General features: G+C 36.9%; 8 protein-coding genes and 1 long non-coding RNA gene across 15 annotated transcripts in view; 5 read left to right on the forward strand and 4 right to left on the reverse strand.

Moving 5' to 3' along the window:
- The first annotated feature begins 616 nt into the window (after positions 1 to 616).
- ppm1j (protein phosphatase, Mg2+/Mn2+ dependent, 1J) lies at positions 617 to 20,107 on the forward strand. The gene is made up of 10 exons (XM_079883964.1): positions 617 to 1,119; positions 6,843 to 6,960; positions 13,797 to 14,123; positions 15,143 to 15,255; positions 15,810 to 15,894; positions 16,038 to 16,156; positions 16,284 to 16,347; positions 16,931 to 17,038; positions 17,199 to 17,350; positions 18,340 to 20,107. Exons 1-10 carry the CDS (start codon positions 863 to 865, stop codon positions 18,485 to 18,487), a joined length of 1,491 nt encoding a protein of 496 aa, XP_079740090.1. The 5' UTR covers positions 617 to 862; the 3' UTR covers positions 18,488 to 20,107.
- Positions 20,108 to 21,899: 1,792 nt separating this feature from the next.
- rhoca (ras homolog family member Ca) lies at positions 21,900 to 38,380 on the forward strand. The gene is made up of 5 exons (XM_079883979.1): positions 21,900 to 22,276; positions 32,087 to 32,244; positions 35,486 to 35,606; positions 37,375 to 37,505; positions 37,891 to 38,380. The coding sequence occupies exons 2-5, from the start codon at positions 32,089 to 32,091 to the stop codon at positions 38,062 to 38,064; spliced, it is 582 nt and encodes a 193-aa protein (XP_079740105.1). The 5' UTR covers positions 21,900 to 22,276; positions 32,087 to 32,088; the 3' UTR covers positions 38,065 to 38,380.
- An 870-nt stretch (positions 38,381 to 39,250) lies between these two features.
- On the reverse strand, positions 39,251 to 52,778 carry mov10a (Mov10 RNA helicase a). Its single transcript, XM_079883956.1, has 22 exons — positions 52,547 to 52,778; positions 52,223 to 52,328; positions 51,867 to 52,039; positions 51,472 to 51,713; positions 51,106 to 51,361; positions 49,176 to 49,316; positions 48,919 to 49,081; positions 48,652 to 48,803; positions 47,709 to 47,879; positions 47,320 to 47,467; positions 47,065 to 47,226; positions 46,108 to 46,211; positions 45,907 to 46,004; positions 45,704 to 45,802; positions 45,486 to 45,597; positions 45,272 to 45,389; positions 43,498 to 43,689; positions 43,250 to 43,312; positions 43,029 to 43,154; positions 42,190 to 42,278; positions 41,143 to 41,255; positions 39,251 to 41,052 (listed from the first exon to the last, which is right to left on the reverse strand). Exons 1-22 carry the CDS (start codon positions 52,663 to 52,665, stop codon positions 40,994 to 40,996), a joined length of 3,006 nt encoding a protein of 1,001 aa, XP_079740082.1. The 5' UTR covers positions 52,666 to 52,778; the 3' UTR covers positions 39,251 to 40,993.
- A 940-nt stretch (positions 52,779 to 53,718) lies between these two features.
- capza1a (capping actin protein of muscle Z-line subunit alpha 1a) lies at positions 53,719 to 66,270 on the forward strand. The gene is made up of 9 exons (XM_079883978.1): positions 53,719 to 53,810; positions 57,145 to 57,208; positions 58,201 to 58,252; positions 58,528 to 58,591; positions 60,690 to 60,896; positions 61,002 to 61,081; positions 62,393 to 62,543; positions 65,033 to 65,095; positions 65,244 to 66,270. Exons 1-9 carry the CDS (start codon positions 53,772 to 53,774, stop codon positions 65,382 to 65,384), a joined length of 861 nt encoding a protein of 286 aa, XP_079740104.1. The 5' UTR covers positions 53,719 to 53,771; the 3' UTR covers positions 65,385 to 66,270.
- Positions 66,271 to 67,134: 864 nt separating this feature from the next.
- st7l (suppression of tumorigenicity 7 like) lies at positions 67,135 to 81,865 on the forward strand. The gene is given in 16 exon segments (XM_079883961.1): positions 67,135 to 67,362; positions 70,898 to 70,980; positions 71,078 to 71,237; positions 71,330 to 71,384; positions 71,477 to 71,592; positions 71,692 to 71,770; positions 73,707 to 73,795; positions 73,798 to 73,880; positions 73,882 to 73,977; positions 75,312 to 75,426; positions 75,520 to 75,592; positions 75,741 to 75,843; positions 78,066 to 78,216; positions 78,359 to 78,451; positions 78,597 to 78,736; positions 81,664 to 81,865. Coding segments are annotated over 16 exon segments (1,701 nt in total). The 5' UTR covers positions 67,135 to 67,193; the 3' UTR covers positions 81,760 to 81,865.
- Positions 81,866 to 89,442: 7,577 nt separating this feature from the next.
- wnt2ba (wingless-type MMTV integration site family, member 2Ba) lies at positions 89,443 to 98,089 on the reverse strand. 5 transcript variants are annotated; one of them, XR_013822552.1, is made up of 6 exons: positions 97,619 to 98,083; positions 93,709 to 93,929; positions 91,688 to 91,965; positions 91,353 to 91,570; positions 90,209 to 90,470; positions 89,443 to 90,119 (listed from the first exon to the last, which is right to left on the reverse strand). XR_013822552.1 is itself a non-coding variant. In XM_079883972.1 (6 exons), the coding sequence occupies exons 1-5, from the start codon at positions 97,771 to 97,773 to the stop codon at positions 90,241 to 90,243; spliced, it is 1,149 nt and encodes a 382-aa protein (XP_079740098.1). In that variant the 5' UTR covers positions 97,774 to 98,083; the 3' UTR covers positions 89,443 to 90,119; positions 90,209 to 90,240. The 5 variants fall into 5 exon arrangements, 4 of the variants coding, with proteins under 4 accessions (XP_079740098.1, XP_079740097.1, XP_079740099.1 ...); XM_079883972.1 differs by having other exon boundaries at positions 91,306 to 91,570; XM_079883971.1 differs by having other exon boundaries at positions 89,443 to 90,470; positions 91,306 to 91,570; positions 97,619 to 98,089.
- Positions 98,090 to 101,186: 3,097 nt separating this feature from the next.
- On the reverse strand, positions 101,187 to 119,017 carry cttnbp2nla (CTTNBP2 N-terminal like a). The gene is made up of 5 exons (XM_079883963.1): positions 118,896 to 119,017; positions 114,848 to 114,955; positions 105,792 to 106,064; positions 105,516 to 105,623; positions 101,187 to 103,315 (listed from the first exon to the last, which is right to left on the reverse strand). The coding sequence occupies exons 1-5, from the start codon at positions 118,908 to 118,910 to the stop codon at positions 102,254 to 102,256; spliced, it is 1,566 nt and encodes a 521-aa protein (XP_079740089.1). The 5' UTR covers positions 118,911 to 119,017; the 3' UTR covers positions 101,187 to 102,253.
- Positions 119,018 to 119,804: 787 nt separating this feature from the next.
- On the reverse strand, positions 119,805 to 141,747 carry phc2b (polyhomeotic homolog 2b). 3 transcript variants are annotated; one of them, XM_079883958.1, is made up of 15 exons: positions 141,622 to 141,747; positions 137,856 to 138,105; positions 134,661 to 134,819; positions 134,488 to 134,565; positions 134,199 to 134,360; positions 132,690 to 132,839; positions 131,624 to 131,906; positions 128,242 to 128,600; positions 127,990 to 128,149; positions 124,225 to 124,433; positions 123,365 to 123,497; positions 122,942 to 123,062; positions 122,642 to 122,768; positions 122,228 to 122,504; positions 119,805 to 120,893 (listed from the first exon to the last, which is right to left on the reverse strand). In XM_079883958.1, exons 1-15 carry the CDS (start codon positions 141,669 to 141,671, stop codon positions 120,739 to 120,741), a joined length of 2,673 nt encoding a protein of 890 aa, XP_079740084.1. In that variant the 5' UTR covers positions 141,672 to 141,747; the 3' UTR covers positions 119,805 to 120,738. The 3 variants fall into 3 exon arrangements, with proteins under 3 accessions (XP_079740084.1, XP_079740085.1, XP_079740086.1); XM_079883959.1 differs by having other exon boundaries at positions 132,750 to 132,839; positions 141,622 to 141,746; XM_079883960.1 differs by lacking the exons at positions 137,856 to 138,105; positions 141,622 to 141,747 and adding an exon at positions 137,127 to 137,214.
- The window catches only part of LOC307165910, a 16,581-nt gene continuing 10,384 nt past the window's right edge, over positions 137,983 to 144,179 (forward strand). The window contains exons 1-2 of the long non-coding RNA XR_013822553.1: positions 137,983 to 138,100; positions 138,716 to 138,815. This is a non-coding gene — a long non-coding RNA (uncharacterized lncRNA). The remainder of the gene's footprint in view (positions 138,101 to 138,715; positions 138,816 to 144,179) is intronic.

Consider the following 144,179-nt stretch of genomic DNA (forward strand, 5'->3'; position numbering starts at 1 on the left):
TTCTTCTGTTGAACACAAAAAAATTAATTTTGAAGAATGTTGGTAATCAAACAGTTGACGAATGGCTACCTTTGCAGGAAAAAAGAAATACTATGAAGTCAATGGCTACCGCCAACTGTCTGCTTAGTTACCAACATTCTTTAAAATATATATATCTTTGTGTTCAACTGAAGAAAGACACTCATGCAGGTTTGGAACAACATGAGGGTGAGTAAATGAAAAGATTTTTGGGTGAACTATCCCTTTAAGTAGCCTAATGCCATTATCACTTTCATATCATATATATATACTATCTAATAATAATAATAATAATAAATTTATTCTAATCATAATAATAAACTGTTTGTTAAATTAACATTTTAAATATTTTATTCATACGGTGGTAATCATGAAGATTTTCGTTTCGCCAGATGAACCTCAGCAGATAGCGTCCTGAAATTACCTTTAAATTTAAATTTTACTTTTTTTATTTTTTACTATTAATATTATTATTATTATAAAAAATAATTAAAAAGGCGAAATTCCTTTATAATAGTTGGCCCCTCGGTAGTCATTGTCTAATTCGGACGGTGTGTAGTGTACATTCACAGGCTGGTCGGCTGAGAGTGCTATAGCATAGGCAGCGCTTACATCTTCCGTGCCATAGGCGGATATAAGCCTCTATCGGGTGATGATACACACTCTGCAGGGAGAGGGTTTTTTTCGACGAGGAAAACATTCTCTGTCAAATCGTCACATGGGGTCAATCGCTTCCTGCATCGCGACTGAACTACTTCGTTTTTGCCGCTTGGATCGTATAGTGTTATTATTTCGTTAAGATCACCGTTCCTCGCGCGCCGCCTATGTCACATATTTCATTGCGATGATAAGCAAAGTTAAAAATGCCATGTCCTCGCTGGTGGGCGGAATTATCCCGCACGGCCACCACCATCAGCAGCAACAGCACGGATCCGCGCAGAACGGCGGCACGGACGGGCTCCCGCCGCGCTTCCCCTACAGCCGCCCCGAGTTTCTGGACCTGACCCCGGAGCTGCTGCAGTACTCCACCGAACACGCGTCCAGACCGGTCATCACGCTCAAGAGAGACAGCAGGCTGCAGTGGCGAACGGGATACGCGGAGTGAGTCTTTCGCGTGTTTTTGTATGTCTAAGATGCGCATACTATGAATTGTTGTTTTAAAATGATACGGTTGAAGTGACGTCATTACTGAGGAAGGTTATATGTCACGCCTAACCAAGGGCAATGGCTCATCATCATCATCATCATCATCATCATTCTCTAAGCGCTCTAGAGTCAGCTGGAATGTTGGAATGTTTCCACTGAAATGTGTCGTAACTGCTCTGATGATGACGCAGCTTACAGTTCACGTGAATTAATCATTGCATTTAAATATGAAAGATGCTGCATATGTCAGGTGATAAACGTATAGCTTTACTAATGGATATCCTATAGTGGTCATTGAATGCGTCTTTACCACAGGACAGTGAGTACTGGTATACAGTGAGTAGGGAATTCATGCAGCTTTAAAAACCTGCAGCTACCTGATTTCCAGGCCTAAAAGAGTCATGGAAATGAATAAGAACATAAAGGAATTTCTCCAGTTAATGCTCAGCTTCAGGGCTGCTGTCTTGGGAGACACCTGGGAACATTGTCCTGAGCTCCATTGATGCATTAGGGCATCATATTGGTGCATTCAAGTCATGTCAGAATGATGGTATATTTAAAGGGATAGTTCACCCAAAAATGATAAGTAGATATTTTGAAGAATGTGGGTAAACAAACAGTTGACAGTGGCCGTTGACTTCCATTGTATGGAGGGAAAAAAATACAATGGAAGTCAATGGCTACCATCAACTGTTTAGTTACCCAGATTCTTCAAATATCTTCTGTTTAGCAGAAGAAAGAAATTCATGCAGGTTTGGAACAACTTGAGGATGAGTAAATGGTGTGGGTGAGAATTTTAATTTTTGGGTGAACAATCCCTTTAAGTGTTAAGTTTTGTTTAAAGTCGTAATTTCCAGGGGGGATATTATAGGACATGACTTTCACAGTTGGTGGAATTAAAAACATCAAGGTAATAAGTAATTGTAAATGTTACCTATCTACTCTTTACCTATGTTTCCTGTAAAATAAATGGTAATCTTATGAGATTTTATAGTCTATTTGATCAGAAATTCTTAGATTTATTATACATTTTAGATTTTATTATTAATTATTATACAAATTTTAATAATCACGAATTAAATATAAACAAAACAGAAAAATACAAATAAAAAAATTTAATGTTGCAGTAACATCACACTTTGGTACAGGTGAAGGATGTTAGTGATGGGTGATAAAGGACTTTTTTTTAATGAAACATTTCTAGTAAAAATACAACTGCATTATCAGTGTATACATTTAAGGAACTGGAGCGTATTTTATTTTGTAAAATTCATTATTTACAAGCAAATAGAAAAGTCATGGAAATGTATTGGTAAAAAGGGATGGGAATCCAGACTTTCATCAGGCGTGATCTGTTGAGTGAAGATCAAGACCATACTTGCACTAAGTGGCCCAAGATCAAAGCCAGTGAGATGATGTAGTCTTGAGTCATGCCATCAAATTAATGATTATAATGTTAGGTGGTTTTGGAAAAATGTTCATATTTTTGTGACTCAGACCTAAAAGAGCCCAGTGTGAAGAAGAGTTGGAGAGAAAACAGGCACTGATACTGAAATATGCCCTGTTAGCCTCTGGCTATTTCATCTATTATTAACTACAGTACAAGAGAAGAACTTTGTCTGGGGCTGCGTGATGACAGAATTTGAAACTGAGCATATATTCTCTTAAGCGTGGAAACAAAAATCCTCTTTAGCTGTTAGCTTTAGCATGTGCTCTCATACACAGGCTAACAAACAAGTTAAAGTTTTTATAGTTCTTAATTTTCAATAAGTCAACATGAAACAGTCTTCACAATCCATTTTACTTCTAACATGATGTATTGAGTAAAATGTGCTACTAGAAAAACACAAAAAGAGAAGATTGTATAGTTGCTGTTTTCCATGCAATTACAGGTAATTGAAGACTAAAGCTTTCAAGCTGTGAGGAGGATGCAAAAGCACCATACTAGTATCATGGAGGTGTTCCATATGTCCACATGTTCTGAAGACAGACCAAATACACCAAAATTGAAGTTAATCTTCATTGATAATCTTTTCCTGCAGTGAGTTGTTAACCATATCATTGAATCATGGAGCCATATCAGTTTGATACATAAATTAATCATTCAAATAGGTTTTGTAAACTGGAACAACCGATTCTTTAGATTCAAAATAGTCAAAATAAGGTTCCCTCCCAGTAAGGCCTCAGACGACTACAGCACACGAGAATATTTTAGAATACATCTATACTGCTTTTGAAGTTTTATTGAAATTGCATGGAAAAAGCGGCCAACGCAATTCTTCCGAATTTTTCCTTTTCTGCTGTGCATTAAAAAAAATGTAGTCATCTCATTTTCTTTGTCATAATTTTGAGTCTGTTACATTTGAATCTGAAAAATATGACTGATTACAGCTAACTTCTATTTGGTCAGATTAGTTCTTGTAACACAGTCTTAAAGGGACAGTTCTTGCAAAAATAAAGATTCTGTCATTAATTACTAATTTATCCATGCACATCATTATCATCAATCATGTGCCCTCATGACCTTTAATCAAAAGAACTTACCCTCCCATTTGCATCTCTTCTCTTCTCTGATGACGTGTTTATTGGCACTCACATAAGATCGACTATTAGCAAACCAAAACCATCCAATTAATTCCCCATGGTCAAAATCAAGTCCCGTCCTACATTTGTTCTTGTACAAGACACCGTTTTACTTGGATATACATGACAATAAGAAAGAAAAGATGATCATAACTAATGCTTCATGTTGACTTTAAAACTCTGATGGCCTCTCAAAGACACATTGTTGGCTGTAGATTAATGGCAGCAATTTTAGCAACTTCAGATTCCCCAACACACACTCATTCTCTATAAGATATTACTGAGTCATCCACTGTGGCTCATGGAGATTGGCTTTCTATGAACATGGTGCTGCCAATCTGGCAAAGTCAAATAGATCCAGCATTCACCCACGCCACAATAGGTGAATTCCTGTCAATACACGTATGAGTGCAAGTGAACTGTAATCATTGGTTTTCTATAGGGATAGGTCGACACTAGTCATTTTTTAGTCGCCCAACAACCAGCATGTCTGTTAGTGAGTTCGACTAGTTCATCTAGATTTTTTCTAGATAAACTAGTCATGTTTCAGTTTCGATATCTTGGGTGTCTGCTTTAATTAGCATGCTGACACTGCACTTTGCCTAATTTGTACGTTAAACCTAGTCAATAAAAAAAAAAATCACTTTTGTATTAAGAATCTCATTGTCATCACAGTTTGTGTGCCGCATTTCTGTGTGGATTTTGAGGGATGGGTCGGTGCAAACAATATTAATCAGTCAAATAGGATACTCATTTATTTCTTTGCTTTTCATATTTCTTAATCTACTCGACAACTAAGACAGGAGGCACAATTCAAAATAAACAGTGCCATAAAAAGTGCCTATTTATTCTCTATTATTAAGCACAGTGGGTGGAGGTGAAGAATTGCTCATCAGGTTTTTCGAGATATACAGTATTGAAACTGCATCTCTCTTCTGAGCTCACAGCAATGCTAAGATACAGCTATACACATTTATAAATGCAAATATTAATATATTTTTTAAAAAGGTTATTGCTTGAGGAAGGATATTTTATGCCAGTGTATGTTTTAAACTCAGTGTATGTTTTATCAATCTAAGGCTCAGAACATGATTGTAACATGAAATGGTCATTTGAATGTCTTCACATGAAGACATTATGTTTATATAGTCTGGCCTGAAGCCCTGCATTAATAAAACTCTTCTCAGATTTTCAGATCAATGATGTGAAAATGCACTAATCTAGTGCACACCATACCAGCGTCAAGTTTTTTAAATGCCATGTGATTAATCACTTAGTAAAATTATAAAATATTCACTGGAAAAACAGCTTATAAATGAAATATTTTATGTTTCTTGGAACATGTTTATTTTAATACACAGTCAATAAAGAGAAACGTTTTTTTCCTACAGAATGGTGTAGTTCTGGGATTCCACCAGCAGGGGAAAACTGGCTCATGCTAATCAGCCAAACCTTGCCCTTTTGATTATAAAATTAAATAAAATGGATAAATAAAATGACAGCTTAGCATGACTCTTCTGCTCAAAAAAGAAAACCATTGTCAGTTAACCAGTCACCTGAGACAGGAAATGCTAGTTGCCACTTTAACACTAGTGGTGGTAAGCCTTGCTAATAAAGGGTTGTTTTGTGGCTTTAGCTCATTGCTCTACTCTGTATGTTCCACAGATCATGAAGTTAGTTCTGCTTTCTTTTTCTTTTGCACGCACAATGGTTGTGCTTCTCTTAAAAAGCACAATTTTCCATTTAATGTGTGTTACTTTCATTTAAAGAAATCACATTATGTTGAAACCTAATGTGGCAGAAGTAAAGAAGTTGTAACTTCAGAAGAAGGAACTTGCTACAATGAGACACTTCCTCTTTTGAGAGTAGCTACAGTGGGGCTTTGTCAGCTGATTCTAAACGAAAACCGCAGCATAAAGAAAAAAAAGATATACGTGTGTAGTATAATGATGTACTATTATGCTTTTATTATTATGGGTATATTGCTTAAAGAGGTCATGAACTGGCTTTTAAAAAAAAATTTATATTGTTGTCTGAGATCAACTTATGACGTTCGCTTGGTTTTTACATTCAAAAACATCAAAATGAATAAGTAATAGGCTATTTTCTACCCTGGTTTTGAGCCTAGCTCCTGAAACGCTCGTGCCGCATTGAAGACTTGGAAGTAAACGCCCACTGCTATGATTGGATAACAGTTTTGCATATTATAATGAGTTTCTTGTAAAGCGTGAATCGGTGGGCGGGGCTAAACAGGCAGTGTTGTAGCGGAGGCGGTGTTTGATACCCTTTGACGTCATAGATCCCCACTTTGAAAAACCTGTCGTTCGCTTTGCCTGGTGTCAATAAAAGCTTTTATTGGACTAACAAGGAAGTTTTTAGTTCTGAAACTTACAGGATATTCTTATAGTATGATGACCTCTTATATGTCAAAAGCTCAAGGAAAATTTGATTTCTCAGTTCATCACCCCTTTAAAACTCTTTTGAAGTAGTATGTCTCCGACATCACAATTTTAAGTATGCATAAAATAAGTTGGTTGAAATGCATCTTTGGTACTTGTTTCTTATTTTTACATCTTATTTTTTCTCTTAAATGGGCATATAAATATATATAGAGAGAGTATGATTTGACAGACAAATGTACATAATTATAAATAAAACATAGACTTGCCTGTTTCCTGTACAGTTTCTGATGTTAAATCTGGTCTTAAATAATTTTTTTTTTTTTATTTATTTTTTTTTTTTTAATGCGTAGGGATTTGTAGAAGAAATATTGAATAAGGGTCACATACTTTTGAAGAGAACCCCCTAACATTTATATAAATATCTCATCAGATCTGCTGGGTCATGACTGTGGCCTCTGAAGCATCTTACTGCTCTCAGCAGATTAGGAAGAGTATGGCTTTTTATAATCCAGATTTGGGAATAATGGCTTTATGTTTCTCTTCATGTTAGACTGCCATCATACTAGAAATTATATTTAGCTTTATAATAGGTGTTCTCCTGTTTGTACACACACACACACACACACACACATATTCTTTTTTTAATTTTATGAAAATAAATAAATGACACCAATGATTTTGTCTCTCTCTCAGGGTGATAAATGCTGGGAAGAGCATGCTGAATGAAGACCAGGCTTCCTGTGAGCTGATGTATGTCAAGAAGATAAGTAGCAAGCATCAACGCAGCTCCATGTTACTGGAGGACGGTGGGGTAAGTTGGTCTATGACACAACATCCTGAAAACAACAGGATGCAGCCAAACAGTTTTGTGGCTGTGTCACTGTCATCTTTTTTTTTTTTTTGGATAAAAAAAAATTGCGTTTGAATACTGCAAGATACATTCTAATGCCAAACTCAATTCAAATCAATAGTGAGGTGAGTCTCCAGTGCACTTCAATTCTTGGTATCAATACTTATGAACACCTATATAAAAAAGATCCCTGATCTACTTTTGCAATGCAGTTGTTGTGGATCAATTGAACTGGACAAAACTGGTCTCAGGTAAGATTATGAAAGATTTAGCTTGCTGAGGGACGCTCAGCTCGCTGACCCTAGCGATCACATTGAGCTCTGGCATCTGTTGCGTTCATGTACACGACTACGGTGTTTTGGGGGCCTGAAAACGCAAACTTTTGAAAACAGGATTCAAAGTGCAAGTTTTTGAAACCGATACCATTATTGTCAAAAGCGCGAATTTGTGAAAACGTCATGGGCATGGGTACGTGTTCAGTCTATATGTGTGTAGTGTTCTTTAATACTGAAGACAGGATAATACAGTGTTTTTAGTTGTTTTCATGGATCTGTGTGAACGGGGATCATTTTGACAACGTTGTCTGTATGTATGTATGCAAACAACGCAAAGAAAAAACTTTTTAGACCATCGTTGTCGCATAAATGTACCCTAAAGCAGCACGGCACAAAGCTTAATGTGCTTGTCTCCTAATTAGGACCCGAAATGGATATTAAGTCTGCTTTCTAAAACAAAGAAAAAAGCTATGGTATGAGAATGCGCAAACAGCGGGAAACTCTGTATATTCGTGGGGTGACATAAACACGCGCATCAACCGGATCTTTTACAAGATGTAATATAAGCATAGACTGGAAAAAAGATGGACGACGCCCCTTCACTCTCTTCCATTGGTGAAAAGTGAAGCCACCAAAGTCCTAATATGGCGCTGACATCTTATTCTGATTGTGCTGATTATTCTTAGTGCTGATTTGGGACCTGATTCTGCGCAGTAGTGAACGCGGGACTTGAGTCTGCGCAGTAGTGAGCGTGAAGTGAAGCCGATATCAAGGTCCTGCCCTCACTCCCGCAGAAATGGTTAGTACAAAGTTTACTGTGTGAAATAAACAGTTGTGGACATGTAGAAATTAAAGTTGAAGCTCCAATCTCCTCCTGAAAATCAAAAAAAAGTCTGTTGGTGCCTCAGTGACTACATTTAGAGGAGCTCAGGGCCGGAGTGGGGCCACTTTTCAGCCCGGGAGTTTCAGGCCCAAGACCAGCCCACTTTTTCCATGGAGGAATTCCAAATTAGCACTTTTTCCAAATTGGATAAATGAAGCAACAGTTCAACTCTTACTATTGTGTAGCTTGTATTAATACCATGGTTCAACAAATAATGTAAAGGTTAAATAATAATTCACTTAGACTTTATAAGAAGCAATTGCGACTTTATTTCACGCAATTCTGACTTTATATCTTGCAATTCTGACTTTATAACACGCAATTGCGACTTTATTTCACGCAATTCTGACTTTATATCTCGCAATTCTGAGATAAAAAGTCGCAATTATCTTTTAAAATGTTTTATTCTGTGGCGGAAACAAGCTTCCATACCTCCTGGCCTCTTCCTCCCATCCATCCTCCCTGACGCGTACCGTTACGGTAGGGCCGGCCCAGCTATCGGTAGGCGGTGCCGCGGTAGCCTACCTGAGAAAACGTTTTGGAAAAGACGGGCTATGGACCCAACCAACTCTATAGGAGGGGAGGGGAGAACTCCCTCACATGGTACAACCCATGCAGAGGCTGCGCGCTGCAGTGTCAGAATGCGGAACGTGTGTAGCCTAATGTAACTAACGTGACAAATGTGGAAAAAAAAAAAAAATCCTCGACCGGCCCAAAAGTGAAGCGGCCCACCGGGAATTCTCCTGATTCTCCCGATTACCCACCCCGGGCCTGGAGGAGCTTGAATATAAGTCTTAGGTGTCCCCAGAATGTGTCTGTGAAGTTTCAGCTCAAAATACCCCACAGATAATTGATTATAGCATGTTGTAAATGCCCATTTTTAATGGAAGGAGAAACATGCTGTTTTCGTGCATGTATCTTTAAATGCAAATGAGATTCTGCTGCACATCCTGCTTTCCAGAAGAGGGCGGAGCCTTTACAGCTCATGCCTCCGATACTCTGCCAAAAACTAAAAGATCTGTTTGGTTTTGATTATCATCTCTTATCGCGGTCACGCTCACGTGACATTGCAGTTCTTCATCATCAGGAATGTTTATTATCTGCATGCGTTTTAAAGCCATATCAGTCTAAACTTCTGATAAATGGTTTCTGTGCGCACATAAAGCTGGATGTCAGACGGCACATCCTGTGAGTAATAAACTTAAGTTCTCTTTCACTCTTATTGCACTTAGACTGTCAAATACACACAAGGTTAAGTCAAAAACACACAAAGTTCTCATTAACAGTCGGTTATGTCTGTGAGTGTGAACCTAAACAGCAAGTAAAGAAATCGAATGTGTATATTAGATCTGAGTATTAAAGTGAAAGCAGTGTAATATACAGTACCTACTGCTATATATGCTGTTAATATGAATCAAACCACAGAAGAAAAACAGAAAATCTCTCAATGCTCTTGTTTGAATAACCTTAGTAGCTTTAATAAGAATACATTTCTTAGTTGAATGCTGCTGTTAAATGCTCTGGCGAGGAGATAAACATGGCGGACTGTGTACAGATCACTCAGGACGGGTCTATGCTAATACAGCAGTCGTGGGCGGGGCCTGTACAATGTGACATCATATTGCATAGAAACTGCAAACGGCTTATTCTGAGACATTGCTTATGATTTATGGGGATTAAAAAAAGGAGTGGGTGGATCTTTACCATTATAGGGTGGTTGTGTACACACACTGCCGACGCACATTTATGTTCAAACACCGTGTAAAAGTGAATTTTGCATAACAAGTCCCCTTTAAATCCGCCAATAAACATCAGCTAAATCAATTTTACAGATTATGTGAAACTCAGAAAACTAAATCAAAATATAGAACAGCCTCATTGCATGACTGCATTTCTAGAATGATATATTTATAAAGCTGAAGTTTCCAATACAAGCTCACTTTCAAAAGGCCTTTTTGTCTTTGTGAACATGTTGAAGTGAAACTTCTTTCTTTTTTTTTCTTTGTGAGAGTTTTGATCATGTGATGTGGTCCAGGCAATGTTTTCACCTATCCTGGACTTATGACCTTCAAAGTGTGCGTTGGTGTTTGTGTGTTGTATGCGGGCATAAGTCTGATCTCTCTGATCCTCATCTGCAGTCGACCCTTATGTCCCCTCCGTCTTACCTCAAAATGACACGTAATCCAAAGTGGAAAGCTGTTCAAGTCTGATTGATTAAAACGTCTCCTTAGATAATATTGCATTGACAATAAGAAGGGTTGTGACATCTCTTCAAGGGAGGCTTTGGTGTTGTGCAGACTGACGTATTTCTCTCTTGATCCCTCTGTTACATTCCTCTCTCTTCGCCATTCTCACTTATTTTCAAGTATCTCATGTTTCTCCTAAAATTGCACAGAAGAAATAAAAAATAGAAATAAATGAGACAATAGTTGATCTGTATTGTTGACAGTAAAGCGTAAAACTTACCACCACAATTCTAGGAAAATACTAAATAAATGTGTTTGGTTGCCAGGGCGTTGCTGTGCACTTGTTAAAGTATTTTGAGTATTTTTTTTAGCATGCTGCTGTTTCTGTGCAGTTCAAGTGTTTTTCAAGTTGCTATATGTTTTCCAACCCTTACAAAAAAAAAAAAGTTTATTCAAGTGTGCTATTAGTATGCATTTTTAAAACTAAAAACAAGAAAGTATACTTTCAGTCTACTTTTTATGTACTTCTCAAAAATGTACTGTATATACATCTCAGAAATATACTTAAAATAACACTTGACTTATACTGACAGAAAAGTCTAAGTATATTTGGCCTATACTTGTACTCAATCTTTTGATTGAGATATACTCAAAAGTATAATTAGGTATTATCCGCTGGATGAGAATGTTTTTTTAAAAAATGCTGGCGAGGAAATAGATAAGGTACAGTTAAAGGTATATTTCAATTACAAAAATGAATAAATAGGAACATAATACTTACAGTTTACTATTTATATATATTTTTTTTTGCACTTTAAGTATGATATTACTTTCATACTTTCATAAACTAAAAAAATGTGCTACAAGTAAGTATTTAAGTATAAACTAACAGTATAACTATAATTTAATTTGTAGTATAGTTGCAGGACAAATGAAAAATGTAGTTGTAAACTAGATGTATACTCAAAGTTTACTACTACTCCGAAATCGCATACTTCCCTACTAGCTGCTGAAAAACAGTATGTTACAAAAGAAGTATGTCCGAATTCACAGTATTCATACAAGAGTAGGTACATACTACACAGACTCATACTATATAGAACATAATTTTTTTAGCAGGTGTGGAGTAATTAGTTATTCAAAATAAGGACCTACTCAAGAGAGTATGCAATTTCGGGCACAGCATCACACTTAAAGTATATATTTATACACTAAAAGTGAGCCAATTTAGTCCTAAGAAGTATGAAATAGTACACTTACAATTTGACTACTAGTACATTGATATTAGTATACTTACTACATTAAGTATACACATTTTTTTAAGTATACTTAAGTATACTTGGAAAAAAATAATATAGTTCAAGTTAATTTGATTAAGGGAAGGAGTGGTCAGTTGCCAGAGAATTACTATATGGTTGCTAGTGTATAATGGGTTTCCAGGGCATTTCTATATCTTTTTTTTTTCTTCTTTTTTTTCATGTTGCTATATGGTTGTTAGGACATTATTTACCTCAATTTGCTCCCTATTTAATCTAATTGATGTTTACGATAAACAATTATTTTCTCTTATTATTTCTTTTGCGTAGGTGGTTTCAAACAATCAGAAATGGACTGGTATTTCCAGCAGTATTTACCCACGAGAGGTTATTAACCAGGACAGTGACTTCTGTCTCTCTTTCGCCTCTGCTTAAATCACGTGACGTTGCCCTCCCCCACTTAATACCCTTTTTCAACTCCTCTAAATCAATTACATCATCCTATCATCTGCTGTGTTGCCTGTCCGCAAGAGTCAGACAAACAGGCAGATAAAAAGATACCAAGAACACGTATTCACTTGACGTGGACCTCTTGCTCTTTAGAAACAGAGATCCAGCCACAAACATTTGCTGCTGCCAGACACAGGCTTTCCCGGCTGATCTGACATGATTGAGCGGGTGTAATCTTGTCAACAGGTAATGACAGGAAATTGAGATAGGACAGTATTTCTAGAAAAGCTGTGGAAAGTGTCGAGATGCCCCCCTGTGGTTTTAATAAGGCTTTGCATGTTATTGTGCCGTCTTATGTGACTCTCTGAAATACTTGATACTGATTGGTCCATTGTGGCATTCTACAGTCAGATGTTTTTGTAGAACCTTTTTTTTAAATTGTGTAAATGACCTATGTCCCAGAAACCCGATTAATCTGCTAGTATTATTGATTTTAAACCACTTTTTTTCACGAATCAATAACTAAAGGGGAAGCGTATAATATATATATATATATATATATATATATATATATATATATATATATATATATATATATACAATACAGTGTCTACTATTCCAGCATGATGTGAAGAGACATTTTTAAGTAAGCCACTGGTAGTCTGAGTTCCTGAAATGTGTAAACAGCTATTTGAAAACATTGCCTCACTTGTTTGAACTAAGAGGTCAAGGTTCAGCTAGTTGGCATGATCCAGTTTAAAGGGATAGTTCACTCAAAAATGAAAATTCATATTTGTGAGTTTCTGTTTTTTCTTTCTTCTGCTGAACACAAAAGAAGATATTTTGAAGAATGTCGGTAACCAAACAGTTGATGGACCCCATTGACTTCCATAGTGGAAAAAAAAAATACTATGGAAGTCAATGGGGTCCATCAACTGTCTGGTTACTGACATTCTTCAAAATATCTTCTTTTGTGTTCAACAGAACAGAAAAACCCATACAGGTTTAGAACAACACGAGGTTGAGTAAGTGATGACACAATTTTCATTTTTGAGTGAACTATCCCTTTAAACCTACTGGTAGAAGCTGATACTGCAACATAATGGAGCATATTAAAAAGCATTAAAATAAAGAGCACCTTTAACTGACACTTTCAAAAGTAGCTGTTTATTTATTCTGACAGTTAATAATATTAAAGTAAATAAGAATAAAGTATACATGCATATTTATATAAAATATTTAATGTAAAACATTTTGGTTGCTTTACAAAAAGGTTTCACTTGTTAACATTAGTTAACTGCATTAGTTGACATGAACTAACAATGAACAATACTTGTACAGCATCTTAGTTTATGTTAATCTCAATATTTACTAATACATGTGTATGTCACTGTGAACTAACATGAACATGAATATTGTTATTAACTAACATTAACAAAGGTTAATAAATCGTATAAGAATATATTGTTCATTGTTAGTTCGTGTTAGTTAATGCATTAACTAATGTTAACAAATGAAACCTTATTGTAAAGTGGCAGTTTTTTAAACAATATTTGTTATAATAAATATTATCAATTAAAAATCTGTGTTTCAACAGGTCAACGTGGCTCGCCCAAATGCATAAGTTTACCTAATTATCTGAACAATGACATACAGTGTAGGAGAGAAGAAACTGTTTTTGCAATTCTGTTTCATGCCACTAATGATGCAGAAATCACACACCTTCTCCTCTTCCTCATCCCTTCAGGACACCTCAGGCATTCCCATGCACTTCTGGGGAGTGTTTGATGGTCACGCTGGCTCTGGTGCTGCTCTCATGGCGTCCAAAGTTCTCCACCGTATCATCCGCGATCGGCTTTGCGATGTCGCCCATCTTCTAGAAAATCAAAACAGCCCTCCGCCTATCTGCCTGGCCAAGAACGGGAGCCCCTTCCAGGCTGAGGCGAAGAAAGGGGCCTGCCTAGATGGAGAGGACCAGGACGGGCCCCCGGATGAGCCGCGGTTCCACATGGAGAAAGACATCAGTGTGGAGAGCCTGGTCATGGGCATCATAGAGACCGCCTTCAAACAGATGGTGAGAACTGGAAAGGATAAGATAGACCTGTGGTTTCACTCTTCTTTGCCTTTGGAGGACTAGCCGAGCCACTAAAAAAGAAAATAATTATCAATGTATTCAAAAATACCAATGTAAATAAATAAATCACTTTACAAATTGACAAATATTTAAAACAATTGATTTAATGATGTTTAAATGTTTTTAGATGTAACAAATGTTACATTTATATATCATTTTAACTGCAAAATTTGCATTATTATAAAGCATTTGGCAACTAATAATTTTTAATAATGCTATTGGACAGTTCAAACTTGTGAGGAGCCAATTCATTTTTAAGGGGTCCTATTATGCCTTTTTACATTTTCAGCTTTCTTTAGTGGGCTTGTTGAGTTGCGTTAGTAGTGTGTTGAAACTTGCGGTTATGGTAAGGGCTGTGACATTTCCGAAACACACTCAAAGCAGTTGACCAATCACAATGCACTGGTCATAAATGTTTCCGACCCGTGGTCACGACGCAAAAATACTAATAAAAATACTTTATATTAAAAAATAATAGAACTGTTTTTCTATTAATACAGTACAGGTAATGACAACCCTGTGATCTCCCAGTGTTTTACAGTATGCACAGTTTAGCATTATGTGATTAATTTACAACAAAACGAAATAAAACATAATGCCTTTATGCCTTAAAAATAAAGTGCTTTTTGAAAATTCAAACTTGAAGACCCCCAAACAAAATGTAAGACTAAAATCATAAAAGATCCCCTTTAAGACATGCATGGCATGTTTTATGCGGTAAAAAAAACTGTGACATTTAATTTTTTAGATTTATTATTATTATAATTTTTTTTTTCCGGCAAAGGATAGACTTCAGAATTCATGTTGTTAGATCTAACATCCATGTGTTACTGGCACGAATAACACTGGGCATTATACATAGAATTCAGATTTTCAGAATGTGATTTTGCTGAATGTTGTGCGGATGTATGCATTGAAAACAGAAGAAAACACTGAGTCTGTGTTGTGCCACTCAACAGGACGACCTGATCGAGAAGGAGAAAGAATCTTACAGTATCTCCGGTGGCTGTTGTGCCTTGATCGCAATTCACTTGATGGGGAAACTCTATGTAGCAAACGCAGGAGACAGCAGGTAAGATGCCTTTAAAAAGATACAGTAATTAAATGTGTATATTATATTAGAAGGCTAACAGAACATGGTCTTTATCTTTAGATAAAAGAAGGAAATGTACAATCAAAAAGTTTTAAACATCGACCCTAATCTTGAAAAGATGCATTGACTTTAAAGCTGTGAACTTTCATTTCATAAGAGTTTAGCGAGTGTAATGTCATTTTTGTATTTTTTATAATAGGCCATTGTATTACATTTTTTCCGCAGTAAACTGATTTTTATAATGAAAGTTGGAGGAAATTGTTATTGCCTAAAATGAAAAGATTACATAAATTTGTCTCTAAGCAGAAACAGTAAAATCCATGTTAATTTTTCAAAGATGTTTCCTTGGATGTTTCCAGATGACTCAATTACTGTGACAGTATCATGATCATCTTGGGGATTTTAGCAATAAATGAGAAATATCAAAATAATGCAAATCAAATACATATATTTCTTGCTATTTACCATCCATTGTTTCTGTAGGTTGTATAATACATAACACAATCCCCTAAAATAATATTATTTCCCCACAGAGCCATAATTGTCCACAACAATGAGGTCATCCCCATGTCCACCGAATTCACACCAGAAAGTGAAAGACAGCGGCTACAGTACCTGGTGAGTCAGTCACCTGTGTTATTGTCCCTATAGAATTCCCATTGTAAATCCTGTTCGTTCATTATCCTGCATGACTGCTCCATTACCATTTTAGATCTTCAGTTCTGTAACACTTCCATCATTTTTGTGTTGCTTTTGTCTAGGGCTTCCTCAAACCGGAGCTGCTTGGGAACGAGTTTACACATATTGAATTCCCCAGACGCATCCAACACAAGGAACTCGGCAAGAAGATGCTCTACAGAGACCACACAATGACTGGCTGGTAATTAAGATTCACACATGAGGATGAATTATAGCAGCAGCTATTATACCAAACTATATTTTGATATACACTGTATTCAAGTCTTTTACTTTATTGCATTCATAACCATTACCTGTTATTATTTCAGGGCATATAAGACAATTGTAGAAGATGATCTCAAGTTCCCGTTGATTTATGGGGAGGGGAAAAAGGTAAGTGAATAATTCAGCTTATTTTCTATTTGACTTTTATTTAACTTGAAAAGGTTCTGTAAATGGATTTTATTTTAAGCTGCACAACAGTAAAATCTGTTACAGACTTAACATATAAACTAATGAAGGTGTCTGAAGCTTTTTCCACAGTTTTCACAGCTATTTATTACAAAGCAGGTGTAGTGAGGTGTTGCAAATGGGAATTGCCATAATGTTCTGCCAGATGTAAGGCAGAATAATGTCTTGTTTCATAAAGTTTGTATGTATATAAAATAACCCTTTTGCTGTAATGGCACATAAACTTCCAACTGTGTGTGTATGTGTGGTTCAGGTATATCCTACATTATGGGGACAAAATGTACCCACAAGGAAGGCAATACCAGACATTTTCTGAGGAAAACAGCTTATAAATCATACAGAATGTTTGTTTTTGAAAATCTAAAAATGCAGAAAGTTTTCTGTGATGGGTAGATTCAGGGTTAGTGGATTAAATGTACAGTTTGTACAGTATAAAAATCATTATGTCTATGAAATGCCCCCGTAAAACATGAAAACCCAACTGTGTGTGTGTGTGTGCTCGTAGGCTCGAGTCATGGCTACTATTGGAGTAACGCGTGGTTTAGGGGATCATGACTTGAAAGTGTACAACTCCAACATTCATATCAAACCCTTCCTATCCTGTTGCCCAGAAGTGAGTATATAAATGGGTATTTATGTGAAAATATTTGCAAAGCCATTTATTCTTCTTGATTTAAGTGGACAGTACACCCTCCAAGAAATGTGTTTTTTGTGTACATTTAAAAATACAGCATAACTGCATGAAAATAGTATAATATCATGCTCTTATCTAGGTCAAGGTGTACAACATCTCTGAGCACAAACATGGGCCTAATGATGTCCTGGTCATGGGTAGTGATGGACTGTGGGACGTTACAACTGATAGAGATGTTGCGGACGCAGTATCAACTTTCCTGTCTGGCCGTGAGCCCAATGATCCCATGAGGTGAGCGTTTGATCTTTACATCATAACTGACCTGATCACAGGTAGAGCTCCTGGAGATCACTTCATTTCGCCATAATGAAGCGCACACATTTTTCCCACACATTCACAAAATTGAAACGCTAAAGGCAAATAATAAAATGCAACTAAACACCACTGTTCAAAAGGTTTGAGGTTAGTAAGATTTTAATGCTTTTGAAAGAAGTCTCATGCTCACCGAGGCTGCATTTATTTGATTAAAAATAAAGTAAAAAACGTAATATTGTGAAATATTATTACAATTTAAAATAGCTGTTTTCTATTTTAATATAACTTCGAATGTAATTTATTCCTGTGATGTAAAGCTGAATTATCAGAATCATTACTCCAGTCTTCAGTGTCACGTGATCCTTCAGAAATCATTCTGATATGAGACCCTGGATCACAAAACCAGTCACATGTCGCACGGGTATATTTTGTGGCAATAGCCAACAATACATAGTATGGGTCAAAATTATCGATTTTTCTTTTGTGCCAAAAATCATTAGGATCATTAAGATCATGTTCCATGAAGATATTTTGTAAATTTCCTACTGTAAATAAATAAAACATTTATTTTTGTGAGTGAATGAAGAATAATTGCGAACATAAATGGACAACTTTAAAGGTGATTGTCTCAATGTTTTGATTTTTTTTTTAACCCTCAGATTTCAGATATTCAAATAGTTGTATCTCGACCATATATTATCCTAACAAACCATACATCAATGGAAAGCTTATGTATTCAGCTTTCAGATGATGTATAAATCTCAATTTAAAAAGATTGACCAATGTGACCAGGGTGCTGCTCATGAAATGGTAGTGTATATCAGGTGTGAATCAGGTGTGTTGTAGTAGTTGCACCAGCAGATGTCAGTATACAGTTTGTCATGACTAAGGCCCTCTATGGTCATTTTTAATTTAATTTAATGTTCAAATGATGATGTCATGTTTGTCATTTTCTGCTTTTAAAGGTACACTCTAGCAGCACAAGACCTCCTGATGCGGTCGCGTGGAGTCCTGAAGGAGCGAGGTTGGCGGCTGCCCAATGAAAGACTTGGCTCGGGTGATGACATCACCTCATTTGTCATTCCATTGGCCGGGGCAGAGTTAGAAACATGACCAGGTTGGTCCACCTTCACTGGACAAGCACAGCAGGACACGTCCTTGGCTCCATCCCAGAGAAAGGGCTAGGAAAACCAAGAAATCCATTTTCAATCTGTCAATGGCTCGGATGCGAGAGACGTTAAATGCAACTTTCCCTTGTCCTCCTTCTCCTCCTCCGAGTCGTACCATGAATATCGTCAAGCCCATGTCAGGTGTGAGGTGACGTCATCAAGTGCCATTCCTCTCGCTCTCCATCTCCTTTCTGATTTGTCGAACGCAACCTCCGCAAGTCAGTACGGGACTGGAGGGCTCATAATGTTTGGGTATTCTTTAACACCAGTGGGTCATTTGAATCTGAATCTCAGCGTGGCAAAGGAATAAGCCAATACTGCTTAAACATCAACGCCCTGATGGCAAGGGAAATAAAAACGAAGCACTTTATATGTAGCAGAATCCATTTGAGCTGTAATTTAAACTGCTGATTATATTTCCTAACTGTTCTGTCTCCAAAGAATGTTTTTGTTGACTGAATTTAAAGGGATAGTTCACCCAAAAAAGAAAATTCTGTCATTAATTCCTCACCCTCATGTTGGTCCAAACCCGTAAGACTTTCGTTCATCTTCTGAACACAAATGAAGATCTTTTTGATGAAATCTGAGAGCTTTCTGTCCCTCCATTGACAGCTATGCAACTACCACTTTGACGCTTCAAAAAGTTAATTAAGAGATCGTAAAACTAATCCATATGAATTGAGCGGTTTAGTCCAGAATTTTCTGAAGAGACTTGATCGCTTTTTATGATGAACAGATTTAATTCAGGCATTTATTCACATATAAACATTCTTCAGAATAGCGTCAAAGTGGTAGTTGCGTAACTGTCAATGGAGGGACAGAAAGCTCTCAGATTTCATTCAAAAAGATCATCATTTGTGTTCAGAAGATGAAAGAAACTCGTACGGCTTTGAAACGACATGTGGGTGAGAAATGAATAACAGAATTTTCATTTTTGGGTGAACTATTGCTTTAAGGTTTTCTATAGCAAGATGCAATCAAACAACAAAAAACAGTGGACATTTCCTGTGAATGCATTGTTTTTTTTGTTCATCTCAGCTGTTTCGGGTTCAGTCAGGCATAGTTTTAAATGGACCCAATGCAAATGTCTATATTCTGGAACAAGTATTAATCACACTTCTGTAAAACTAGTTGAACCAAGCTCATTTTCCCTACATGGGTACAAATATGTACATGTACAAATAATATACAAATAACCTAAAACATCATTGACATGCACCAGGCTTTCTATACCCAAATGAACTGATTGCTTGAGCTGCTGAATGACCTGTTTATTTTGCTGTAGATAAAACCGAGTTTGGTCTGAAATTGTGTCAGTAAAGAATCGCAAATCAAACAACCATGTAGATCCAAACCTGACACTGAGAAACCTGAACTTAGTCATTGGTCTTTTTGTACACCTTGAATGTACCTTATTTCCTTTACTTGATGTCAGTGTTGTGTCTGTGTAGTATAGTACATATATAAATTGATTTCTGCCTTTCAAATGATGATTCATTGTCAAAGGAGCTATCTTTGCAAATTATGTGACTAATTCTAAATAAATCTATCCTTTTTATAATGACCCTGTTGTTGTATTTTTTTTGTGCTACATAAATTTGCTCTATTGTGCAAGAGAAATGAGTGTTACTGGTGTTAATGGTTTATGATGTGCTTGTTATTTGTGCTACCACCCTGCTGTGGCGGGACAATTGCAGCTATTTACAGATACTTATTAAGACTATAATAAGGATTATAAAACCTGCTGTTCCAGATAGTGACCACGGGTGAACATGATTTCACCAAGTACAACATGTTCCTGGGTCAAAATCTTTGTTGATCCTGGAACAACATTCCAATCAACCAATCAGATTTGGGACAAGTTTACAGTTTATGGCCAGTTTAGGCTTATACAGCCACGGTTAGGTGCTTCTACATAAGTGTTATTCATCCATCATTTCCCTCTGATTTTAGGGATAATTTATGGGTAGGGTTAGGTTTAGGGGTAGAGTTAGGATTACATTTTCGTTCAGGAATGTTGTTCCAAAGTCAACAAAATATGTGGATCCAGGAACATGCCTTAATTGGCAAATTCACTGTGACCTAGTGACCACTGTCATCTAATTCAGACATATAAAAACATAATGTTTTTGAAAGTCTCTTATTCTCAACAAGGCTGCATTTATTTGATCAAAAGTACAGTAAACACAATAATATTTTGAAATATTATTACAGATGAAAATAGCTGTTTTCTATTTTAATTTGTCAATGTCTTAAATAGGGGTGTCTTATATCGTGTCACAATATATCGCAATACAAAAATGCAACAATATGTATCGTGAAAAGTGACAATATGTATCGTGAATAGTTCGCCCAAAATAAAAATGACTATGTGAGAAAAAATTAAAGTTTTCAGAGTTTTAGTGTCAGTACTACATTAAAATATTATATATAATGTTGAATATAATGTATAATAATGCAATAGGGGAATATCTGTGTAAAAAAGTGGCTTACATTATTTTAAATGTATCTAGTCAGTGACAGAGAAACATATTCGTCTAAAATAACTCTGTATTTTCAGCTTCAGAATCATGAATATTTTTATTCTGGTGTCTCTATTGTCCTGTGCTTTGGGTTTCCAGCACCAAGTCCAAGAATATTCATTTATACACACAATGTAATATCAAATTTATCAGTTTAGTAAACAGTAAAAATTTTTTTAACCTTTTATCATATGTCTTGGAGTATCGCAATAATATCGTATCGTGAGTTCAGTATCGTGATATGTATCAAATCGTGACATGAGGGTATCGTTACACCCCTAGTCTTAAATTAAATTTATTCCTGTGAGGCAAAGCTGAATTTACAGCATCATTCTTCAGTGTCACACGATCCTTCAGAAATCATTCTTATGCTGATTTGCTTCTCAAGATTTCTTATAATTATCAATGCTGAAAAAAGTTGTGCTGCTTAATATTTTTTGCAGAAACCTTGATGAAGGAAACCTATTGATGAATACAAAGTTGAAAATAACAGCATTTATTTGAAATAGAAATCTTTTGTAACATTAATGAGGTCTGTTTATGGTTACTTTGGATATTTTCTTTATTATTACAATAGAATAATTATGTCACAATGGAACAGACTAGTCTATTATAGACTTTTCAGCCCAATTTAAACAGTGGAACAATTATGACATACAGCAATTTGGTCATAACATATTGATCACATTTAAAACTCATGTGACAACTTCCCTTTGCTTTCATGAAAAGTATTTTTTGTTCTGGAAAGAACAAGACAGTTCCACATTTCGATTACATCCTAATTATAAGGTTCTTGTCCCAGTGCATGTCAGTGAGGTTTTATTGTGCTCACTTGCAAAATATGCTGATCATAGCACAGGAACCAGGCAACACAGACAGCTTGCTTGATTTAGCGGTCTGTGTGGTGAACGACACCGGGCAGCTTCTCTCCAGTCCACAGCTTCAGAAGAATGATGTCATTATTCTCGGTGTCGGAGGGAGGGACCGCAGTGATCCTCCTCAGTCCTCAGAGCCGAACCGCCTCCTCCTTCACCAGAGTCAACATCCAGCAGCGCAGCGCTCGACAGTCGACACTGATTCACATTATTGCGGGCGGGTCTTCTGTGAGTCGAGCTTCGTCTCTCAGCAATAACAACGTGAAATTTCTCCACATTGCGCCTAAAACTCGGACACGCTATCGACAGGGAATATAACCCCCGCGAGGATATAAGGTATTTATGTTTTCATTTTGTGTGCATGACATCTTTACTTGACATGTCGGACTTTAGGAATTTTGGTAGAAAACAAGTTTGCCGAGGCGGTGTGGGAAAAGTAGGTGGTGGCTCGTGAACTGCGAGCTGCGATAGTTCGCATACAAGCTCGTTTAAATGTTTTTAAGCGCTCACGGTTACGTGGGAATTATGTCAAATTTATAGTTTAAAGATGAGATAGTATGACTGACCCATACTAAACAGTGAGAATCCACATTTTAGAGTTCTATAGAGTGTATTAAAAATGACACATTTGCGAATCATAAAGCTCCGCGTGAGTTTTGGATATATTCTTGCGAACTAATTAATTGCTCGCGTTTCGAGTCGTGCGGAAATCAGTTTCCTTCAGTCATACAAGGGCGTTGCAGTCGACAGCGCTTCAGTTGAGTTCAAAACTTTTCCCCTAAACCCAGCCGAGCGACTAACTAACCTGTTGTTCCACCGAAGAGAGTCTGTCAAGATGCCATGTCTGCTTATCTATACTAGCACTGCCGTCTTCAAATGCGCCTTAGGCCAAAGGCTGTGTTCTGTGGCAACCAAATGCTTGGATAAGACTTAAGACAGGCCTGATCTTTAATCCTTGAGGTGTTGTAGGCCATTTTACACTCCTAGCCTTGAGTTCAGATTGCCTTTGAGATATATTTCATAGTTCATACCCAGATTTCCGTATTTTGTATGATATGAGGGAAAACTGTTGTTTGTGTCAGCATGTTCCCATGGTTCTGGAAAGTGGAATTCCTAGAAATGTCAGGGAATGTCAAAAGTGTGTGTTTTTTTCCTTCGGGGCCTGGGAAATTTCTCATGGAAATTAGTGAAGTTGTAAAAGGATTTGGAAATTTGTATAGTCTATGCTCAGTTTTTTTCCCCCCTGACCTTTTAATAATCATCTAGTCATCAAATGGATATTCTTTGATCGGAAAGAGTGTTGTAATCTCACTTTATCAGTAATATGATATTGGTAACACTTTACAATAAGGACTCATTTATTAACATTAGTTAAAGTATTAACTAACATGAAATAACAATGAGCAATACATTTTGTATACAGCTGTTCATTGATAGATTATTTTAGTTCACAGTGCATTAACTAATGTTAACAAATACATTTGATTTGAATAATGTATTAGTAAATGTTGAAATTAACATTAAGATTAATAAATGCTGTAGAAGTATGATTAATTCTTAGTTCATGAAAAGTAGTTAACTAATGAAACCTTATTGTAAAGTGTTACCATGATATTTAAGGGTAAACAAAATAGCATGGGCATGAACTAATGTTTCAAAATTTGGTTGATTCTAAAACATAAGAAGTTTATTTTACACAGGTTTTGTTATACATAACTTTTTTTTTTGTACGTAAGTTGCTAATAGGTTGCTAGTACAATGGTTGTCCTTGTCAAGCATGTAAACCCACATCCTTGTTAGTTGTACTTATTTAACTTGTTAAAAAATAAAAATGCAATGTTTATGAAATTGATGTTTAGGTTTTGACTTTGTGTATTTAAGGTTGTAGGACCAAAAACATCAAAGTCCTCAACGTCTAATAATGTCAACGCCAGACCTTAATTTAGAACTAAACTGAAAAATGCCATTCTAACAACCTAAACAAATTCAACCAAACCCAGATTACAAATTGAACTGAACAGGTTCTTTAGAAAAATGCTTTTCAAAATACTTTTAGACATGTGGAGGCCAATTGACGCATATGTAAGACATAATGTCTGCCACAAGTGGAATTAAAAGGCTATTAACCAGGCCTCTCGGGAAATGACAAGAACTGAGCGCCGCCTAAATCCAAAGCTTATTAACTGTTTCCACCTTCTGTCTGTTTATTGCTTTTCTGATTATTAAATGCATTTCGCATTTGAAGAGAGAGGAAGAAGTTATATCATGCTGCTGAACTATTGAAGGCTGAATGATTTAAGACTTATAATGCATCAAATAAATGCAATAATGGTAAAACTTGTTGCTGTTTTCTGCAAAAATCAATTCAAATCTTGAACAACTCTTCTCATGTAATAGTTTGGTGCATTAACGTCACTTGGAGTCTGACCCCAGACTAAGATAAATGAGCTAATATGGATTAGGTTTGCTGAAAATGAAAATTGACTGGTTTCAGACCAGCTCAGCATTACAAACTGCTCCAGTGTGCTTCCTGTTGCATTAAGCCCCTGGCTGCCTTTGTCAACCTGCCATCTGGTGAACTTTGCCACACTTTTCAAATATTTTCCTGCAGCAGAAATGCATTTAAGGTCTACAACATCTAAAGGCTCATACACCATTTTATTTATTTATTTATTTTTATTTTTATTTTTTTGAGTGACCATGTGGCATCTTTGAGTCACATGACAGGACACATTGTCAAAACTTTTAAAGATAAGACAGACACTAGTTAGACCAAATTCCAGAGTGTTCTGAGACTGAAGCAGTCCCAAAATGGATCAAAATATAGAAGCTTTACATTTGAAAACTTGGACTGTGAATACAGTGAGAGGTTCTTCTACACACTCTGATGGACAAGAGGAAGTCAAACCAGGACAAAGATGTTATCACTGTTTACTTAAACCAGATCTCTTCAGTTTATTATCTTCTGCATTGATGAGGTGTTCATGAGGTCATTGTATCACTTGCAGCGTCATATGAAATGAGTCAGTTTCTGTCCCTCGTCACAAACAAAGGTGATTACATTTTCTTCAGGTGGCTTCATTCTCAAAAAAGGATTTATATATTTGAATTGCATATCAAATTTTCTATCCAATTGGATTACAGTTTAACATAAACTAATAAACTTAATGTGATGCGTATTTTTGAGTTTGAGATTTTTTTTACTTGGTATGCATGTAAAGTTTGATAATACGTTTTAAAGTTAAACTTGGCTTGAAACGGAAGTTGCAATAGTCTTTTCTTTCGTGTTGTGATGTATATCTGAGTCAAACAGCTTCTCGATCAAAAAAAAAAAAAAAATGTAGGACGGCACTTGATTTTGTCTATTGGGAATTGATTGGATGGTTGTGGTTTTCCATTGGTTGATCTCATGTGAGTGACAGGTTGTCCCGCCCTCACGCCAGTAAACATCATCAGAGAAGAGAAGTCGCTGCAAGACGGAGGGGAAGTTACTTTAATTAAAGATTATGAGGGCACATGAATAAAAAAAAGTAATGACATGCATGGATAAATCATTTATATAAATACTGCAAAATTCCATAAAAAAAACAAGAGTTGTGATTTTAAGTGTGAGTTATGGCAAAAACATTTTTTAGGAGATTATTTAGTTGATTTCTCTTTTGTTACGTTACACCAGCAAGAGTCAAATTGTTATTCTTACTGTACTATTAAATGTTCCTAATATAATTCTTGGCCAACTGTCAAGAATTTCAGTTTTATTTATTCTATTCACACGTTAGTTTTGGACTTTGAACGGTAAACTCCTACAAACACTTTGTTTGGAGACCATTCAAGTGTTGGCATTTGTATTTGAGAACTTTGCTCTGAACCTTATAACCTTATTTAAGGCTAGGGTTCCTCAAATCCATCCCTGGAGGGCCACTGTCCTGCAGAGTTTAGCTCAAACCACGATCAAACTCACTCTCCTACAGTTACTCTGAAGACCTTGACTGAAGACCTTGTTCAGGGGTGTTTGATTAGGGTTGGAATTAAACTCTTGAGGGCAGTGGCCCTCCAGGACCGTATACAAAGGATAGATTTGTAAACCGTCTATTAAAGGAAAGGGCTAGTTCACCCAAAAATGAGAATGAGAACCAATGAGGTTCATGCATGTGTGTTACGCAGCATGATTGAGCTTCCGTTCTTATCAATATTCCCCTCTTATTAAAGGAGAAGTTCACTTTTAAAATGAAAATTCTGTCATCATATACTCACCCTCATGTTGTTTCAAAGCTGTATGAATTTCTTTCTTCTGCTGAACAGAAAGGAAGATATTTAGAAGAATATCAGTAACCAGACAGTTTTTGGGTCCCATTGACTTCCATAGTATATGTTTTTCCTACTATGGAAGTCAATGGGACCCAAAAACTGTCTGGTTACTGATATTCTTCTAAATATCTTCCTTTCTGTTCAGCAGAAGAAAGAAATTCATACAGCTTTGAAACAACATGAGGGTGAGTATATGATGACAGAATTTTCATTTTAAAAGTGAACTTCTCCTTTAGGTAAAAAAAACATTTAGTCAAACATTATTCTGTCTTTTGGCAAAACGTTGTTTTGTGATTTACATGAACAGCCTAAAAGCAGCCTAAACAACACTATCATTTTCCTATGGTTTTAACAAAAATAACACAGCAAAAACAACTGGACTAATTAATTTAAATTTCAAACATTATTAAATACATGTAAACAGTAATAATATCAAAACAAATTAGCAATAGCACAAATAAATACAACTGAACAAAGTTCAGGTACAGAAATTGTAATCAAATGTAAAATAACACTGCATAGTTAACTTTGTATAGGCTAAATAATTCATAATTAAAGCTACAAAAGTTATTCAGTCAAGATAAGTGTGTAATTTGTATCTTTTTCTTTTGTTCTTTAACATTAATGGCACAGACGGCAGCAGGTTTATTAGGCTGCTGTCACTTTAAGGTGTCACGCTTGATCCCATATACTGTTACACATGCGTTTTCTTTCTCAACTGTTTACTTTCACTTAGGACAAAATCGACTGTTTACACAAAGATATTTTGCCATCATTTTATGTGCGTTTGTGCATTCAAGCACAAGAAGACGCATATGAGAACTTAATTCAGTATTGTGCACTATATGAGAGACGGCTCTATGTGCACACTTTGGATGTGTGCGCAAAGAAAACAGCTCAGTACCAAATTGAGTTTTCTTTTGTGTCTTATTGTGCTTGAATATTAAAATGTGCACACTGACCTAAGTATCTGATTCCAGCATTGAAATCCATTTTTGATTCCCAACCCAAGAATGGAGTGACACAAATTTCCTTAAAAATATCTTCGTTTGTGCTTTAAAGACAAGACGAATAACACGAGGGAGAGTAATCGATGACAACTTTTTAATTTTTGGGTGAACTAACCCTTTAACTGCAATATATCGTACTGCAACTTATTGCAAGTTACTATGTAGTTTGAACCTCAAAATAGATGTTTTTGGGATTAGTTGGACAGTTCCCCCACCCTTAACTAGAAACTAATACTAGTTGTGTTATAAAAACAATGTTTGTTTTGAAAAACTTTGGGATGTGTCCTGTCCAGATATGTGACAGGAAACTATTTTAAGCTGGTGCTGTTCACATGGATTTGAGTTTCTCTCTTTTACCTCATGAGTCTGTTTGCTTCTGTAACCTGAATTACCTGCTTTCCTTTATTTGTGTACTTCTCTTTTGTCAATAATTGTACAGACATTTTTCAGATGACTCATTTGAGGGTTTAACATGTTTTTGAACACATGAATCATGACTTCAGTTAAAGCCTTACAGGGAAATGGAAAACAGCAGGGAATTCCATGCATATCAGACTCTGCTACACAAAAGATACAATGCTGATGAGTTGTTTTCTTTCAAAGAAAAGTGTCCCTGAGCATCAACAAATTTCCTCTGAGCTTTTGTTTCTCTTTTGATATCTCGGATAGATTTCTCCGATCAACCAGGATTTCTTTTAGACGGCGTTGCTTAACATTTAAAATAACGAAACCTTTACTGTCAAAAAAAGAAAAAAAAGAAAAAAGAAAGATATGATTAATAGTGGTGTTTGGCTGTCACAATATTGAAGAATATCTCTCCTTCCTTGCAACATTTATACTATGATATATAGATATATATATACACATTATTTATTTAAATAAAATGTATCCCTTAAAGGGGGTTAGTTCACCTAAAAAGGAAAATTCTGTCATTAATTAGGGGAGAGCGGGGCACAAAGTAACGCTTTTTGACTTTCTCAGTTTGTGTAAATCTACTTAGGGTTCAGAGTATTTATTTTTTCCCACATTAATTTCCCACATGTCTAGTACAATTATGTGGTTTTGTTTTATTAATACAGTATATACTTTTTTCTTGATATACCACGAAAGAATGGAAGTGAAATGTGACAACATGCCCCATAGGTGGGGTACATTGTAACATGTGTGGGGCACATTGTAACATAACATATGACAGCTTAAAATGTTATCTGATCTAATAAAAAAAATATACAAAACAAACTAAAATATTTTCTAAATAAAATACAATTAAAAAACCTTTTCATATAAAATAATGACAATTTTTAATAATTAAATATAAACTAATTTTTAAGTTTTGACTACGAACAATAGTTCAAAACAAATAAATAATTAGTAATTTCTGAACATTGACTCTGTCTTTATTCACCTTTTTCTCACGTTTTCTCAATAAAATTAATAAAAGTATAGAATATAATAGCATATTTCTAATAGGGGCACATTGTAACGCAGTGTTACAACATGCCCCCGCCTGCACAACTGGGATTTAAACCCTGCTAGTGTCTTCCGCTAGTTAGCGAAGCATTAAAGAACTATCTCAGCTGTTAAATAACATCTTGGAGATTAAAATAATATCAGATTTGTCTTATTTTAAATAAACACAAAAAATAGAGATGAAAAATTAACTTAAGTAAGAAATTTACTTTTGCTATGGTTTAATAAATGTCTATGGATATCTTCCAAAAAAAAAAAAAATTTTGGTGGAATTTTTTCTCTATATAGTGTTGATATGGCAACTAGTAAATACACAAAGTTTCGTCATCCAAGCATGTGCGGAAGTATTTAAAACAAGCGTGTTACAACTAGCCCCGTGTTACGTTGTGCCCCGCGCTCCCCTACTCACCCTAATGTCATTCCAAACCCGTAAGACTTTCGTTCATCTTCAGGACACAAATGAAGATCTTTTTGATGAAATCTGAGAGCTTTCTGTCCCTCCATTGACAGCAACGCAACTACCACTGTGACGCTTCAAAAATTTCATAAAGAGATCGTAAAACTAATCCATATGAATTGAGCAGTTTAGTCCAAATTTTCTGAAGAGACTTGATCGCTTTATATGATGAACAGACTGAATTTAAGCTTTTATTTACATATAAACATTCATCAATTCACACATCAGTTGTGGTAAACGGAAGCTCAAGCGTGTTTGCTTGACGTGCGAGAACCAATGAGGTTCATTCTCGTGTTACTCAGGACGTTTGAGCTTCAGCAAGAACCAATGAGGTTCATTCTCGTGTTACTCAGGACGTTTGAGCTTCAGCAAGAACCAATGAGGTTCATTCTCGTGTTACTCAGGACGTTTGAGCTTCAGCAAGAACCAATGAGGTTCATTCTCGTGTTACTCAGGACGTTTGAGCTTCAGCAAGAACCAATGAGGTTTGTTCTTGCGCATCGATCATGTTCGGTTAAGCTTCTGTTTATGTTCACTGATCACTCACTAAACCGCTCAATTCATATGGATTAGTTTTACGATCTCTTAATGAACGTTTTGAAGCGTCACAGTGGTAGTTGCATAGCTGTCAATGGAGGGACAGAAAGCTCTCAGATTTCATCAAAAAGATCTTAATTTCTGTCCTGAAGATGAACGAAAGTCTTACGTGTTTGGAACGACATGAGGGTGAGTAAGAATTTTCATTTTTAGGTGAACTATCCCTTTAAGTTGCATCTTGTATTTATTTTCCGAGGCGTCCCTCCAGACTGAACTTTTGCTTTTTTCCTCAATTAAATTCTCTTAAAATGTTTTGTATAGCATCACATAAGAGCAACAAAACTTGTCTAATTTATTCTGTCACAGAAACTGCAGCTTCTTTTCTCCATTAGTTTTCTCTTCTCCCTCTCTGTTTCTAGGAAATAAGCCCCTGCTTATGTGGGTGGATGGAGCTTGATGCGAGAGAGAAAGAAACCCAGGCCGTACTAAAAATAAAGTTCTTTCTGCTCAGAGGATGCACAATCTGATGGAGGCCGGCTGATAAGTAGTCGTGTTAAAACAAGCCCAGACAGTGTTGAAGAGTGTGTGTTTTATCTGTGTTTGTAATCTTTGAATACTAAGGAAGAATAGATGAGTATTGGGAGGCTTGGAACGACGATATGCACAGCTGTGCTTCCCTACTGGCACATATTCATCATGGATGCGGGACAAATCTCCTTTATCGCCCACACAAAGACCCAAGTGCAACCTCGCTCACAACGCCTTCCTCAGAATTGTCACACTATCACTAGCTCCAAATAAACAAGCGAGTTAGTTTTGAAATTGATGTTGGTGATCAAAAGTGTGACAGATCAATGCGATAATACATTCTCCTCAGAGATTGAGTAAATGCTTTCCTCTTTCGCCCAACTGACATCTTGCAGTTTATAATGCAAATTGATTTGAATTGTGTAGTCCAGAATTAACACTCGCCAAGAGGCAGATGTGAATAAATATTAGGTTTGCTGAGTAAATAAAATGCAACCTCATTATACAAGGTTTAAATCAAACTGTTAGAACTATGTCTGTCGTTAAAATAAAAGATGTAGAATTTGATTGTTTAAATGAATTGACAATTTCCATAGCCATCACTATGAAATGATCTTGACGTCTATTTGTGTTCAGAAGCCTTGCGTGCGTTGTGATATGTGTTTTGTAGTCCTCTGAGTTTTGCATCAGGTTCACATTAAACAGATGTTCATATCATGTTTGTGTACACGTTTTCCGCTTCTGCTCTTGATTCAGCGGCTTCCATTTGCCTTCAGGTCTGTTGTTTTGTCATGGTGGACAACATATGGCTGAGCGATAAAGATAACACTGGGATAGGCTATACTTTAAAAAAGAGCAAAACAAGTAGTTTTGTGTCACGCTGGAGGACCAAGCATGGAAATAATTGAAGAGCTGTTTAGTGTTGAATTTTAAAGAATTTCCTGGCCACTCTAATAAATAATAAAAGTGAATGATAGCAGGTCTATCACGCTTCAAAATGACAAAAACATTACAAAAGTGTCCTAAAAGTGGTCCATATGACTTTTGAGAACAATTTGCACTCAAAAGACAGACTTTTTGGACTGGAGCTAGAGCTGTAGCCTACGATTAATAGTTAAAATATTGCGATCTTGATTCAAACACCCACATATGGAAGCTTGTTTCCGCCACTGAATAATAAATAAATAATAATAATTGCGACTTTTTATCTCACAATTCTGACTTTTTTTCTCACAATTGCGAGATATGAAGTCAGAATTCTGAGAAATAAAGTCGCAATTCTGAGAAATAAAGTCGCAATTGCGAGATATAAAGTCGCAATTGGGAGATATAAAGTCGCAATTGGGAGATATAAAGTCGCAATTCTGAGAAATAAAGTCGCAATTGCGAGATATAAAGTCAGAATTGCATGATATAAAGTCGCAATTGCGTGTTATAAAGTCAGAATTGTGAGATACAAACTATTCTGAGGTAAAAAAAAAAAAAAAAAACGTCTTTTTTTCTAATTTTTTCCTTAGAATTGGACTTTATATCTCACAATTGATAATAATAACAATAATTTTAAATTATTCATTCAGATTAATTAAACTTTTTAAACCTAAACCTCTAGTAAATTTAATTACATGTTATTTTTTTTGGTTGTCTGATCAGATTCGCGATCTCTGTTTGAGATCGTGATTCTCAATTTATCCAGAATCGTGCAGCTCTAACTGGAGCCAAACTTACAGTACGTTTCCATAGTGCAATCAGCTCTTATTTCAAAAGATCAAAATGAAAGAGTATTTTCATGACATGGAGCCGATTGTGGTTGAAGCAAATCTCGTATTTCCTCTCCAGGTATGGCTGCTATCAGGAAAAAGCTGGTGATCGTGGGAGATGGAGCATGTGGGAAGACCTGTCTACTCATAGTGTTCAGCAAAGATCAGTTTCCAGAAGTCTACGTGCCCACTGTGTTCGAGAACTACATTGCAGATATCGAAGTTGACAGCAAACAGGTTGGTAATGTATTGATTCTTGGCCGCCTCCAAACCCCCCTAAAGCCAGTTTCTATACAACACGTCTTAATAATATTTTCAGGCCTTGAGGTTTGGGTTAGTTTTGGAAATTGCTAATTGTGAAACCCAAGCTGAGATCTATAAGTAACCCAGAACGTGTCATTAGTTTTGTTTTCATTAGTCAGTTTTACCGTCATATTCATCCTGAAACCAGCTTAGAATCTTGAACACTTGTTGTTGTTTTAGTCTAATTATATATCAGTATATCCTCTATAGACTATTTATCCAAACAATTGCACCAGTAAGTGTAAAATAATAGGCAATTTTTGGAACAGTGTTGTTATAGTGAGAACTAAAACTATTAAAAATAATTTTCGGTAATTGAAATAAAGCTGAAATAAAACAATATATAAATATTAGATGAAAAACTTAAAAAAATTATGGTTAACTAAAATAAAATAGGTTTAAGTAATAAAATTACCAAAACTGAAATAAAAAAACAGACAAAATAGAACAAAATAACTAATTGAATAGCCATTGTTTTGGAACAGTTGTTATTGTGGACTAAAACTATACCGAAAAATCCTTTTCAGTAATTGAATTTAAGCTGAAATAAAATAATATATAAATATTAGATTGAAAATGAGTAATGTTGCCTTGTAACTAACTTAAAATAAAAATTAATTAAAGCTATATAGAAAGAAAACAAAGAATAAAAATGACTAAAACTTAAAATAAAATTTTAACTAAAAATATAAAAGTAAGCCAATTCAAAATATGAATAAACACTATAATAGTATATAAATAACAGTGCATTGGAATGGGTGACGTGAAGGGGTCTGATAGATCTGATGTTTTGCAGCCCTGACCACTACGAAATCTAAAGGGGACTTGGCAAAACAGGAAATGGCTGTTCTCTCTGGTTTCCTGACTGGACTCAAGATATCCCCGCCCCTGTTGCTGTGACTCGCCAACCCTATATAGCATGATTAAACCGACCACTTCATTTCCTGTGATGGAAGAGGGTTTTTTTTAGGGGAAGGTGGGCTCATTCTGTGTCTCCAGCACAGGAAATGTTGAAGTCAAGGAGCAGGATGGCATCTCTTTTAAACCCCCTCGCTCTCTCAGCAGTGTTTCTCAAAATATAGAAGCTTCCCAGTGGCGAATGAGAATAAATCTTTCCGGCGTTTGGGAACATTCTCTACTTTATTCGCGCCGGTGGATAAACATATATTTTAAAGTCAACATAAAAATTGGCTCCATTTACTTTCTTAATACACGTTCCTGATTCAGCAGTGCATGTTTCTCCAAAGAGGAAAAATACATTTATCTTCATAATCTTTCTCTGAGACCCGCAACCGATATGGCATTCATTTTTGGCTGATGTCACCAATGCATGTTCTTTGAAAAACGATGAGCCATTCAAAGCATTATGGGCTTCTTTACTCTGCGCTGAACAGATTATTTTGATGTAGAGCTTCAGATCAGTGCACAACGGAGGGACAAATAGTCTCCTCTCTCAGTGAATTGAGGAAAGGTTGTGTAATGATGTGGCATCAGGCTCGGTGTATGACTCAGCGGCGGTATGAAACTAAGCTTCAGTCCTACAGCAGAGCAGAAGGGATGTAGTTTGATTCCCTCTAATCTCCCGTTTAACTAGGCTTGTGATTGGATAAGCCAAGGCTTGTCGTTGCCCTGTGCAGATTATGTGAGGAAAGAGTGACATATGTGAAGGACTGATACCTTAAAGTTCATTTGTTTTTGCAGTAGGGATCTTCAATATATCTGACAACATATCAGTGTTGGCTGAATCTGATAATAGTTTTGCAAAATAATCAGCATTGCTCTGACATTGAAAGTAGAAAGTAAACTCTCAAAATGATTTTTCACAGTTGTAAATAAAATGAAGATAATTGGAGTGTTTTACAAGAAAATACCATTTTTTTTATAGATTTTTTAGTGTTGTACAATCATTGTAATTGCTGTGTTATATTTATTAGCAATTTCTGAATGAATTTTTTTTTTTTTTCAGTGTAGAAAGGTGGTTTTAACCCACTTAGACGATTACATTCATCCAGACATTCATTTTTTTCACTATTAATTTATTCATAAAACATTAAATGCATTTTATACATACAATGACTTGAAAATGACCGTTGTTGACCATGTTTTGGTTGTTTTTTTGTTATGGTGTTGTCTTAATAAATAAATAATATTTGAAATTTAAATATTTCAAATAAATATTGTTTAAATATTTAAATTTAGTTTGCTTAAAGGGATAGTTCACCCAATAATTATCCCATGATTTACTCACCCTCAAGCCATCCTTGGTGTCTATGACTATATTCTTTCAGACGAACACAATCGGAGATATATTTAAAATGTCCTAACTCTTCTAAGCCTTTATAATGGGAGGCCTTTATTAACCCCCTGGAGCCGTATGGATTCTTTTTTATGATGGATAGATGCATTTTTTTGGGGCTTCAAAATCTCGCCCCCCCATTCACTACCATTATAAAGGCTTGGAAGAGCTTATTAAACTTATCAAACAATTTAATCTTTTTATTTAATTTAATCTTTCAAGTCATCTAAAAAGGTGCAAATAAATAAATAAATCATGAAAAAATTAATTATAAGCCCAAAAAATTCTATATTGGTGCATCTGCATTAGTGTAGAGAGACATTGCATCATAATAACCTGAATATATCTGACAATGACAATGACAATGACAATGAATATATCTGGTCTGTATAGGTCTAAATAGAAAGGGCTTGTGTGAAGGAGGGAGCTACACACGTAAGCTGTCTTAAGCCTGAACTGTTTCTTTAAGGAATGTGTAATCTCTTTTTTTCTTTCTTTTTTTTTGCCTCACTTATTGTATAGTGGGTTGTACACTCCTAAGAGAGACTAGGGTTGCATGGTCTTAAAGTGTGTATTAAAGGAGCTGTGAACTTTAAAATGAAAATGTTTGCAATCCACTGCCATAATAAAGCTCGGAAGCGCCTGGGTGTTTATTAATATAACTCTGATTGTATTCGTCTGAAAGAAGAAAGTCATATACACCTAGGATTTTTCATTTTAAAGTGAACTACTCCTTTAAGTGCCCTTCTGCTTTTGTCCAACTTATTTGGTTTTAAATAACCCAAGATGCGAAGTCCAGTGTGCTGTAGAGATCATTAAAGCCTTTGACTAGCTGTTTCAACTGAGGTCTGACTCATCCTGTCCAATTTTGATCCACAGGTGGAGCTGGCTTTGTGGGACACAGCAGGACAGGAAGACTATGATCGCCTGAGACCTCTGTCTTACCCAGACACAGATGTCATCCTCATGTGTTTCTCCATAGACAGTCCCGACAGTTTAGGTAAACATATTTTTTTAAAGAGTCCAAAATCTGCTTTATATTTTAATTGTGAGTCATCCTTGTTAGTGTCAAGGCCGTTCTTACTGGAAATACAATTCACTAAGTCATCAACTTGTGCAGGAAGTTCCTGTGTTTTGTCTAAGAGTCGAGGCGCATCATGATAACACTTGTGTCCATGACATCACTGTCCTTTATCTCCACCAGCTTCCCGTAGGAACATCCCAGTTTTTTTCCTTGTTATAATAGATGTCGGGAAGCTTGAACAAATTATATAAGTTTGTGTTTAAAAGTTATCGCAGACAGTTCTGAGATTATTCAGAATTCAGCCACTTGATTCAGCAGAGTTCAAAAGATCAATATTATAAATCACTCACATAATTCCCCCAGCAGTGAAATAGAATGAAACCACCAAACATGAATTACTTAATATCAATAATAGGATTGGATTTGTTTGGGCAAATCCCTTATTTCACTCACACTTTCTTTGGGTCACATTAACATCATATAACAAGGTTTTATAACACTATTTGTAAGTATTATTTAACCTTTTTGTCACCATATTTTTCCTTCAAATTACAGTACCTACAAATACTTTCTCATTATATTATATATTATATTAAATGACATGAATATGATAGTGGGCAACTGAATATAGCGCAGCATAGATTGAAATCGATATACAAAGATTTGTTTAATGATATAAATGCGTATTCGCTGAATGCTTGACGGTAAATGAGAAAGTATTGTAGTGTTTGCCTGTTACTATACAATTCTTTTTCGTATACAGTTTACTTTCTTTGTTTAACATTTCTATCTAACGTATTATACAAAACTATTAAACAGAGACCGTGAATAATGAATATGGATAATGGGAGCACCATGTGCTCAGGCAGCGCCATCAAAATAAAAGTCCCGCTTCAACAGGTCGGCCAAACAGAAAAACTCATCTGCCGATGATGATATTTAAAAAATGCCAAATATCCACCGATATATCTGCCTGTCAACCACTAATTATATTATATTATATTTATTATATTATGTATTACTTTGTTTAATAAATATAGTATTTCCAGATTTATTCAAACTATGGAGACTGTAATTTGTACAGTATAATAAAAAAAATCAAATATACATGAAAAAGATTTTTCCGTATACATGCGTACCTACATGTGTGTATGTATTTTATATATTTATATATTATTTTATTCATGTATATTTGATAATTTGGGGGAAAAATACACATACATACATATGTGTATATATTGTGTGTGTGTGTGTGTGTATATATATATATATATATATATATATATATATATATATATATATATATATATATAAATTCATTTATAATGTATATTTGAAAGTTTGTAAACTCTTTTTCTATATTTTATAATATTTTTTATTTTTATTTTATTAAAGCTGCAGTCCAAAACTTTTGGAGCTCTAGTGGTTAATAAACAGAACTGCATGTGTTGTGCGGGAGAACATTGTAGCCGGAGCTACAGGTACTGGGCTACGACCCGTACCAGTCTAAAATAGTCCCAATATAAACACTTATTATAGGTGGGCCGTAGCGATTCAGGATAAGACAAAAACACGGTTAGGAAAATGGATTCATGGTGTAATTGCTTATTATATACATTTTGTAAATGTTTCAAACAAAAAAGTTACGGACTGCAGCTTTAATTATTTATGTGCATGATTATACTATAAAATTCAAATTTGTGTTAAAATGATATATCAATCTTGAATGTGTGTGATCTCATAGAGAATATCCCAGAAAAGTGGACGCCAGAGGTGAAGCACTTCTGCCCCAACGTTCCCATAATCCTCGTGGGCAATAAGAAGGATCTGCGGAACGATGAGCACACACGGAGAGAGCTGACTAAGATGAAGCAGGTGTGTTCCCGGGGCCTGCCGCATCACCACGATGGGGAGTCCCATTAAAAAGCTCTTAGAAGCCAGCATTACTGTCACTCCAGAAGGCCTGATCATTATCATTTGTCAAACCTCTCGTACTCGAGTGATCAGTCCAACCTCTAATAACCAATGACTGATGCTATCATGCCTCGCCCCTTAAATGATGTGTCAGCAATAGTGTTCGGTTATCTGGGCAGATGGCCTCCGTTAAATCTATTCATTTAGCGAGCGGAATTGACATTGCATGTCATAAGTCAGGCTTTAGCTGCAGACAGTGCTGCGTGTGAATACACAGTTCACACAGTATTTTGGTTCTAAATCTTATTGAATGTGATGATTCAGTTCCAACTCATCTGTTTCGCAGGAGCCGGTTAAACCTGAGGAGGGCAGAGACATGGCCAACCGTATTAGCGCCTTTGGATACCTGGAATGCTCAGCCAAGACTAAGGAGGGCGTGAGGGAAGTATTCGAAATGGCCACCAGGGCGGCGCTGCAAGTCCGCAAGAGGAAGAAGAGGAACGGGTGCTTGCTGTTGTAAGAGAACTTTCCGGTCTTTTTCCAGAAGGATCTCCCCGTGCTGACCAGGAAATGCCAAACTCCACAAAACATTTTTTTTTGACCAAACAAACATAAATACACTGGACTGGATGTCACATTTCATGCAAACCAACAGGTGGGAAATGGAGGAAAGTCAAAAAAAAAAAAAAATTCTTTAAATGGACAGAGGCTGGGCAGAAAGGCAGGTTAGATCAAAATATATCTATGTCACTATATATCTTGATTTAGTTTTCCTCTATGGCACAATTTTTTTTCCTCCAGTTTGTACTGTACGGATGGCGTCAGTCACAACGTTATTGTATTTTTGCATATTTATCAGTTGACCATTATAATCTGGTGAGAACATCTTCATATTATTGTAATCGAAATTAATTTAACCACGTAGAAATCTCTTAATAGCACAGAATTTGGTAATAAAAACCAGTGCCTTCATGATCGTTCCCTCCACAATTTGAATGTAAAGTGTGTGTGTTTTGAGCTTCTCTGTGTCTTCTACACAATTTTATAGTAGTGAATAACTCCAATGAGCCAATTAAATGTATTTAAAAATGCTAAATCTTCAGTAATGTTGAGTATATAGCTTTCATTCCCCAAATAAATATCAATTACATGTAAATTGGAGGCTCAGTCGGGTCTAAAACCAACCAGGAGCATGACAGTTGTCGTTTTTGTCCTCCACACAGGCATAAACACACACATGTGCACATGGACTGAGCTCTAACTGGTTGAACCTGCCTCAAATATCCAGGCTGAGCTCATGCCGTCACATAATCTGACTGTATTGTCCTCACATTAGCCGGCACACATGCTTGAGTATTGTTAATGCAAATATTAAATTTAAGGTGCGATCACTTTTGAAGGTTTCTAGCATTGCGAAACATCAAATAAATTCACAAACTGATGATTGTTAACAAATGTATATTAGTTAGAAAAGGCCTCGAGTGCCTTTCCAGTTCCCGCAGAATTGTGTGCCTTTAGTTATCAGTCTGTAATGCGCTCGGGTGGAGATGAGATGTCCATGCATGCGTTAGGTCACGATCAGTGTTGTAATGTTGCATGCCAGTAATCATGAGGTGTTCGGATCATCGTGTTTCTGACAATAACCTTAGCTAATCACGCAGAGTTGTGCTTCTAGAAGAGCTGTAGCTTTTATTAGCTGGTGTAGAATCCACTTCCACTACTGTGCTGCTGGTGCCATGAGATGTCTGACATGAGGTAAATTATCAATGCTACATAAATCCAGCCCCATGTTTCCTGTCCCTGTTGACTTTGATTCATTAGCATGGTGGAGCCGTGTTTCAATCTGGTCTGATATTGTAAAATAAGAAAATCACAAAAAACAATTAAGAATGTTCTGGGTCATATATCAGCTAAAAATGAAATAAAAAAAATAGTTTGCATTGAGAAAATAAAAAGATTTGGATGGAAAATTTGATGTATCATTAAAAATTTAAATATAGAATTTATGATTCTAAATTTTTATTTAATGCTACACACACACACACACACACACATATATATTCATGCAAATTACATGTATGTATTAAAATTGGTTAGAATCATAATATATATATATATATATATATATATGTTTTATTTTAAGTTGAAATATGACCCAGGCATTTCTTTGTGAGGTTCATCCAAAAAGAGTGAGGAAATTTGATATCTTCCTTGGGGTATTTTATGTTTAAGTCCATCAGAAGCACACAGATTGTTAAAATAATAACCATCTGTATAATTCTTGAAGGCATGGAACACTATGCCATGGATTTTAATTTATTAAACAGGGCATTATTGAAATACTGACTGCAATGCACTGAATGCACAAGGAACATCCCATTAGACTACGTACAAACTACACACTACTCACAAATAAAGGAGGATCTTGTTCTGTATCTTTTTTTTAATGTACTAATTTGTGGAGTCCTTGATGAAATCCTCGATGCAGGAATGATAATAGACCGCATGAGGAAAAGACTACAGCAAACCAGTCTTAGCATCAACCAGCTGTGTTCATATGGTCTCCTTTTCTCTGGAAGTATTCAATTTGATTTATTAATCCAGATTTTTATGAGCGCTCATAGTAACAATGCTTTGTAAACGGGACTAGTAGTAATTGTTTGAATGAAGTGAAACCAACTTATGTTAATAAACTATTTTTTCGAAACAAGATAATGTTGCACTCTTTCTTCTTTTGTGTGAAATGACAGGCAATGAAAAGTAATCCAGCATACAAATGTTGGATAATTTACTGTTGAAGAAGAATTTGCCAAGTATTTTTGCCATTTTCTTTCTTCTTTTTTTTTTTAAAGTACAATCATAAGACATACAAAACAATACCACAACAAATTAGCAGCAATAAAGTCATGCATTCCAGAACATATTCTTAATGCCATGATATAAAACCTATTTCTTTAAACAAAAAGTTTCTCTAAAAATAAAAAAGTTCAAGATATATATTGCCATAATTTGCAATTACATATTGACATAAATTTCAGAACAGGTTTATATTGTTTTTAATAGCCATTTTAAAAATGTACTTGCTGGAAACACTGTTTCAATGAATTTGAAATGAATAAATGTGCATTGTTGGTAAAATAGAGCTGTTTGAATGAAAGAAATGAAGTATTAATAAACTGTTGATTAGTAAAAGTGATATTGCGACTGATCTTTGATCTACATCAGTTTGCATAATTTCTAGAATCTCCAGTATTAACTCAGTAGTATATAAATTGTCTGTTTTGCTGAATAATGAAATGAATCGGTCATTTGCATTGTTTTACTGGCTGCAATCAATATTAGAGTGAGTTCATGTGACATATCAATACTGCTTTACTGATAAAAAAGCAATTTCACATTTTCTCGAGATGTAAACTGATGGTCTCATTTGATTGTAGTGAATCTGGTCCTCATTGTTCAGCTCTCCACTCCGGGTGCACATGCTGCTGTAGTGGGCTCTCGTCCGTATCTAGACATGAACACGCGATGAGTCATACGAGCACATAACACACTCACACTTCAGGTCTGGATGTGTTACATAAGGCTGCGTAGTGCGTACCTTCAGAGCTGATTTTTAAAGATGCTAGACGGCTGACCACATCCTCCTCTCCTTCAGCATCTTTGTAGTCAAAGCCAGTGTTGCCCTGCTCAAGCTCACAGTATCGGATAAACCTACACAAATAAATGCACACTAATAAACTACTGCATACACTGTGGAACAGATTATCAGTTGAAGGGATAGTTCACCCCAAAATGAAAATTATGTCCTAAATAATTCACCCTCATGTCGTTCCAAACCCGTAAGACTTTCGTTCATCTTCTGAACACAAATGAAGATCTTTTTGATGAAATCTGAGAGCTTTCTGTCCCTCCATTGACAGCTACGCAACTACCACTTTGATGCTTTAAAAAGTTCATAAAGAGATCATAAAATGAATCCATAACAATTGAGCGGTTTAGTCCAAATCTTCTACAGAGACGCAATCGCTTTATATGATGAACAGATTGAATTTAGGCTTTTATTCACATATAAACTTCCATCAATTCACACATCAGTTGTGGTAAACGGAAGCTCAAGCGTGTTCGCTTGACGTGCGAGAACCAATGAGGTTCATTCTCGTGTTACGCAGCACGTTTGAGCTTCTGTTTATATTTGCTGATCAATGTTTATATGTGAATACAAATTAATTCATCCTGTTCATCATATAAAGCGATCAAGTCTCTTCAGAAAATTTGGACTAAACCGCTCAATTCATATGGATTCATTTTACGATCTCTTTATGAACTTTTTGAAGCGTCACAGTGGTAGTTGCGTAGCTGTCAATAGAGGGACAGAAAGCTCTCAGATTTCATCAAAAAGATCTTCATTTGTGTTCAGATGATGAACGAAAGTCTTACGGGTTTGGAATGACATGAGGGTTAGTGATTAATGACATGATGTTTTGATATGGTATGTTATAAACGATGCTGGCAGCCAATCAGATTGAAGCTGGCTGTTTGCTCATGTTGAGTGCTACAAGCTTCAAAATGGTCTGGAAGTTGTCTGCGGGGATGCCATTAAAGATTGGGACTAGTTGTCATCGGGTTACCATAACTAGGGTCTTACCTCTGCCAAGTAGGATCCTTGCTTAGGATAACTGGGTTTCCCACCACAATGAGCAGGGCTTTGGCTCTCGTCATGGCCACATTAAACCTCTGTGGGCAACAGAAAGGGTTTACTACAGGATGGCATCATTTCTCTAAACTAAGTCCAAACAGATGGTCAGAAACATGCATTAGGCCTCTTTTCCAAATTTTTCAATGATTACGAGCTTCTGTGATAAACTTTTTAACTTTTACTCTTGCAGCTAAAACAACCGGTATTAGATTCCACAAATGCCAACCAGTAGCTCTTGTTTATCTCTATATACACTACTGTTCAAAAGTTTGGGGATGGTAAGCTTGTTTTTGTTTTTTTTTGAATGAAGTTAATACTTTTATTCAGCAAGGATGCATGAAATTGATCAAAAGTGACAATAAAAACCTTTACAATGTCACACAAAAAAAGTCCAATTCACATAAATGCTGTTCTTTTGAACTTTCTATTCATTTGTTCATTTGTTTTCAACATTGATAATAATAAATGTTTCTTGAGCAGCTAATCAGCATGTAAGAATGATTTCTGAAGGATAATGTGACACTGAAAACTGGAAAATTCAGCTTTGTCGTCACAAGAATAAATTATATTTGAAATATATTAAGAATAAAAAAACTGTCATTTTAAATTGTAATAATATTTCACAGTATTACTCTTTTATTGTATTTTTGATCAATTAATTGTAGCCCTAGTGAGTGCATAAGAGACTCTTTCAAACCCAAACTTTTGTATGGTTGTGTATATGTATATATAATTGATTTAGTGCAGTAAAAATGGCTACTTATCCAATAGAGATTAAGTATATACACCTTCTCATTTGAGAGGAAGCCAATGTTGAAGTCTTGGTCCATCCTGACATAGTTGACGCTACTACGGACAGTAGAAACTATGATGACTTTTCTCTCTTGACCCTGAAACTCTTCCACTGACCCCACCTGCAAAAGTCAAATAATCAAGCAGCAGAAATCACTTATTCTGAGTTCAGAGAGGCAATTTAAGGGGGAAAGAAAAAAGATATTCACATGCCAACCTTGATTTCTTTCCACTTGTGTAACTCCGTCACAGTGTTCAGAGCTTTCCGCATTTTTTCCACCTTAAATTAATGAAAAACCTTTTGTTAAAATTTAAAGATGGGTTTGAACCTTTTTTGCTCCAAATTTTGCCATTTTTCATTAGTAATAGAATACATTTTCTATAAAAAATGTCTCCAATAGGATTTAAAATCCTATATTTTATTCTAAGCTAATTTTACAACACAGTACTTTCTCAGACTCTTGCCTGTTTCCTGTAAGGAGCGATAATGCCAATGTCATTGGCGCTGAGTTTTGGCAGGCCCTTCTTGCCCTGCGTTTCCATGAGCTTGTTGAGGTAGCTGACGATGACCTCGATCTCTGTCACGTTGAAGAATGAAGGACTGTTGGCCTCTCTTTCATCTTTCCCCATCACTCCATGAAACACAACAGGAAATCCCTGTTCGTCACAGAAACAAGAAAAGTGCTTTATTCATTTATTGTACAATATTGAAGCTTCCCATTTTCACCTTTTTAAAAAAAAAATCGTATCTGCATCTCCCAAAAGAGTCCGCAAGTTCTGTCGTTACCAACCATAGTTTCAACAAACATACGCAAACAGCATCACAAACTGCTCTTGGGTACAATAAGCAAGCTTTTATCCCATCTAAATATACTTAATCTATATATTTTAGCATGTCAACAATCAGCGCTGTTTTTGAGGAGGGCGCATGTGCATAAATGCCTAAGGGAGTATGATGTATGAGGGAACCTGCGATGAATCAAACTTCAAATAAAACAAAATAAGCAGCATGTCAGAAAAATGACATTACGTGGAGATTGCATGTAGCGCATGTACAGGAGTATGCCGAATACTGCATGTTAATGTGATAAATGTGTGTAAGTAAATTAACTATAATAATATTAAATACATTACTTGCGAAGCAAAAACGAAAAAATAATATAGTTTGAAGAATGGTGGTACTTCCATATTATTATTTTTTCTTACTATAAAAGTCAATGGCTACCGTCAACTCTTTGATTACCAACATTCTTCAAAGTTGAGGTTTAGCACAACATAAGGGTGAGAAATGATGACAGAATTTTCATTATTGGGCGAACTATCCCTTTATTGACTGTCCTATATTGTTGAACTAAAGTGGTTCAGACGACAGAGGTGTGACCGGTTTCGGTAAACAGTCGTGACTGGCTAATTAGTTTAAACAACAAGGCATCATACTATGGTGGTTAAGCAGTGAGTTACGTCATTGTACGGGACACGCACCCCTGAATAGTGACACATACTCTAACACATAGATAACTCGACAACACTCTAAAAAATAAAGGTTGTTTGTTGGCATTTATGGTTCCATGAAGAACCTTTAACATCCATGGAACCTTCCCATTGCACTTAAGGTTTTTTATAGTGGAAAAGGGTTCTACACCAGGGGAATTCAATTAAAGTTCCAAGAGGTCCGGTCTCTATATTTCCTTCCCAGCAGAGGTTTAGACAACAGTTACATTATTAGTATCTATTTTGCTTCTTCCCGTGTTTCTGCTACTGTTGTTATTAAAATAACCGCGTCATCTGCAGCTCTTAATGTGACGCTTGAATGAAGCACTTTGGGCTCTAGATAAAAATATTATCGATATAGCTCCGAAAGATCATTACCATAAACGAGCGCTTGTGGTGTATCCGCTTCGTTGTTTTGACGCGCTGCTCACTTTAATCTGTAGAAACGGTAAAATGGCGCAATTATGTCCCGCGGTCCAGATGGTCAGCCATTTGAATAACACTGTTCTACACACTAAGAAACTTATCTGGCATCAGAATCAGAAACCTTTATTTTTAAGAGTGTATTCAAAAATAAATAATGATTTAGCCTGATTTATCCACTTTACAATGTGTTTAGTATATTTCGGCAAGACTAATTCTGTTTGAACATCTAAATTATCTATTAAAAAAACAGCAAATTTCTTCGCTTCTTGCATCTTCGACATACAAAAAAACCCAAATGAGCTTTTGTGGAGCGGTCTGGTACCTCTTTAGGGAGATGCTCCCAGCGACAGAAGGCCTCCCGCTCCATCTGGTTTGCAAACACCTGCAGCTCATTCTCATAGAAGAGCTCGTTGGGGATCTTGAGGATGGCAGGATGAGACCTGGGATGGGGTGAGAATAACTCAATTATAAGTCATCCATCAACACTTACTGTATGATATCAAAAATTGATGGGAGAAAAAATACCCCATCGGTACCTGTAGTTGCGGAGAAGTTTGGTGACGAAGCGGGTGTCATATCCAGAATGACCATCCTGGCTCTTCTGATAGAGAGTGTTCTGTTTCATTAGCCTCTCCAGGAGGGACTGACCTGTTTAATAATAAACGATATCTGTTAGGACTGAAATCAAACTGAGTTAAAGAAGAAACAACCAATGTAAAAATATAAAGGAAATCATGAAAAATATTTTGAGTACTCAGTCCGTGTAGTTGTGCCAGTGGAGATCTCAAAACAGGACCCAACTGCTGCGGGTCTCCGGCCAAAACCAGCTGGCCCTCCCCAGGGTGAAGCAAACCTTGGACACAGAGAGCGAGCGCAATGTAGAAATAAACAATCTGCTTTTCTTTTTGTGTTCTAATTCATGTTTTCATTCTCCTCTCCCAACCCTTCCTCCTTTACCCGCAATTCCGATGATACACTCAGGCTCCACTGCTTGTCCAGCCTCATCTATGAAAATGTGTGTGAAGTGACCAATAGCAAAACCTCCTGACACGAGCCTGAAGAGCACACAAATGAATATTCCTTTTTAGCCATCACAGCAGAACATCCTAGCTAGCACAAGGTAACGTGACAGAGGATATGACTGGACTGTGACAGTACCTTCCAGCGGTGACCAGTGTAACCACAATGACAGTGTAGTTCATCAAAGCCTTTTGAGATGGGAGCAGGAAGCTGTCCTGTTCTTTATTCCAGTTACTGTGTTTCTGTAGGAATGGATATTTAGGAATACATCTTCTGTTTTATTAATATAGTTAAATATTATAGGTTAGTATGATAAATATAACATACATTTATTAATATATATTTATTAATATAAATATTTCACACATTTTATTTATATTAAATATTTAAATAATATTGATATATGTATTAAATATAATATATATATTAAATGTATATATATTATATATATATATACATTGAATATATATATATATATATATATATATTCAATGTATATATATATATATTCAATATATATATATATTAAAACATATCAATATTATTTAAATAGTATATAGTTAAATAATATATAGTTAAATATTATAGAGTATTATAAATATATATTCATGCACATACACACACACACACACACACACACACACACACATATATATATATATATATATATATATATAACACATATTTATAAACATTTTATTTATATAAAATATTTAATAATTTGAGTAATTCTAATATATAAATAAAATATTAAAATAATTATTACCTTAACTATATATAGGAAACTATACATAGTTAAGAATGATAAAAACATATACACACACACACACACACACACACACACACATATATATATATATATATATATATATATATATATATGTCATATTTTTTTAATAATAATATTATTAATATTAACATTTGTCAATCCTGAAACAAACTGCATTGTATTGTATTCTGCACAGTGTACTTTAGATGCCATCTGCATATTCCATGTATACAGAACATTTGTGCACATGATACATACATCCTTCAAAAAGTACGAGAAGAATCAGTAGTATGCCATTCTGGACATACCCCATGCATATGTCTTACCAGCAGTTTCTGCGGTACAGTGCGCGGGTCTCTACTGGGGGCATACAGTCGGTAGAGGCGATGGCCGTCCACATATCCTAATAGCCTCTCACACAGGAGGTCACAGGCACTGTTTGAGGGAGCCAAGGCCAGGATATGGGTCGTGGCTTCTGACTTATTCACCTGATGCAACAAACAAACACACATGAGTCATGAGTCACATAGATGTTTAATACTGCAATAAACACTTGAAGTAGTCCAAATGAATGCCTTTACCTGCTTTATGGCTTCCACTACTGTGACAGTTTTGCCTGTACCCGGGGGTCCAAAGATCAAGTAAGGTGCTGGTTTGGATGAGCCTGACAGGATGTGTTGCACTGCCGCCTTCTGCTCAGGGTTGTTCTCTAAATCTTTGTTGAACATCCTGGAGGATGAACACAATTAGATTTTATGAAAAAAAAAAAAAAAAAAAAAAACATACAGTGGGGGAAAAAAGTCTAAGTCTGACTACTATTTTTTATATTTTACATATATATATATAGTTACATTTTGTTTGTGTTCCTAACTTATTGACATCATCAAGGAGGAAATTCCTAACACATGTGTGGATGTACTGTAGCTGTCTATAAACAGACGAGTGTGAGTGTGCGCATGCGTGTGCAGACCTGAGGTTTGGTAGTGCAGTGTGTCCAATGCCCTTATCAGAGGGGAACAACACATCGCCCAGTTTGTGCTTGGCAGCGAGCTCCACCGCCCTGTGCTGAAGATTCAAGGGGAAGCGATTGATGTTGAACTCCACATCAAACTTCATGTTGTTGACAAACTTCTGGAGAAGCCTACAAACACAAAACCAAAAAGGAATAACTTTTTACAGCTCGGATAAGATGCGTCCAAAACCAGGGTTTTATCTATTAAAAAATGTGTAACATTCTGGCTAAGGATTTGTTAACTATTTTGTAATTTAGAAATGTAAGTTCATGGTTTAAATGAAGGCTATTATTATTTAAGACTTAATGAAGGCTATTGATGTCTGTCAAGTTTGAAAAACTGTTGAAAGAAATATATTTAATATAATATTATTATATTTCCTTTTTTTAATGCAATTTATTCCTGTGAATCATTACTCTAGTCTTCAGTGTCACATGATCCTTCAGAAATCATTCTAATATAATGTTTTGCTGCTCAAGAGACATTTCTCATTAATATCAATATTGAAAACTGTTGTGCTGCTTAATATTTTTGTGGGAACCATTATACACCATTATTTTCAGGATTCTTTGTTGAACAGAAAGTTCAGAAGAACAGCACTGAAATTGGTTTTTGTATTATAGCAATGTAAAAGTCTTTACTGTGACCTCATAAATGTAATGCATTCTTGTTAAAAAGTACTAATTTCTTTAAAAAATAAAATCTCACTGATCCCAAACTTATTGATCTGAGATTTAATTAGTAATTTTGTCAAACTATTTAGTAATTCAATATTTTATTAAATATATAATTAATTACAATATTCATAATACCAGTGCATTAAAAAATATTTCACAATGTACTTACTATCAGTGGAAGCTATGTATGTTAACAGTGTTTCTAATAGTACATATTTCTTACTTTTTTGAGAAGCCGAGTTTAACTCTCTCAAGTTCTACACGATGGACATAGCCTTCATAGACTGTGACGGGCTGGTTCTTGTCCTTTGACACACACATGTTCAGTTTATCTCCTCGCAGTACGGACGGTCTGTTCTCTGCCACCCCTGGTACCTGAGTTAAAGAGATAAAGTGATCATAAAAAAGATTGTGATTGACATCATGATATCTGTAGTAACATCTGACATAAACAAGAACACATTTGGTGATCATTTTGCTTCTCACTCACTTTGAGAATGAGCAACCTTTTGTTTTCTTTGTCGAGGGTCATGGTCTTGCCAGAGAGATCATACTTCCTGATGTCCACCTCCATCTGAATCTCTTCCAGGTATAGGAGGAGGTGAAAGCGCTCAGTGTAGTTCTTCATGCAAAGCGCAGTGTCCAGCACTCGCCTGAGAACATACAGATAAGACCAATGCACACTCAGAAAGAGAGAGAGCTGTGTTTTCAACACAATTTCTTTGTTCTAAAAGAGTCCATGCTTGCCTCACTCTGGGAAGTTGCTGTCTTACTGAGGGTGATAGGTGCTCGGAGTCCTCCAGCTTGTGTTTGGCCAACTCCTTCAAGTAGGATGGGTACTTAAATGTTTTCAACTTCACCATAATCTCCAGATTATGTTTAATGAAACTATAAAAATAGAATGGGAAGAAGAGGGATTCAACAACACAGAATCTGCTTACCATTCTAGGAAGTGAGCTGCTAGTATGCTAAAAGGTAGATAGAAAAGACAAACGACAGGCAGACACATATATATGAATACATAGAACACAGACATACTACAAACAGACAGACAGACAGACAGATGTTGGATGGATGGATGGATGGACAGACACATATATAGATGGATAGATAGACAGATAGACAGATAAATAGATGATGGATGGACAGACACATATATAAACGGATAGATAGATAGATAGATAGATAGATAGATAGATAGATAGATAGATAGATAGATAGATAGATAGATAGATAGATAGATAGATAGATGATGGATGGATGGACGGACAGACAGACTCATATATAGACGGATACATAGAAGACAGATGATGGATGGACAGACACATATATAAACGGATAGATAGATAGATAGATAGATAGATAGATAGATAGATAGATAGATAGATAGATAGATAGATAGATAGATAGATAGATAGATAGATAGATAGATAGATAGATAGATAGATAGATAGATAGATTGATGGATGGATGGACAGACAGACTCATATATAGACGGATACATAGAAGACAGATGATGGATGAACAGACAGAGACATATATAGACGGATACATAGCAAACAGATGGATGGATGGATAATGGATGGACAGACACATATATAAACGGATACATAGAAGATGGACGGACAGACAGACAGACAGATAGACAGATAGATAGATAGATAGATAGATAGACAGATAGATAGATAGATAGATAGATAGATAGATAGATAGATAGATAGATAGATAGATAGATAGATAGATAGATAGATAGATAGATAGATAGATGACGGACGGACGGACGGACGGACGGACGGACAGATAGATAGATAGATAGATAGATGATGGATGGATGGACAGACAGACTCATATATAGACGGATACATAGAAGATGGACGGACAGACAGATAGATAGATAGATAGATAGATAGATAGATAGATAGATAGATAGATAGATAGATAGATAGATAGATAGATAGATAGATAGATAGATAGATAGATAGATAGATAGATAGATAGATAGATAGATAGATAGATAGATAGATAGATAGATAGACAGACAGACAGACAGACAGACAGATAGATAGATAGATAGATAGATAGATAGATAGATAGATAGATAGATAGATAGATAGATAGATAGATAGATAGATAGATAGATAGATAGATGACGGACGGACGGACGGACGGACGGACGGACGGACAGATAGATAGATAGATAGATAGATAGATAGATAGATAGATAGATAGATGATGGATGGATGGACAGACAGACTCATATATAGACGGATACATAGAAGATGGACGGACAGACAGATAGATAGACAGATAGATAGATAGATAGACAGATAGATAGATAGATAGATAGATAGATAGATAGATAGATAGATAGATAGATAGATGATGGATGGATGGACAGACAGACTCATATAAAGACGGATACATAGAAGATGGACGGATAGATAGATAGATAGATACATATATAGACGGATACATAGAAAACAGATGGATGGATGGATAATGGATGGACAGACACATATATAGATACATAGAAGGATACATAGAAGATGGACGGACGGACGGACGGACGGACGGATGGACAGACAGACAGACAGATAGATAGATAGATAGATAGATAGATAGATAGATAGATAGATAGATAGATAGATAGATAGATAGATAGATAGATAGATCTAACCTCTCAGGTGGGACCCCTTCTTCCACAATCCTGTTCTCTGAGCGGAGTCGTCTGTTCTGTTTGGGGTTATATGGGCTCTCTGGGCCCAATGTTTCAGCTAGTCCAGTCTGAACCACTGCCTCCAGTTCCCGGACTATGCAGAAGGGCTTAGCAGGACCTGGAGGATCCGCCTCTGGGCAGAACTCAAAGTACATGGTGGCTGGAAAGTGTCCGTGATGGTGGACTTTGTAATGCACTTCAACAACATAACTCTCACCTAGCAGGAAGACATTAATGTGACATTTTTGTGAGCATCTGACAACCTATATACATTTTCATTTACTTATCTATCTTTCTATTAGATTATGGTCTCAAAGTTTTTCTCACCTGGACAGAGGAGAAGAGGAGAAACACGGTTCACTCTCCTCTTATCCACGAGAGTAAAGCAGCGCATCTTGTGCAAGGCTGTGTAGTACGTGAAGTAGACGCAGCTCTCGCCCCGGTTTACGATGTGAAACTTCACCACGGACAGCTTCCCTAGCTCCTTGGTGATGAACATAACCTTCCCTTTGGTGGCCTTGGGGTCAGAGGTTATTTCAACACCTCCTTTGTCTTTGGTGAGCTGAGCTCTAAAACAAAGACAGACACATCTAATAATGAGTTTCAAAAGGAAAATGTGCCATTGAGAAGGGAAGCCTGTGATTACCTTCACACTATTAATAATATATTTAAAGTTGATGTTATTTTTCCTAGACAGCCAGAATTATATCTCTGATGATCACCGTTTCACTCTGAGTTTGTTGAGGATTTCTGAAGCGAGCTTCTTCTTAGGGGTCAGGACAGGCATAGTGGTCGGAGGAGATGAGGAAGAGGATGCTGGGACAGAATCTGTGGCTGACATGTTGGTGTTCTGCTGTGTGAAGGACTTCCACTGATCGCAGTAGTACACACGCACCTGTCAGGAGGAGAAGAGAAGAGAGATGAAAACACAATGATTTATCTTCTTTGCTTTAAAATCGAATTGTAATGGCTTGATGCTGAAGTTAAGTAGTTTGTCACATTTATGAGTGCACTAGAAGATCTCAAAGCTTACAGAAATGGACCCAAAGACACAAAATATGATCATTTAAGTTCTCACCTTTGGTTTTCCGTGAAATATAACTTTCCCACGCCCTGTAGTAGCTTTGTGGAAAACTTTTAAGGCATTGATCACACTGGAAAATGAGGGTTCTTTTCTTCCATCCCTGAAAATAAACAATAGCATGCAACTGAGTTCAGCCTGGAAAAACAAGGCTATTGCTTTAATGTAAAAAAATGACAGTAATATCATACACAAACGAAACGATTATATACAAAACACACTTATTACAAAGACAAAATAAAGCAAAACTTGACATGATTTAATAGCATCAAATAGATGAGTCAGACATTGAACTGTTGACTCTGAGTCACTGTTGCAAACCTTTTAAACTCAAAGTTGTAAATATCCCGAAGTTCGTTTATGTCTGTTTTCGAGATCCTCTGCCCCAGAAACTCGAGGAAATCAAGCCCTACTTCGTATGATGTTCTGAGCGAAGGCATTGTGCTGTTGTTTATGTCAGTAGTGTATGTTTAGGATGTTGTCTGGTATAAGGCTAGGCGATTCCGGAATCGAAACTGACTGAATGCAGTCTAACAGTGACCATTGACCAAGCAAGGGTACATCAACAAATTACCGCACTAAGGAGAATTGACATTTTCTTTACTATTTAAATAATGCACTTAACTGCTCAAAAAAGGAACCACTCCATAAACATCAAAGAGAGACAATTTTTCTAGCTTATATTTCGCATTTACTGGTCAATATAACGTTAGGTGTAAATAAAATTCCATAATGAGAAACACTCTTTTGCGACACTCCCTAAAACAGTGGCGTTACATAACAGCCATAATGGAGCGACCCTTTTCATGGATAGTTAATCACCTGGATGGGGCTATTTAATTCAAAACTCAATCAAAATTGGTAGATCTTGATTTTACAAACTAGGCGTCTTCATTTCCGTCAAATCGGGGAAACTTATATATTCCAGTATTAGTGTATGCATAACCAAATATGGCTTGATACAATTTGTATTGAGCAGAGCAATAATGGAAATTTTGACATTATTATATTAATACCATTAATACCATTATATTAATACCAGCATCTCAGTACAAATGAAATTCATTCATTCATTCATTCATTAAACAGTTGGTATATCATAATTATAGAAACAAGACGTGTTTATTTATTTTTAAATATAATAAATATACTTAAATACTTTTTTTTTTATATTTGGTACTGAGAACAACAAACATACTTAAAGGAAATTTAAGAGCACAAACAGTAAAACAGGCTACAAAAAATTAAACAAAAACACTCTACAGGTTATATGCTTGGATAATACTGTAAATGGCTAATTCGCTTAAAACATGAATGACAACTTTTTTTAGTCTTTACTGAATCAAAACATTATAAAAAATAAAATAAGAAATTTCTGCTAAAACATGCTAATATTTTTTCATTAAAACTTACGTGACAGAGGTCGCAGAGTGCAGCAAATAAACTTTACGTTGAGTAGGTAAATATGCATTTTTTAACTATTTTGTCATGTTTACGATTGTTTTCCCGTGGTGCACTTTGACAGGGCAGGTCCAATTGAGCCAAGATGGCGGACTTTGAGGAACAGCTTTCCGACGAGGAGAAGGTATATGATTATCTATTCAGGCTCCCTGATTTATCTTCCCTTGTCTGTTATTAGTATATGTACACCTTTTATACTCTCATGAACATGTCATATACGTTATTATGCGTAATGGATGATTTAAAGTCAATAAAATCCGCGATGAAGAGTGTGCTAAGGAAGCTAGCAGGCTAACTGAAACTCGATCTAATCGAAGATCGCACTCTCAGAGACGCTAGACTGTGTTAGAAGGTGACTGAGATTTGCGATTAATATGATTTTTTACATGTAGAAAATGTTTTCTATTAGATAATAGTAGCGGTTCCGCATCAACATTGGAAGTATTGTTGAGTTCACGGACTATTCGTAGAGGCTGGTTGCTGAGGTATCTAAATAAGCGGGGAAATAACTTCATCAGTATTAACAATTTATGTGTTGTATATAACATCATGTATATTTACAGTAATGCACTTTTTATTCTCTGTCATATAACTTAACATGTTATGACACTCGAGTGTCGTATAACAAACTTATTTTAGATCACTGTTGCTATATATGTGTATTTGTTTCTAATCTTATCGCATATATAAATGGCTTCATTTCATTTGCCGTTTTGGATTTATGTGCTGACTGAGGCCAAGGGGAAGTTCTTTCCTTGCACTGAAACAGGGGCGCAACCTCAGCTCTGGTCTTGTTTGTATTCTCAGCTGAGTGTCGGTGACCCAGCCCTCTTTCTGCATGCTCTTACATGCGCGCGGCTCTTCCGGTCTCACGCGCTCTCCCTCTGCCTCGAGCCGACGCGAGTCACGGGCTGTTCCTATGCGCGAACTCGCCCCTCCACCTCTGCAAATGATAAGCAGTCGTGTTGAGGCCAGTTGAAGGAGGAAAGAAGCATTTCAGAAATGCTTAGATGTGGAAAGCTTGTTGCAGCTGCAAACTGCTGAAGATTGAGTAGCGTAGATGTGATATTTAGATACCCCTGATATGTTGTCTAACATCCGTGAGAGCTAAAGATTGCCTAACTTATCCTGTACTTGAGGGCACAGTTTTTTTATGTAAAAAAAAAAGATGAAAATAATGATTTTTTAAAATTTTATTTGGATATTATTAGTCATACGTATAGGATAATAATGTTGAACACACTATTTTAGTATGTTTTGAAATCTTAAAGGGATAGTTCACCCCAAAATGAAAATTCTGTCATTAATTACTCATCCTCATGTTGCTCCAAACACTTTCGTTCATCTTCAGAACACAAATGAAGATCTTTTTGATGAAATCTGAGATCTTTCTGGCCCTCGATTGACCGCTACGCAACTACCACTTTGACGCTTCAAAAGGTTCATAAAGAGATTGTAAAACGCGGTTTAGTCCAAATTTTCTGAAGAGACTCGATCGCTTTATATGATGAACAGATTGAATTTAGGCTTTTATTCACATATGAACTCTCATCAACTCACACATCAGTTGTGGTTAACAGAAGCTCAAGCGTGTTCGCTTCACATGCGAGAACCAATGAGGTTCATTCCTGTGCATCAAGCAGGTTCGGTTGAGCTTCTGTTTATGTTTGCTGATCAATGGTTATATGTGAATATTTAATAGCCTAAATTAAATCTGTTTATTATAGAAAGCGATCAAGTCTTTTCAGATAATTGACTAAACTGCTTAATATGGATTATTTTTACAATCTCTTTATGAACTTTTTGAAGCGTCAAAGTGGTAGTTGTGTAGCCGTCTATGAAGGGTCAGAAAGCTCTCAGATTTCATTAAAAGGATCTTCATTTGTGTTCAGAAGATGAACGAAAGTCTTATGGGTTTGGAATGACATGAAGGCGAATAATTAATGACAGAATTTAAATTTTTTGGGTGAACTAACCCTTTAAAAACCCTTTTACACCCTGAAGAAGGCTGTTTGTGCTGCTACGCGTGGTTCTTTTAAATTTTCTACCATGATATAGGCCTAGCCAGTTAAATAAAGGCTTTTTAAATAATTTTGAAGATTGCCTTGGATCTTCTCTTTCCTACATTTATTTGAATTCCCGATCCCAAAGAGCACCTTCAAACACTTTTTATTGAACTCCCTGAGCACCCTGGACATTTTTTTTGGCTTTCTAACCCTTTAAAATGTTTGTTATATTAAAGCAGTTGTACGGGAATTGAGCAGATTGCTTCTTCCAACTAAAAGTGTGAGCAAGATGGAGAATTCAACCACACAAAAAACTTTATTGTAGTATTCCAGCGGAAAACAGGCTGTTTTTCAATATGTTATGAGTAATTTGTAGATTTTCATTAATGACAGGAATTCAAATTCTGCAGAAATCTGAGGCTGATATGATTGTAAAGCACTTTGGGTGTACAATAGTACATAATAAAGTGCTATATTGTGTGGGTCAGTTATTAACTCATCTACAATAATGTATTAATTTTACCTCACCGCCTGTCAGTAATAAAGGTTCACTTTTTTGAACGTGTGATTGGACAACGAAACCAAAAACACAATTCTTTTTGTCTGAAAATGTGCATTATTTCTACATACAGATCAAATTTAGGTTTTAGAAATGCTGTTATGAGAACAACCCAAGGTCCAATCAGAACAACCGTCAAGATCAGGCATGATTTTGTTGCACATATTTTAGCTTTGATGCAAGGAATGTTTTGGAGAAACAAAACTTTTTTTTAGGCATCCTAGATAACTTCACTTTCAATAGAATTGAAAGTTGTTATACGATGTGTAAGTTGACATATTTTCTTCATTAGATGGTTTGATCATTCTTACAATTATTTGGATTTGAACCATTTCATTTCCAAATAACGTAACCAGATATATTTTTTCTCAGTTAATTGTGGACAAAATATACTCAACAGGTGTTTTTTTTTTTTTTTTACCATATTTGTTTGTTAGTCTGTTATGTTTGTCAGTGAAGACAGACCCTGTAGTGGTTTCCACTGGAATGAGTCCAGAATGGGAGTCAGAGCAGGACTCGGTGTCACTGCCTGGCCCATAATGCTTACATGTGCACTGCTAAGAAAAGCCTCAACCCTGCCGCCTTCTAAGGAGTGACCCGATGTGGGCACAGTGTGTTGCTAAGGCACCATTTGACCTCTTTTCAAAGGAAGTGCATAGATACCGGCTTCATTTAGCTGATAAGTGTTTGTGGCTCTTAGAGACTATGGAAATGTGTGTACCATATGCATAACACCCCAACGATTCTCAAAAGTGACCGTTTTTCTTGGGGTTGTTTTAAGGTTTTAGACGTTTTCTGGAAGCTTAGGGTTTGAATAAACACTTGACATGAATTTTGCATGTGTATGAAGCGCTCGCACTTTCTTCATAAGTTTTACTCTTCTTTTTCCACAGGTCCGCATTGCTGCAAATTTTGTCATCCATGCTCCCCCTGGAGAGTTCAACGAAGTCTTCAATGGTAAAACGTTCATGAAAAATGTATACAGATATCATAAAGACAGAAAAGCACACCTGGCATATCGTGTACTTCCTTCATTTTAAGATCTTAAGATTTTTGAATGTTTTTGAAAAAAATAGGGCTGTTAAACGATTAATCGCGATTAATCGCATCCAAAATAAAAGTTTGTTTTTACATAATACATGTGTGTGTACGGTGTATAATTATTTTCTATATATAAATACGCACACATGCATGTATATATTTAAGAAATATTTGCATGTATATACTGTGTATATATATATTATATATAATTTATATTATATATAAATATTTTATATATAAATAACACATTTTCTTAAATATATATATGCATGTGTGTGTATTTATATATAGAAAATAATTATACTCCGTACACAGACATAAATTATGTAAACACAAACGTTTATTTTGGATGCGATTAATCGCGATTAATCGTTTGACAGCCCTAGAAAAAAAAAAGTCTCTTTTGCTCAGCAAGGTTATTAACAATTTAAAATAATAGTTTTCTATTGTAGTATATTTTCAAATGTATTTTATTCCTGTGATGCAAAACTGAAACTGTCACATGATCCTTCAGAAATCATTCTAATATGCAGATTTTCTGCTCAAGAATTGATTTATTTTTATCATTATCAATGTCGAAAACAGTTGTGCTGCTTAATTTTTTTGTGTGGAATCCGTGATGCATTTATTGCAGGATTCTTTGATGAATAGAAAGTTCAAAATGGCAATTATTCAAAATATTTTTTGTTATATTATAAATGTACATTATACTGTTACTTTGAACAATTCAATCCATCCTTGCTGAATATATAGTATTCATTTCTTTCCAAAAAAATAAAAAAGTTTTTGAATAGTAGTACATGTTTGGAGGAATCACATTATAATGACTATATATTTAAGTCGCAACTTGACTCGCTGACATCATAATGTTCACATGATATCACATGATGCCTTTTCTTTGGTTTCAGATGTGCGGCTACTGCTCAATAATGACAATCTGCTCAGGGAAGGGGCGGCTCAGTGAGTAGCCTGTCTTTATTGTACTATTATGGTACTATAAAATGGAGTCTAGACTCTGTCCAACAGAGGCCATTTGTGCACAACCAGTTTTCAGTGTCTCTTTCAGTTCAGAATCCCCTTCACACTATGAATATGTCTATGGAGAAGTGATATATTTAGCTCAGTGGATTTATAAAAAGTCCTTGATAACATTTTGTGAATCATTAATCAGAGATTATCTGTTAATGTTGCAAATTTTAAGTATGATACTAAACATTGTTTTCTGTTTGTGACAGTGCCTTTGCCCAGTACAACATGGATCAGTTCACACCTGCTAAACTTGATGGAAGTGAAGATCAGGTGATTAACGTTCACTTAACGTTCACCAGGAAGTGAAATGGACCCTATTTACTTTCTTTAAGGGATGGTTCAACCAAAAATGAAAATTCTCTCATCATTTACTCATCCTCATGCCATCCCCAAAGTATAGGATTTTTTTTTTTTTTTAAATAATCCATCTTTGTGAGTCCATGTAATGCCATTGAAAGGCTGCTGCTTGTTTGACGCTTGGAAAACCACACACAGCGATCGTGGCGATAATCCATACAACCCCCGTGGATGAATCAAATGTCTTCTGATGCGAAACAATAGGTGTTTAAGAAAAATACTAATATTTTGAACTTTTTTAACTATACATTTTTTAACTAAAAAATAAAATATAAAATTGCCTCTGGTCTGCTGTCATATGAGCGTTAACAAAAGGGATGTGTGTTATAAAGCCTGCGTGAGAAGTGTTGCCATCACAAACTCTGTGTGATTTTTCAAGCGACACCCATTTAATGGCTTATTTTACTATGGATTATTTTCCTAAAAATCTTTGTTTGTGTTTATCTGAAGAAATAAAGTCATATACATCAGGGATGGCATTAGGGTGAGTAAATGAGAGAATTTACATTTTTGTGTGAACTATCCCTTTAACACACATTCCTGGTCATTTTGTGCACGATTCACCAATGCACATTATTCCAAAGAAAACGATAGTTGTCTTTGGAAACTGCTTGTCAAAAATGTGCATGAAATTACTTCACCTAGACGGTCACCTTAATTTTAACCAATAGCCAAATATTTTTCAGCCATTGTTTTAGCAAACTCATATTTAAGAGTAATAAAATATGGATTGTAACTAACTATCCATTATATCAATGAATAAAACCAGGTCCTGCCATACGTTTTGTTAATTTTTCTCAGAGAATATTCTGTTTCACTAAAATATATCACATTACTGGAATAAAATGGGTTGTTAATGCCATTTTCTGTTGATAAAGAAAACAACTAATAGTATTTGAATTTTAATTAAAAAATTCAACTGTGATTCGCACTCAAAATTCAGCAGGTTTTTTTATTTTATTTTTTATTTCACACCAGTACGCAAACGTTTTGGCTCTCAGGCTGCCTTTGGTGTGTTTAGTTTGATTGGTAATTGTAATCTGCTGCTAGTCAAAACCCTTAAAGGGCTAGTTCACCCAAAAAGGAAAATTCTGTCATTAATTCCTCACCTTCATGTAGTTCTAAACCCGTAAGACTTTCGTTCATCTTCAGAACACAAATGAAGATCTTTTTAATAAAATCTGAAATCTCCGACATACGTCTCCAGCATCTGCTCTTGCGTCAAAACACAACACGCATGCGTCGTGGTTCTCTCGAGAACACGCGTTGGAGATTAATATTTTGTAGATAAAGTGGTAAAAAAAGAATTGCACAAACAAAGCACTTGCCTTGCTTCATAAAATTGAGGTTAAATTACTGGAGTCACATGGATTACTTTTATAATGTCTGTACTAGGGCTGTCAAACGATTAATCGCGATCCAAAATAAAAGTTTGTTTACATAATTTATGTCTGTGTACGGATTATAATTATTTTCTATATATAAATACACACACATGCATATATATATTTAAGAAAATGTGTTATTTATATATAAAATATTTATATATAATATAAATTATATATAATATTAATATATATATACACAGTATATACATGCAAATATTTCTTAAATATATACATGCATGTGTGTGTATTTATATATAGAAAATAATTATACACTGTACACACACATGTATTATGTAAAAACAAACTTTTATTTTGGATGCGATTAATCGCGATTAATCGTTTGACAGCCCTAGTCTCTACTACTACTTTTCTGGGGCTTGAAAGTGGTAGTTGCATAGGCTATCAATGGAGGGACAGAAAGCTCTCAGATTTCATTAAAAAGATCTTCATTTGTGTTCCGAAGATAAACGAAAGTCTTATGGGTTTGGAACAACATGAGGGTGAGTAATGACAGAATTTTCATTTTAGGGTGAACTATCCCTTTAAATCTACAGCAGGAAAAAAGTGTGTATTTTAAACGGAATATTGTATTAAATTGTACTCAAACTGCTTCCAAACTGCAGGTTTTGATCACAGAGCATGGAGACCTTGGCCACGGCCGATTCTTTGACCCTCGTAAGAAACAGTCGTTCAAGTTTGACCAACTGAGGAAAGAGGCGAGTGACCTACAGTCTTATGAGGGTGAGGCAGCCCTCAGGCCGTGGAGAGATGCTTGTGACGAAGCTCTGAGGGCGTATGTCAAAGACCATTACCCCACTGGAGTCTGCACTGTGAGTTCACTAGATCTCATTTGGGTTTATGTTAAAGGAAAAGCTAGTTTAATAAAGCAGTTTGTAAGACACGTTTGCTGACAGTTCTTGTATTGTTGTCTTTAGGTTTATGCGAAAACCATTGATGGACAGCAAACCATCATTGCCTGTATCGAGGGTCATCAGTTTCAGCCCAAAAATTTCTGGTAATTTCTTTGTTTATCCTGTTTTTAATAGTATGACTTGAGCTTTAAAGGTTTAGTTCACCCCAAAAATTACAATTAAGTCATTATTTACTCACCCTGGTGGTGTTCTAATGCTGTATGCGCTTCTTTCTTTTTCGGACCACAAAGGGAGAATAAAAAGTGTCACAGAACGATCCCATGAAATCCCATTTTATTTTTTATTTAATGAAAATCCTGACCTTGGATGTTTGTCGTCTTTGCATGTTCATGAGACTCTATTAGCGCTGCAGCTCACTCCGACTTGCCCAGAAAAAGCACACATGTAGTGAGAAATCAAGATTAATAAAAGTGCGACAAAATACAATCCATGTACTTTCTTCTCTGAGGCGAATATATCTGTTGTGTTTGTCGCAACATCAACAAGTTATCGCATTCACATCTGTCAAATGTTTATTAATCGACATCCTTGATTTGGACGGCAATAAAATCACAGACTAACTCCAGTTAATGTTGAAAATACCTTGCATTTCCCTTTAAAACAATTACAGTTTGAATAGGGCTTATGTGTGAATTTCCCAGGATGCACCTGGTCAAGTTGGTTTAGAGAGCCCATTGTACTAAATTGTTTTTCCAAAATTTTGATTGGTACTCTTAAGGGCCGGTTCGAACAAAACAAGTTTTTCTATTCCACTGCGCTATATTTGCATTGCTTTTCTAGGTAAACAAGCTAGACGGACGTGTTTGACTGTTGCACTCGCATCTCTTGCCTTTTGCAAGTGCTCAAGTTAAAAAGTTTAAGAACCCACGTCTCTGCGTTTTAAAGTAAAAACACATTCTGTGTGAATGGCTCTTAAAAAAACAATAGTTGTTCACTCTTTGCTTTGAACGAGGCTCAATGCCTGATGCAGATACCGGCTTTGTTCCAATTATGATATATGATCTTTAGATGTGTGGAATGAGCTCTGCCCCACCCAGATCGTGACTTTACTGTTTCTAGATACAATTACAGTATGTGTCTTTTGAATGGAGAACAGGTGCACTAGACGGCAAAGGTCACCTACACACTGTACTGACAAACTAGTTTTGCTCTTTCACGCGTACAGACAGCACAACACGTGGCTTAACGGCACAAAAGAACATCTTTCTTTGAGATGTCATATCCATAACAGATTTCTAGGAACTAAATAGTGAATGGTTTTTAGTATAATTATAGAGGATTGCATGCAACATTGCTTTCTTTCCACAATCAAACTACTAGAAACACTGTCAGTCTTGTTCTTCTTGTCTGTATGATTAATTACCGTTAAACTTCCTCCATTTCTCTGCACACAGGAACGGGCGCTGCCGATCGGAATGGAAGTTCTCCATTTCTCAGCCCACTGCTCAGGTGGTGGGAGTGCTGAAGATCCAGGTTCATTATTATGAGGATGGCAACGTGCAGCTGGTCAGCCACAAGGATGTGCAAGAGTCTCTGGTCATCAACGTAAGTTATTTGAAACAGTCATTGAACTCAAGACTTCCTGTTAATGAGTCAGTACAACACAAACAACCTGCCTGATAAAGGAACAGCCGGCTGTCCTAAGAATGACGTTTCTAATGACAGTAGGTGTGGTGCTGGATTGACAGATGAAGTATTTTTAGTACATCTGCTCACACTGTTTGTTTTCTGAGCTTTGTTGAGTTCTTGGATTTGTTAGCTCTGTTGCTGCCTGACAGACATTTATAATGTTACAAAAGATTTCTATTTAAAAAAAAATGCTGTTTTTTTAACTTTCTTTCTGATGGATCATGTGACACTGAAGACTGGAGTATTGATGCTGAAAATTCAGCTTTGGCATCACAGGAATAAATGGCTTTTTCAAAATATATTAAAATAGAAAAGTAATTTTAAACTAATATTATGTTGCAATAAATCCATTTTTACTGTATTTTTGATTAAATAAATGTGTCCTTGTTTAGCAGAAAAGACTTCTTCCAAAACCTTTTAAAAAAAATCTTACCAGCTCCGAACTTTTGAACAATAGTATATAGGGGCGTGATGAGATCTCGAGCGTCGAGGTGACAGTCTGTCTCACGATATCAGCATTGAGTTTGTGGCCAAACTTTGCTGTTCGTTTGGGTTTCCAATAACGTGCATTTGGAAACGCATAAAAAGTCTGACACGCTTTGTTTCATTGCGAATTGTTCCACTGTTATCGTTTACGTGCGTGAGTTTAGGTTGCCTTTAACGTTTATCTGGGAACGCAGCATGCGTCATTTCACCAAATTTGTAACATAAATCAACTATAAACCCATGCCAACACAGGAGAATGCATCAGTATGTTTCTAAATATGCAAATTGTTCGTCGCAATTTCAAAATAAGTTTAAACCCTTGCTCTGAGTTTGCATGTTTTGATGTCCACATATTCTTGTTTAAGAGATTACAGTGGCTGTAGCATTTCTATCTTAATGAATTGGCCAAATATGAAAGATTATGTGGACATTTAAATGAAAAGTTGTTTGGCCAATATTAAACAAGGGTTTGATCATGCTGTCGTGTAACAACAACATTCACCAGGCTGTTGGCGCCCTCTGCAGGCATTTGTTATAATACATAATATACATAAGTTGATATTATGTATGTAACATTATGTATTTTAACAGTGTTCAATATAAGCTTAAGATTACTTAAGATTACTTGATTTTGGATCAATTATTATTGCCTCATTGATATTATAAATGTATTTTAAGTAGGGCTGTCAAACGATTAGTCGCGATTAATCGAATCCAAAATAAAAGTTTGTGTTTACATAATATATGTGTGTATGGAGTATAATTATATTCTATATATAAATACACACACATGCATATATATTTAAGAAAAATGTGTTATTTATATATAAAATATTTATATATAATATAAATATATATATACACAGTATATACATGCAAATATTTCTTAAATATATACATGCATGTGTGTGTATTTATATATAGAAAATAATTATACACCGTACACACACACATATTATGTAAAAACAAACTTTTATTTTGGATGCGGTTAATCGTTTGACAGCCCTAATTTTAAGTCATTTTAAAGGGCATTGTTCACAAAAATGATCCGATTAATCATCTAAATAATCAACTAATTACTCGATTGACAACATAATCATTAGTGACAGCACTAGATGAGTTAAAACATTTCAAAGTGCACCTATATTATTTTGCATTTTGTGACTTTCAGTCATATATTTTGTCTTCGAAGGTTTCCTAAAAATTGTGTTGAGAAATTGGCAAAAACTCACCGCTCCTTAATAACTGTTCATATCTGGTGCGTAGACCAAAAAAACCCCAAGGGAAATGATTCAGAAAAAGCCAGTGCACTCTATCAATGAGGAAAGACAAAATTTGCCAGATAAAACCACTGCTTTAATGGCAAATGTTTCGATCATGTGACCTTTCTCAATGCCAAGTGCATCATTTCCCTTAAAAAATTTTGGTTGAAATATCGTCTCGTTCTCGTGAACCCAATATAACCCAGTATCGTCCCACTCAAAGTAGTATATATTTAACATCACCGAGATTGGGATTTTGTTTAAGCCTGTACAATTAGTATAAGCATATGTAAAAGAATCTTTGCTTAAGCTAATTGCTATTAATTATAATAACCTTTAATTGTCAATGTTGGATGTACAGTTTTCCAGAATATAATATTCATTTAGACATCTTGCTGCCTCAAACTTTCACTGCAAATCTCAATTTCCGAATGCTTGCAATAGCAAGACGAGAATGATAAATTAGAAAAAGCATCAGTTAAGCACCTGATGTTTTATTCCTTTCGCTTATCGTTTAGTTGTACTAGCGCTACATGCTTCCTTTCTTTGTTGAGAAGATAATAAGAGAGGAAAGAAATATGAAATTGCCCAGGAAATCCATTTAATTCTTTTGTTTTAGTGGTTTAGTGATCTTTTTTTGTTCTTATATTTCAACAGAATGAGGTACAGACTGCCAAGGAATTTGTCAGAATCATTGAAAATGCTGAGAATGAATATCAGGTTAGTTTTCCAGTTGATTTTGATTGGTTAGTCATTGTTTTACAGCACTGACATTGAATGTTACTCTTGATAGAGAATGAAATGAATTGATCACCTGATCAAATCAATAACGTGCAAAGTTTGATTTCCCCTGCCGTTTGCTTTCCAGACGGCCATCAGTGAGAACTACCAGACCATGTCTGACACCACCTTCAAGGCCTTACGTCGGCAGCTTCCCGTCACCCGTACCAAGATCGACTGGAACAAGATCCTCAGCTACAAGATCGGCAAAGAGATGCAAAACGCTTAGACACACGGCATGCCTCCGCTCCTGCTCGCGTTACAAGCCAAGAGACAAGCTCCGAGGGGCCCATATCTAAACTTGAACCTATACCTGAATCAAGGGCAGGGCCAAGGCGAGAAGGTCCTTCGAGAAGTGTGCTAAACATGTGTCTGTCTTTTTTTTTTTTTTTTTCGTTTGTTTGTTTTCCAGAAGCCACGGTTTGACCTCAGCTGAAGAGACTGCCTCCTTTTCTGTATTGTAGGAGGGCTGCAAGCTTGTTTTAATGGGTTTAGCAAAAGTTTTTGCTGTTGAACAAATACCTCCCATGACACCAGTGTACAGCGTCACAAATACTTCCCCCCACCAATATCACTTACTAATCGCCGCCCCCCTAGATCAGCGCTCCCAATGCTTGACACACACTGAACGTTTTGCACTTAGCCCATATGATCAATTGAGTCCATTATGTTTCCTTTTTTTTTTTAGAAAGTCGACACTCCAAAGTTTGCTTCATGTTTAGCTATTAGAAATCATGTAACCATACGTAGCCCTGGCTGGTTGTGAAGAATATCTTTACACCAGTTGCGCATCACATAATAATTGGTCTTTTTTTTTAAAGCATTGTTGTAAGGTGCCATCGTTTGAATGTGCTGTCAATTGATCACAGAGAGGGTTGTGCCAAAGTGAGCATTGTATTTGTACAGTAAGTCGCTTCAGGTTACTGTTCTGTGTGGAAATGGTCCCATCATTGTACTCTGGTGTCTAAGAATGGTATATATACTGTATGCAGTTACGCGAAATATTTGTTACCCCTCACTTGAGCCTCCTACCCTAGCTTTTATTGCTAACTATTTTTTACAAAATGTAAGAACAAATATGATCCCAGAGGAATAAATGATTTGCACCAAACTGACTTCATTATTTTGTGTTATAATATACGGTAACACAATTTTAATGCCATATATATATTATATAGAATATTAATATTTATTTTACTTCAAATGGGGTATCAATTTGTTCTGATTGTTTGTATTGTTTAGGAATGCATCATGAATTCTGAAATTTGGCCCTGAATCGGTTCTGTTTGAGTTGGTATTCGTAATTGTTTTAAAAAGAAAATACTAGGTTTTATTTTCTATATTGTTAACACATTATATAAAACTATAAAATATTATATCAGATTATAATAACTTCTGTAATTGATGCATATTTTCAATGTTTTTTTTCTACACACCTGCTTAAAATGCTAAAATGTTTGATTCTTTCTATAAAAAGGAATTTAAATATCAAGTGAAAGACTATGCATTATTATGCAACAATAAGTATTTGTATACTATGTTTCGGCAAATGTAGTAATTTGTAAACTGTTCCCAATATACATTAGCCTCAGAAATTAAGTTTTGAATGATGTTTTCCCTCAGAATTTAGCATTTATTCAACCTTTATATGTTTTTTTTCCCTAACATATAACACTGTGTCATTGAAGTATGCCAAATACTGAATTTGAATCTATTAATAAGGCTTACAAATGTATAAAATGTGGGCATTGTTTTGAGAGTACTGTGCACAGTATTCATACTACATATTGCTAAAATACTAATAGTATGTTAACATGCTCTTCTTAACACATCCCATGTCACTATTTACTTAAAAAGTGATAAAAACAGTATATACTGCGCGTTAAGATAGCATCCATTATGTATTTGCATTAAGTTTTACATCAACAGTGGGTATAAAACAATCAACAGGAGCTGCGCCATCTGGTGGAGAGCATCGCTACAGCGCTCTCTCCTCCAGTATCCCACAATTCTAATGTTTACGGCTCGTCGGTGAAAGATGGCGGACAGCAGTGGCAGTAATCCTCAATCACCCGGTTTCACGGAGAAATTAAAATCGTGGCTCTGCTGGTCGTGGACGTACATATGTGCGCTTTGGTTCGCCATGGTCCTGACGATGGTTTACGTGCTGAGGAGCCCTCTGAAGCTGCAGGAGACCGTCAACGCAGGTGTGTGTGTTTATGATCAGCTGTGTGCATGTTTACAGCTCAACACAGGGTACATTTCTGTTCACTGAAGGAGAAGTTCACACAGATATGAATATTCAAACGTTATTTCTCTCATCCCCACGCAAACCCATACGGCTTTCTATTTCTGTGCAATATAAAAGCAGGGATTTTGAAGTCGGTGTTTTCCATGCAATGTCAATGAATGGTGACTGAAGATGTCAAGCGTCCAAAAGGACTAAAAATGACCATTAAGTATTATAACAATATGATTCGTGCATAATTATAATTTATTTGAAGTCATACTGTAGCAGTGTGAGAGAAACAGACCTGGGTTTAAGTCAGTGTTGTGTTAAGAACTTTAGTTAAAAGCAGCTGTCAAATGCAAGTCTAGAAGTATATGCCATCATCTCAGTTTCAAATTGTATTAGCTAAAGACTTAAATAAAATGCCATTATAATTTTCACATTTTGTTATGCATATTAATATATTATATACATTTTTGCACAGTACAGTGTGCGTGTGATGTTTGACTAATAGCAATATTCAGAGGAGGAATTTGTCAACACTACCATGACATAAACAGAATGTAAATATTTTTATGCAAGATATGGGTTAGGTATAATCTTTTTTTAATTTTTTTTACTAAAGATGTTTTTAAAAAGTTGTACGCAAATAATCAAGTAATTTGTGGCCATGTATTATGAGTTGTGTTCATAGATTTATTATATATTTATAATCAACTAAACAAAAATTGTTTCTGTTTACTGTGACTTTAAGTGTTTTTTCATGTTTCATTTAAGATCATAGAATTTATAAACAGAGGTTGACTTCATATAAGTCTAGAAAATGATGTATGTTTTATACATTGATGTCAGTCTAACACAAATGAAACTACTCCAGCATCTCAGTTTCAAATGACATCAGCTAAGGGTTTAAATAAAGTTAAAATTTCGAAATGTTGCTATTGTTATGAATATCTACATATACTAGTGCTGTCAAATCGATTAATCACGATTAATCGCATCTTTAACATAAAAGTTACACTTTTTAATTTCACATTTTGTATATTTAGTACAAAAATACAAAATGTGACATTAAAAAGTGTATAAATCACTCGTTTTTATACAGGTAAAGTTACAGCGGGACACTAAATTTATCTTGCCTCCCCTGAGCCCATTGACTTAAAACAGACCCTCTAAAGCGTGCGGTGGGTTTGGTGGGGGGTAATTTGGAGGAAAGTCACGTGAGAGGAGGCAATGCCTCCATCATGCTATGATTGGCTATGATTGGCTATGATTGATACAGCTTTCCTGTAGCTCAAACAGTAGAGCGTTGGCGCATGCAACACCAAGGTCATGGGTTCGATTCCCAGGGAAAGCGAGAACTGTAAAGAATGTCAATGTGTACCTTGAAATTCAATGTAAGTCGCTTTGGATAAAAGCATCTGCCAAATGCATAAATGTAAATGATTTGTTCACATGATAAATCCCGCCTCTTGATTTTTTGCTTTTGTGCACGTTCCGCGTCTGCGAATATTATATTATATATATATATATATATATATATATATATATATATATATATATATATATATATATTAGGGCTGTCAAACGATTAATCGCGATTAATCGCATCCAAATAAAAGTTTGTTTTTACATAATGTATGTGTGTGTATGGAGTATAATTATTTTCTATATATAAATACACACACATGCATATATATTTAAGAAAAATTTGTTATTTCTATATAAAATATTTATATATAATATAAATTATATATAATATATATATATATACACAGTATATACATGCAAATATTTCTTAAATATATACATGCATGTGTGTGTATTTATATATAGAAAATAATTATACACCGTACACACACATATATTATGTAAAAACAAACTTTTATTTTGGATGCGATTAATCGTTTGACAGCCCTAATATATATATATATATATATATATATATATATATATATATATATATTAGTGCTGCCAACGTTAATGCGTTAACACATGCGATAAAATGTTTTCAGTTTAAAAATAAACATTTAAAAATATTTCATACAATTAACGCAGCATCCGTTTTTTCTGTTATCCTTTTGCTAGTTACATTATATGATTACGCTCTTCTTCATGCCAATGCTTTTAAACCATTCTTGCTCGATAAGACAAAAGAGAACGCGCTTTTTGTAAATGTCTATGACACACAGAAAGACGTCTCGAAAACGCCACCCCGATATTGATTCTCGTTTTATTTCTTCTTTTGTCCCAAAGTCTGCTTGCCATGATCCATAATGTTTGAACGAAACAACAACACCGTGAGCGTGCCGCTAAACATTACGTAGTTGTCCACATCTGTCGCCATGGTTACTATGGTAGTACTAGCGGAAACCAGGGATAACGCGGATATTACGTCATTGACAGGCGACAAGTGAACAGGGACGGGCACTGTTTAAAATTGTGAATTTCTCTGAATTTACAAATTCTTGGAAACATTTAGGAAAATGTAAGTACATAATTGAAAGAAATATATAACACTGCAAGTGGTTTTTGGATATTTTGATACAAAATTCTTACATATTGTACCTTTAATGAGTTAAATAAAGTCATAAATTACCATAAAGAGTTGTGAGAGAATGACCTGCATCATTGTCAGCAGCGGCTGGTCTTAAAGTGACAGCAGCCACTAATGCTGCCTGACATTAATGTTAATCAAAGAACAAAGGTAACTGAGAATAAGGATTAATCTATGTTTAAATTATAATTGATGCAGTGCAGACTTTGATAACTTTATTCAGTTTCTGTATATTTCACAGGGCACAGGTAAATATGACATGTATTATGGGTTTATGTGAGGATTGTTTTAAGTTGTTATATTTTTTGAAGCCTAATACATTTTAAAAAATGTATAGCTTTTAAGTACACTGTAATTTTGAATGGCTATAATTAATGAATTATAATTTGAATAAATGAATACATGGAGATTTAATTTTTTTTTTAAATATTTAAAATATACTGTCTTAATTTGGAAATTAACTGTGAAATTATTACATTACAAAATATATAAAAAATGTACAATGAAAATGTGTGCGATTAATCGTGATTAATCACAGAAAAAAAGTTTGATTAATCAAGTAAAATTTTTAATCGATTGACCGCATATATATATATATATATATATATATACATGCATTACTTTAATGTATATATGTTCATATATTTCAATAGTGCAATGTGAATGTGATGTTTGAGTAGAAGCATTATTTAGCGGTTTATTTTAATATTAATTTAACATTTAATAATTTTATAACCATCATTTTATGCAAGATATGTGTTAAGTTTAACTTTTTGAATACTTTTTTCTACGTTAAAAAAATAGAAGTTGTAAGCAAATAAGTCATTTGTGGCCATGTTTTATAAGAGTTGTGTTGGTACATGTATAATAAAAATAGTTAAAAATTGTTAAAAAAAAGTTGTTATATAAAACAGTCATAATTTCTGTTTCATTATCTTGTGTAATTCATCCACAGCCTCTGTGTTTTTAAACACTCTTACACCTAAATTCTACGTTGCGCTCACGGGAACCTCCTCGCTCATTTCGGGCCTTATATTGGTGAGTCTTTTATCTATTGGTTGTAAACTAATTATGCTAGATAACAAACTTCAGTTTCAAAGCTTTGTGAACACACACTCGCTCGTTTGTCCTACAGATATTCGAGTGGTGGTACTTCAGAAAGTACGGCACTTCGTTCATCGAGCAGGTTTCTGTCAGCCACTTGCGCCCTCTACTGGGAGGAGTGGAGAACAGCAGCTCCGCGGGACTCTTCTCTTCAGTAAACGGCGATACAGAGCAGAGAAGCAACGTTGCAGGTTTTATTTTAAGTTATTAGCTACTGGTTATCTTTCCAAACATTTCAAGTAAATGTAGTAATGTTTGAGCTATTGTGTTATTTTTCTTTCAGAATGTAAAGTGTGGAGGAACCCACTGAACTTATTCAGAGGTGCAGAGTACAGCAGGTATATTTCTTAAATGCTGTCAGTTAATTGCCTTAATTTATGAGCTTTTAAATAAATGACTAAACATTATATTCATGATCCTTCCATTCCAGGTACACTTGGGTGACGGGTAAAGAGCCCCTGACATATTACGACATGAATTTATCAGCACAAGATCATCAGACCTTCTTCTTGGGAGACACTCAGCAGCTTAGACCAGAAGACTCTGGTTAGTCTCACGCGCTTGTACTTAAAAAAAACAAAAAGTGCCTAGATTTAATCAGAACTGCCGTTTAATCATGGCTGTTATCTGTTGTTTGTTGCGCAGTAATGCAGAAGGCCTGGAGGGAGAGGAACCCGCAGGCACGTATTCGAGCAGCTTACCAGGCTATTGAAATGAACCGCGAGTGAGTTGAATTCAATTTAACATCTTCGGACGTGATTCATCCAGTAAGAGATTTTAGAGCTGTAATGGGATATATTATAAAAAGCAATAAAAAAACATGAACTAGGGATGCACAATATGTTGGTACCATTTTGATTATTCCTCTTTGATTTTATCGTATTGGTCAGTATTGGATATTTAATGCTCATTTTATCACTTAAAGGTAATCTTTAATAATAATTTAATAACACTGTTAAAAGTGATCTTTAGCAAATATCTAAATGAATACTCATTTTTCACACTGTGCATTATAAAGTGTCTTAAATTCACTTGTATTTTATTATAAGTTTAATTTATTTAAATGTAAAAATTATACATTTATTTAGTATGTATATATAAATGATATGGAATTTTAATGTAAGCCATGTACACTGGTGGTCAAAAGTTTGGAATAATTAAGGTTAATGTTTTTAAAAGCAATTTTAATGTTTTTGAAATTTAAATTCATTTATTTGATAAAAAATAAAAAAAATACAGTAAAAACAGTAGTATTGTGAAATATTATTAACTGGTAGAAGTTCCCCTATGCACCTGCTGCTTAATACATCCGAGTTGATTTGACAGATGCCAGATCTTCTAATCATGATAATTGATATTTGGTTAATTTGGTTCTTCAAACGAATTTGCGGATTTGATCAAGATATATCTGGAATAAGTTGTCTGAGATTACTGCGCGTTCTTGTGTTCATTGGAAAGGACAGATATATCAACACTCGAAACCATGATCAGCAATGCAGCGATTGGCTGGCGGCAAGACAGCAACGTAATGACATCATATCAACATTCCTGGACCTTTATAAGGAAACTAGTTTGCTATATGATTCCCCATTATTTCCATTTTATTTCAGTGTTGTAATTAGCAATTCATTTCATTTGACCTGTGAATCAGATTTGTTAAGTAACATCATTTATTAAAGTTTCTTTTGGTCAAAAACAAAGTTCTAATGGCACAACTCCTGCGCTGCATCAAACCACTGACTTAATAGCTGCAAATTAATGCATGGCTTATGTGTGTAAGACTAAGTGTGTAATTAAATTCTTATCTAATTATTCCCTCACGAATAAATCTCGCAGTGAGTAAAACTGTCTCTGTATATTATGATAGACTACACCACATTATAATATTATTTTCAAATTAAATTTTATTATTATTATTATAAGATTAGAGTCAGAAGACTTCTCGCCCCCTATGAACACTATCACTTTGGAATAAAGGTCTCTAGTTTTCCACTAACCTGCTGCGCAGCAATAACCAGACAGACTCCAGACAAAGCCTCAAAGACAAATGAATATGCTTTAATCACGGAGGATCTCTGACTAATTTCACAGAGAATCCTCCTAACAAAAAGAGTTCAACAGTTTATATAGAAAAAGTGCATAACAAAGGTGACATGATCCATTGCATAGTTATTCTCTAATATGATTGGTTCTTGATATGTATAATTCTCTGTTACTAGGTAAAAGCAAATCTGGATTCCTTTACTTCAGCTTGCTAGGGTCATGAGGTTAAATATATATATTTAGTCTAGTTTTGTTTCCTCTTTTGTTGTATTCAGACACATATTCAGTGTTGGGAATATTTCGTTTTCAAAAGCATAGAAATGTTATTGTTATGATTAATTAAAAATGTCCTTCATATACATTTTAAAATAACTGAATTCTATGTGAATGTATTATAAATGTAATTCATTCCTGTGATGGTAGTGATGAATTTTCAGCATCATTACTTCAGTCTTCAGCATCACATGATCCTTCTAATATGGTAAAAAAAAAAAAAATCTGACACTGAAAAGCCAGTAATTAATTCCATGTTACAGTTCATACACAGGCAGACAAAAATTTGTGAACATGAAGTTTCCTTTTTCTAACTCTCCAGCGTATGATTCTGTTCATTGCAGATGTGCTGCAGCATATGTGCTCCTTGCCGAGGAGGAAGCCACAACCATCACAGAAGCTGAACGGCTATTCAAACAAGCCCTTAAAAGTGGTATGAGACTTTCACACTGTCACACATATGCACTCAGCATACAGTAACTCACGCTGTTGTTTTCCACCGTTGCGTTCACAGCCGGTAAAGACACCAATCTTGTGGTCTACATCAAGCGCAGACTGGCCATGTGTGCTAGAAAACTGGGTCGCATCAAAGAAGCTGTAAAGATGATGAGAGATGTGAGTGAAGCAATATAACACAAATAATGTTCAGGTCTGTATATTTGAATGATTATTCTAGTGCAGAATCTTGCCCCATAGATTATCATAGTAAGTGCTTTACTAGCACTGGTGGTGGTTGAGGAGAGACCCCTGATATGATTGTAAAGCGCTTTGGGTGTACAGTAGTACATATGAAAGCGCTATATAAATGCCTCATTCTATTCTATTCTATTCTTTACTGTAAATTTGATTCTTTTTGTTTGTTTGTTTTTTGACCTGAGGGATGAGTGAAAAAAAAAAAAATCTGTGGTAGTCAGCAACATATTCCTGTAACTTTAGTGCAGGTACATAAATTCACATTTAGTGCAGGATGTTGTCACATCCATTGAATATCTTCAGGGCTAATTCACATTTCTAAAACTTTTTGGAACATATTTTTAACTGTGAAAGAGGAACTTTAATTTACAACAAAGTATTTGAAAATATAAAATTATTGTATAATTTTTTTTTATTCATTTCATTCTTTATGTCTAATGCCTGCTACAGACTCTGTGATTTCTGCAATCCTATAAGATCATTACAAATCACACCGTACGACATGGATATAATAAACTTGGGTACGACAAATATGTAGACTGTACAATGATGACACCTATTGAATCGTAGGCTACAACGCAAGTTGGTATAGAAATGAGCAATTGGGTTTTTTATGTGCACTGAAAAAAAGAGAAGAATATGGCAATGGAAAAGATTGCAATTTGGCATGCCAATCTGGCAAATTGAGCTTTAGGTAAGTAGTTTTAGTTTTAGCGCCATGTCATGTTAATCAATACTCCATTTCATCTTGCTTTTTTATTGGCTAGTCAGTAGATGTAGGTCCTAGCAGCAAACTCACTATGAGATGTTCATGCTAAATTTCTGACACTGTCAGAAAATTATCGCAGGCTATCTTTGGTCTCAAGACCGTGACAAAGATCATCTTTGAACCTCTTTTACTGTACGACGTAGGACCATCGTTTAGGAGCCACGACCACAGAAACCTCACAGAAGAGAAACCACAGAAATTGCTCATCTTTCATCTTTGACAGCCCAAAATCGTACAATGTGCACCAGGCATAAAATATTGATGTTATAGTTATAAGTCATCAATGTAAGATGTCATCCATGTAACTCTAGAATATATTCTGTTATCATCAGAAAGTAATTTATGCTTAAAATTTTAAATACTTTTTTATGAATGTATTAGCCTTTACTTGAAATGTCTACTTGTGTCACTCGTAAGGACTTTTATTTTATTTTGTAAGTGGCATCTCATACTTCAATTATACTCTGTTTCCTGTATCCTTGGACAGTTAATGAAAGAATTTCCTTTACTGGGAATGTTAAACATTCACGAGAACCTTCTAGAAGCGTTATTAGAGCTGCAGGCCTACGCAGATGTACAAGCAGTCCTCGCAAAATATGATGGTGAGCTCATTCAGCTGTCACGTTACTGTACTCTTCAAACTGGACCAGAAAGTGATCAATGTTTCACTAACTATCTGATGTTTCCTCCTTCAGATATCAGCTTGCCAAAATCAGCTACTATATGCTACACATCTGCCTTACTGAAAGCCAGAGCAGTGTCAGATAAGTAAGTCTTCAGCAGTCTGGAAGTATGAAATGATGCAAACAATAGTCTTTTATGTCTAATAATGAACAGCATATAACCATATCATAGCATAGGTAATGTTTATGTATGATAGTTTGCTGAATGAATCTGAATGTGCGTCGTATGGCAGGTTTTCACCTGAGGCAGCGTCTAGACGAGGTCTCAGCACAGCAGAGATGAACGCAGTGGAGGCCATACACAGAGCTGTGGAGTTCAACCCACATGTACCAAAGGTTCGAAATATATATATTTAGATTTGCTTACCTCCAATTAAAAACAAAAAAAGGACCTTATTATAGTTTATATTGCAGATATTGAAGTTACTGGGCCACACATCAGCTTTATCTCACTGATATTCATGAGTGCAGGCATATTGTCATGGCCAGAAGGTGATGCTGTTGTAGTATTTACAGTGAAGCACATTGTAATCCTCTGCACTAAACTGAAACTTTTCTAACACGCATTGTTCACAGTTTTAACATTCAACATAATTGCAGGGGAGGTTGTCGAGCCAAGGCTGCCAAAAATAGATTTCCGTAAGCTGTGCTTGTGGTGAAAGTTATATCACCTTTGGTTTTTCTTTTTGCCCTTTAAAGATGTTTTGACCCCCATCATCTGTTTCTTTCTTTGTACCTGGCTTCAACTTGCCGCTTTCCAAAACACTAGATCCGACTTCAAAGTACACAACCTCTTCACACCCAAACACACAGTCTCAGACGAAAGGGTATTGTGCACCACAGACATGCTGTATCAGACTACAAAGAGCAGCTGTTTGAGATGGGCAGCAAATATAAACACACACACACACACACCTGGTATTTCAAATGCCAAATCTGGCCCTAAGGCAAAAATGAGCTAGAATTTGGGCAATGCAGTGATATTTTACACTGTTACACAAGCAATAAGGTACAAGAGAACGTGACTGTATTTACAATAAATTAATGAAAAATGGTCCTTCATATCTTTATTATGTAGGAACGGCTTCATAAAAGCAAAAAGGCACTTAATGACATGCTGAATGTCATGATCTTTTGTACTTTATTGCTTTATACGATTATTAAAATTATACGATTTTCTGGGAAAATATTTACTTTTTATAAAGTTGACAACATACACTATCATTGAAAATGTTGGGGTAGGTAAGATTTTTTTTAAAGTTTTTGAAATAAGTCTCTTATGCTCACCAAGGCTGCATTTATTTGATAAAAACAGTAATATTATGAAATATTATTACAATTTTAAAAATAGCTTTTCTATTTTAATAAATTCTAAAATTATTATTTGAATTAATTCCTGTGATGCAAAGCTGAATTTTCAGCATAATTACCGGTACTCCAGTCTTCAGTGTCACATGATCCTTCAGAAATCATTCTAATATGCTAATTGTGCTACTTAATGTTTTGTCAAAATTCAGATTTTTGAATAGAAAGTGTTATATGTCACTGTTGATCAATTTAATGTGTCCTTGCTGAATAAAAGTATTAATTTCTTTCAAAATAAAAATTTGCCCTTCGAACTTTTGAACAGTAGTGTATGTTTCTGACTATTACAGTGGGCAAAAGTGGTACTATTAGTATAATTCATACAAAAATTAGGCAGTTTAATTTGTTAAATGCATTCAATTATTGTTAAACACATTTCATTTATATCTAACACATTAACCGACATCCCAGAAATGTGCTAAATATAATGCATGATGTCATCCATCACTGGACACCCGCACCTCCCCTTTGCATGGCATCTCCAAGACCAATGTAGTGTGATGTCATCGCTCAGGGTCCGTACGGTCAAGTGAAAAAAGATACGAGACAGAGGCTTATGGGAGTTCAGCAGGGGCTTAAGAGGAACATCCACATGAAAGAGACCCATCACTGACACTTGATCCGCCATAAAAGACCGTGTTTGTGTGCGGGCATGTTGCGTAGGACAGCTGCCTGTCAAATGTGAGCATGATCATAAAGCTAAATTACCCATGTCTACGAAGCACATGTTTGTGTACATTCTGACACATCCACTGCGGTGATTTTACAGAAAGATATGTTGGGATATTTGTTTAAAATGCAGAATGTGTGCTTGACACATTGTAGAGAATCCGCCGAATCGAGTTGTAATGTACAATAATCACAGCCAGGGGCATTTGGGAAGGTTATCCTCTGGATAATACCATTTAATCCTGCTGTATTGCCCTCTACAACGCTCACCCTGGGGCCCGGAGCCGGGGACTGACTGCTCTCTCACACACATACACGCCACCAACATGTTATTTCTGTCAAAACTCTTAGAACTTAAAACTTATTAGATTGAGCTGGTCTCGCCATGAAAATAGCTATACAATAAATAATACCTTTTTTGTTGTTGTTGATGTTCATTTCACTAATGAGAGTGGCTTTTTGCTTTATGGTAATCAGAATTGGGGTAAATGTGTTTATTGTCCTTTCCTTGTGTGTCGTTGCAGTATTTATTAGAGATGAAGAGTCTGATTTTGCCACCTGAGCATATTTTGAAGAGGGGAGACAGTGAGGCGGTGGCGTACGCTTTCTTTCACCTGCAGCACTGGAAGCGGGCAGAGGGGGCGCTCAACCTGCTACACTGTACCTGGGAAGGCAGTGCGTACAGTGCACATCTTTTCTTTTTTACATTCTTGTATAATAGAAGATTACCATTCTCATTGACCATTAAGATGTTTGCTGTAAGACAAAACGTAAACGATCTCACCTGATGTCGGTCAACATCTTTTGGCTCTCGTAGCTTTCCGGATTATTCCGTACCCTCTGGAGAAGGGTCATCTCTTCTATCCTTACCCAGGATGCACAGAGACCGCAGACAGAGAGCTTCTGCCTTGTAAGGCTACACTCTGTTAATACCTGTATTTATATACAATTAGTAACTGTTAGCACAAGCATAGAGTGTGGAAATTATGAACAATAATGGGAAAATCGAGTATTTGTAGACATGTTTTAAGGATATGTCTTTCTTTTTCTTCCAGCGTTTCACGAGGTCTCAGTGTACCCAAAGAAAGAGCTTCCTTTCTTCATCCTCTTCACAGCGGGCCTTTGCTCCTTCTGTGCCATGTTGGCCATGCTCACACACCAGTTTCCAGAGCTCATGGGGGTCTTCGTCAAAGCAGTGAGTATCTGCACGCCTCAACAAACCCAAAAGTGTTTTGTTTTTGCCTTTACTCTCGTCCCTCTTTGCCCTTTAATATTTATTTATTTATTTTTTTGTTTAGAAGAGAAAGACACAATCACTGAACTTCCAAGATAAACATTTCATTGTGTTGCAATATTAGAATGAAGTCTCTGTCAATGGCACTCTAGACGGTATAAACCACGGCTCCTTATGAGACCAACAACTGTCTGTGATGTTGTATTAGTGGCAAAAATGTCGTCACCGCGTTTGGACGGTGTTTCGGGTTGAGCACGCGAGACCCCATTTCGCGTGGCGGTGTGCACAGCGTTTTTGTAACTTTGCGCGTGGCTCCGCTTTCGAAGATGCACGACTTCGAGGCGACTGTGTCCGAGCAGGTGCATCCGTATATACGTATATAAATATATATTTGTTGGACAACTGAAACACCTGGTTTTAGATCACAATAATTTATTAGTATGGAGTAAGGCCTCCTTTTATGTTCAATGCAACATCAATTCATCTTGGCACTGGCACGAGTGACCAAAGTTTTGGATCTAGCAGCCCAGCCATGAATATTGACTCTGTGGATCTCCTGATGAACAGTTTTGGTGGAAACAGGAGAGTCGAGGTGCACATTTAGTTCTGCAGTGAGTTGGACAGCTGTGGTTTTATGCTTTTTAGATACAATCCAGGTTAGTACCTGGACATTACTTTCAGACAGCTTCCTCTTGCGTTGACAGTTACTCCTGTTGGATGTGGTTGTCCTACGTGGTGGTATGCCGACATTATTCTGGAGACCATAGCTCTCGATACACCACAAAGACTTACTGTCTTGGTCACAGATGAGCCAGCGAGACGTGCACCAACAATTTGTCCTCTTTTGAGCTCTGATATGTCTCCCATTATGTCGTGTGGTTTGCAATATTTTATGTACAGCTGTGCTCTTGCTCAGCTAATTCAACCTTCACACTCTGGTCTTACTGATGGAATGTAAAATCAGTGAAGATCGGCAACCAGGCCACACATATATAGGTGTGAACCCTCCAACACTATATTGGCCAGTGTTTCATTTTCATTATCCAACCCCTGTATATCCACAAGACTTCAATCAATAGCTTATGTACGGTCCTCAGCTTCAAGCAAGTCAATGAAATAGGGTGAAAAATGGATAAGATAAATTAAGGAGCAGAAGTGAAGACGAGCATGCGTTTAAGTTGTTTGTACGCCATCCCTTAAGTCCTTCCAATGGCCAGGATGCGCATTTGGTGGCGGTGCATTCTTCTCTTATCATTGTTTACATTCATCTGTGGTAATTAATAGCGAGTGATTGATTTCAGAACACACTTGAGTTGTTGCGCTAGGCCTCACCTCCGAGATGCATTCAAATTCGCTCTAGTTTCCGTTATACTCCCTTATTTGCCCGCGCGCACACATGCATGCTTTGTTCCCCGTCCACTCCAAACATCTTGTTCTCCTTGGGGAACATTACCCTAATTTTTAATTGCAATAAATTCCTGAATGTGACGACATGCAGCCTCAATGGCCTTTCTCTTTTTATCAACCTCGTTTGTCATCTTACAACACATATTTACGTTAGCACTATCTATTTCCTGGATCTGCGTTAAAATGGATGATACCCCTCCAGCTTCCACTCGGCCCAGTTTTCCTCCCTATCCGACGCGCGGCCCCAGGCTTCCTTTCCCATATTCCGTCATAAACATCTGTTCATCCGTGAAATGTATCGCTTCATAAACACATTAGGGGCTTGTTTATGGTGGATAGAACTGTGGAGGTTTCAGTGTTTTTCAAAGGAAAAACTTTACAGTCTTAAAGTTGGTTGCCATCCAGAGATTTTTTTTTTTCTCCTCTTGTTTGTGTCTGTCTGGACCTCCATGTAGTATCCCAGAAGGATAAGCTCTATCATACTTACATCTAGCACTTCAGGCACTTTAAAGGCAACTTTCTGACAGCTTGTGGCTCATACACTCAGATAGTCCATGAATGAGGCCGACAACACAAGAAACGTGTGCAAAAGCACTACTACTTTTTTAGTTTCAGGTTGTACAGGTGTTTCTCATGGACCTCTTGTCTCATGTCAACATCATTTCTCATCGGCCATGATCACGTTTCAGTTTAGGGTTAAAATTCACAGTTGACCGCTGTCATTTTTGTTGTGTTTATTCTGTTATTGAGAGGAAGGCATGCAGCACATTTACATATTAAAAAAGTCGCTCTCCGCAGTACGTACGGCGTCAGTATGTTCATTAATAGTGTATCGCCGCAAAGGTGTTTCCATTGAAAAAAAACTTCACCGTGAGTTTATCTCGGGGCCTTGAATCATGTTTAGTCTCCTGTGCGTTATGTGTACACTAGCAATATTTTGCTGGCTGCAGATTATTTAATGGCCACCGGTGTCGCTAATAACAAATAAAAGTAAATCTGAATGTATACAGTTATAGGTCTGAATATATAAATGTAAATCTGAATATATACTGTTATACTATAGGTCTGAATATATAAATGTAAATCTGAATATATACTGTTATACTATAGGTCTGAATATATAAATGTAAATCTGAATATATACAGACAGATATAGGTCTGAATATATATAAATGTAAATATGAATATAGTTATAGGTCTGAAAAGATAGATACAAATCTAAATATATAGATTTAAATAATGAATATGTAAATGTAGAAAAAGAATACATATAATGAATGTGTATGAATGCATTTACACTTTCCACCTAAATATTTGGTACTTTATTGGCATTCATTACATCCATTTGCTTTAGAAATGTAAACATTTTTTCTTAAATATCTTGCTCGAAGATGTGTGTGGTTATTAGTAAGTTCTTTGTAAATGCCACGTCACACGTCTTGACTGTTTTCTCTCCTCTCTCTCTCTCTCTCTCTCTGCAGTTCTTCAGCACCCTCTTTGCACCACTGGGCTTTTTTGCAGACAAGATGGAGAGTTTTATGCCCTCCTGCCTGTGGCATCAACTTGCAAATGTCTGACGTACACCAATTCATACATACTTGCACTCAGAAACACTACTGTACATGTAATATGTGTAAGGTCCCCAACTGTACTGACAATAAAAATGTTTTGGCTCTTTGACACACTTCTCTTTTGCTACGGTATTTGTTGTCATCTGACATTATTGTGTACATGTTGACTAAACGCCCGTCTCTCAACCTCTATGCCGTGACTGCCTCTAATCCCACATAAATATGCCTGCTATGGCCACGGGGCAGGTCGCCACAGTTATATAGTGCTGATGCAATCACTGAGGAAAGAGACCGGCCTTGAATAGATCTTATTCAAGGCAGCGCCATCTTTGATTTTTAACTGGAATGAAAGCAAGGCTGTAAGGGATAGACATACACCTCTTCAGTGGGTTGTACTATTATTTAATGTGCTTTTGTAAGGTTCTGCTAACGAAACACTGCAAAAAGGTCTATAAAAATCTAAACGTCAGTAGACAAAAAACTCCAGACTACATGAGTTGTGTAAAAATATAAATGATCTAGGAGCACTTTACAGCGAATGCCGTTGAAAACATGTTAAGTCTATCCCTCACAGCCTCGCTTTCATACCTGTCATGACGCTGCTCTGAATACTGAAGGTTTGGCAGTAAATCATGTGTCTGTTTTTAGAAGATCTCGCAACACAAAGTTCACATCCACAGCATGAGGGTGAGTTGGTTACACATTTGAAACAGTATGTTCACACAAAATACTAGTCTTTCTTATAGAATGAAGGCTTGAGATTGTATTTAAGACATTAGAAAAAACTGTCAGGGATTGCGGTTATGGTCATAAATGTCACTCAGTTTGTGATGATGTGCTGTTCTACAAATGAGGCAGATCTGGGTAATGGTTGATGAATATGTCTGACAAAATATGGTTACACATCTTTACATAAATGTCAAGCAGAAAATACTTAAGATGTACCAACAAAATATGAAATGCTTTATAAACATGGGTGGCAGATTTCAAAAGACAAGTATAAGTATATCATTGTACAAAAAACATAAGAAATTCAGTTTTTATTTAACTTTTCTAACTTTCAAGAGGGCTTTGCAGAGATATGCAAAATCATAATTAAATGTAACAATATTTTATGCAAAAATTATAGTATTTGGATTCCAAAATACTGTTTTTACTAACGTTTGGTACAACGTTTGTTGTGGTACAACCAAAAATGAATTTTTTAAAATAATTTTATAAACATTATTCTATGGCTACCATATTCTTCAAAATATATTATTTTGTGTTTAGCAGAAGAAAGGAATTCATACAGGTTTGGAACAGCTTGAGGGTGGGTAAATGATGACGGAATTTTCATTTTTGGGTGAACTATCACTTTAATAAAGGTAGATTGGCGGGCTTTTAGAAATTACGTTCCGAGCAGAGCCAGAGGCTTATGAATGGCGCACGCGGGAGGCAGGGCAGTAAAACATCCCCATGAAATAAATACCATTATCTAATTTGTACGCAAGGTGCTAAATTTGTCTCACATACACCTTATTTTTAACGTAAGAGCAGGCGCGGGCGTTTTTAACTAGAACAAACTTGAATGTGTTCACAAACTTCCGGTTTGAGCCGAGTCCAGTTATTTTACCTGTACAAAAACAGTTAATGTGCTGCTGATGTTGCAAACTGGTACTTGTTATAATATTATTTTAATTATCTTAATCATAAAGACACTGGTTTGTAGAGAAAATAGTTGTATGTTTTTATTGCACCTTTAAATTCTTCTGTTATTCTAGTTATTAATTTAGCAGCTAATGAATAGCAAGGTCTCGCACATTTACAGGAAATAGTTTACTTGCGCATTAAAGAATTAGGTGAACATAAATGTTCATGGTATTTCTGTAAGTTATATAGGATAGTTGTAGGCGATAAAAGATTGAACAATTTTAAATAAGCAAAGTTTACAAAAACAAGAAGAGAAATATAATAGGTGGTTAAATGGCAGCAAATAGGGTTGTACAGGTGGGTCTGGATTTGGTCAGGTGCAAATAGTGAACTCTTTTCTGTTTGACTGTTACAGTTTCTCAGTGTCATTATTCAGGTGTAAATTATTATCCAGACCACTGAAGTAGCAGCTAACCGTTTTGTCACGTTAAATTTGAGCCTTAATCTCCATAGATTGAAGGGCAAGAAGTTCCTCTGATGTGCGAGGATTATTTATGGGTGCTTGGCTAACTGTTATCTCCATGTTTCCATATGCCACTTTGAGTTTTGTAAATAGTGTCTTTTCAGATTGTTTTTTCCCTTCTGTATATGTAGCTACTGTAAATAGTCAACATCACTAAGTGGGGTTTACCAACCTGTAAATAAACACTCTTCTCTGCCGGTTCCTGACCCGCTCTGAGCACTTCCACCTCGTCTGATGTGGGGACAGAGTGTTCTAAACCGGGATTCATAGTTTTCGTAATTAATATTTTCTCAATTTGGAATGGAATACTAGCATAATGCTTGTACAGTATACACTTAATATGACATGAACATATGAAACAATAATTATAATGCAGTTGTGATATACTTTTTCATTATTTTTTTGTCATTTACAAAGTTTCTTAAAGTCATATGTATAGTATTATACCTAAGATGGCTGCTAAAGTTACAAAGCATTGTTCAAAATTCTTTCCCAGGTTTCGCTCCAGTGATCTAGCACAGCTATGATCTCAACATATTTGGCATGGACATGGATGTTCACAGCTACATATGAGACGAAAGCATGGTGTCTGATCATCAAACGTCCCGCCACCACCTGTTTTCTTTGGCAGTCGCCCATACAACGGTCAGACGGGGTTGTGCAGGGTCAAGAATAAAGCTTCATAAGGTACTGAATGTAGAATAGAAAAGAGCCACAAAGACTGGCAGTGTGACGCACGGCCACTGTAGATCTCATCCCACACAGGAGAATGCTTATTCAGTCATATATTTGGAAACAAATGCTGCTTAAAGAAGGTAACGTCTCAGGAAAACATCCTGGCGAATGCCTGTGACGGATGAGAATATGTTTCGCTTGATACCATCACAGGCACGTTTATTGTGTGCTGACAGAGCTGGTGCCCTACAGCTGGATTAAGTACATTTGGCGCTCTCCAGGGGTCTGGATTTGTTCAGGTTGGCAGTTTACTGCAGGCTTAAGCCACAGAGTGTAACAAAACCTAGTGACAACCAAGCAAATAATATTTACAGCAAATACTGTCCCATGAGATCCTATACAAATGTTTGCATTGTTAATTTAAAGCTGTGTGTATTACAAGGTATCATGCCACTCTTAGAAATTGATCTTGCCTTAGGGTTAAGGGTTTGGTTAATGCCTTACAAAGCACTAAGTAGTAAACTAAACCATGTAACTCGTCCCACACTATTTGGGTGATGGACTTGACTGATACCTCAAATTATGTGGTATGTTGAATTGATGGCAAATTCGTATGAATTTTTATGATCTCATTCGTACATTTTCATATGATCTGCTCACGTCCCACTGGTGGTGGGGTCAGTGCCGGTCTCGAGTCCCACGGAGGAGCTCCGGGAGGATAAAAGGAGTGAAGACAGTGAATGATGAGAGAGGAAACGCTTATGTTGTGTTTTATTATGTTTATATGCAGCAGTCCTTGAGGGGCTGCCGCTTTACTTTAGTTTTGTTTGTTTACTTTTGGATTCAGATTTATGTTTAATGTTTGCCGGTTCCTGCCTCTTCCTTCCCTGAACACAAACCTTGCTACAGTTTTTTTTGTATGATTCAAACTGTACAAATTCGCTACCATTTCACCAAAGTGTAAAATAATAACATTTTCTCATGAGATCAGGTTAGCCTTATCTATGGACTAGAGCAGGGGTGCCCAATCCTGCTCCTGGCGATCGACTGTCCTGCACAGTTCATCTCCAACCCTAATCAAACACACCTGCCTTTAATTTTCAAGTGATCCTGACGTGCTCTGAAGACCTTAATTGGTTGCTTCAGGTGTGTTTGATTAGGGTTGGAGATGAACTGTGCAGGACAGTCGATCGCCAGGAGCAGGATTGGGCACCCCTGGACTAGAGTATTATACATATGGGTGGGCCAGTAAGCAATCACCTAGCAACTGCATAGCAACACCCTGACAACCACCCACAGCAACCTAGTATATGCACAAGGTGTTCTTGTTGCTATGTGGGCGTAGGTGTGGTCAGGATGGGTGACAGACCGTTGTAATGTGGTTGCTAATGTGTTTTGGGTAATTGCTAGACCGTTGCTATCTCGTTGTTAAAGCATTCTAGGTGGTTGCTAGAATACTGCTATTTGGTTCCTGCAATTGCATAGCAACGTATCAACCTATATACACACAGAGATTCTGATAGGGTGTTCTAGGTGGATGCTAGAACATTACTATGATGTTCTGGGTGGTTGTCAGAGCATTACTATGTGGCTGCATTGTTATACTGTTGCTAAGGTGTTCTGGGTGGTTGCTAGTATTGCTATTCGGTTGCTAGGATTTTCTGGGTTGTTGCTAAGGTGTTGCTCCCACATCTCTTCATGGATCTCACCATAGATATGTATACGTAAATTCCACATACACGCCAGCCATCTTGGAACTGTCAGCGTGTTATGTATTAACTCAATATTACAGAGTTTTAAACTATGGTAGTCTCGCATAGCCAGACCTTCAGACTGACAGCAGAAGGTCTGGACTCCATCGCAGCTTTTCTTGGCCAAGGAACGAGTTTGACTGACATGTGACGCAACCAATCACAGTTTGTTATATTCCACCTCATGTTTTGGGGCGTGCCAATATAATGTCGATGTCCCTACAATAACAGATGCCTTCGTCATGTTGTTATGTGTTAGTTAAGCAAAATCGTCTGTTGAAGTCTATTGCAGATATAGATATTCATACATACGCCTAACTATGTTTGCAGACGCACAGTCAATTTGCTCTCGAATTTTCACAGACCGGGTTTGACCGTTCCAATATGGCGGTCAACTAACGTATAGCGGCCCATAGAAACAGCCGCTAAGAGGAATCTATGTGTATATAAATATCTATGGATCTCACTCCTCCTTACATCTTTAAACAAAAACGAAAGCCTTTGGTGCTCCCCACAGGAGTGCTGCTGTGCCTCTGTTTTGCATTGAAAGTTTTAGAAGAGCTACATTCTTGCCAGCTGACTCACAAGATAAGAGTTTTTATGTGTTAATCCCAAGCCGGCGGCCTGGTAAGCTCCATCTGACAGCAAGCGTGCTAACGCTCGCACCCACTCGCTTCTGGGAGCCAAGCCACACTCGTCCCTAAAGGTCACGTATATATAACGCTTATCTCCCCTATAAATCTGCCCTCAAGACCAAACACTTGCTCTGGATCTGTGGACTAAAGCCTACAGTGGGAAGTTCACAGTACCCAATGCAGCATTCCTGTATGAGCAAGGGTATTTGTAGGGATGGCGTTTAAGTCGTGGTTTAAAGTACAATTTCAGTATTTTATGTATATTTTAAATATTTTCTAATACTTATATATTTATATTTTGCTTGTGATAAACCCATCACTTTTATGCTAAGAGCTTGTGGATGGTAGCCAGGGCGTTGCTATATATTTGCTAAGGTGTTCTGAGTGTGTTGCTAGGTTACAGTATACAGTTTCTAGGGTGTTTTGGGTGGTTGCCAGGGCATTTCTACGGAGTTCCCAAGGTGTTCTGAAGGGTTTTCACTGTGTGTTGCTATGTGGTTGCGGTCACATAAAGAATCCACTTAATGCCACATTCAGTATTGTTTGCCATGTGATGTGAACATTTTAATAAAAATAGTTTACAAAAGTAATAGCACACCTCTCCTCAACACATTTTCATGATTTAAGGCAACATTCAGGTCCGCAGCACAAAAGGTTATGCGCTGAAGTGTAACATTTAGGGTCATGGAGTTTGAAAAACTCATTCTTAATAATTGCATGCCTTTGCCTATATCACTTCATTGAATTTTTAAGCGTCATTTGAACCTTACCCTGTACCCTAATATGAAAGTTTTAAAGGATATAATTGTTCAAGTTTTTTCAACTTTGAAACAGCTGGTTTGTTTTCAGCATAACAAGATCGTTATCTTGGACAATTGACTGAAAGTGAATGCAGTTGTAAGGACCACACACACATTGGGCTCTGAGGACTGGTCATGTGACTCGATGAATATACACAAAGTCCTCTCCAAAGAACAAAAAGTTGTGAATGCTATTTTAGCTTTCAGCGCCTTGACTCTATCAATATGTCCTTGTACGGATTAGTGCGCTAATTAAAATGTTAGCCGATTCTGTTTAGGAACATGCATAAATTTCAACACTAACCACATAGTGGTTACACACTGCCAAGGGGGTAATTTTACAATGTTCAAAAGTAAACATACTCTGACATGTTTTCCACAAGTCTTTCTCAACACAGAAGTTTTTCTGGCACAGACAAGGTGTGAGGTGGAACTGTTGAACAACGGAAAACATAATCAGACTAGCTGTGGGAAATTTCTGACATTCCACAATTGGAAAAATGTATCTTTGGATGCAATGCTGAAAATGAAGTAACAATAGAGAGCTATTGGCTCACTTTGAGACTTCAATCTTGATATAAGAATTACAGAGCCAAAAGCAAATCTGAGCAGCTCTGGCTTACAACATGACACCAATTAGAATGGCTTGAGATCAGAATCACTTCTGTGCGGGATCCAAAATTAACACTCGCTGAATGCCAAAAATCAGTAAACAATGGCTTTGGCCAGTTAATAAAGCTAAAAAAATTAGTTTTTTTTAGGAACTGCAACATTATACATGGTTTAATTCAAGCAGTGAGAATGATCATCTGAATGTTTATTATATAAGTGACGTTTGGAATTCTAATCAATGACATATCAATCTGTCTATTAATGTTGGAAAGTTAAAATAATTGTATTGTGAAGCTAAAGTTAATTTCATTATTTAGGCTAATTAAATAAATATTTGTTTAAAAATATATGCATAATTTTTTTCCCCTTTTTTTTAAAGAATTTTGTGGCAATTTTATATATAATGGTCAAAAAAAAAAACACTTGTATAGCAACGGCTTTCCATTTTGGTCTCTTTCGCCAATGACATTTTGTACAATGACAAAATAAGCTTGCATGGCCTTTACCTGACAAAGTTTCAGGTTGCTTTAGATTAATGGGGCCATCATTTTGGACACTGGCATTACCGACCAGCATGACAACCCGAGCGCTTCATTCACTCATCCATCTTAACAGCAAATTTAGAAACAACCATGTTGTCAAACCAAGGTGCTTCATTCAGACCAACAAAATAAATGGCGAAGAATGCGAGTCATGCTAACCTAACTATTTTTACTGCTCAATCTCAGTAAGCTGCCGTCTTATTTTAGCAATGATTTGGCATTTAGTGTGGGTTTTACATGAGGACATAAGTATGAAGCAAGCAGTAATACATTCAGAGTGGCCATGTGGCTTCAGTCATTTTTCAAAGTAGCTATTGTTTCATGCACATAATATCTTGAAGGTATCTTGTTTAGTTGCTACTGACTGCCTCAACCTAAACTAAAAGTATTTTCAAAGACTTGATGCTTGAAGCATTGCAAACTCTGATTACAAACACTTTCATTCTCAGATACTAATCTAGCCATCAGATTTGAGTGTACAATTTCATATGTTGCGTGCATCATGAACAGTTTATAGTCTGATGGTTTGGACTTTTTATTTCAGTAAACATCACATTTCAATGAGAAATCCATCAGAGAAAATATTGACTTGATCGTAGATCCAAACAAAAATGCTCATATTTGAAGGGATGTTTAAGTGCTTAGGTATTAAAAAAGATAACTAGAAATGAAATATATTTCTCTGATATACAATGACAATGGTATATGTGTCATGATGATACATTGATCATTGATCTTATTCTTTCGTGCACAAGTTGAGTATTAAAATCATGGTCCATGAAGTAAATGAAGGGTTACTCAGTTATCACTGTTTAACAATATTTTTTACAGCGCCCTTCAAAGTATCATTTTGGACAATTAAATGGAATTATTCTTGGCGTGAAATGCGATTTATTGCTATGTTTTTTAGGAAGCTTGATGCTGTGTACATTGTTCTTTCCCTAAAGCTCCATTATTGCATTTATCACAGCTGTCCAAAAACATAATTCGATGTATATAGGCACACATATTATCAGTTAAAGGTGTTTTACAGTTTGAAAATAGTGAAAGAATTGTGTCCTGATCACAGTTCGTTCAATAAAACACCAGACAATGCCCATTGTATAATTTCCCATGACACCCACCGTCTACCAGTGCCCCAGACTGGCCTGTGATCACTGCGCTTGCATCATTGAAGGCGAATAAAGTTCAGGGTTCTGCAAGTGGAGATCAGAGCGTTATAGTCATAAACTACACATCCTGCAATGCATTGGCCCACTTTAAAAACCTGAGAACAGAAAAGCACCAGTAGCTGCTGATTGGTTACGATCACGGCAGTCAAGTCAAATCGAGCCAGTCGGGTTTCTTATGTGGTTTACAGGTGTGGACGTCCACAGTTTCCTCACAGTCCCTGCACTCGACAGCGCAGCACCATTTGAACTTGCACTCGCATTTGGTCACCCGTTTTACACGGGTGGTGTCGTACCCGCGGCCGCAGCACATGACCTCGCAGCCGTCCATGCCTCTGGAAGACTTGTTGCACACCCGTCCTGCTGTGCCCAGAGAACCTGAAATATAAATGCCGGTCTTTTCAGTTACAGTAGTAAAATTATTCCATTGTGAGTCAATAGGCCAAACGTCTTTTCTGAGATCAGGACCTTTACAGAAATGTACCATTCTGCCCCAAAACCAAAAAAAGAAACAAATTATAATAAAACAAAAAATCGAAACGTTATTTATATTTAATAAAAGCATGCAAAATCAAGCATATTTTAGGACCTATTTTAAGACTTATTTTGCATTAAGACTTTACGTTTATTGGAACTGAGAAATAAAAATCATTAAAATATTGGGACTTTTTGTAGTAGTTCTATATTCTGGTAGTTCTCATTAGATTGTCATTACTATAATAATTTTTTATAAATTTAATACATTTAAATGATTACTGTATTGCAGAAAAAAATACTTAATAATTTGCATGTAAATGAGTGTAACAATTAGAATTTAATGTATTTTTTTTTCCATTGCAGTATTACAAATTGGATAAATGTGCTTAATACTGTAACAATGCAAAATCTAAATAGTCCTTAAATTGAAATATTACTTTTTTTTGTAAATTTTGCCCAGTTAAGGTCCTTGCACACTGAGTCCGAAATTTTCGTATGCTTTTTTTTGTATTCGTCATTCGGTGGCTCTGAATTGTCAAAACACCTCTCAAAATGCTTGCCACGGATGCAAAAAATGCAGAAAATGACTTTTTTATGACGGACAAAAGTTTCTGAGGCAGTGTGTAAACGTGATTGACACAATGTGAAGTTATATTTATTTTTTTTATGTACGAAAATTTCGCGAATTTTGGACTCAAAAACAAAAACACTCAACACTCAGCTCTTTGTTGCTTACCCGCTGATCGGTCCATTAGGCAATAGTCTGGAGAGTTCTCAACGTACACTAGATCGTTTTTGGTTGTTCTCTTGTATTCCCGGTCTGCAACCATGAAGCCTGTACCATCCTGGTTCATCACGACCTCCACAGCAGTATTGTACTTCTTTCTCAAGTAGTCCCCTGTTCGCCGGAAATCAGTCATAGCCAACCAGCATGTCCTGAGAGCACATGACCCACTGACTCCATGACACTTGCATTCAGTCTTCATAAAACGCTTGACTGCCTAGAGAAAACAAAACTCAGCCCATGACCTATGAACCACTCCATAACCCAGATTAAAAAGTTAAAAGTTTTTATAATTAGCTTGCTGATTCCCCCATTTGAGAATCTTGACACTTACCATTCTCCCACAGCGGTTGTTGTGCAGATTCATCAGTGCTCTGGCATCTTTGACCATCCTCTCTCTGGCATCCACAAAAGCTTTGGCAAACTTGATACCGTAGTTAATGTTGTCGCTACAGCCGCCCCAGTCGAAGTCCCCTTCTTCATCGCTGGCTCGGCCTCTCCTGTGTGTGTCGCAGCCGCAGATCTTCAGCTCTCCTTGACTGCATGCTCTGGTGATGGCATAAACTACGCCCGCAGAGGATATTGCATAAACGAATGCTGTTTCACGGCTACCTGATGGAGGAGAAAAATCTTCATATTAGCATGCTAAAAATGTGGTACAGTTCTGTGCTTCTAGTGTATAATTTCAGTGCCAAATGGGTTATGCACACTGTCTCATGTTGACTTCAGGGTGCTTTCACACTGGCAGTTTAGTTTGAAACGGGTCACGGTTCGCATGAAAAATTATTAATGTGAAAGCTGTCATGTGGACACATGAGCGCACCGGGTAATGAACGTAAGAGGTGATCGGAGTTAGTTTGCACTGGAACTGTGGCGTGATTTGCATGAATGTGAAAGCAACTCGCACTTGGGTGCGCACTTGTTCAGGAAGTAAAGCAACCTGTGCATGTGTTTTAGTCGAGAATGATATCATTGATTCAACAAAACACATGTAGGGGATGACAGTGGTGATGATTTACCTTGGAGACGCGTGAGAGTGAGCATGTGTAACCAGTCCTACTCCTCCTGCTCCAAGCGGGACTCGAAATCTGGCATGGGAGGCGGGAGCGATAACGCTAAGGACGCTAAAGACCGCAGCCACTAGCGCACCTCTTGAGATCAGGGGAGTGAGGTTTACATGCACAGCTGTTACATGCAGTGTCATTATGTAGAGCGAGTGCAATCAGAGCAGCAAATGAATGGCTCGCAATCCGCTGTCTCCTCAAAAAGTCAGTTTGCAAGCAGCAGAAAGCCATGTTCATGTGATGCACATACAGTAAACCCAAGCGTCATTCACTCTGCTGCGCATATTAGCACCAAATTAATACAAAAACACATATACTGACCTGCGTTCTACTTTCTGTCATGCGCTGTGCATGTTTTTGATGATGAAAGATGAATGCAGATGCACCAGGGTTCAATAGAATCAAGTGAGTGTGAAACCAGACAATCGCACAAACGTGCCCAATGTGAAAGACCCCTTTATGCCAACCTACGACTGGCTTACTTGTCAGAAAGTGTTTTAACATTAAAAAAGTAACTTTTCAGTAGTTTTAAAAGAGACTAGCAAGCTGATGAGGTGTAATGCTCTTAATATGATGTTAAATCCACTGTGCTTTTGTTATATCAACTCTCTAACATCATCTGTAGATTTAAGCTCCTTGGCTGAAATAAGTGCGGGAGGCCACCCTACAGCTTTCTAACATTGGACTGATTCAAGCTGACACTCCTTCACCTTTAGTTTCTTTGGTCGATTGCACTCATAGCCTTGAGGTGTGTTTTTTTGCCAAAGTAGCGCAAAATGACCCCTATTTTGCTCATTTTCCTCCTCCAGCTCACGCACTGAGCCAGAACTGAGGGTGATATGTCAAAAAGAGCAGCTTTGTCTGTCTGCCAGAGTCATCTGCACAAATATTTACATCTCCTATTACTGTTTATACATCACCCTGTAGAGAACCCCCTCCGACTAGCCACTTGTATTTGGAGAACATCCACTCTCTCTCAGACTTTCTCCTATTCTTGCGGAGACCTTTTTGTCCCTACCAGCATGTAAAGCTGTAATGCATTTACTGTATCAAATAGTGCTAGGCGGTATACCAGTGCAAAATATGCTTTCTTATATCTTTCTTTTGTTTTTGGTGTGGCTCTGACATGTTCATGACAGGTTGGGTGAGATTCAACTCTGCACACAGCTTTATTTGAACTAACAGTTTGATACTTTATGAAATATGGGTTTTTTAAATATGATACAGGGTTGCATAGTTCATGTCTTATTATTACTATATGATGATGATGAAGTGTAGCATAAATACTGACTGCGCAACATGACACGGCCGAACACAGTGCGGTCTCGCTCCAGCGTGCTGCAGTTCCAGCGATGGTGTCGGAACTGGTGCTGGCATTCTCGGATCCACTCTTTGGCTCCCTCTCCGATGGATTGCATGAGGTCTGGGTGTCTTTGGCAGAGTTGCCTCTGTTTGTTCACCAGCCCTGGAATGTTGTCGCATATGACCCGTGCACCTAATGCACCAATGTACCTGCAGAAACAAACAGATACATTGTTGACTAAGCATCTGACAAATGAATAATTGTAGTTTTCCATTGCAGTAGTTGGCAGTCTTGTGATAAGAAATAATCTTGTAATGCATAATTGAATCCATCCCACTTGAACATCAGAAAATGACTTAGTCTTCTCTTCTGGGTCATCTTTATTGGAGACCAAACCCTCAAAGTTCATGTTAGCCACTAGTTTGGCACACTTTTTTTTTTATTAGTTTTTACGTAAGCCACACTTTAACACACGGTTCTTTGGAATGCTTGATTCTCACTTGTCAATCATTCAGCGGTCAAATATGTTTGCGTAAAGACCACTTAATTGAATAACTGTCTGTTTTCCCAGGCAACAATTTCCTGTTGTACTAGTTTCTTCTCACATAATTTCAACTTAAATCAATATTTCATGCCCATTTCTTTGTGATAATGATACCCCTATGATATTTTACTGTCAGCAAAAATGTTTTCCTCAAGGAGTCTTAAAGAGATAGTTCACCTAAAATAAACTTCCAGGCCAATCTCATGATAAAACGTAACTATCACAATTTTTACGAAGTGATTAGTACGAGTGTAAGATTTTTATTTATATTTTTAAGCGTATGAATGTTCTACCTCTAATCTAAACCGTCAATGAGGCGACATGAGGACGACATGAGGTTGTATGAATTCAAATGAATTAGCTACCAATTCACCAAAATGTAAAATAGTTACGAATTGCCATGCTAAAATTCTATCATCACATACTCAACCTTCATGTCCAAACCTGTATGACTTTCTTTCTGCTGTGGAACACAAAAGAAGATGTTTAAAAAAAAAATCAGGCAAAGAAAGTCAATGGGGTCCAATGTTTTTGTTCCAACGAAGAAAGAAGTCATACAGGTTTGGAAGGTGAGTAAATCATTTTTGGATAAACTATCCCTTAAAGGACTATTTCTTACTCCATAATTTAGGACATTCCAGCATGTCCTATTTCCTATTGTTCTGTGTTGAAAAAATGCAAAAGATTTGCCATTCTGGTATTGATATTTGTGTTGCAGGTGTAGCATTTTCCTATCCTACACTTTCTGTTGAAGCGCAGCACACAGACACCTTCAGCGAAGTTTACGCTGTGCTCACGCGCCCTTGTCTCCTTCCCGGATCTCGTTCTCCAGTCAGTCGTGTCTGGGTTTGTGTGACAGCACTCCGTACAAACCTACTGAACAATTTCCACTCCTCTTATGGCTGTCCCTGTCCCTATCGCTCTCCCTCTCTCTCTCTCTCTCTCTCTCTCTCTCTCTATCTCTCTCTCTCTCATACTGACATACTAGTGCAAACATAAGACCCAATGAAAGACTTATTCCTCTCGCTATAGCATCCATGGGAGGGCCTGGTATTGCCGGCTTTGCACGGTTGCCCTGTTGATCCTTGACACACAGAAACACAATCTCGCTCTGCCTCTCTGTTCCAGAACACTTATCAGCTGCATGCGGCCGGGATTGGGAAAGGCTGCTGCACGTGAGCCAGAAAACCGCTACGCGTGAATTGATTGCAACGATGACAACAATCCCCATAACTGTATAAATTACCATAGGAACTGAGAGATATTTATCACCACTGACTCACATGGATTTGGGCATGCCGCCATGGCTGTCTTGCGGACTCATGCCGTCGAATCCCCGCTGCCTTGTTGAGGGCAAAAGGGGCCATACGTATAGTTATTTCAACAGAGATTATACAAATGATAACCCTCCTTTTCCCATTCATGAAATACTGTATTATTGTCTTATCGTGTGCGTTTGAGAGAAACCGAGCATTCATTTTAATTGAAAGTATCAAAAAATAGCGTGGACTGAGATTATGGTGTTTACTCAGCTGTGGGGCACTAGGCAGTGTGCTGACTATGTTGATATTGCTACCTCTGAGACGTGATGGGGAACTTTTGAATGCTGCAATTAGACGTTTTTAAGGCGAAGTCTGCCATTGTGTCATCATGTCTGCTGTTATACAATGAAGAAATGGAGATGAAAAGCAATAACTTCTGAACCAAGTCACTTCAGATCTATATCCTAGCAAGTGTGTTTATATGGTGTGTTAGCAGCACACAAGTAGGTCTGCTGATCCAGCCAAGACCTGTTATAGAACAGTCTGTAATGTGTTGATCAATGTCAGGTTAAGACATCAGACTCCTCTGTCTTTACTAACAATTGCTCTGACAAATGATTAAACACAGTACTGTGTGCATTTCTGCCAGGCATCGAGAGCTAATTTTCTCTCTTCTTTCTTGGTCTCAATTTATCTGACTTTTTCACTAATATTAGTATGATACCTTTTTACTATTTTTTAATTTTTTAGAACTTTTCATTTGTCATTAAATATACCTAACTATAACTGTACATCACTCTTCCTTCATTGTTAAGCTCTGGACTATGAATGGAATTGGTCTAGACTCAAGAAGAAGAAGAAAAACAACACACACACACATGTTTGGTTAACTATCTTTGTGGGGACTCTCAATAGACGTAATGGTTTTATACTGTACAAACTGTATATTCTATCCCCTTACACTAAACCTACCCATCACAGAAAACTTTCTGCACTTCTACATTTTCAAAAAAACTAATTCAGTATGATTTATAAGCTTGTTTCCTCATGGGCATCTCAATTTAGGTCCCCACGGTGACACGAGTCCCCATGAGTCTATGCGCATTCAGATTGAAGTCCCCACCGGGATAGAAAAACATGTACACAAACACACACACACATATATGAATGCTTATATATGCTTTTTACATTATTTTTAAGTCAATTTAGACTGTAATTAAATTAATTTAGACTGAATATAAATGTATATTTATGTTCCCTGAAAAACAGGTTTTATTAGTAAAAAAATATATTTTTTATTATTATCATTATTTAGACATGCATGGTTTAAATTTTTGGTACTATAAATAAATTTTAATCTCAAAATCCTAAAGAAATGCTACTGTATTTCTTGTACTTTCTAGATGATGAAACTTGTGACTTTCTGCTGGGTGGATCATAAAACTGAAAAATAACAAAATCACGTTGAGTCAACAAAAGGACGTGAGTCACATCTAGAGATGGAAAGAACTTGAGTTGGAATATTAATTAGAATGGCAGGAAGAGAAATTTACTGAACTGCAATGCAAAGAAATGTAAGCCAGTTAATGCATTCTGGGAAATGACGTATACAAAAGTACCCTGATATACAAAAGTGAATGTATCATATGATGATAAGCTAAATACAAATTTAAATACAAGTTTTTTTTATCTCGATAAACTTTGCTTTTCTAGTTAAAAATTAGTCATATGCATTTCTTTGAATTTCACTTAATTTAAAATTTACTTTTACTTCCTCATACTAATCTATTAATTTCCATGATAATTTGGAGAGATCCTGGTGTGATCAATCGAGATCCTACCGGATAAACTGAAATTCCAATTTTTAGTGTTTTAATTAACGATTCTTGTTTTGATTGTTCCCAAACTGAAATACAAATTCAGTGAGTGTACTTTTAGGAATGGGTAAATTACGGTGAACAACCTAATACTAGCTATCTGACAACAACAGTTCTATTAGTTTTATTTTAGGTCTTTAAAATGTATCTCGAAAAGAAAACGAACCAGTGCCATGCTCTTGTGCCACTTTAAATAAATAATTAGAAACACCTACCACCAAGACGAGTCCACACTGGGAGTAAACATGAGCAGCATTAGGATAAAGAGCCGGTAAATCCGGTGAGCGCTGCCGCTCGGTTCACGGCGTGACAGAAATCCGTTACGCGCGCGCTGTCTGTCCCTGCATCCAAGTCCATCAAACTCTCGCATGTTGTACACGGGCAGTTTGTAAGGGGAAAAAATTATCCAAAAAAGAAAACGAAATGTCACAGGTTCATTACGGCTCTTGAGATACTGTATTCCTCATAATTCAAAACACTGTAGTTAATATCGATAAAGGTGAATGAAAACAGAAATATCCGACCATATAAAATATGCATTAGTATCCAAGTGAGTTCCTTTCACTCGAGCAGCAGGAGGAATCTGAAAATGTCTATGTTAAAATAGTTATCACGGTTCCTAATTGCGTCCGGACCGGTCCATTGGTTGAGGTACAGTAGGCTATCTGTCCCGCAGAATCAGATTCAGAGGGATATCTCTGGTTGGTGGGGGTGTCATTGGCTGGCGCTCATTGGCTGGAATCAGCACGAGGAGACGAGATGAATGAGCGCGCGTCAACACACATTTCCTGATGCTGTCACAGATAACAGCCGCGCTTTTCAACACACTGTCAGACGCTGAGGCGTTACTCTCACAACTTACAAAGAAGTAAACTATCGTTTTTGGACACTACAATAATGGTAAAACCATGACATTTTTGTAGTACCTTGGATTAACATAATAATATAAGTGTATGTCTTATTTAGTAATGCAATATTGCTATACCTTGCCGTGACTTAATTGTTCGAAAGTGTTTGGAAACTTAGGCTACACTTAAAATGTATGAATGGCTTCGCAATTATAACAAACAAACCAAGGTCCTCTTATTTTAAAAGCAGATAGCACAAGATCAATATTTAAAATAAAAATAAAAAAGAAGTATAGGCCTATGTTTAAATTAAACTGAAAATCTATCTATCTATCTATCTATCTATCTATCTATCTATCTATCTATCTATCTATCTATCTATCTATCTATCTATCTATCTATCTATCTATCTATCTATCTATCTGCCTTATAACATGCTTCAGTATATAATGTAATATCAGGCCAGACATCCAGTGTTTGTTTTGGTATCAACATGCCAAACTGGCCTGTGCAAGTCTATATATAACACAATGAATATCTTCTCAGCAAAGATAGTAGCCAGTGCTCATATGGGACGTGACATTGTAAATGTATATAATAACCCCACCTTGCTCATAAAATACACCACTGGTATTAAATGGAGGGGGAACTGTTTTACACACAGTAATGCACAGTAACCAACCAAGAGCTCCAGAGAGAATGCACTATCCTTTAGCTTCCTACCAAGATCATTAATGGATAAAATATGCACATTATGGGGATACGTTTTCATAGTATCCATTTTCTTTGAATGCCACTTATTTACTTATATTAAAAGAATATACAGTAAATATGTTGTATTAGAATTTTTTGAAAATACTTGGAGACAGACATTCACATATAGCCTACATATAGGCTATCTAGTACTAGATTACAGTATATAAGTCCTGTGCAAATTAATTAAAAATACATAGGTTCAAAAGTTTGCTAAGATTACTAACATTAAGTAGCTAGTACTTGCCTGCAGAACCACCACTAAATACTGATTAAATACCAAATCTATTTCCAAAGGTAGCTACTATTGGAGCTCATACAGTGCAGAGCATCACTTGTATCATTTTGTTGTCTCTAAACAGAGTATGACCAGAATACTTAACCCTTTGGGACCCAGGATGTGCACCAATAATTAGTGACATGTCCTTTCTGTACTGAGAGGTCAGTGCCCTCCCCTCCCCTGATCTAGAGGAGCTGGTGATTATAGCAGTGTGTGGGAGACAGATTTCACCAGGCCAGGCATGCGTCCCTGTCGGCCTCGCAACCTCGACCTACTGTCCCAAACAGGAATGTTAATTAGCAGCATCCACCAGAGGGGGTGACCATCCCCTGACACAGAGGACGTCTACAGATAAACCAATGTAGTCAGCAGAAATAGCAGCACTGATATTTTAAGGGACATTAAAGGAATAGTCAAAATTGAAACACTTCATTATTTATTCACACTCAGTACATAATGTAAAGAATGACAAATTCAAATTAGATTTTTATAGTAGCCTAGATTTCATTTATATTATATTAGATTGAATTTTTAAAATAGAAATTTAATTATATTTTTCAAGTTGTTGAACCCAGTTCTAAACTGAATAAGCAGTGAATTTGCGCTTGACTGGAACCTGGTAAGACCATTGTGACCAGGGGGGCAGAGTGGCACATACTTCATGCGTGTTTGCTTCGCTGTTTCCCGGGCCACACACACTCGCACACATATACACACACATAAAGAGGGGATTTAGGATTTAGGGAGAGGCTCCTGGCTGGTTAAACTGTGATCCCTGCTCCTGTTAGTCTCACATGGATGCTTGTGATGCATACACATTTTTCACACGCTTTGTCCCGAGTTTAAGACAGCAGATGCTGAAGATCTAAGGGTCAGTTGTGCTTTCATTATAACGTCAAAATGAGAATCATACATTGACATTGACTCATTTCTGAGTAAGTGTTTAAAGTCACCAATAAAAGCAAAATTGTTAACACTTATTTTTATGGAATATTTACTATAAATGATTAGTCTGTGCAAATCATTATTTATTTGTTTAAATTAATGTGCCCTTGTAATGTTTAATCGAAATAACTCTCTTACAGTGTCATCTCTTCTCTTCTCTGATGACGTGTTTACTGGCGCGAGGGCGGGACCACCTGTCACTCACATGAGATCGACCAATAGTAAACCACAACCATCCAATCAATTCCTCATGGACAAAATCAAGTCCCGCCCTACATTTTGCTTGTTTGAGATGCAGTTCCACTTGGATATACGTCAAAATAGGGAAGAAACGACTATAGCAACTTCTGTTTCATGCTGACTTACATATATCAACTCATTAAGAGGTAACACTTTATAATAACATTCATATTAGATAACTCTCTGGAAGACTTGATTCTGATTGGTAAAAATCAGACCAAAAAAACGTGTCTTTCTACATTTCATGTTTTTAATAGTATTTTGTGCTATTTCTTCCCAGATCATAAATCAATTTATACTTAATATTTAATTTCAATCAAATAATTTGGTAAATAGCCATTTAGGCAGGATAGCATATAATCAGCCAGTCATTATTGCAAAATAAACACATTCAAGGTGTGTTTTACTTAAAAAGTCATTATAGGTTTTAAATCTGAATATGTATGAAAAAAAGAATATTTAATGAAATTTGTAAAATTCTTAATGTATACTGCCGATCTGATCATGAAGTCAATATATAGTGTCAGCAAATAAAATTAACATAATAAAGTCAATTTGAATTTACTTTAGCCTTTAATGTTAAAATTAATACTCTATGATATAATGCAATGCACCCCTGACCCGTCTATTTATTAGTGACAAATTAAGTTTTTTTTTACATCACCATTATTTGTGCAGACTACCACAAGTATCACATGTATACACAGAATCAGATTTAATCTCAAAATAACTTTTATTTTGCATACTATTTGTTTACAAAATAGAATGCAGTACACAGTGTATACTGCGCAGTAAGCTAGTGTGCTAGTTTTAGCCTATGAATGGCTGAGGATGGGTGATACTGTAACTTTACCACCCAGTGGCCCCTGCTGGCTGGATTTAGGCGGTACAGATATGCAAATCTAAAATATTTTCCAGCCCATGTCTACAAGTTTAACAAAGAATTTATAGATGATATTGGTTACAAAAATAACATTCATATCAGATCGCAAAAAGAATACAAAAACCTCAAAGATAAACAGAACAAAACATTATAAGGTGATACAAACATCTGTAACATGATTCTGAGCGAGATGTGAATATTTAGGCTAAATATCCAATGTCTTTAGATATACAAAAAACAAACTGCTGTGTGAGAAAGCAAAGGATTGTTTGCACATGCAATCTGTAAATATATAGTTCAGTGTATAAACCAGATGACAGGGAAGGGTAAAATGGTCAGAAGTTCAAAAGTTTGGGGTTGGTAACTTTTTTTAAATGTTTTGGAAAGAAGTATCTTATGCTCACCAATTTTGCATTTATTTGACTAAAATTACTGTGAAAAATATTATTATAATTTATTTTTGTGGATCCATGTCATTTTTTCAGGTTTATTTGATGAATTGAAATTTGTAGCATAAGTGTCTTGATTAATGTAATGCGTCCTTCCTGAATAAAAATATTAATTTCTTTAAAAAAAAAACTTACTGACCCCAAACCTTTGAATGGTAGTATGTCTATATATAAATATTTGTCAGAATAACAATATATAAACTATTTATAGAAGCTGGTGATTGTCAGCGATAAACAAGTCTTATTTTCTCATGGATGACATACAGAAAACACAGAATGTATAATGTATTCATGCACACAATCAACATGCATTTCAATGAGATATTGTAACACTGCAGATTTACATAGAAAATATATCATTAAAATCTTCCAAAATGATTTAAAAAACCTGAAACATCCCTTACAAAAAGAAATCAACAGTGTTTGACGTGATCGTTCATCATTTGTGCTTGCTAGCCGCTGGATGACAGCACCAGGTCTGGTTCTTTGCTGCTCTTTGAGTTGCAGCTGTGTCCGCAACCGGACGACATTTGAGCCAAGTGAGCAGCTCGCAGGGTGGCCGGAGAAAGTGGCGTTTCGGCGAGGCCTGGTTTCTTGGGTGGGAGCGGAGGTGGGTTCCCTCTGTCGGCTCTGGGAATAGTTGGAGACCTGATGGTGGGAGACAACATCCCAGAGTGGGCCAACGTGCGGTAATCTGTGCCGAAAGGGGAACTGTTGGGGGATGTTGGTGTGCTGGGACTTTGCTGAGTGCTGAAGCGACTCAGGACCTGTGTGACGGTGCTGCGGGCTGCTTGTTTAGGTGAAACGTTGTCTGGTGGAGCCACACAGGGCAAAAGGTCCTGCGGACTGTTCGGAGGGGAAGAGACGGCCTGAGAATCTTGATCACTGGTGCCTTGGAACTTGTGACGGGCTGCGTGGAAGCGCTGGTTGATGCCAGCCTGATACGCAGCTTGTACACTAGGCACGTCTGGTGACTGATTGCTTGTCGTAGGGCTGTGAGCTTGTGAACTGGTCGGAGAGCTCCCATTGGTTAACATACTCTGCTTCTCAACACTCGCATCTTCCTCCGGAGGAGTAAGATGTCCGTTCATTTTTGTCTTGGTCTTATCTGATCTCTCCTCAGCATCCCTCATCTCTCTCCTCAAACGCTCTAGTTCTTCCTGTAGTGCGTTACAGCGTGCTTCCTCTTTCCGTATTCTCAGCCCAAGCTGCTCCCGTTCAGTGTCAAACTCGGCCAACAGCTCCTCTCGCTTCGCCTCCATTTGCATAGCCCGCTTCTTTTCCTCCTCAAGCTCCGCCCTCAGAGTCTGATTGGCCGCTCGCTCGCGATCAAGGCGATGGCTGAGTTCGTTGGCACGCTGGGACTCCTCGTGTGCGCGGGTGCCGGAGCGTTTGCATTCCCGACTCAGCGCCGTCATGAGCTGTTTATGCTGGACTCGCTGGTCTTCTAACTGATCGTGCAGTCGTTTGTTCTCCCTCTCCATTCGGGGCGTCTTTGCCTTCTCAAACTCCAACTAAACGTGTGTATAAAAACTAAATCAGATCGAAATACACTGATAGATTCATAGATTTACACAAAAACATTTTGTAAGATAAGACATTTTTTCAGAGAATATACACTACTGTTCAAAAGTTTAAGGTCTGCAAGATTTTTAAATGTTTTTAAAAGTCTCTTATGCTGCATTTACTCAAAATAAATTACTCAAAAATACAGTAAAAACAAATATTACTACAATTTTAATATATTTTGAAATATAATTTATTCCTGTGATGCAAAGCTGAATTTTCCGCATCATTACTTCAGTCTTGTCACATGATCCTTCAGAAATTATTCTAATGATTTGCAGCTCAAGAAACATTTCTTATTATCAATGTTGAAAACAGACTTTGATGAGTAGAAAGTTCAAAAGAACAGCATTTATTTGAAATTTTATGTGTATAAAAAGCATGTTTAATTAAATACTGTGTTAAATAAAACACCTTTTGACAAAGGCTTTAACAATCAGGTCTTTTAATGAACTAAATTTTCTGTGGTATCTAAGGGCCCTTTCACACCTACCTTGTTTGGTCCGAATCAAAATTACAGGTGTGAAACCCCCTCCGGACCAAACAGACGAAATTTGGTCCGACGAAAAGAGGTAGTCTCGGTCCGGATCAAACTGAACAAAGGTTTGGTTCGTTTCTAGTGTGAAAGCATTTTCTGTGTGGTTCAGACTTTCAGACCATTTACAGGAAGTTCCGGTGGTTCCCGCGTAGCCTAAACAACTGAAGAAGAATATTGTGCAGATCTGTCAGTCCTGCCCACAGCGTTTCTTCCAGCTGATTCACACCGCACGCACGCACACACACACACACATATTTGTCCTGCGTCCCTCCGGCGACGATAAAATGTTCTCACAACGAGGACGTTCATTTGGCGAATTTGATGTATAGTTGGTGCTGCTGGGAGTAATGCCATAATAATAAAGTATAGTGGCAACGATATGCGTTTGTTCATTCATTCTTGTCAAAGTTACCCGCCGAATTGACAACACGCTGGCGTCAGACGCACGTCCGTTTACAAACCAATCAATGTCAAGATGCAGCCCATATAGATGATGACGACAGGACGCAAATATGTCATGTAAAGTTCTTTAGTGCGCTCACATAATTGCAATGTGAAACCAAACCAAAACTAACCGAATGTATACAATGTATCAAAACATGAACTTTGGTTCGGACCTTGGTGCGGACTTTCAGGTGTGATAACACTTTTGGTGTTATATACAAAAATGTGCACATTTAATAAGATGATGCCAAGCTTGCATATGTAAATGTGTAAAAATCATTAAAAAAAAACACGTTTCAATATATATTTTAATAGAGCAAAGACTCATTTTGATTAAGGAAAAGGAAAAGTGTAGCCTGTTTCCTAGGAGTACCTCAAATTAAGGGCGTTTTCACACCTGAAAGTCCGCACCAAGGTCCGAACCAAAGTATCATGTTTTGATACATTGTATACATTCGGTTAGTTTTGGTTTGGTTTCACATTGCAATTATGTGAGCGCACTAAAGAACTTTACATGACATATTTGCGTCCTGTCCTCATCATCTATATGGGCTGCATCTTGATTGGTTTGTCAACGGACGTGCGTCTGATGCCAGAGTGTTGTCAATTCGGCGGGTAACCTTGACAAGATTAAATGAACAGACGCATATCGTTGCCACTATACTTTTATTATTATGGCATTACTCCCAGCAGCACCAACTATACTCGAGGCTAGTTCAAATTCACCAAATGAACGTCCTCGTTGTGAGAACATTTTATCGTCGCCGGAGGGACGCAGGACAAATATGTGTGTGTGTGTGTGTGCGTGTGAATCAGCTGGAAGAAACGCTGTGGGCAGGACTGACAGATCTGCACAATATTCTTCTTCAGTTGTTATGGCAACGTGGGAACCACCGGGACTTCCTGTAAATGGTCTGAAAGTCCAAACCAAAAAGAAAATGCTTTTACACTAGAAACGAACCAAACCTTTGTTCAGTTTGATCCGGACCGAGACTACCTCTTTTCGTCGGACCAAATTTCGTCTGTTTGGTCCGGACTGTGGTCCGGGGGAGGTTTCACACCTGTAATTTTGATTCGGACCAAATTGAAAAGTCCGAAAATCCGGACCAAACAAGGTAGGTGTGAAAGGGCCCTAAGATGACTATAATAGGATCAGTTCTTTGTACCTGCTGCAGGAGGCGCTCTCTCTCCTTCTCCAGAATGTAAGTGACATCATCTCCTTCAGCAGTGTCCTCAGCATGCTTTCTCTTCTCCTCCTCCAGATCAGCAATGACCTGAAACCACCACAGAGGGGCGACAGAATGAGACAAAGATTAGCTTATAAACCAATCCAATCTCTCCTTGACCTGCTACACTGTGGTAAATCCAATTTAAACGATATGATGTTCACATCAGCAATGATGATGACAGTGGCTTTTAGCTATTATGCAGTATAAACTCACCCTCCAGTGTCTGTTCTCGGCAGCTGCCAGCTGTTTCAGCATCTTCTCCTGCATCCTTCTGCAGTGTCCGACCACCAGCTTCAGCACCGCTAAAGGGTCCAAGCGAGCCGTGGCCCCACAGACCCCCTCTCGTCTCTGGGAGGAACTTCCTCCATCTCCCCTGGTCTGGCCGGAGCTCTGGAGGACCTCGCTGTCTCTCTGCAGGGCCAGGAACGGGTCGCTCAGGTTGTATTTGCCATATCTCTCCCACATGTTGGAATCTCTACGCTGGGCCTGTAGCGAGAAGGAGACAGAGGAACAGGGATTTATTTGATTATTTTAGATGGATTTGATTAGATATCTGCACATTTCAGTTTAAACAATGTGTTTAAAGAGATCAAAATGTCCATAATCTTTTGACATGAAACACCTATTTGAGTTCTGATATCTTCGTATTAAGGGGAGTTTGTGGCTCGTTTTTGTAGCTTCCATTTCATTTTGCAAGTCTTGTAAAGCGGCCTCCATTTTTCTCTTTCACACAGACACGCTCAGTCCATACTTGCTTTCTAAACAGGAAATGAGATGATACAGAGCATATGACCCTGCCAAAAGCAACATAAACCATTCTCTAAGGCTCTGTGTATATGTGTGTGAGTGTGTGTATGTGTTCAGCTCTCTGTGTTTGCTGTTTTAAGCAAGAGGTCAAGCAAGGGGTCCATATAGGGATGAAAACAATTGCTTCAGTCTAGGTAGGGTCAATGCAGTGAATGGGACACCAAAAAAAAGTTCCAGCTGGAGTAATTTAAAACCTCCTGAAATGACTCTGAACTAAAAGGGCTCAGATTTGACCCAGAAAAAAACAACAACAACACAAGGATAAGGATAAGGAACTGTTGAACAGTAAAGAGAGAGTCACCAATAGCTAGGAAGAGTCTTATATTACAGGGTTCAAGTAATGTTGACAATTCCAGACCAACAGAGAAAAAAAAAAAACTTTCTTGCTAAAGTTACCCAGGGTTGCCCGGACAGTGATGCATAAAGGCCCCGACCCCGCAGCGGCATACTGTTAGCAAACATGAATGAATATGTAAATATGTACTGCGTGATTTCCTTTCAACACCAAACTAAACACACAGCCAAGGGTGAGAAAACAGCAGTTAAGAAAGCGTCTGATCATAGCGACGTGTTTGCACGAGCCCAGCAATTTGGTGCTCCAGTCACGTCACGTTTATTTATATACCACTTTATACAATATATTGCTTTAAAGCAAATGACTGAAGAAATAGTGTCAGGCTGATATTTACACTGCAAGTCTTCATGCACAGATCTGATCTTTTGACCATATTTTGTTTATCCCACCTGTTTACATTCACTTTAGACATGACTGGTATCCGATATCTGTGTTTACATTAATTCCCGCCCCAAAATGATTCTGTTGGTGATCACTTTACTATGCAACATGGTTTTAAATGGTCGCACTAAAATGATTTATAATACACGTCGTGTGGCCATGATTATTTGCCAGCATGGACAAGTTAAAAGCTACAAGTTAATGGATGTGTTAGCAGCGCAAAATCTGACTGAACAGAAATAGCCCGGAAATTAGCGTTAATTTTCATTGTTATTTTAGTAGTGCGGTAAGATTTCATTTATTTGAATGAATTCAAAGGAATTAACAAGAGAGAGAGAGAGAGAGAGAGAGAGAGAGAGAGACTGTAAGTGTGAATTACCTGTGTGAGTCTGCATTTAATAGTAAAGCTTGTCAGTTTATTTACGAAAACAGCAAAGTTAACACCTCATTGCTTAGAAACAGCCTATAATGTAGATTGTAGATTGCAAAAAATATGATCTCATGCGGATTTTTGTTTTTACACGTGTGCAGAAAAATTCCGATCTGTGTCAGATGTGATTAAAATCTCCAGTGTATTCATGTTTTTACTGAGACGTCTGACTGCGACGAACTAAACTGAAGAAATTAACCGGAGAAGATTTCCACGTCAAAGAAGGCGGAGCTTCAGGCTGTTTCGAAGTTTGTTCTTCGATTTCGCTAGAAGTATATCGGGATCTTTAGGATGCTAGTTTATTATAAACTTATAAACGTATTTTGGTTGTAACAAAAGAGGTTTGGAGCTTAAACGTAAAAAGAAAAGAGGGATGAAATACTCCTCCTCCTTCAGGGTAGTTTCAATGACATGGCATGTTTGGTGATACCAGCTGAAAGCTGTGAGAGTGGGAGCTGTTGAAAAATGACTAGACGTCTACAGGGAATAGAGGTATGAAAATTAATGTCAGGAGGAGGGGTAAAGACACACAGATGGATATATGCATCTAAACACACACAAGAGACCACCATTAACGTTTTTCCACACCTGCCAATGGAGGATGAAAATTTACTGACCATAAATAATTATTACCAGTCACAAAGCTGTATATAGTAGAATAGAACAGTTTAAAAGTTTTTAAGACTGCTTTTAACATGTCATGATATATATATATGACAGAAATGACAGTGCGGTTCTCTACTGCATTGTTCAATCTACTCGACTCATCTGCTCTAAGATTGAGCTTGATAGATTCAAGTTGTAACATGCATGTGATGTCCATCTGGTAAGTGTGTGTGAGAGTATTTGTGTTTTAATGGTTCACTAAAGTTCAGCAACAATAAAGTCTTATCAGAAACTCACACACTAACCATGATGAATGTGGTAAACAAGTGTACACTTTGATTCTCTGTGAGCCTCTTTGGTGCTGATGCTAGAACAGATAAATGTGCTGTGCAGACGTGACACAATGAATGAGTGTTTTACAGTCTCTGAAGCAGAAAGGGCGAGGCAGAAAGAGAGTAAAACCTGGAGGTGCTTAACAAGACATAGGAGAATATGAGAATATTCTGGGTAACTTTATCACCAATCCTTTAATGAAAGCTTGGTGCTTTGAAAAGCATTTTAATACTGTAAAGATACACACAGCAGCTTTAAAGATGAATGCCATTGGTCTTTGCTGAATGCAGTTTTCTTTCCAGTTGTGATGTATTCCCTACTGAAACATATTGGAAGTTAGCGGGCAAATCAAAGGGCTAAATTCCCCGTTTTAGAAAACATCCTGTAAATTATATGGAAAAAAGAGAAACTGAATGGTAAAAAAATAAAAAGTTAGGAGAGGCGTTTCTGAAGTAGACATCTTGAAGATAAGCATCTAGAAGCTGTTACATAATAAGTAAAATCTTATTTAACCGTTTTGATTTAGATTGATAGTGAAGTCAAAAAGAAAAGTGGGGGAAAGAAAGGTAAAAAGGGATTGCAACATATATATGATAATGACACAGGTCAATTTAAAGAAAGTCAAAAACAAAACAGGAAAGAAAAGAAAGACAGAATGGTACCGAGACCTGTAGAATTCCATAGCTACATTTTGTTGTCTTGGAAGCTCTTCTAATTCACACAAAATAAAAATAAGCCCAACACAAACATCCAGTATTAGATGTTTAAAAAGAAGAATCAGACTAAAAGGTGCATTTAGTCTAGTCCTAAAAAGAGGAATTTCATGGCCTTTAAATATTTAAATGACAATGTGTCATTGCTGTACTTTGATACACAACACTCTGATCTATTTTATTCTATTCTATATATTTTATTATAGATTATTATGTTTTCTTGTTTTAATATTCTTCTATTCGGCAATACAAATCTGGCACAAAATCGAATCTAAAATAAAGGGACTTGAAAGTACTATTCAAGCTATTTACTTGAATACAAGGCAATGTAAGCTCCAAATAAACAACAGCTGTTCTGTATGCAAAATCTTTTGTTTGTCAAATTAGTGGATGTCTACTTTCCATTCTATATGTATGATGCTTTGTGTGTGTGTGTGTGTGTGTGTGTGTTTAGGCTAAAAGCTTGAGCAATTACGGGGGCCTTGGGAAGATTAACCTTACTAATGACTTAAGATAAGTCAGCCAGTCTGGTGCCTTCAAACAACCTTTATGTGTGTGTGTGTGTGTGTGTGTGTGTGTACTTGTACAACTATATTTGTGAGGACCAGTTTGAGTTTTAGACCATTAGAGTGAGGACAAAGAGAGTAAAGTGAGGACATTTTGTCCGGTCCTCACTTTCTGAGACCCCTTTAAAGGCCGGTTTGAGGGTCAAGACTTGGTTTTAGGGATAAGGTTTTAATTAGGTTAAAGGTAGGTTTAGGGTAAGGGTTCGGGTTAGGCACTTAGTTGTGATGGGTAAGGTTAGGTTAAGTGGCTAGAGATTGCATTGTGTCAATGAATGTCCTCATAATCTTTATCTTGTACAAGAAAGTGTGTGTGTGTGTGTGTGTGTGTGTGTGTGTGTGTGTGTGTGTGTGTGTGTGTGTGTGTGTGTGTGTGTGTGTGTGAGAGAGAGAGAGAGAGAGAGAGAGAGAGAGAGAGAGAGAGAGAGAGAGAGAGAGAGCGTGCGTGCGTGTGTACCTGATAGAGAAAGATAACATATATCTTCACTAATAAAATTAAAGAGACCAGGGATTAAGGTAAACAACATACTGACAACAGTGAGATACTTTTGGTATCTGCTATTTGCACTCCCAACATCCTCCATGCTAGCTCCTCAAATGACAAAAACAAACAAAAAACATATGAAGCTATTTTTGAATGTTGATAAGATTCATAAAACTTACTTTCAACTTTGAGATGGACACCTGGGAGGCATTCTTTCTTGAACTCAAAGTCTAACTATTTAAAACTATTTTCTTGTTAGTCATGAAATGTTTTCAAGTTTTCCCTGAAAAGTCAATCGCTGCTAAGGGGCATAAATAAGTATGGAAACGATTATTAGAGCAAAATACTATTTAGTTCCAGTTTTTTTTTTTTTCAGAGAAAGCACCATAAGGAAATAATGAATTGTGTTTGTATGTACTATTAGCATGGCTAATGGAGTTATACTGAGATTACGGGCTGTTGTGATGTTACTTCTGCTCTCCTGATTTTTTCTTTTGACCAAATGCATAAGAGACAATTGTAATGCGTGTATGTGTTTGAGAGAGTCGAAGCAGAAAAGTCATGCCTTAATGACCTCATTCAAAGCAGGCAATGAGTGACAGAGATTGTAATCCCAGCATGCCAGAACATCGCCCCTAAAAACCACAGAGTTTTAGAAGAAATATGCAGTTGGGTTAAATATACGCTATCTACTTAAGAAGTCACTTAAAAGTGATTCAAAAGAGTGGTTAATACCGTTTGTGACACTCGCATAGCCCCAGTCCAATGCTTTAAAGAACAGGAATGCAGCAGATAATATCTGTGCAGCCTTCCAGACAGCTTTACCACAGAAAAACATGATCTGAGAGCACAGATGCTGAGTTTTATTACCGTGCTAACATGATCAGATGAACCAACGGCACTACAATAAAGTTTAAAGCTGATACTAGACAACAGGAAATGTGCGTAATAATGTTTGACATGTTTGTGCGTGTTTATGCAGAGAACAAATAACATTCAAAGCGTATTTTGGAATGAAACCAGGGGCTCAGAGTATTGCCGTTTGTACTGACGCAGATGATATGCTCAAAAAGGAAGTTGTCTTGCTCACTGTCTGGCTGATTCTGAGTCATTCCTAAATTGCCAAATAAGTCAATTTATATATATAATATGGGTCCCACTTTATATTAGGTGTCTCTAACTACTATGTCCTACATTTAAATTTATCATTTGATACAATGCACTTATTGTGTACATCAGGGATGATCCTGGAGAGCCACTGTTCTGCTTCAACCCTAATCAAACACACAACAGTTCTTTTGTGTGAGATTCACCAATACTGAATTGCTATTGAATTGGTACTTTAAAGTACTTTAAAAAAAAGTGTAGTTGTGTCTGCTGAGCTGCGTTTGTAAGCCTGGTGTCCACCAGAAGAGTGGGATGAGGCCCAGCAACAGTGCTGGAATGTAGTAGGAGTCTTAAACAGAAAAAGTCTGATGGGAAAGCAAGGTAAAATGAGATCCAGTCGGCTTTAATTAAAAGTCGATGAACGTTGAATTGAAAATAACTTGAGAGTGCAGTTAAATTGGAAAGGCAGCAAATAGCAAAACACTTAAGTTACAGGAAGAACAACAAACGGCGGGTATGATTAAATATCCATCACTATGGCATTTATTTGAGTGTAGTTTTCGGTAACTATCCCAAAAACCGTGTGAGATGTTTGATGCACAGCTAACCAAGAACTCTGCGTAGCCAACGCCATCATTTCTGGTTATACAAAGGCTAAAATTATCTTTTTAAATGTTTAGCTTTTACATATCTTATATAAACTGAGCTTCTGTCGTAGATAAACTGTGCACTGATGTTTAATACACTAACAGGATGTTAGCGTTAATATGCTAGCGTGCACGATTGAGCTATGAACCAGACAGACATCTGGATTTCATTGAGTGATACAGCTATAATGTCTCTCCTGGGTATCTAGTCTGCTGTGCGAAGAGTTAAACCTGTTTGACAGCGAACTACTGACTGTCAATAGACAATAATTGAGGCATATCATTATTGAAGTATTGATTTATTAGTATTGACTTAAATGAATATTTGTGAGTTCAATCTCAGCTTGTTTATATATTTGTTTGAGATGTTTCAGCTCTCATTCACATGCCTCAGTTGAGTATGGATGAAGAGAACTACACACCACAAGAACATAAGAGCTGTCAATCACAGAGGAGCCTCCCTAATGGTGTAAATTATGACTTGGGTCGCCGCTACTCGGAAAACATGCAGCACTGTAAGTAGTTGAACATCTAAACATCTTGAATGGTTAAATAAGTCCAGATGCTCCTGAATAAATTCTACATGATGACATTTTATGTTCGTTTAATTATGTTTATGTGATGTCCATTGACCTGTTGTCCACACAAAGTTATCACATAGCTTGAGAAGACTTGGATAACACTCAGGCACAGGTCATATCAACCACTGTTGTGGTTTTTTTATGGTGTTTTTGGTCTAAATTGAGAGCTATGTGAAGATTCTCCAAAAGATCCACAGAAAGTAAAAGCATATGGGTTTGGAATGACATTTGGCTACTAGAGGTCGACCGAAAGTGAATTTTACTGGTAACGATAACTAGGTTGGACCACGGTGTGTCCGATAATCGATTAATCAACCGATAGTTTGTAAAATGGATAATGTATGAAAACAAACATAACACATAAAAAAGTGCTGAACTTTAATACAAAAATTAAAGGGAAAAAAACAGTACTGTACCGTATAAATAAACGGTACTTTACTTTTTAAATATAAAAAATATTAATATATTAATTATACCTTGATCATTCATGTTAATTCATAGTGCATTAACTAATGTTAAAGGAACACTCCATCGTTTTTTCATATTAAAGGAGAACTCCGGTCAATTTTAACATTGAGCTAATTTTTTTGTAAATTTGGAGTGCTGATTTTAAAAAGAGGATAACACGGTGTAGGCAACACCGATTTTTGTCGTTGTTCTCTGTATTGACAGCACTCCAAATGTACAAAAAAATGAGCTCAATGTTAAAATTGACCGGAGTTCTCCTTTAAACCAAAGTGGTCCCTAATGAATGAACTAGGCTAAGCTAAGTGCTATCAAAGTGTCGCCGCGCACCAGAGCGATTGAGTGCACGCACTGAGATGAGAGAGGTATGTATCAACTCGTCTTAGTTAAGGGAATAACATAGTATAAAGGGACACCAGGCAAGCCTGAGTGTTTTTTCTCTACGAAGCTCCCCCTAGCGTCTGGTAGTAAATGCTTTCAAACACACTGTCATAAAAACGAACTTTTGTCCCTCCCCCCTCGCCACGAGCAACCCAGCTGATCAGCTGTCAACCCAGCTGAGCAGAGGAACTGGCTATTTCAAAACCAGTTATGTCTACCGAGGTAAGTAAAGTAATATTTTCTTTCCAACTGATTAGTTTTTTTTTTTGATGGCGAGCCTTCTCTGTCCTTCAGCTCTCGCCATTCTGAAAAAGCTTGACCAATGTTGATACGTGTGCGAGCCTTCACTCGGTCTGAAGCTCTTTTCCTTTTCTTTGCATCTTCCGTCAAGGGTTTTCGCTGCTTCTTCCCCGGCTCTGCCATTATACACACGTTTGCAACAATCGCTAGCCGGGTTTCGTTAGCCTGCCTCTGTCTGTGCTGGGGATGCTTGCCGTAAACTGATCCTGCTTCTCGTGATGTCTGAGACTTTGTGAGACTGAAGGACGCGGGTAGGATACACCGAACTTGCAAGCGGATATTCTTCCTACAGGCAGTAGGGGCGGGCGAGAGAGTCTTCATTCGCCCTGTAATGAGTCATTTAACTATATACCGACTAATTAACACGAAAACGTTGCCTGGTGTCCCTTTAATATGAAAAAACGGTGGAGTGTTCCTTTAAGAGATACAACTTTAAAATGTAAAAATCTATTTGTAAATATTGAATTTATTCAATGACCAATACTTTTATTAACTTTGATTAATGTTGCAAATCTGCGAATCTTATTGTAAACTGTTACCTTTTCAGATAAATCATAACAGTCATGCTAAAAGATGGCCATCTTTAAATATCTACACAAAGGCCACAGCACTGAAATTAAGGAATTGTCCCGCTCAGTGCAACATGCAGCTAGCCTGGTCCTACCAGACTCTCGTACATTTCATTTGTACAGAGAGTCTGGCCACTCCACTTGACAAGCGTTAACTTCCTTGAAGGCGGATACTCTGTTGAAGTTTAAAACTATTGGATCTGCCCAGAGCCACTCTGGATCTGCCATAACCAATCGCTAACGTTTGGCGTTTAATCGTTTAACGTTAGGTCGTGACGTATGACCTCAACGCCATCGTTCTCAGCCACTCCCCTCTGTTCGCTGATTGGACAGGTAAAAATTGGCCGGAGAAAACCCGTGAATATACCGCAAACCCAGACGACGTACTGAAGGAAAATGAAAATGAAAATTGAGCGGAAGTACGTAGGAGGGCGGAGCCAGGCTAGCATGTTAAAACAAACTCCACGAGGATCAGTGATAGTTTTTATTTGGCCTCTAGAGGCCGCTCTCAAACTGTATAAGGACAGCACAGCCTTCTCAGCCTAACCTTGAGTGCCTGTATGACAAAGTCTCTGGCCTCCAGCTCTCCCTCAAGAACACTGAAGAGCAGCAGCACGTCTCTCTTACTCAGAGCCTCCACGTTTAGCCTCGCCTCCTGAAAAGAGAACAAAACACGGAGCAAATGAGTGTTAGAAAAACACCCACTAAGGTGGCATTTATTTGATCAAAAATACAGTAAAAACAGTAACATTGTAAAATATTATTACAATTTAAAATAAGTGTTTTCTATTTGGAAGCTGAATTTTCAGCATCATTACTCCAGTCTTCAGTGTCATATGATCCTTCAGAAATCATTTTAATATGCTGATTTGCTGCTCAAGTAACATTTATTTTATTATTAATTATTAATGTTAATAGAGCATTGAAAAATAGATATATTTTTTGACATAAATGTCTTTTATTGTCACTTTTGAGCAACTGAATGCATCTATGCTGAATTAAAGTATTAATGTCTTTCAAAAAAGAACTTTTGAATGGTAGTATAATTATTTTAGAAGCACATTTTAGGTTTCTTGAAAAAATATTGTATAAAGTTATAAATATTTAGTTTCTGCCACGCTCTTAACAGGGTGAAAGACAGAATTGAATTAGTTCAATAGTAGGAAAATTTACGTACCAATCAGGGGGCATGATAAATTGCCCTTTTTCATTACTTTATTCCTTTAGAACTTGCACTAAATTGGAAGCCTGAATTAAACCCATCACAATATTAAGTCTATATCTTTTGTTGGTAGCCATTTATGCATCATCAAAAGCAATACTGTTAGCCAGTCCTCCTGGAGCAATCAAAGGGTTAAAGGGATGGTTCACCATAAAATGAAAATGAAGTCATCATTTACTCACCCTGGTGTTGTTCTAATGCCGTATGCCCTACTTTCTTAATTTTTAAAAAATGCCCCGCAAAAGTATCACAGATTAATCCCATGCCGTATATTTCAAATGTTCTAGTGGTATACAATAGGGTTTGGTGAAAAACAAACTGAAATTTAATGTATAATTTAGCGAAATTCTTGACCTTTGCCGCTGGTCTTTTCTGCACGACGTACGCATTCGTGAGACTCTATTAGCACCGCAGACTTGCCCAGAAAAAGCAAGAAATCAAGATTAACAAAAATGCGACATGAAACCCAACCCATAGGCCTATGCCTTCTTCTCTGAGATAAATATATTCGTTGTGTTCGTAATAATAAGTTATCGCGTTCACATCTGTCAACTGTCATTCTGACTGCCATCAGACAAACGGAGTTCCGGTCCGGTGATATTTGACTCAATGAAAAAAGTACACAGATACACGTTATATTTTTGTTTTATATTTCTCACAACTTGTGTGTATTTTCTGGGCAAGACGGAGTGAACTGCGGTGCTAATAGAGTTTCACAAAGGCGCACGTCATGAGGTCGTGCAAAGATCAACGGTCAAGACTTTCCTTAAATAATACATTCAATTTCGGTTTTCTGTAAATTTTAGAAAATTTCATATCATATATCCCTAGAACACTTGGAAGATACGGCATGTGTCGCATGTGATCCTTCTGTGATACCTCAGTTTTTGTTTTATTTAAAGCTTGATGTTAGTTGTTATTCTCTGCCATTATATGGATGAGTGCGAGTGGGAATTTTTTTTTATTTTTTTATTCTCCTTTTGTGGTCCATAAAAGAAAGAAGAGCATACGACATTAGAACAACACCAGTGTGAGTAAATGATGACTATCCCTTTAACAGGCTTTCCCGAGAACATAATGGCTTATAGATCAGAGTTGTGATCTCAGGAAAAACTCCCATTCCCATGTTGTGTTTCTTTCTGTGCAGTTCACAGAAAAAAGAAAAAAGCAGGTCATTTTTTCCATTTTATTCTTATGAGTCAAAGCATCTTTCATACATCAAAGCTAAAGCAGCATTCCATGACTTTTCTATTGATAGACAGCTAGTGAAAGAGACTTGTTGTTGGTAGGGTAAGATTGAGTGAAATTCCTTTCCGAGCCCTCATACTAAATACTCAGTAATTGCGCATGGACAACCTTGAAAGCATCGAATTTCACTTTCCCATATAGCTTTGCGCACCATAAATGCTTTGACCCTGCGCTGCAAGCCTCAGCTGAAATAATCTTAGGAAACTGAATCTAGATTTCTTCGCTCTGACCCCACTTTGCTTTTAATGGTGCTTCATGCTGAGATTTGTGTGGTTAGCCAAAGTTTCCACATCATGAAGTCACGATCCAGGAGTCTCTGAGTGTTACATAATATGCCCGGAGACGGAGGACGTCCAGCTACTGTGCTCCAGCTGAAACTTGGAAGCTTGACTTCCACGTCAGAGCTCCCATAAAAATCGCATTACTGTACTTTGTAGTGCATTCAAATTCTCCCTTTCATCCGTGTTGTGCAACCTTTAGTCAAACTTGTCCTTGTAAATCGCAGTCAGGTTCCTTTTGGTGTATTGTGCACCGATGGGAACTGCGTACTAGATCTGAGGTCATGAGTATGCAAGAAAGCTTTCATGGTTTGCGGTTTACCCATTCAAACAGCGCTAATTTGAAGCGCCTCAACGCAAAGCCATACTTTGTATACACGCTAATTTCACAACTTCACTTTGCCTTTTATAGAACCAAAGGAAAATTATATGATGCACTGAACTAAACAGTCACAGATCAAGTGTGAAAAATACTTGTAGACTAGACACACTTGCTTTTTTAGCCAATGTCTCTTTACTAAAACTTGTGATTCAGCATGAATCATTATGTGGACATGAGGAAAAGATGATAAAAAGGCATTCTCAGAGATTTTTATGCATCCACAGAACCTTTCTTTTATGTGCACTTGGGGATTATCCGATAGTGTTCTTCGTGGTTGACTAATTTGGCATTTCCTCTTTAATGGTGCCCATGCCTCTCTGAATTAAAGGGTGCTACAGCATTCAACATCGGCCCAAATGCTTCTTAAATTACCCAACATTTTTCCCCTGGAGCTAGACTGAAGCAGTCAGTGTTTGAGTCCAAGCTCACCCGACATGTCAGAGGGTAATTAATTTAATCCTCAAGCTGCTTGTGAGCTACAAAACAGATGGCCCAATGTCAACTGCCTGTTGATGTGATCAGCTGTACAGACTGCATAAAGTCTAATAGTTTTAACTGTTAAAACATTTAAATAGTTCACAATATTACTGTACAAATAGGATTTCGAAAATATTGAGCATATACTATATTGAACATTTATTGTATTTATTAAAATATATTTATACTATACTGTAAAACATTTCAAAGTTCGGTAACGCTTTAGTTTAGGGTCCAATTCTCACTGTTAATTAGTTGCATATTAGCATGCATATTACTAAAATATTGGCGGTTTATTAGTACTTATAAATCACATATTATTCTGCATGACCATATTCTACTTCCCTTAATCCTATTCCTCAATTTAACAACTACCTTACTAACTATTAATAAGCAGTAATTAGGAATTAATAGTGAGAATTGGACCCGAAACTAAAGTGTGACCCAAAGTTCCTCTTTTTAGTCGACATTCTTTGGCGTTATGCCTCAAAACCCAGAGTACTGCCTATCTAGAATGCAGTTTAGGGCATCATATGTGCGTGCAGCATTTCTGGACTCATTTCTGATGCACAAAAATGATGCACGCGCCTATTGATAGACAAAAATGCTGCCTAGGTAGACAGTTCACTCCGTTTTAAGACACGGCCTTTTCCAAATATGCAGATCTGACACGCAAAAATCAGTTACGGAAAAAAAAATCAGTTTACAGTGTACTTTAAAAACCGATGTTTCGACTATTGGACTTTTTTTTTTTTTTTTTCTTCTTCATGTTTGCTCATATAACAAAACCCCAAACTACTTTTGCGTTTTTAAAACAGTTGTCAGAACTGTCGGCTATTTGTAACTGTAATCAGCATTAACTATTCATACAATCTGTATCCTGTCTTTGCAAAAAAAATACTTTCTCTTCCTCTCGTGCTCATTTTATTCTACTTGCTTTCTTTCTTTATAAATATTAAGTCACATGTTATAAAGAGGACATTCTCACCGTTGTGGGTGCCATGCCAGGTTTGATCAGCTTCCAATATCGCTCATCGAGCAGCACCGTTGTTGAAGATCGGCTTCACCGAAGAAGTTCATCTGCTGTGAAAGAACGCAAACGGACATCTTAAACAGCCAATCAGATCGAAGTGTTTAGGCACAAAGGGCCAATGAGAAACGAGACGCGGAGACAGGAGGCGGGACTTAACGTGAAAAGTTTATAAAATGGGATTCTTTGTGCGGCGATGAGAGCTGAAAGTAATCTTCGGTCCTCAACTCCCACCATGACTTTAATCATGACACATTTAAAACGGTTTCTGTGAAAAAATCAAGTTTTTGTAGTATCAGGGTCGAGTTAGCTAGCCGACCACTCTAAAAGTCTTTTTTTTTTTTTTTTTTATGTAGACGGGATAGTTTGACGGAATACATGTGTGCCACCTAGTGGTGTTTTATTCTAAGCACACAATCAGAGTAGCCCCAAACAATTATTTTGACACTCATACCACAGTTTAAAATGGGATAAATAGCATTAACAAAATATTAAACTGCATGTCATTTTATTCACAGACAAGGTTTAAGCCTAGTCCCAGACTAAAATGTATGTTTGAGCTGTTGGAAATGAAAGCAAGTTGCACTGAGATGTCTTAAAATGTCAGTGCCATTGTTTTGTCTCAAGATGCACACGTAGATTTGTTCTAAGGCACATTTATAAAAGCTACTTAAATGTCCTTATTGAACCAAAGCTTAATCTAAGCCTTGTTTGTGAAACCAGGCCTATATGTTTTAGATGTGACTTAGTTGGGTATCTTGTTATCTAATCAATGTGATGAAAAATTAAGTGTGGCATAAATAAATTAATGAATAAAGCTGTGCAAGCAGTTGAGGTGAAAAACAAGAAATTAAACAAGTTTCTTCCTTAAAAATGTTATATTACAAATTTCATTCATCTGATAAATACAGGCATTTCACAAAGCATTGTACTAAAAAAAAAAACACAACCCATCATCACAATCATTTCTAGCAACATACAATAACAAATTTGGGCACAGTTAAAACCAAACATAGTGTCATTCCCAATATCCAAGACAAATACAATTTAATGTGCATCTCAAAACCAGAGTGTACAGACACACATTGAATAAGGCGCGGTTGACAGGATTTGTTCAAACTGGATCCCTTCCTTTAGGTTGTATCGGGTTTTAGGTTCAACGCTGGATATTCTATTACTGTGCTTCTGTTATTCAAGTCCTCTCAAAGTAAAGGTGAAAGTGAAATAGCACCAGTTTGTTGTGATTCAACTCTGTTACAAATACTCACACACATAGGTAAGAATAATTTACTTAAACATATTTATACTGTACAAAAGCATCTGGCATGTACAATAAGACAAACTCATACCTGAAAACAACAAATGTACATTCCAGAGATATCTGGGCCAAAATGTGGGATTGTGAAACCACATGATAGTTTTAGTTCTGTTTGGACTGCGGTGTTGTTATACGTACGTACAAAGATTTTTTCTGATCTAGTTAAGTCGAGTGATCTGCGAGTCCCAGTCAGAATTGAATTCCAAATCACTGATTCATAATGCCTTTCATTTGGTATAAGTCACTATTTGTGCGGATCTTCATAGGTAGTCGGGCCATTTTCTGTTCCAGCTGAATTTACTTCAGTTCTTCTCTTGAGGAGGTGCAGTTTTGGGCTTCGCCCAATTTTTTTTAAATAAAGTTTTTAGTTATTAATTATTTGTTTAAAAAATGTTGTAGTGCAGTTTGGGGTGCTGTAGTCACTAGGTCAAGTTTAAGTGACATCTGAGGACACATACTCATACACTTACTGCCTTTTTAAGGCTAGGAATCTTTCAGCATGTTTATGCGAGCGAAGATCTTGAGGGCGGGTCCTAGTTTAATATTCATGGCACTCATTAGGTGGTCTTCTTTCAGTAGCAGCATGGCCTGTCCATCAATCTCCTGAGCACGAAACTCATCCGCAATCTCCCGGCAACCTAATTGTGGAGTCACAAAAATTTGCATTATTAAATACCATATTTGTAAATAAATATATTGCCGTAGAAATTTCAACTTTCAACATAGCTTTGCTTTTATCAACTTTGCCATCATTATATAATATTTGATGGCAAAATATAATATCAAATGTGTGTGCATGTATTTATACGATACGGTTATTAAGTTTAGGGTCTGTAAGATTTTGTAATGTTTTTAAAAGAAGTCTTTTATGCATCTTATGCTGATTTTATTTGTTAAAAACAGCATTGTTATGAAATATTACAATTTAAAATATAACTGTTTTCTATTTTAATATATTTTAAAATGTAATATATTTTATTCCTGTGACGGCATGTCACTATGCATTATTCCATGGTCCTTCAGAAATCATTCTTATATGATGATTTGGTGCTCATGAATCATTTCATATTATTATCAATGTTGAAAACATTGTGCTGCTTAATATTTTGTGGTTTTTGTGATTTTTTTTTTTCAGGATTCAGGATGCAAAAGTCTTTACTGTCACTTTTGATAGCCCGGGACACACCAAGCCGGCGTCAAAGAACTAGCAGCGTCGACTGTGTTGTCGCCTCTCATCGGCTGCATCTCGACCAAAAAGCTGCGCTTGAACACACCAAAAGGCGACTGTCAACTAGCAAGTGCGTCCTGCGCCTGCGTGTAAGTAAATATCCATCTATATCAAACAGGTATCTATTTTCGTCATTAAAAAGGCAAACTGAGACTAGGGCTGTGTCTGAAATCGCCCCCTATACCCTTAAATAGGGCACTATTTGAGGGGATAGCCATTTGAAGTGGTGTCCGAAACCATAGTGGACGTTATTGAGTGCACTCATTCAATCCCACAATGCACCACAATAACAAGTGTACAACCAATGTACGCTCAACGGCTACAGAAAACCCATAATGCACTGTGAGAGTCGTGTGTCGAATGAAATCCAGAATCTTCGCTTTTATTCTGATGCACTGACCTGTTTGCTAAGCTGAACAGCCAATCAGAGTTCTCTCTCACCAACGGCCTAACGGCGATTCAACATGCTAAATCGGCCCCCCAAAAAAGGACAGTGTCCTACTACAGCCACCGGTGCAGAACACGGCGAAAAAACTAAGCTGAACGACGCTCAAAAACGCTTGGTGTGTGCCGGCCTTAATGCATCCTTGCTGAATAAACATATTATCCACCTTTTATTTTTTTCTCGCACTGACCCCAAACATTTAAACGGTGTGTGTGTGTTTGTGTGTGTGTGTGTCTATATCTATCTATCTATCTATCTATCTATATATATATATATGAATATGATAAAAAGCCACATACCTGGCAAAGAGCGGATGAACTCAAACACCTCTTGCACATTCCATTTGGTGGGGTCGCATGGTAGGAAGTGCTGACTGAGGAGAGGAAGCTCTTCTGGATCATTACCAGACACCCCACCCTGAGAAACGACTGGGCCAGAACTGGCTGCAGAGAGCGGGGAAGTTGCTTCCTCATAACTGGAGATATCCGAACAGGGGCTGGACTCTCCTTGACTAGGCTGAGATTGGAGGGGTGAGGATATAGATTCTCCCTGAGACTGCTGAGATACAGAGAGCCGCTGATGGGATAAGGAATAAAACAAGAGATGATACACATGCACTAAAGTGAAGTAATAACAAAGATAGGATGATTTACTTTAATATAGTGATACAAAAACATTGTGACGGGCACAACTGGATTATAGTAGCTGTTCACCTGCTTTTTGGCCTCCCTGCCTCTGGGACTATGAGACCTTCTCCTTCTCCACTGATTTATCTGATTGGTTGTTTTAGTTCTGTCGGGGTGGAACAGACCAACCCTCTTCGTGCAACTAACACTGTACCTGATCAAGAGTGTTGTATGTTAGCATACAGATAAAACTACTGCACATCACAACAATATATTATTAGCCCTCATTTTGGGAGCAGCTATATCTCATAAGTTCCTAAATGAACCCAGCATGCATTTGTAGATATTTTCACTAAAACATTTTTTTAAATGTTTTGAATCTCTAACCTTTTAGCACAGACCATGGAACAGAAGCGTTTCGAACGTTTGAACTTGTAGGCAAAATCAACCCATCCGCAGAGCTCACATGTGAGCTTGGGCTCCTCTGATTCCTCCTGAATTCTTGTGTCTGATGAAAAATGATAAAGTATTAATCTACAGTTTATTTATGACTAGCTGCCTGAAACAATGTTTGTTTGTAAATTTTGGAATGGTGCAAAGCTTATATTGTTGCCGCACCTTTATTGCACGGTTCAATAGTAAAGTTCACAAACAGGAAATTCCAACCATCTTTAATCACTAATGCATAATGACGCTCCTTTGTTCATAACAGTGCATGTTTTCAATCTTTCAAAACTTTACCCTGTCACTTAAAAAGATCATGCATCTTAGAAAAATAGCCGTGGGCTGCAGGATGAGTTAAACTTGTACCTTGTTGTCCAACCTCCTCCATGTCTGAGTTGGTGGCACTGAGGGAATTGCTGCTGGCTGTTTTCTCTGGATCTGAGGGAAGCTGTGTGTCTGGTTTCTTGGGGCTGTCGGCCTGCACCAGAGATCGCTCCACCTGACAATACAGTATTCAAAAGCGATGATGTCATGGCGATTACTGTAACTCTGTGGACACCTTCAACTGACAATATTGTTTCTACAGTTTAGTTTGATGTTGTAAAATCAGGGCAATTCACTAACATACAAAGAAATGCATGCTGCTGAAAATAAATAAGTCATTATTTATTAATAATAATAATAATAATAATAATAATAAATAACTGAATTAATAATAATAATAAAATTATTTTTATTAGTTTGTGTAATTAATTTATACAATTGACTGAATTAATAATAATACTACTACTACTACTAATAATAATAATAGTATTATTATTGTTGTATTAAAATGTATGAATAAAATAATAATGAAGATATTAATAATAATGTAATAGTATTATTATGAATAATTATAAAATTCTTCTTATTAATAAATTCATTTGCAATTTTTATTTTTATTAGCATTTATAAATAATTTGTATTATTTACTGAATAGTTATTAATAATAATAATAATAATACTTGTTTTATTATTGTTGTTGTATAAAAAAATTATATAAATAGTAATAATGATAATAAAATTGTTGATGCCTTGCATTATTATTAGTGCCATCAAATAATTACATCTAGGTACCATAAAGGTTTGTGTGTGTGTAATATATATATATATATATAAATAATTATTAATTAATTATTGTATTTAAAAGCTATTGTTTTTTTTTAATTATTATTATTACAACTCACAGGGAATGGTTCAGCTCCCTCCTGGATAACAAATCCCTCTATGACATGCGTGAGGACGTGTGGCTTCACTATGGCTTGAGGTGGCTTGTTCTCGCCGTTTTGTGCCACACTTCCTGTCACAGCTGCTGGAGGGGGCTCGTTTGAGGCTGCCGAGGTCATGGTCGATGTCACCGGTGCTCCCATGGGGTCCCGGGCCGTCTCCACAGAGCCTGGCGGCAAAGAAACAAAGCATCAACTCATCACTATAGCAACCACAACAACATCAGCAACACAAATATCAGCGGCCACCAGTGTTGGAAAAGCCCGGAAAAGACAGCTGCCGGAATAAAGTACAAAGATCACTCGAGTGAGCTTATAAAGTAACTTACGTACGTTTCGTTTAAGGAACAGTTAAGCCAAACATTGATGGAAAATAATATATCTTAAACTAGTCTAAGCTGGTTTAAGATGTTTATGATGATGTTTTTAGTTTTATGCGTTTTATTTCTTTTATGAAACACAAAGGAAGATCTTCAGTATCATATTTATAAAAACTGACTATATGAATATTTTAATGAAGATAATATCACTACCAGTCAAGTGAAAATGAAGGGAAAAAAAACAAGTCAAGTGACACTCCAGAGACAATGGCGTTTGACGTCAAAGACGTCCAACTAGAGCAGCACCATGGTGGTGACTTATCAGGTCCTCCTCGAAATTGGGTCTCCATTAGGACCCCAAGCGATTCCATTGGCTCAAATTACTTTAAATGAGTACTCTCTTTAGCACCCGATTACAATTCCTACAAAATTATGCCATTATAAATTATAATGATCATTAATGTCTATGTTAGTTAGCTTATGCACTAGCATAGCATACAGATACCCAAATTAGTCTGATAGCTTAGTTTATACACGTATTTGCACCTGCCCTACATGACAATCATCTTTAATGTAATTACGTTTTAAATTAAGTTAAATGTCCAAATATTTTAGATATAAAAATAATATAACGACGTTCAACGCTAATTAACAGTTTATCAAGAGAAATAAACTTTCATTTTGTTTTATTATGCACTATATAGTAACCTATACATATTTTACATTTATATCGTTCGTCTTAGTGTAATCATTAATTAACTGATAGCCTAGTAGTTGATGGAGACCCAATTTGTCATAAGCGCCATTTTTTATTTGAGCGCAACTTCCTGCCATTTGAGCTGGGAAGAGTATCAGTCAATAACGACTGCAATTTCTTTCTGTTCATCACACAAAGCTACCCGATAACTTCAAAATACTTTAAATATTAAAGTATGAACTACTTTTACTAAGTTTTTAATGTTATCCACTATCAAGCTGCCAAAGGACCACTGCTGCAGTTCACTGAAGAAAAAAGTATGAACTACTTTTACAAAAATTTTAATGTTATCCACTATCAAGCTGCCAAATGTCATGAAAAAGGTAAGTAAATGATTCGATTTTTGTGTGAACTATTACTTGCATCTAAAAACTAAAATTAACTAAAGAAAAATACATCTCTCCTGTTCACACAAGACGCGTCACTGCGTTCAGTCTGCGCTGTAACGTTATGTTCCATGTACGCACTAGAGTAGCGTCAGTTGCGTCGCGTTTTAAGAGACCGCAGCGCTTTTTTAAAGCCCACTAACCAAAACTACTGGCATCACAACACAAGACATACTGTAGCTTACCGACAAAGAGCAATAAAAAGTCATTTCCCGCAGGGACGCTCTTCAATTCCGTCTCAAAACACGGGGGGAGCCTCATTCCCACACGCCTGTTCCACTGATATCAAAGACAGAATATCAGGCTCCGCCACGCGTGCGATTCTACTACGCAACATGCAGTGTGCGCTGCTCCTTTTCAATGCTCCACTCCCACGCACGAGCACTGCACATTCCGCCAGGAGGCGGTTCAGTCTTTCCCTGGATGGCAGCAGCCTCAAGTGGCAGGTCACATGACTCCGTAGAGGTTCAAGAGTTTCACAGCTTCACTCAGCCCATGGGCATTATTATCTGAAGCTAGGAAAGCACCATTTCATGTAACGCACAGGTCTAAAACCAGTTTCTGACAGATTCGGCAGCAAGCCGTGCCTTCTGGAGGTCAAGGAAGTCCACAGAGTCATGTGACTCAGTTCTTGTTCATATTACTGTACATGGGAATTGCACGCCTCTTTCTCTTTTAGCAAATCTGGTTCATGTGGGAGTCGAAAGCCTTGTATTTTAAATGCAGCAGTGATTCTTTAAAACAAAGTTGATGTATGTGCATATTTCTGGATTTTGATAGGTGTGAAATAGATAAATACAATATATATATATATATATATATTAGGGCTGGCCCGGTAACCATTCAGATGTCCCAATTTCATTCGATTCTGATTTGCAAGATTTCTATTCTCGATTTGATTCAATGAATAATTTTCACTGGTCTCACCATAAACAAACAAACAAAAAAGACCAAAAAATAAATGTTTTTGTTGTTTTTGACCCATGTATTCTTGTATTTTAATAAATAAGGTTGACACCAACATTTTAGACACCAGTGAAATTTCACAATTCTCCACTCCAGTTTCGATACCACAGCTAAAACTACTAATTAATATCAATTTCAAACATTTAAAGACAAATAAACAGTCATTAATAAAAAAAAAGAAAGAAGAACTAATTATTAAACTACAAGCGATAGCACAGATAAATAAATACAACAGAACAAACAAATGAAATAATGCTTTTCAGGTTGGTCTTTCACAGTAGTTTTCAGGTACAGAAATCGAATGAAGTAATCAAATGTAAAATAACACAGCATAGTCTGTATAAATTAAATATAGATTAATCATTATTAAAGTTACAAAAGTTATTCAGTCAAGAGCAGTGATTTGATTTTCTCTTTTTCTTTTGTTCTGTGATTAACATTAAAAACACAGACAGCAGCAGGTTTATTAGTCACTTTACAGATCCAGTATACTGTTGTATATAATGTACACACATGCATAGTCTTTCTCTGCTGTTTACGTTCACTTCAGCCATAACTGACTATGCTTACTCGGATACAAGCCAAGAGAATTTTGCATAACTTGTCCGTTCAAGCGCAAGAAGACAGACACGTGAAAGAGAAGTCATTTTATTATTTGCACGCTGTCTGAGATGCGCAGCTTTCTGTGCACACACATAACTTCTCACACAGTGCTTGATTGTTTAAATTGGTAAAGCTTAACGTGTGCAAATGATCTTCTTCAGTGACCATGCAGCACTGGCCTGATCGGGACAGTGACAGGTCCTTCAGCTGTCACTGAAATGCGCACCTGCATCCGCCATGTTAAGCACCGAACCAATGACGGTCCCCGCTTTAACTTTGTGCAAGGTGAATAAGAGGATGACATTCAGTGGAGAAGACTAGTAATAAATAGTAACGTCAAACAGATATTATGTTCACTGTTTGTGGAAATAAATGCGGAAATAAAAGATTAGTTTGTGGCTTTTGAGAATCGATATTGAATCGACAACATAAAAATAAAAAGATTACTCTAAAAATAGTTTTTTGACCAGCCCTATATATATATATTTTTTTTTTTATATATTAATAATACATATTAATAACAATTCATATTAAGTTTAAAAAAACGTATTGTTATAAAAAGATGGTTATTGTTTTAGGACTTGCGCCCTAGTAATCATCATTACCTCTGAAGTGATCTCTTGTGTCTATTGTTGATATATAGTTTGATAATCAAACAATGTTTGTAAATTTCGACTCTTTTTGGCAACTGTACCTTGTGTTTGAGATGTAGCATTAACAGTGTCAGCTTTGGGTTGTTCAAGGAGGTCGGTGCCTTGGGTCGCAGTGGATGGTTGCGTTTGTACTGGTGGGCAGATCTCTCTTACCACCAAAGAGGTGGGCTTCTCCTTGTCATCCTGAGCCAGTCTTGAAGCCTAAATAGGATAAAAATAGTTAGTTGCTTTAGAATTGTATACAATACATTATCTTTAATCTACTATATGGCTCGAGTAAGGGAGTCCCTTACCTGGCTTTGTGCAGGTTGGATTTGGAGATTGATGGCGGTCAGTTGGACCGGTTGAGCTTTAGCATGGGCCAGGCCAATGTGTGAGCCGTGCTGGCTAACTGCATGATGGCTTATAGTTGAATGGAAGATGGTGGCGTGTTGACATTGAGCGGATCCCTGGTTGTGAAGGACTGGTCTGGGCAAAACCGGAATGATCCCTGTGACAGATGAGGTCTGGGCGGAGCACTGTTGGTGGGGCTGGACGGAGGCGGTCTGCAGTAACTGAGGCTGGGCTCTAGAGGTGGCTGGGGCTTGGGGTTGAATGACGAACTGTTGCGGTTGCTGCTTAATCAGGGCCTGCGGCTGAATTTGGGCATACGCTGGAAGGACACACACTTATTACATACACATACTGTTTCACATGACTACACATTAAACTGACAGTTGCGATATAAAACGACAGGAACATGCACATGGAACTTCATACATTTAGACATTTTTATTTAAGCTGGCATAGGTAAACTCACAGGTATCCCACAGTTATTGAAAATGTCAGGGAATTTGAAAATTGTGTTTTCCAGTGATTTCAATATGCTGATCAAATAATGCTCTTGTTAAAGTAACGTGCTTGCAAGCAATTAAGGAATTCTGATTTGTAAGCAAATTCATTTTAATTAGTTCTTTTAATGTTATTCTGTAAAATTATTATCCTGTAAATCACACATCAAACATCTGGAAAGTTCATGGAAAAGTCATGTTAGTTCATTGGTCAGCTTTTTAATTTATTCCTTCCTATTTTTTTTATTTGATTTGATTTATTCAGTGTTCTTCTAACATTAGTCGCTGTGCTTGGGTTTTCCAGTACAACTTCTGTATCCAGGACTACGGCAGTGGAAACTGGATGAGTTTAAAACTGTGATTAGGTGTTTGACTGGAGGACTTGCAGGAAAGTGTGTTAAAATTTAATTATCTCAGCAGGAGAACATTCAAACACAAAAACCTTAAGAGTTGGGCACGTTGAGATCACAACCTCAAAAGTTTATGAGCGGTAAAGGAATCTGAAAAACAAACTGGTTGGAAAGTTAGCGGGTGGTTTTAATGTTTATATATATATATATATATGCGTGTGTGTTCTGTCATGTGAAATGCACACTGAATATGTGAAGCAGACGGCAGGAACAAATACAGTCTTTCTTTAAAACTCTTAATAGCAAACAGAAAAGGTTCAGTGTGGGAATGTTCTTCTGTCTAATGTGAATGGTGTGGGATGGTGGGTTCAGATGACTCAATCCTCTGTGCTCACTTTCTCTCACTCTTTCTTTCTTCCGGATGTTCAGAATAAGGAGTTGATGAGTTATTCCCTGCAGAGCGCAACCCTGGAAAACCCCGAAATTTCCTGCCGAACGTTCTGCTATATGCTAAGCCACAACACATTAAAACTATCACAAATGCTTGTACCTTTTCTCACATGTTGGGCCAAATTCGATCTCTTAAATATCTCAAATGTTGTTGTTTTTTACAGCAATGAGATTAAATGGAGACTTTTCCTGAGATTAGACCCCAGTAATCTGGCACGAGTTTCCATAGAGTTTAAGAAGAGATCAATGTCTCAAACTGTTCTCAGCTTAACTCCATTAAGTTTCCTGCTATGAAGAGAAATCTTTAAACAAGGTTTTCTTCTTTGGGTGCATTTGCTCTACTATAACACTTTAGTATTTTGAATGCACAGCAGCAGAATGTTAATGTCTGTGGCTCTTTCTTTCCTGCTTTTAACAAGCCCTCTAGTGTTTGTATTCAGTGGATAGTTTCAATTATTTGATTTAAGAATTAGTATCAACATAGAGAGTTTACTGGTTTAGACTTTACCAGTTCCAAAACAAAAGCATGGTGTGAAATCTCACAAGATTACATCCAAGCAAATAGTATTTTTTTAATACCAAAATCTACAATCCAATCTCCCTCCAATACCCACGTTCACATTATTTTGAATCTAATATTCAGATTTTAAAAACATTAGAACATTTATTTAAAGCAACCTGGCATGGTTCAGCTAGGAGAATAATAGCCCATGATGACTTTCCAGATCTGTGAATATCATTAATGCACAAGGGGAAAACCAAGCATCACATCAGCGCTCTGGAGCACACTGCCATGGTAACTACATCCCAACACACACATCAGGTGGCTTGTTACCCTTCCTCTCCACTGAGGCTCTATTGGAACCTCTCAAACACACTTGTTCAAGCTTTATTCTATCTGTTATTTGTGTACATACACAGTGGCACACACACCTTACACCTGCAAATGATCACTGACATACTAAAATGTCAAAGAAACGCAGCTCTCTCTCTCACACACAAACGTTGCTAACCAGAAGCAGATACAGTATACTGAGAAAATGTACTTTTTTTTTACTTGATGTGAAAATATATTTTACACTTAAAAATATATAAATGTACAATGTGTTTTATACTCCTTTTTGTGGTAAAAATATAAAAACAATATAGGCCGGCTACTCCTTTTTTGGATTTAATTTAGTCACATTAAAAAAAAAACTCCTAAAAGCCTGTTTTTCCTTCACTTGGCACTTGACTGGTGCTTATTTTTGACCCTGGAGCTACTGGAGATACTTTTTTTTTTCTTTTGTAGAAAATCAGAGGCCTTTTTTTTGTATCTTCTACCAAAGCACAACTAAAAACAGGATAGTCCCTCCCTACTCCCTACCGGCCTCGGCACGCCCAGGTACCTGCCTCTAAATGTGCAGGATAATTGCCCTGTGTGAGCTGTTATGATTAGAGACCAGTGGAATGATGGATGGCTTGCATGTCAGATGTTGACTGGCACTGAAAGACTCATCTGAGAAAGTGTGTGCCCTTCAAAGGCCATGTATGCATTAATGCGGTTAGAGCATAAGCCATGCAGGACAAATGTGGCCTGGGGTGGATTTCTCCCTTCTTTGGTACTTAGTGTGTGACATGATGGACTGACAAGTGAAGTTGGATCTGTCAGAAAACATTTCTGTTGAAGTGACTTGAACCTTTCAGTTTGTTCCAAGGCCCAATGTTCACACGCAACACTTTCTGGACCACTTTGGGCAAAATGTGCTTAACGGAGATCAAATATCATCCAAAGTGAGAGACAATACTAGAAGTAACTGTATTTGTTGTTGATCGTCTTTGTGGAGGATACCTGTGTGAAATTGAGGGGAACTGACTTCTTTGTTGCAAAGAAATGCCTCAGAATCATGATAGTTATAGAAAATCTCTAATATCGTTTCCTTGCTGTTGTATACTGTTGAGATATTTTGTTACCGAATGCAATGGCATTCAGACCTTTTTAAGTGTGGCTTAAGTTTCCTAATATTTTTGGGGTCACTGTATAGTCCATATGGGTTTGAATTTACCTGGTGCGATTAAGGGATGTGAAGAGGTGACATTACGACTCATGTTAACTGCTTTCATCTCTGTTTGTGCCTCCTCTTCCTTCTTCGCTCCACCAGAGGAAGCAGTGTTCAAGTTGCCTTTGCCGGCACCAGTGCCTGAGCTGGAAGCACTCTGGCTGGGTGTCTTGATGAGCGGGGTGGGCTGAATGGAGATGGGGGTCTGCTTTAAACTCAGTGCCTGGAGGCCTGAGGACTGAGAGGTGGAAGACGCCCCCTGCTGGTTGCGCAGGGCAAGGTTCTGCACCTATGAAAGTCATAATGTCAATAAATTCAAATATATTAAAAACATTTGAGTTGTTGTAATATTTGAAAAATAAATATTTTGCATTATTTTTTTCCCTAGAATAATGATCCTAAATTAATGTGTAAATAATCCCTATTGGAATTTCTATTATAATTTGGAGCCAGTTATAATTATCTAATCCTAATGTGATCAAATAATAATCTTCAAAAACGAACTATGATCCTACTGCATAAACTAGATTTTTTTTGTATTTATTTGTGTGTTAATTAATTAATGGTAGTTGCGTAGCTGTCAATGGAGGGACAGAAATCGCTCAGATTTCATTAAAAAAATCTTCATTTGTGTTCAGAAGATCAACAAAAGTTTTACAGGTTTGGACCAACATGAGGATAAGTAAAAAAGGATGACAAAATTTTCATTTTTGGCTGAAATAACCCTTTAATATTATTTGAATATTTATGGAATTTTAATATTATTAGTATTGCATTGGACATCTACAGGCTTTTTTCTGATGTCCTACAGGAGCATTATATCCTTTTGACAAACATAAAACAGTGTTCTAAAATATCAAGATCAAGTCCTTTAGGATTAGTTCCTTCGAAAGTAATTCTAATAAAAGTGTCTGCTGAATGAATATGCATAGTAAATTGAATGGCTTCACATTATAATTGAAATCCCAAGTAATCTGTATATACCTTTAAGATTTTTGTCAAGACATCCACAATTGTATGAATGCTTCAATAAGATAATTGGATGTGTGTGTATTACAGTATATGTGTGCACCTGTGCAGAAGCAGACTGTGTGTTATTGGTTGCATTAGTGTCAGATTGTAGAGCAGTTACTGTAGCAGTTGGAGCCAGGATCAGCTGAGAGGACAGAGGGACGGCTCGGCCCAGACTCCTGGCTACATGCACAAGATTACTCTGTTGAGCCTAAAATAATCACACATTAACATGCTCATTATTCATTAAATGTTAAATGTTTATTGACCTTCTTCAGTACATTATGATGATTTGAACCCTCATTTCACTTTTAAGAATGATGCTTAAGGGTGTGTTCACACTTGATCGGTTTGCTTGGTTTAAAAAAAGATATATATATATTTCGTCCTGGTCCGCTTAGCATTCATATTAGCTTTTTTAACACCGAACCTAAAGGCATAGAGATTTGTTCACAACCTGATTGGTTGGATTTTATGACTTATAGTTCAAGACGGAACTTACCGAACATCCAAAACAATGCTGTGTGCTGGGCTAAATGCGCTTGTTGTATGTGCGTATTCTGCATATTATGGTATTTTTTGTGATGTGCTTATAAAATGTGTACAGGAGTCAAAACAGGAGCAGGAATCCCTCCGTCACACACACACAAGCGAAGATCTGCTGCGAGGAGACGCTGTTCTGATGCCTGTACTGAACTATGATGGGCAATATCACGACTATGATGAGAAAAAACAGGTATGCTTGAGCATTCTGTGCTTTTTAGGGTCGCATCTTGTGACATGTCCTGTTTTTGGATCGTTTACATGTTCATATTTCATTCGAACCGCACCAGAGTTCGTCTGGAAGCGGACTGCATTTTTTCAGGGGATGGCAGCGTTCACACATATTCAAATGAACCGCACTAACAGAGCAGTCACACCAGGGTTTGTTTTAATTGAACCAAACATGCCAAGTGTGAACACACCCTAAATGTGAACAAAACAGTGAAAAGCAGCACAGATTGACAGGCCAGCATATCAGTAATGGTCAAACTGCATATCCCTACAAACATGATTATAGGTCAGTTAGAAGGAATTGGTGTTATTGTTCCTTGATTTTAACCTTTTAGTTGGGTGAACTCAAGTAAATAGTGCCACTATTTGTTAGAGTTTGGCTGAACTTTTTATGACATACAATAACATTTTTTTAAAGCTTGATATCTAATAACCAATATGCGGAACCAGTTTTTAATTGTTTTTTTTTTAACTTATATATATATTTTTAAATACAATTGTTATCTATTATATTTATGCAAATTATAATAGTTGAAAATTGATTTTCATTTTGGGCTGTTTTATTTTTAGGCTATACACTGAAAAAGTTTGGTATAATTATTCAGAAAATACATTAATTGCATTGTTAGGTGCTTTATCTGTGATATATTAGTTAAAAAAAAGAAGGTCAAATATTGTTTAAACTAATTATCAGTGGCCTAATTTAGCTGAATTCATCCAACTTATTTCTGGCATATATAAGCATCTTCACAAACATGAAAGACTCTTATGTTTGTGAGAATACAGGTGTGCTCACCATCTGTGCCCGCAGGTACATTTGAGCTTGGCTGGCTGTCAGGGTGGAGCTCGAGGTGTTGCCTAGCAACACTGCTTGCTGGGAGATCCCAGAGGGGGCGGAGTTTACGCTCTGGGCGCGACTGATCAGCTGAGCAGCGGCAGGGGATGTGGTTAAATTAATCTGTGGGAATAAGAGAGACAAGAGTTGTGACATGAGCAAGCCGAATGCAAAAACAGAACATCATAGCCAGTACAAGATATTGACGTGATTATATATTTGTAGTGGATGTATCCAAATAAAAGCATACTGTGGTCTGTGATGGTCCACTCTGGGTAGATGAGGTCCCATTTTGGTTTGAACTCTGCCTGCTGGCTGCTAAACTGGCCTGAGAGGGAGAAAACATGACAGACAGAGAAGGTATGAGTATATTTGTGTGCATTACGCTTATGTCTTGCTATACGAGACTGCATGCTAAGCGACCTGCTGCACTGCTGCGAGGCTCTGGAGCTGAGCTGTGCTGAGGTGCTGCTGCTGCAGGGCTGCTGTTTGCAGCATCAGATGCTGCTGTTGAGCTGCGTACATCTGCTGCAGGTACTGCGCCGCTGTGCTGGGCTGCCTGTTTAGAGCCTGCTGGATCACCTACCGTTCAAGAGAGACGGAGAAAGAGCGAGAAACCAGATTAGATCTTCTTAAAAGGTGCAGTAAGCGATTTCTGAGAAACGCTGTTGAAAGTGGATCGGACTGAGCACCACAACACACTTGTAGCAAATCAGCAGTAAGGGGGTGTGTCACTCATGTTGGGGGAGGAGAGAGTGTGAACATAAGGGAGATTTGAAGACTGTAGAAAGCGAGATGGTTGAGAGACATTATAAAAGAGAAAAGGTCAGAGGAATATCAAGATGGGTTATGATCAGGCAAGAGCTTTAAGACCCATGTTAATATTAGAAAAGCTTTCCATCGCTGGAGAGACCTAAGTGGGAAGGCCTGAAAATGGATGCAGAGGTTGCATTGTTTCTGCTCCATACATGAGTAACATTGGTTTTTGCTATGTTTCACGGAACCGAGATCTGTACTCCGTTGTAATGTAGCCTAGAAATGTGTAGCCTAGAAATCTAGACGCACTCTAGCGGCAGCAAAATGTATTTTGCAGCCAGGGTAGTCTAGCAACTCTCCATTGACTTTCGGAGCTGTAAAAACCTAAATTGGGTCAGGCCAATCACATCATGTATAGAGTAGGCGGGGCGGGCTTAACATAATGACGACAGAGTTGCGACGGTTCCCTGCTACTTGAAAACAAAGAATGGCGGCTGCTGCTGGCGAACAGTCTTTCGAATCGGCTTTGGCCGCGACTCTGGAGGACTTGGAGTTAAGTTTTTCTTTGAGAAAAGAGCAAAGAACGGCACTTAAGTCATTCTTAAAAAAGGAAGATGTGTTCGTAGTTTTGCCGGCCAGATATGGCAAAAGTTGAATCTATCAACTAACGTTAGCTCCGCTGTTGGGAAAACGCTCTGGTTGGTTGAAGCGCTGTCCTATTGCGTGCAGAGTGAATTTGAAAGACAGCCGTTTATCCCGCCCCTCGGATTCAGCCGTGTCTGTGGTGAGTTGCCAGACCTAACATCTTGATGTAGGTCTGGCTTGCCAGGCTACTGCTGGTGACTAACAACAACAACAACGGTCTTTTTTTTCTGTTCTTCCTTGCCGTTCTTTCGCCACCTTCGCTTTATTTTTTACAAAGCATTATTTTGCCATGCTTCAGCTATGATAAAGCGACATCCACTCTTGCATTGCGTTTTTGTGCATTTTGGGGGCGGAGCAATGAAGGGTGGAGTGTGTTTGTTTGGGTTGATTTCAAGTGTTTCTCAGAAATCGCTTACTGCACATTTAATATCTCAATTGCTTCACAGAGAACAATGAGATTAAATGGAGTGAAAATGGAGACTTTAGCTCAAGTCTCAAGATTAGTTTTTTTTTTCCTGAGAAAATGAGAAATGACCATGGTAATCTAACTTGTCAATAGTGTCTCAAAATATTCTCAGATTTGCCAAGATACTAAAGTCTCCAAACAAAGTCAGAGATCTCAATATGAACTCATTCTCATCAGTTTAGTTTAAGACATGTCTACATTAGTTTTATAACTCCGTACACTTGCTGTCAACAACTGTCTAACGTGTTTCTATTGTATTCACCTTAAGTAGTTTGACAGAAACATCTGAGACAAAGCTGATACTCAAATCAAAAATAGCAGCAAGTTGCAAGATGATTTGATTTGAGGTGAGGTCAAATATTTGTAGGATTGCAATTTTAATCTTTTAATGTTCCTTGAGCAACCGTTTTGTTTTGTTCCAGCATTTGTCTCCTCCTTTTGGTCAGAAAATGAACTGCAACAAGCTTGAAAGAAAAGTAGATCTCTGAAATTGTTGTTTTTCACTTCCAATATTGCTTTCAAGGTCAGCCTTGATGTTGAATATCACTTCCAATATTGCTTTCAAGGTCAGCCTTGATGTTGAATATCACTTCCAATATTGCTTTCAAGGTCAGCCTTGATGTTGAATATGATTATATTATCATGATATTAATATTAATTTAATATGAAGATGTTTAATATTAACCACAGTATTACAAGGCTTGTTAATGCACATATGCTAATGCATGAACTCTTGCAATAAAACAATAACACATTTACAGTATAGGATAACGGTTACATTTTATGACATTTTTATGTGTAAAGGCACCCAAATATATACTTTTACATCCAATATAAACATTAACAATTTTGTATTGGGATACTTCAATAATAATAGTACTTAAAAATGATTGCAAACCATGTGCACAAGAAATGAACACCTACCTATTTTAACAGTTGTTCTGTAACATTGATCTTGATCTAGCATCTCATAATAACATGAAAACAACATTCAGACCAAAATCAATAAGATGCCAAAATACCTGAACAGATAGCAGACGTTCAAACAGCACTTTCAGGATATGATGATGGTGTAGTAGATAAGTTCATCGGTCTCATTACTGATAGTACCTTCTTATCGTTTTCTTCCAGCTATAAAATGTTCTGCTTTATCCCGCACTTCTGTTTGTCTCATCCTTAATGTCCTCAATGAACTGCCCACAACTGCACAGTTGCTAGGCAACAGGCATCCTGACCCCTGGTCTTGCCATTTTTCAGTTTGCCATGTGAAGCACTTTATATATGAATTGGACTATACATTATTACTATTAAATAATGATTTTGATTCTTATTGATAATGGACTTCAATACTTTGTTTGACTTAAACATAAGTTTATCTATATCACATTTGTTTGAAATCTAGCACTTTAGTTACAAGTAGTGAGAGGCCAAACCCTCAGTTAATAATGAACCACCACATTCCACAGCAGGGGAAAGATTATGAATGTGTCTATGTCTATGAGGCATGGAAATCTTCATTGTCTTTCCTCCTCAACCTGCTTTCCCTTCTCATATACACACCAGCAGATGGCAGTATGGACTTAAAGTCCAATAATTAAACCTTTAAGCAAGACAAAGTGATGTCTGGTGCAATGCAGTGAGTGGATTATTACAAGAAGGATTGACAAAGAGAAAGGTGGTGATTTTAAACATGAACACTCAGTTGTCTATATTTAAATGGATTGATTCTGCCAAATGGTTGTTTGACGCACCTGTACAGTCTGTCGGTCAGGTATGCCGCTGTAGACAGATATCTGTGGAACGGCCTGTCTTCCGCTGCTGGTGGAGCTGACGGTGCTGGCGGTGGAGGCACTGGTGGTGCCCGTGGAGTTTGTGGTGGAGGAACTGGTGCCCGTAGTGCTGCTGGCACTGGAGGCAGGAGTGCTCTGCTCACCCTCCATTGTGCCGCCCCGATGCCTCACCTTTGACCCACGACCGCCCCGCTGCCACACTCGACGTAAGCTGAGAGAGACAGAGAACAAGAGTTTTAAAATTCCTGTTACTAAAATCCTCTCCCATAGTACAATACATACAACAATACTATATCCAGGGATCCTCTGTCTGTCTGTCTGTCTGTCTGTCTGTCTGTCTGTCTGTCTGTCTGTCTATCTATATATCTATCTATCTATCTTTCTTTAAAAAACTGTTGAGATTGTGGAGATACTGAAAAAAATAGCAATTTCTATAGCTTATAGTTATGAAATATGATCATAAGTTATGAAATGTGATGCGCTAACAAAAGGAGTACCAGGGTAGTACCGTGTTTTACCATAGTATTCTTTGAAATACTTTGGAGTATCATGTAAATGCCATGGTCTATGTATATGACATTGGCAATCATTCTGTAGCATGTTAAATGGCAATCATGGTATTACCATTTGATACCATCACAGTACCTTTTATAAAGGTATATAAAACGAGGGGGGGAGAGCAAAATACAAAAGCATAAAGGAAAGGTCCGAGCTGGTAGCTTCATTCACACACTGTACATTGTTGAAAATTACATTATAATTGTATTTGAGTTCATCCTGTCATCATGAGTGTTACATTTCAGCAAATCTTTTTTTTCCAGCCGTCTCCAGTTACCACCAGAAGAACAGCCATGGGAGATGGATTAGATGGTCAGGAGAAGAGTTGCCCGTGTCAAGATGCGATACAGCACCGGGTTAAAGGTTGCCAAACAAAACTTGCATCAACAAAACATTACTTTTTTGGGTTCAATCTGTTTTTTTATATTATTAAAATATCTGGGTTCAATACAATCTAAGCTTGTTAGCAGGTTGTCGATTACCACAGATCATTTGAACTAAATTTAATTTCCATTTACAGTAATGCATTTATAATAGAAGTAGAAGTATAGAAACCTGGTATACTGTATACTGGGCAAGTTTACTGTGTAAGAAACCAGTACGCACCTTAATAACTGAAAGTATAGCCAAACCCAAATATTATGTTCTAACTTAAGACTAATGTAATAGAATCACTAACTAACTGCAAATTTACATCCAATTTTGATACCCTATGATGTACAAAACTTGCTATATACCAGAAAGGACTGTTTGTTTACAGAAAAAATGAATTATGAATTACACATGAATTACATTGATGATGCATAATCAGTTCATCCTCCAAAAAAAGTACTCCCACTACTTACAAGGCTATTTAGACAACTTTAGAGTTCAAATAACACATTTTTGTACAGAAAAATTTTTTTTTTAAACAACTTACTGATCCAAACTTTTGAACAGTAGTATTTACAGTATATATACTACCAATCAAAAGTTTTTTTTAAAGAAATTTGTACTTTTATTCAGCAAGGATTGTTCAAATTGATCAAAAGTGACAGTAAAGACATTTATAATGTTACAAAACATGTTCTGTTCAATGTACCATGGTTTCCATAAAAAAATCAAGCAGCATAACCGTTTTCAACTTTGATAATAAAAAGGTGAAATAAATACATTTCTATAGATAACAGTTATTTTAAATGGTAATGTTTCACAATATCTTACCGTGGGTGGGTGTGTGTGTGTGTGTGTGTGTGTGTGTGTGTGTGTGTGTGTGTGTGAAACAAGCAGCACATTTATGCATTTAAATCTTCCTGAATGTGTAACCCTATAACTTCCATTGAAAGTGCATTACTGTAATAATAATGCCTGTTTTTATACAGAGTCTAACTCATTTTCTGTGGTAATCAACATCATGCCACAGATGTGGTGAATAGAGCTTGTTTTTAACCGGAAACATAAAGTTGACATAAATATCATAAGTATCATATGTCTGTTCATCCCATCATACGAACATTAAGCTTGTATTCAGGGCTATTGAATGAAAAATAGGTGTCTAAGCCGAGGGGTTACCCATCTAAATCTCTTCACTGGAGTCGCCATAGGCACTGTTGTTAAAGGACTCTCCTATCCTTTCCTTTCTGTCTTTAGGGTTTGTTATTCAGGCATAGAAAGTGGTAATGGGATTGAGATGAGGCACAGGAGGAGAACAAGTGTTGGGATGGAGGGAGGGAGGGAGGGAGGGAGGGAGGGAGGGAGGGAGGGAGGGAGTTTCAGAGGGGAAGTGTGGCATGGTTTCAATTATACTCATTTAATTACTCACACACGTGGTTGAGAGCCACTAACCCCACACACTCTACACCCCCCTTCCCAGCTACCCCAAATCGCCCCCCTTTTTACCCATAACAAACCATTATGCCTCCCCCCCTTTCTAGGTCTGTTATTACACCAAGAGATGGTGTAATATCAGTGAGCCCTCCCCGTAAGCCATTTCCTGCGCTCCAAAGAACTAATGGAGTTCGGCATTGTAATTAGATAATCTAAATATAAGTCCTGAGCCTCATTAATATGCATTAATGGAAGGGCCATAGGGACATCTGAAAACATGGTAACAGAATTAGAATATTATTAAACGTTGTATAAAAACTGTTATTTGTTGAATTAAACATGCAAAGTATTTTGGTCATGTGACATTGAGCATACAGTTTAAAGCAATTGTATTGTATACTTGTATGAGTACTATATAATATGCTAAAATATGCTATATGTGTGTGTTTGTATATATACAAAAACATGCTAAATGTGTGTTTGTATATATGTGTGTGTGTGTGTGTGTGTATATATATCTAATATATATATATATATATATATATATATATATATATATATATATATATATATATATATATATATATATATATATATATATATATAAAACTCACATTTAGCATATTTTATACTACTCATATATACAACTATACAATACAATTGCTTCAAACTATATGCTCAATGTCACATGAACACAATACTTTAAATGTTTCTTTTGCTATTTTAATCCCATTTTGTTTAAAACATTGTTTTATTAATGCTTGGCAGTCTTTGGTTATTTCATGCATTCAGAAAGTTTGCATATTAAGTATGCATACTTAATACTGCATAAATAGTACATGGTAGTACCCCATCACAACCTTTTCAGATGTTATGAGCAGTGTTCTACAGTAACACCAGAACGTGCTACGGTGGAAATGTGTAATGGAATCGCATGCATTCATGATTAAAGCCTGCTCTGTTCATATTTAGCAGCTGATTGGTTCTGCTAATGAGAGGGGAGCTGTTATGTTGAGTCCAAGTCCCGGGCCCCTCAGAGGCTTCCGAGCCAACCAACCATACGCATCCCACCAATGAGAGGCTGTCTACTGCGTACAGTTTAAACACAACTATTAAACACACTGTCACCTTTAGCAGAGCTAAAAATAAATCTGTCAGTAATTCCAAAACACAGAACTAACTGACAGAACATTCCAGGAGAGAGAAAAGTTAAAGGGGTGTTAGGTAAGATGGAAGGATGAGGATGGAAACGCATGACAGAAAACAAACATGCATCAATATGCATGCACTGAGAGATTTCAGAGACATCCAGGTTAGCCCAGGGCCCATCTCTCAGACTCGCAGACAAAAACCCAGCTCCTACCTTTTCTGAGGGGCAGCACGAGCTCCGTTTGGCCCCGTGGTGAGCCCCATGCCTCAGGACCCTAATGCTTCTTTGTCTAGTGTGCGTTCTGCACCCCAATCCTGCCAGATCACTGCAAGCATCCACCGTCCCAGTCGCCAGGCACAGACACACACTCTCTTTCTCTCTCCCTGCTTTTCTCCATCTAACACACGCATGCGAGACCCCCCCACCCCCCCGGTTCTGTGGTTTCCTAGCGACAGCCAACTGGGGGTGCCTTTTGGAGCCCTATTGCAGAGCTGTGTGCTGATTGGACAATTGGTTCTTCTCTAATGAGGGTGATGGTAATGATTTTTTATCCCCCTCTATAAGCACCACCAGCCCCCCCCCCATTTCAGAATATTCACCGGTGATGATTTGAGCAGAGGAAAAGGCCTGTCCCAGAAAAAAAAGACCTGGATGAAAATGTCATACTTTATATGGATATTTAAATGCATTTAGATATATAAAAATGATTGATAATTTTATCATTGTCAATAAAATCATTAGTATTTAAGGTTAGGAATTTCAATTAACCCTTAAAGTTGAGTATAAAAATATTGGTATGCAAGTCATCCCGAACTGTTTATGATACAGACACCCTTACATCCTGGAGAGTTTATTTTAGCTCACTGATTACACCCATAACACACTAGCAACCACCTAGCAATGTCCTAGTAGTCCTCAATGGACAAGTCCTCCATCCTAGCAATAATATAGAATACCTTATAAACCATAGATGCACCCATATGAACCACATAGCAATCCACTGAAAATACCTTAGAAACAGCATAGCAATGCCCTAACAACCGCATAGCAACAACCTAGTTAAGCACCTCCCAGGAGCAAATAGCACTCTCAGTTTTAAGCAAATGTAATATTCTAGTAAAAGTAATTTTTGTAATTAAAGGCAGTGCTAAAAAAAGACAAAGAGGAGACACAAAGCGCAGACGTGGTGATGTAGGAAAACACTAGTTCACAGTCTTGGTTGATTAAGTGCTGTGTGCTGATGAAGCTGCCTCTTAATAATCAGCGATTAGAGCATCACTAAGCAAAGGGTAAATACCCCCAACTGCTGTGGCAATCACAGTCGAACCACACACTCATGTAAAGTAGACCGCATGCAGCTCATGTGTTATTCAGATTTAAACAGGAGTGTGTGGATAGCATTTTGGGGCCTGCTTAAATCAGGGCACAACAAAAGATGATTCTGGTCATTCTGAAGATGCTTTACTAAATTGAAAATATACTTACAAGGGGGGCTTTCTGACCTTGGAGGAGGAGATGAAAACGCCACTGTCGTGAAAAGTAAATTAAGGCACTTATTGTGCAATACCTCTGTTCTGAAATATATTCCTTCATCTATACTCTCATATAATATCACATTGATTGCGCACAGACGGGCATGAACGTCATTGATTGCCATCTTCTTATTAGCATATAGATTAGCTTCTGGTGGGGCCGGGTAAATTAAGGTGGAAGAAGGAAGGTTAGAGAAGGAATGAAGAGGATGAAACAAGGTAGGCAAGGTGGAAACAACATGAGGAAAAGGGACGGACAGAGGAAGATTGGGAAGATTCTGTTGTTTGTTGTGTACGGGAGACCGGAGATTGATTTCAGATTTCACACACCTTTTTTTTTTTTTATAATTTTTTTCTTTCCATTCTGTTCTTTGGCATTGTTGTTCATTCTTTCTCTTTATGTCGTTTATCACCTTACCTACCTTTTTCCCATTTCTACATGTCCTACATCCATTCAGAAGACAGAGGATAGAAAGAATGAGAGTGAATGAGAAAAAGAAAGACCGGAAATATTGGAAGAGAAAGGAAAAGAGATAGACAGGAAAATCAAGAGGGACAGATGAGGTTAAGGCAGTAAACTGGGATGGGATGGGATGGGATGGGATGGGATGGGATGGGATGGGGGTGCTGCTGTCTGTCTGGTCTGGGTCTGATCCATATTAGTTTCTCACTCATCCACTCAGCATGAAATGAGTGGGGGGCAGGGAAATGAGGCGGGGGTGGGCAGCCATCGGGAGCGAGGACAGATGCAAGAGCATTGAGAGATGGAGGAATGCTGATTTCACGGTGTCTCTCACATCACTAAATTTTGACTCATTTAGCGCATGTAATAGACTGCTGTAAAAGTCCTAGTGAACCTCAGTCTGTCAGTGGTAACTAGTCCGTTTGCTGTTATGTTGGTAAGAGCACTGGTTAATACTCGGATATATCATCAGTGAGATTTTTTGCACTTTTGTCCCAGGACTGTTTGATGGTGAATAGTGAGTCCACTAACCGATAGACTTTATTATTTTATTTTTTTTACATTTTATACACATTTATGTTTTGTTTTTTTAGTTTATTATTTTTTTATTGCATTCAATTTTTAATGCATATATTTTACATTTTCATTACACATTATTTTTATTTGCATTTTATTTTATATACTTTATTTTTAATATTAAAACTATTTTTAATTTAAAATATTTTTTTTATTTAGTTATTTTTTCATTTATAATCATTTTTATTTTATGCTATTTT

Source organism: Squalius cephalus, assembly GCF_949319135.1.
Source record: "Squalius cephalus genome assembly, chromosome: 10".
Classification (NCBI taxonomy): Eukaryota; Metazoa; Chordata; class Actinopteri; order Cypriniformes; family Leuciscidae; genus Squalius; species Squalius cephalus.

Bases quoted from the DNA above. Each gene is read 5' to 3' on its own strand.
- capza1a (XM_079883978.1), top strand. From the start codon at position 53,772: ATGGCGGACTTTGAGGAACAGCTTTCCGACGAGGAGAAG. The intron at 60,897-61,001 runs GTGAGTTCACTA...TGTTGTCTTTAG, and splicing joins ACCCCACTGGAGTCTGCACT to GTTTATGCGAAAACCATTGA. The intron at 61,082-62,392 runs GTAATTTCTTTG...CTCTGCACACAG, and splicing joins TTTCAGCCCAAAAATTTCTG to GAACGGGCGCTGCCGATCGG.
- cttnbp2nla (XM_079883963.1), bottom strand. The intron at 105,624-105,791 runs GTGAGTTTATAC...TGGTGGTTTCAG, and splicing joins CCGAGAACAGACACTGGAGG to GTCATTGCTGATCTGGAGGA. The intron at 103,316-105,515 runs GTACAAAGAACT...ACACACGTTTAG, and splicing joins GAGAGCGCCTCCTGCAGCAG to TTGGAGTTTGAGAAGGCAAA.
- rhoca (XM_079883979.1), top strand. From the start codon at position 32,089: ATGGCTGCTATCAGGAAAAAGCTGGTGATCGTGGGAGATGGAGCATGT. The intron at 35,607-37,374 runs GTAAACATATTT...GTGATCTCATAG, and splicing joins AGACAGTCCCGACAGTTTAG to AGAATATCCCAGAAAAGTGG. The intron at 37,506-37,890 runs GTGTGTTCCCGG...TCTGTTTCGCAG, and splicing joins AGCTGACTAAGATGAAGCAG to GAGCCGGTTAAACCTGAGGA.
- wnt2ba (XM_079883971.1), bottom strand. From the start codon at position 97,773: ATGCGAGAGTTTGATGGACTTGGATGCAGGGACAGACAGCGCGCGCGT. The intron at 91,966-93,708 runs GTCAGTATTTAT...CTCCTCCATCAG, and splicing joins CGGCCGTGTCATGTTGCGCA to GTAGCCGTGAAACAGCATTC. The intron at 90,471-91,305 runs GTAAGCAACAAA...TTTATATTTCAG, and splicing joins CCTAATGGACCGATCAGCGG to GTTCTCTGGGCACAGCAGGA.
- phc2b (XM_079883958.1), bottom strand. From the start codon at position 141,671: ATGGGGCTCACCACGGGGCCAAACGGAGCTCGTGCTGCCCCTCAGAAA. The intron at 138,106-141,621 runs GTAGGAGCTGGG...TGTCTCTCTCAG, and splicing joins CGTGCTGCCCCTCAGAAAAG to CTTACGTCGAGTGTGGCAGC. The intron at 123,063-123,364 runs GTACAAGTTTAA...ATTTTTCATCAG, and splicing joins GGAGGAGGTTGGACAACAAG to ACACAAGAATTCAGGAGGAA.
- ppm1j (XM_079883964.1), top strand. From the start codon at position 863: ATGATAAGCAAAGTTAAAAATGCCATGTCCTCGCTGGTGGGCGGAATT. The intron at 14,124-15,142 runs GTGAGAACTGGA...GCCACTCAACAG, and splicing joins AGACCGCCTTCAAACAGATG to GACGACCTGATCGAGAAGGA. The intron at 15,256-15,809 runs GTAAGATGCCTT...ATTTCCCCACAG, and splicing joins GCAAACGCAGGAGACAGCAG to AGCCATAATTGTCCACAACA.
- mov10a (XM_079883956.1), bottom strand. From the start codon at position 52,665: ATGCCTTCGCTCAGAACATCATACGAAGTAGGGCTTGATTTCCTCGAG. The intron at 49,082-49,175 runs GCAAGCATGGAC...GTATGTTCTCAG, and splicing joins CAGCAACTTCCCAGAGTGAG to GCGAGTGCTGGACACTGCGC. The intron at 41,053-41,142 runs GTACGCACTACG...GTTCATGTCTAG, and splicing joins TTTAAAAATCAGCTCTGAAG to ATACGGACGAGAGCCCACTA.